Source organism: Nycticebus coucang, chromosome 14, assembly GCF_027406575.1.
Source record: "Nycticebus coucang isolate mNycCou1 chromosome 14, mNycCou1.pri, whole genome shotgun sequence".
NCBI lineage: Eukaryota > Metazoa > Chordata > Mammalia > Primates > Lorisidae > Nycticebus > Nycticebus coucang.
Genome location: NC_069793.1, coordinates 16,250,263 through 16,394,441, shown reverse-complemented (window position 1 = coordinate 16,394,441; position 144,179 = coordinate 16,250,263). Strand labels below are relative to the sequence as shown.

The 144,179-nt window shown below is 36.3% G+C and overlaps 11 protein-coding genes and 1 pseudogene across 11 annotated transcripts; 4 read left to right on the top strand and 8 right to left on the bottom strand.

The window, feature by feature from the left end:
- Window positions 1–2,678: 2,678 nt before the first annotated feature.
- Window positions 2,679–3,623, bottom strand: LOC128565844 (olfactory receptor 5I1). Its single transcript, XM_053562576.1, has one exon. It carries the CDS (start codon window positions 3,621–3,623, stop codon window positions 2,679–2,681), a length of 945 nt encoding a protein of 314 aa, XP_053418551.1.
- Window positions 3,624–29,164: 25,541 nt separating this feature from the next.
- Window positions 29,165–31,414, bottom strand: LOC128564594 (olfactory receptor 10AG1). Its single transcript, XM_053560062.1, has 2 exons — window positions 31,399–31,414; window positions 29,165–30,114 (listed from the first exon to the last, which is right to left on the bottom strand). Exons 1-2 carry the CDS (start codon window positions 31,412–31,414, stop codon window positions 29,165–29,167), a joined length of 966 nt encoding a protein of 321 aa, XP_053416037.1.
- A 7,760-nt stretch (window positions 31,415–39,174) lies between these two features.
- Window positions 39,175–40,200, bottom strand: LOC128564332 (olfactory receptor 10AG1-like). The gene has a single exon (XM_053559827.1). The coding sequence runs from the start codon at window positions 40,198–40,200 to the stop codon at window positions 39,175–39,177; it is 1,026 nt and encodes a 341-aa protein (XP_053415802.1).
- A 12,292-nt stretch (window positions 40,201–52,492) lies between these two features.
- LOC128565757 (olfactory receptor 5F1) lies at window positions 52,493–53,437 on the bottom strand. The gene has a single exon (XM_053562466.1). It carries the CDS (start codon window positions 53,435–53,437, stop codon window positions 52,493–52,495), a length of 945 nt encoding a protein of 314 aa, XP_053418441.1.
- Window positions 53,438–75,515: 22,078 nt separating this feature from the next.
- Window positions 75,516–76,454, top strand: LOC128564331 (olfactory receptor 5AS1). The gene has a single exon (XM_053559826.1). It carries the CDS (start codon window positions 75,516–75,518, stop codon window positions 76,452–76,454), a length of 939 nt encoding a protein of 312 aa, XP_053415801.1.
- A 9,483-nt stretch (window positions 76,455–85,937) lies between these two features.
- Window positions 85,938–86,939, top strand: LOC128564330 (olfactory receptor 1052-like). Its single transcript, XM_053559825.1, has one exon. It carries the CDS (start codon window positions 86,013–86,015, stop codon window positions 86,937–86,939), a length of 927 nt encoding a protein of 308 aa, XP_053415800.1. The 5' UTR covers window positions 85,938–86,012.
- Window positions 86,940–89,276: 2,337 nt separating this feature from the next.
- Window positions 89,277–95,588, top strand: LOC128564329 (olfactory receptor 1052-like; annotated as a pseudogene).
- Window positions 95,589–101,716: 6,128 nt separating this feature from the next.
- On the bottom strand, window positions 101,717–102,697 carry LOC128565605 (olfactory receptor 5T1-like). Its single transcript, XM_053562189.1, has one exon. It carries the CDS (start codon window positions 102,695–102,697, stop codon window positions 101,717–101,719), a length of 981 nt encoding a protein of 326 aa, XP_053418164.1.
- Window positions 102,698–109,743: 7,046 nt separating this feature from the next.
- On the bottom strand, window positions 109,744–112,495 carry LOC128564328 (olfactory receptor 5T1-like). The gene is made up of 2 exons (XM_053559824.1): window positions 112,176–112,495; window positions 109,744–110,728 (listed from the first exon to the last, which is right to left on the bottom strand). Exons 1-2 carry the CDS (start codon window positions 112,493–112,495, stop codon window positions 109,744–109,746), a joined length of 1,305 nt encoding a protein of 434 aa, XP_053415799.1.
- Window positions 112,496–117,512: 5,017 nt separating this feature from the next.
- Window positions 117,513–118,460, bottom strand: LOC128564327 (olfactory receptor 5T3-like). Its single transcript, XM_053559822.1, has one exon. The coding sequence runs from the start codon at window positions 118,458–118,460 to the stop codon at window positions 117,513–117,515; it is 948 nt and encodes a 315-aa protein (XP_053415797.1).
- A 15,253-nt stretch (window positions 118,461–133,713) lies between these two features.
- LOC128564326 (olfactory receptor 1102-like) lies at window positions 133,714–134,748 on the top strand. The gene has a single exon (XM_053559821.1). It carries the CDS (start codon window positions 133,825–133,827, stop codon window positions 134,746–134,748), a length of 924 nt encoding a protein of 307 aa, XP_053415796.1. The 5' UTR covers window positions 133,714–133,824.
- A 2,954-nt stretch (window positions 134,749–137,702) lies between these two features.
- Window positions 137,703–138,724, bottom strand: LOC128565604 (olfactory receptor 5T3-like). The gene is given in 2 exon segments (XM_053562187.1): window positions 137,703–138,692; window positions 138,695–138,724. Coding segments are annotated over 2 exon segments (1,020 nt in total).
- Window positions 138,725–144,179: the final 5,455 nt, after the last annotated feature.

Here is a 144,179-nt window from a genome sequence, read left to right as displayed (position 1 = left end):
CCTTCCCCCACCAATGACCTTAATTGTCCTCATATCAAAATTGAGTACATAGGATTCATACTTCTCCATTCTTGTGATGCTTTACTAAGAACGTTCTCTTGCTATTTTCATTACATCTGCAGTTACTTTCTCCAATAAAGTCTTGAGCATCTCAAAGATGTCCAGGAAAGTTGTTATCAGGTTTTTCCAAACTCCTGCTAATGTCGATGTTTTGCATCTTCCCATGTATCATGAATGTTTTTACTGGCAACCAAAGTGCTCCATCATTTCCAGAACATGTCGAATTTACTTTGCTCAAAACATTCAGAGGAATCACTATGTGTGGCAGCTACAGCCACATAACATGTATTTATTAAACAATACATCTTGAAAGTCAAAATTACTCCTTGATACGTGGGTTAAAGAATAGATATCATGTTAGCAAGCATGAAAAACAGTATTAATATTGTACATTGCCACCAGAGTTTGTAGGTAATGAGGTACATTGTCAAAAAGCAGTGATACTTTTATTTTTTATAAATATTTTTTTTTTCTCTGTGAATTAGGTCTCAACAGTAGGCTTACAACATTCAGTAAACCACGTTGTAAACAGATTAGCTATAATCCAGTATTTTTTTGTTTGCTTTTTGTTTTTCTATTTATAGAGCACAGGCAGAGAAGATTTAGCATGATTCTTGAGGGCTCTGGGATTTTCAGAATGGAAAATGAGCATTGGCTTCAACTTTTCCAAAGTAAGGTTGTTTTGTCTGTGCTGAAAATCTCTTTAGTGTAGCCACCTTTGTAAATGATCTCAGCTGGATCTTCTGGATAACTTGCGGTAACTTCTATATCAGCTTTAAACGTCAAGAATCAACCTCTGCTGGTTTCAAATTTTTCTTCTGCACCTTCCTCACTTCTGTCAGCCTTCGTAAAATTAAAGACAATTAGACTTTGCTTTGGACTGGGCTCTGACTTGAGAAAATGTGGTTCATTTGAGCTTCTATCCAGATCACTGAACTTTCCCCATACAGTATCACTCATGCGTTCACTGAAGTAGCACTTTCTATCTCCCTTGCGAACATTCCCTTTATATTCACAACTTGATTATCTGTTAAGACAATTTCTGTCCTATGGTGGTTTCTGACCTACTTTCCTCACTAAGCTTCATCATTTCTAATTTTTGATTTAAAGCAACTCTTCCTTTCACTTAAATACATAAAGGCCATTGTAGGATTATTCATTGATCTGATTTCAATACTGTTGTGAAATAGGGAGGCTGAAGGAGAGGGAGCGAAATGGGGAATGGCTGGTTGGTAGAGCAGTCAGAAAATACACCGCATTGTCCACTAAATTCACTGTCCTATACAGGCGTGATACTTTGTGCCCCCAAACAATCACAATAGTAACTCCAAATTTTACTGTTCACGGATCACCATAGCAGACATAATAGTAATGAAAATGCTCAAAATAGTGTGAGAATTACCAAAACGTGACACAGACACATGACGTGAGCAAATGCTGTTGGAAAAACGGCACTTCCAGGCTTGCTGGAAGCAAGGTTGCCACAAACCTTCACAAGGCAGTACCTGCAAAATGCAATAAAGCAGAGTGCAGTAAAATGATGTATACATCTATGCCTTTAAACTTTGATATCTTTTGTCTTATAGATATTTATTTTTATTGAATAATAATTGCTTCCAGCAGAAGTGTCAGCTACTAAAATACGTTTTGCAAGAATGCACATCCTCCTACGTACCCTCCAATTCATGAACGCATGCTCCTTGAGTAGTGCACCATAGCACCCAGCAGAACATTGCGTGGCCTCCTTATGAACATACAGCTTAAACCATGGATGTGTTAGATAGCTTATTCTGTTTCTGAGTTGCCAGAGAAGAAGGTTCTACATTTTAAGTAATATTTTGGTGTAACAAAAAATAAGAAATATAGAGAAAAAGAAATAGTTGACACAGGAGTTAACTTATATTGTTCAGGCTGATGCTTAGGAAAAAGTTTCCAAATTACGTTGGAGTATCTTGGGTGTAGAAAGTGAAGAGCGTGCTATTCATCTCACTTTTAAAAAAAGTTTGGCTTGTATTAGTGCTTTCCCCAAATCTCTGCCTCTTAGTATCTTATTATACAATGTGCATTTTAATCAATGTGAGATATCACATACATATAATACATTGCAAACATCTAAGTGCTCAGACCATGTCTGCAACAGTTGATTGCATTAACTCTGTGCACCATTCAACAATCAATGATCTAACCGATGCCTAGAAAAGTAAGGTAAATTATTCAGTGTACTGCTCTCTAACAGGCTTAGACCTAGCATGAAAACCAAGGCCATCTGGCTTCTTCTATTAGCCAGTATTCAGTAGTCTAGACTTCTAAATGAGATGTTATACACAAAATGCATGCCCACTACTCTGAGATATTTGCTATGTTCCTTATCATGACATGACACAATCCATTGTAACATAAATCTCATGTTATTAGTCACTGAATAAAAGTACGAGTAGGATGCATCAGCAACTTTGAAATGGTGTAATGTTCACTTACCTCTCAGTTATGACATTCATTTGACTGTGTTAAGAAAGACACGTTTGACAAAATCCCTACTACAAGTGAGTGTGTGTGTACTTGAAAGTTAGCACTTAGAGTTTATCATTGTGAAGTTAGATGACTCCTGCAAAGTTCTGTCATGAGGAACTTATCTGTGATCTCAGAGCTTTCTTAGCTGCATCTTTTACATCTCTGTTTCTCAAACTATAAATCAAGGGATTCAGCACTGGGATGAAAATGGTGTAGAAAACGGAGATAACTTTGTCAGTGCTGGGAGAATACAGATAGCTGGGCCGGGAGTAAATGAAGAGAAGGGTCCCCTGATAGATGACCACAGAAGTCAAGTGAGAGGCACACGTAGAGAAAGTTTTCTTCCTCCCACTGGTAGAGCGAATCTTCAAGACCGACTGAAGAATGAAGGAGTAGGAGATGACGATGATGACAAAGCAGGTGATTTCCACGGAGCTGCCGTAGGTGGAGAGGAGCCACTCATTAATGGACGTGTCTGTGCAGGAGAGTTTAAGCAGGGGAGGGAGGTCGCAGAAAAAATGATTAATCACATTTTTGTCACAGTATTTCAGAATAAAGGCAAAGGAGGAGTGAACCAGGGAACTCATGTTGCCACCGATATATGACAAGATGATCAGTCGTATGCAGATGCCCCGAGACATGACAACTGTATACAGCAAAGGGTTACATATGGCTACATAGCGGTCATACGCCATTGCAGCCAAGATGAAGGATTCTGTGTCTGCAAAAGCACAGAAAAAATAAAACTGTAAGGCACAGCCGTAAAAAGAAATCGACTTGTTCTCTGAGAGAAAATTGACCAGCATTTTAGGAACAATGACTGAGGAGTAACAGAGGTCCACGAAGGACAGGTTGCTAAGGAAAAAGTACATGGGGGTTTGAAGGTGAGGGTCAATCCTGATCAACAGCATCAGCCCAAGGTTCCCAATTAGTATCACCCCATACAATGTCAGAAAGACCAGGAACAGGACCACCTGCAGCTCAGGGCGAGTCGGAAAGCCTAGCAAAATAAACTCAGTCACCAGCGTGTAGTTTCCCTCTACAAATTCCATCTTCTGTGTTGTTTCCTTTCAGGAGAATGCAAACATCTGAAATATTATATTGATGGAAAAAGAAAAAGATAATTAGATATAACTGTAAGATGATGGCATTGTTTTTATAAAACAAAGAAGTAATCAAATGAAGAAGGTAACCTCAAACTTCTTTCAAACAGAAACTCAGCTTAGTTTCATATTTTATGGCTCCAATGTTTTTAATTTCCTTGATTAATGACTGCATCTTCTATTGCACAGCTGGCGTCCTGAGTACAGGAACCACATCTGATGGTGCTTACCTCCTTGTACCCCAAATATAACACAATAGCCGGACATTAAAAAAAGAAAATTTAAAAAAGTAGAAATTAATGAACAGATTGATGGTTGTATAAAAAAGAAAAAATATTAAAATATTATTAAAAATAAATTGACTTATGGACTGTTCCTAAAAATGAGAATTTTAGAACAATTTGCTTTTTCTGCTCAGGATTGGGTAGAGATACTATATCTTTTGGCGGAGTGAATGGAGTGGATAAAAACATATGCCAGCTATTTTTTTTTTACTATAAAGCAAACACTGTAAGGAAATGAAAACAAATGTCAGTAAATACCAGCTGTGAGTATATTCTTGACATGAAAGAGCTTAGAATTCTATGAATCCTGCTAGTATACTAAACCAAGGTGAGAACATTAGTTACCTATTGTATTTGCTTCTGTGATTGCAGCAGTTATCATAATCCTTGCCTTCAAGGAAATGTTGATGACCATCAGTGGATTTACTGAATAAAGTACATGAAATAATTAGTAATGAGTTAACTTACTAAAATTAAGTAAGAAATTAAAGAAATTTATTTTCTTTGGCATCTTTGTTGATTAAGTGTTATGAACAAACAAAAATAGCTGCATTTATTTTTATGCAGGTTTAATACAGTGTATTAAATATGAGGGCTCTATAAAACACTGCTTCTGTTGTCTCAAAATATCTCCAAAAATGTAAGGAATTGTAAGTGCAAGGAATTTGATCTTGACTTTAATGAATGGACTTGGAAATATGTAAAACAATTAAAGCATCAAATATGTAAGGTTCTATTGAGAGATCCAGAAAGGGAATTACAAATATTTCTAAGTCATTCCCTTCTTTCTGCAATAAATGTTATGACACTGAAAGTTCTGAGGGCTTCTTTGTTTATCTCATTCAATTAATAAAACCACTCTATAGCATAGGCACGGAAAAGCTTATTGATAATCAGAGGGATTAATCACGGGCTCAAAGTGCTGCCTTGTACTATTGACTCAAACAGTGTGAATGGAAAGTGGCAATATAGCAGGAAAGTGGTTAATTTGTTCTTATTTTGTTGTGAAAACAATCAAGGTATTTAGAAAATATAAGACATTGTTTTAGAGTTAGGAAGAATTTAGTTGATGTCCCATATTGGCTATATATGGACTGTGTCACCTTGTACAATTTAAAGTAAATTACATTAATTCATTAGTAACAAGGACCACAAATACCTCATAGTGGGTTTCTGTATGGATTAAATTAGGAAAAGTTCCCTCTCCCTCTCTCTGTCAGCTACCTCTATCTCCTGTTTATCCTCCCTTGTGTTAGTCTTTAGAGATACATGCATATAGCAGATAAACAGCAACGACTAGTTTAAAATTCTACACGGCTCACTTTTACTCTTAACTTATAAATACCATTTACTATCAAAATTTTATAAACAGTAGCTATTAATGGCTTAAATAGTGCTTATCTGTTTAATTCTTACCTATAACTCATTTAATTATCACCAGAGCAACTAACAAAACTACTGCGGGGTTTCTGTCATTATCAGCTTTTTCTTACAGATGAGGGAAACTAAGAAACGGAGAATTTGAGATTTAGGATATAATGAAAACGGGATTCAAACTACAGACCCTGTGGCGGCACCTGTGGCTCAGTGGGCAGGGCGCCGGCCCCATATACCGAGGGTGGCGGGTTTGAACCCGGCTCCAGTCAAACTGCAACAACAACAACAAAAATAGTCGGACGTTGTGGTGGGCGCCTGTAGTCCCAGCTTGGGAGGCTGAGGCAAGAGAATCACTTAAGCCCAAGAGTTTGAGGTTGCTGTGAGCTGTGAGGCCACAGCACTCTACCGAGGGCAACATAGTGAAACTCTGTCTGAAACAGAGTTTCTGAAACAAACAAACAAAAAATTAAAAAATTAAAAAAGATCAAACTAAAGACCCTGACTCCTAAGCCTCACAATACATTGGCTTTCTATAAACTAGACTCTTCTTATTAACTCTTTAAATTTGAGCGAGAATATTGATGTTTAGAGTGATATTCCAACATCGTACAGCTGGTAGTTGGCAGGTATGATTCAAATTCAGGTGTGTTTCAAGTCAAAGCCCAGGAAAACAAGCATGAAGATGGTGAAAACATTCCATTTTGAGATGGGCTGAGGTTCTTGGACTTGTCGAAGGAAGAAGTGGCTCCCATGTCCTCGTAATAACAGGGGCATGCACTAATTGGGAAATTCATAACAAGCATGTCATCTGTTTAAAAATTCTATTTAGAGATTTGTTAAAGAGGAGAGAAGAGGTATGAGAATGGAGGTAGAAAAAGACAGTGAGCCCTTGATTCTTACTTTAAAAAGGAATTAACAAAATACCTAATCAAAATACTATTATTCACTAAATTCTTCTCAAAAATAGAACAAAACCATCTTAGGATAGAAAATGAATCAATTCCAATTATCAGTAAGCAGCCATGCTTCAATTCTCTTATCTGTAACAAAGAATTTATTCAAATAAAAGACAGTTTAGATCCTTGTATAAACTTTATGAGAAAGAGCGATGCAAGAGGTATCACCTTGGGAGTAGAATGCTGAGTGAGAGAAGGGCTTTCTCCACCATTGAACACAATCAGTAGTTCTTAGTCTCCAACTGCAAAATTGATTGTTTTTTTACCATTACAGCCCATCTAATAACAGCAGAAGCTGCTTGTCAAAGAAAAGAACCCATGCCAATTGCCTAGATGAATAATTTTACCAATAAAACCAGGGGATTTTACATACATTTTTACGTCACTGGGGACCTAGTGATCAAAAGATTCTAAACATGCTAATTTGCAAGAGACTACTCTCCTGGGGAATAGTTAAGAGGATTATTGACTATGGGAATATTTTTTTCTAAAAACACATTAGTAAGTTTAATTATAATATTGCATGTTAATATGAAGACGTAATTTTTATTCTCAATAATATTTGGATTGTTTTTAATAACACTTGGAATATGACAGAAGGCCCACTTTAATGTAGGATTTTGCCAACATTTCAAGTATTTAAAAATGTAACCACTGTCATTTTAATTATTTCAAAAATTACATGGAAGATCGAAAAGGTTATTTTTTATCACCAGTACTGAAAATTATTATTTATTTTTGGTATTGTTCATTTTATTTATTTGCTTAAATTTTTATTTTTAATTAGTACAGATTTACTAATACTTCTTGGGGGGCATGTGATATTTTGATACAAACATACAATGTGTTATAATCAAATCAGGGAATATGGTATCTATGACTTCATTTCTTTGTGTTAGGACCATCCTAATATCTCTCTTTAAGTTATTTATTTATTTTTTTTTACTGTTGGGGATTCATTGAGGGTACAATAAGCCAGGTTACACTGATTGCAATTGTTAAGTAAAGTCCCTCTTGCAATCATGTCTTGCCCCCATAAAGTGTGAAACGCACCAAGGCCCCACCCCCCTCCCTCCATCCCTCTTTCTGCTTCCCCCCCATAACCTTAATTGTCATTAATTGTCCTCATATCAAAATTGAGTACATAGGATTCATGCTTCTCCATTCTTGTGATGCTTTACTAAGAATAATGTCTTCCACTTCCATCCAGGTGAATACGAAGGATGTAAAGTCTCCATTTTTTTTAATGGCTGAATAGTATTCCATGGTATACATATACCACAGCTTGTTAATCCATTCCTGGGTTGGTGGGCATTTAGGCTGTTTCCACATTTTGGCGATTGTAAATTGAGCTGCAATAAACAGTGTAGTACAAGTGTCCTTATGATAAAAGGATTTTTTTCCTTCTGGGTAGATGCCCAGTAATGGGATTGCAGGATCAAATGGGAGGTCTAGCTTGAGTGCTTTGAGGTTTCTCCATACTTCCTTCCAGAAAGGTTGTACTAGTTTGCAGTCCCACCAGCAGTGTAAAAGTGTTCCCTTCTCTCCACATCCATGCCAGCATCTGCAGTTTTGAGATTTTGTGATGTGGGCCATTCTCACGGGGTTTAGATGATATCTCAGGGTTGTTTTGATTTGCATTTCTCTAATATATAGAGATGATGAACATTTTTTCATGTTTTTGTTAGCCATTCGTCTGTCGTCTCTAGAGAAAGTTCTATTCATGTCTCTTGCCCATTGATATATGGGATTGTTGGCTTTTTTCATGTGGATTAATTTGAGTTCTCTATAGATCCTAGTTATCAAGCTTTTGTCTGATTGAAAATATGCAAATATCCTTTCCCATTGTGTAGGTTGTCTCTTTGCTTTGGTTATTGTCTCCTTAGCTGTACAGAAGCTTCTCAGTTTAATGAAGTCCCATTTGTTTATTTTTGTTGTTGTTGCAATTGCCATGGCAGTCTTCTTCATGAAGTCTTTCCCCAGGCCAATATCTTCCAGCGTTTTTCCTATGCTTTTCTGGAGGATTTGTATTGTTTCATGCCTTAAATTTAAGTCCTTTATCCATCTTGAATCAATTTTTGTGAGTGGGGAAAGGTGTGGGTCCAGTTTCAGTCTTTTACATGTAGGCAGCCAGTTCTCCCAACACCATTTATTGAATAGGGAGTCTTTTCCCCAAGGTATGTTCTTGTTTGGTTTATAGAAGATTAGGTGGTTGTAAGATGTTAGTTTCATTTCTTGGTTTTCAATTCGATTCCAAGTGTCTATGTCTCTGTTTTTGTGCCAGTACCATGCTGTCTTGATCACTATGGCTTTGTAGTACAGACTAAAATCTGGTATGCTGATGCCCCCAGCTTTATTTTTGTTACTAAAAACTGCCTTAGCTATACAGGATTTTTTCTGCTTACATACAAAAGGCAGAATCATTTTTTCCAAATCTTGAAAGTACAATGTTGGTATTTTGATAGGAATGACATTGAATAGGTAGATTGCTTTGGGAAGTATAGACATTTTAACAATGTTGATTCTTCCCATCCATGAGCATGGTATGTTCTTCCATTTGTTAATGTCCTCTGCTATTTCCTTTCTGAGGATTTCATAGTTTTCTTTATAGAGGTCCTTCACCTCCTTCATTAGGTATATTCCTAGGTATTTCATTTTCTTTGAAACGATGGTGAAGGGAGTTGTGTCCTTAATTAGCTTCTCATCTTGACTGTTATTGGTGTATACAAAGGCTACTGACTTATGGACATTGATTTTATATCCTGAAACATTACTGTATTTTTTGATGACTTCTGGGAGTCTTGTGGTTGAGTCTTTGGGGTTCTCTAAGTATAAGATAATGTCATCAGCAAAAAGGAAGAGCTTGACCTCCTCTGCTCCCATTTGGATTCCCTTTATTTCCTTGTCTTGCCTAATTGTATTGGCTAGAACTTCCAGCACTATGTTGAATAGTAAAGGTGACAGAGGACAACCTTGTCTGGTTCCAGTTCTAAGAAGAAAAGCTTTCAGTTTTACTCCATTCAGTAAAATATTGGCTGTGGATTTGTCATAGATAGCTTCAATCAGTTTTAGAAATGTGCCACCTATGCCTATACTCTTCAGTGTTCTCATTAGAAAAGGATGCTGGATTTTATCAAATGCTTTTTCTGCATCTATTGGGAAGATCATGTGATCTTTATTTTTGCCTCTGTTAATATTGTGGATAACGTTTATGGACTTGCGTATATTAAACCAGCCTTGCATCCCTGAGATGAAGCCTACTTGATCATGATGAATGACTTTTTTGATGATAAGCTGTAATCTATTGGCTAGGATTTTGTTGAGAATTTTTGCATCTATATTCATGAGATTGGTCTGAAATTCTCCTTTTTGTTTGGGTCTTTTCCTGGTTTTGGTATCAGGGTGATGTTTGCTTCATAGAATGTGTTGGGGAGGATTCCTTCTTCCTCAATTTTTTGGAATAATTTCTGCAGTCAGAAATTAGCTCTTCCTTGAAGGTTCGATAGAATTCTGGAGTGAAGCCATCTGGACAAGGGCATTTTTTAGTTGGAAGCTTTTTTATTGTTTCTTTGATCTCAGTGCTTGAAATTGGTCTGTTCAGGAGCTCTATTTCTTCCTGGCTGAGTCTAGGGAGAGGGTGTGATTCCAAATATTTATCCGATTCCTTCACATTGTCAAATATCTGGGCATAGAGTTTCTGGTAGAATTCAGAGATGATCTTTTGTATCTCTGTGGGATCAGTTGTTATTTCCCCTTTATCATTTCTGATTGAGGTTACTAAAGATTTTACTTTTCTATTCCTCGTTAGTCTGGCCAATGGTTTATCTATTTTATTTATTTTTTCAAAAAACCAACTCCTTGTTTCATTAATTTTCTGAATGATTCTTTTATTTTCAATTTCATTGATCTATGATTTGATTTTGGATATTTCTTTTCTTCTACTGAGTTTAGGCTTAGATTGTTCTTCTTTTTCCAATTCCATAAGATCTCTTGTGAGATTGTTGATGTGCTCTCTTTCTGTTTTTCGAATGTAGGCATCTAAAGCGATGAATTTTCCTCTCAAAACTGCTTTTGCAGTATCCCACAGGTTTTGGTAGCTTGTGTCTTCATTGTTGTTATGCTCAAGGAAGTTAATGATTTCCTGTTTTATTTCTTCCTTCACCCATCTGTTATTCAACAGAAGATTGTTTAATTTCCATGCCTTTGGGTGGGGTCGAGCATTTTTGTTAGAGTTGAGTTCCACCTTTAGTGCCTTATGGTCTGAGAACATACAAGATAAAATTTCAATTCTTTTGATTCTGTTATATTTGTTTTGTGTCCCAGGATATGATCAATTTTGGAGAATGTTCCATGGGGTGATGAGAAGAATGTATATTCTTTATCTTTGGGATGGAGTGTTCTATATGCGTCTATCAAGCACAGTTGTTCTAGGGTCTCATTTAAATCTCTTATATCTTTGTTTAATTTCTGTTTAGAGGATCTGTCCAGCTCTGTAAGAGGAGTGTTAAAGTCCCCTGTTATTATGGTATTATCAGATATCATATTGCTCAGACTGAGTAAGGTCTGTTTCAAGAATCTGGGAGCATTTAAATTGGGTGCATAAATATTTAGAATTGAAATGTCTTCTTGTTGTAGTTTTCCCTTGACCAATATAAAGTGACCATCTTTGTCTTTTTTGACTTTAGTTGCTTTAAATCCACATGTACCTGAAAATAAGATTGCAACTCCTCTTTTCTTCGGAATTCCTTTTGCCTGAAAAATTGTCTTCCAACCCTTGACTTGGAGCTTTAATTTGTCTTTTGAAGCCAGGTGTGTTTCTTGCAGACAGCAAATGGATGGCTTGTGTATTTTAATCCAATCAACCAATCTATGTCTCTTCAGTGGGGAATTCAAGCCATTAACATTTATTGAGATAATTGATAAGTGTGGTAGTATTCTATTCGTCTTATTTGGTGAGAGTCCAGTGCTTAGTTTTATCTTTTGCATCAGTGTGGAGGTTAGGTTCTGTCCTTTAATTTCTGAGTTCTTACTTTGCTGCTGATCCATTGTGGTGGTCAATGTGCAGAACAGGTTGAAGTATTTCCTGTAGATCTGGTCTTGTTGTGGCGAATTTCCTCAATGTTTGTATATCCGTAAATGATTTGATTTCTCCGTCAATTTTGAAGCTTAGCTTAGCAGGGTACAGAATTCTGGGCTTGAAATTGTTCTGTTTAGTAGATTAAAGATAGATGACCATTGTCTTCTTGCTTAGAAAGTTTCATTAGAGAAGTCTGAGGTCACTCTGATGGATTTGCCCCTGTAGTTCAACTGGCGCTTACTCTTGGCATCTTGCAGAATCTTTTCTTTTGTCTTGACTTTGGACAGGTTCATCACAATGTGTCTTGGAGAAGCTCGGTTAGAGATGAGGCGACTTGGGGTCCGATATCCCTCTGAAAGCAGTGTGTCAGAATCTTTGGTGATATTTGGGAAATTTTCTTTTATAATATTCTCTAGTATGGCTTTCATTCCTCTGGGGCATTCTTCTTCCCCTTCTGGAATTCCTATAACTCGTATGTTGGAACGCTTCATAAAGTCCCATAATTCTGACAGTGAACGTTCTGCTTCCTCTCTCTTCTTTTCTGCCTCTTTTACTATCTGAATTATCTCAAGAACTTTGTCTTCTACCTCTGAAATTCTTTGTTCTGCATGGTCTAACCTGTTGCTGATACTTTCCATTGCATCTTTAAGTTCCCTAATTGACTGTTTCAGTTCCTTCAGCTCTGCTATATCCTTTTTATATTCTTCATATCATTCATCTCTTATTTGATTCTGTTTTTAGATTTCCTTTTGGTTATTTGCCACTTTATTAGCAGTTTCCTTCATTGTTTCCATCATTTCTTTCATTATTTTCAACATGTGTATTCTAAATTCCCTTTCTGTCATTCCTAACATTTCTTTATAGGTAGAATCATCTGCAGTAACTACCTCATGGTCCCTTGGCGGGGTTGTTCTGGACTGGTTCTTCATGTTGCCTGCAGTTTTCTGCTGATTCTTCTTCATGAGTGATTTCTTTTATCTGTTTCCTTGCCCTAATTTTCCTTTCACTTCCTCTCGCTCTTTAAGTTCTCGTGCCTGTGGAAGTTGCGGGCAGGTTTAGCCAGATTGAACACACGCGACCACTTGCTGGTTTTCCACTGTTTTAGTCCTCCTCTTGGGGTCCAGAAGTCTCTCGCTGACTCCCTGTATCCTCGCAGGGGTGATGATAGGCAGATCCCACCACCCAGAGATGCCTGGAGTCCTATCTCCCCAGACTCACAGTGCCCAGATGCAAGGAAGCTGTTACTCGGCCGCCATCTTGCTCCACCTCCTCTTTAAGTTAATTTTAAATGTACAATATGTTACCATTAACAATGTTCAGACTACTGAACATTAGATCCTATTTCTTCTAACAGTATTTTTTGTCCATTGTCAACCCATCTTTATTCTCCCTCTCCACTACCCTACCCAGCCTCATAGAATTTTAAGTTATTTTAGTATAATTATTAATTATCTTTAAAGTGTGATTCTAGAGAAAATAATTTTTCTATGAAATTTTTTTATTAAATCATAACTGTGTACAATCATGGGTACAATGTGCTGATTTGCTATATTGTCATCTACACATCCATATGATTGATAAAACACAACTATGGTCCAGAAAGGAGGGGAGAGGTGAGAGGAGGGAGGGGGAACAGGAGGAGAGAGGGTATTTGATGGGACCTCACCTATTGTGCATAATGCAGTGGTACATTTCAAAACTACTAAGAGTATAATATAAATGTGTTACCACACTACTAAAAATTATTAACTTATTTTTGTAGCATTGAGGTGTGATCTCAGGGGAGATGAACCAGCATCAGCAGGTATTTTTCTGACAAAATACAAGGGACTTTTGGTACTAAGAGACTTAGGCAAGGCCATCTCAAAGTAAATAGAGATCGTCACCCTCAAATTGATTGCTCTGATACACCTTGCGCAAGATAATTTTATTAAAACAACTGTATTTAATAGCTAGCTATAATTAGCTAGACTATCATTTATAGCCTATAAATTTTTTTTTCACAGCATAAGATGGGTTTATTAATGATGCCTATGAAGGACTCTTGTTAAAGCTTATATCCAGTGAAAAGTTCTGCTTCTGAATCAATACCAAAAAATGGTCATCTGACCTCAACTTAACTATTTCTCAGGGCAAAAATTTCATGAGTTCAATCCACTGTATACATTCTAACTGTTATAAAAAATCTTCACCATTGGGAGCTCAAATCTGAATACCTTCTTTATTTGCAATGAGATCCTTCCACCTACATAAGCATACTGTTAAACTTATTTTGCAATTTAAGACAATTTAATGATAATATCAGTGGACTGTAAATTAATTATTTACACAAAATGAAAATTTGTCATTTTGGTATAATATAACCATACTGGAAATTTCTCTCTCTCTCTCTTTTTAAAATTTAAGATGATAATTTTGGTAAAAACCATTTTAAAAAATCCTTTTAAAGTTTAGTTCATAAAAGTAATTTTCTAAATATGATGCTTTATAAATTCATAAATTTCAATTTAAAAATTCAATTATTTAGCATATTGCCCATTAAAGACTTACCCACAATCTTTTGCTAAACTTACTTTCAGTAAAGGAAGTTATCATTCTAAAAATTGAGTGACCTATTAGAACCTGTGTGCAGAGGTCCAGGCCTCTAAGATAGTTATAAAAAATGGCTGTTCTATCTAGGAACAATACTGTTTGTTTTCAAATGTTCTAGAAAAACACAGATTTTAGATTTATGCTTATTTTTGTAAGTGTTCACTGCTCATGTCCACGCTCTTTTATTCTTTTTTTTGCGTGTGGTTTTTGGCCGTGGCTGGGTATGAACCTGCCACCTCCGCCATATGGGACTGGCGCCCTACTCCTTGAGCCACAGGCGCCGCCCCGCTCTTTTATTCTTAGAAGCAGAAGGTATAGCTCAGGTGGGTCATTCACTGTGTTGTCCTGTCTGCTGCCTGAGATGGTCTCAGGCCCTGTGGTGGTTATAGTACTCTGTTGATGTGTACAGAACTTGCAGTAAGCTCTGCCTTCTAGGTCTTCACAGGAATATATTTGATCCATCACTACAAACTTTCAGGACTTTTTAAAATATTATCTGGCATACAACAGAATGTCTATCCCTATTAACTGTGATAAAATGCAGCCATATGATATGTCAAAGGCCAGAGCTTTGTGGCAGCTGAAATACTGCTTCCAAGCTGAGACAAATTCATTAATCAACACTTACATTTATGGGCATAGAAGGGAATTCATTTAAAGCATTCTAGGCCTTTTCTTACAGGCTCCTTAACTATTTTGACTTGAGTTGTCTCATGATCAAGTCTTACAATCCTATGTATTTAGTACTAGGGATAAAAGCAGATGTACAAATTAAGTAACTGTGATCTCTCTTTCTAATATATTTACACTGAGCTTAGGACAAATAGCTCCACTCCTAAATGAAACAAACAAACAAACAAACAAAAAAACAACCTCCACTTTATTGTTAGAAAAGAATACTGAATTTTGTCAAACGCTTTTTCTGCATCTAATGAGAGGGTAATATAGTCTTTGTTTTTTATTCTCTTAATATGGTGAATTACATTTATGTATTTGCATATGTTAAACCAGCCTTGCATCCCTGGGAGGAAGTCTACTTGATAGTGATGTGTAATTTTTTTAACATGTAGCTGTAACACATTGGCTAAAATTTTATTGAGTATTTTCACTTCTGTATTCATTAATTAAATTGGTCTGTAGTTCTCCTTTTTAGTTGAGTCTTTTCCTGGTTTTGATATCAGAGTGATGTTTGCTTCACAGAATGTGTTGGGGAAGAATTATTCCTTCTCAATGTATTGAAATAGTTTTTGCAGTATAGGTACAAGATCTTCTTTGAATGTTTGATAGAATTCTGGTGTGAAACCATATAGTCTTGAGCATTTTGTTTTTGGAAGCTTTTTTATTGTGTCAACAATCTCTCTGCTTGGTATTGGTCTGCTCAAGAGATCTATTTCTTCCTGGTTAAGTCTAAGGAGTGGTTATGATTTCAGGTATTGGTCCATTTCTTCCACATCATCAAATTTCTGGGCATAGAGTTACTTGTAGTAGTCAGAGATAATCCATTATATCTCTTATAATATCTATTTTATTTCCCCCTTTTTATCTGATTGAGGTAATTATAGATTTTACTTTTCTGTTTGTAGTTAATTTGACCAATGGTTTTTCAACTATATTTACCTTTTCAAAGAACAAACTTTTGTTTCATTAATTTTATGAATGATTCTTTTGTTTTCAATTTCACTTATTTCTAATTGAATTTTAGTTGTTTCTTTTCTTCTGCTAGCATTGGGATAAGATTGTTCTTCCTTTTCCATTTCCTTAAGGTGATTCATTAGATTGTTGATGCATTTGCTTTCTGTTTTTTCAGATTCAGGCATCTAATGCAATAAATTTCCCACTTAACACTGATTTTGCAGTATTCAATGGGTTTTGTTAACTTATAGCTTCATTGTTGTTATGTCTAAGGAATTTAACAATTTCCTTCTTTAGCTCTTCCTTGAATGAATTTTCATTCAGCATAAAGTTGTTTAATTTCATTGTCTTTGCTTGGGAATGACACTCTTTGTTGGGGTTGGGTTCCATCTTTATTGCCTTGTGTTCTGAGAAGATACAAAATATATAATTTCAATTCTTTTAATTTTGTTGAGTTTTGATTTGTATCCTGGGTTTTGACCTATTTTGGAGTATGTTTTATGGAATGATAAGAATAATGTATATTCTTTAGCTTTGGGATGGTGTATTCTTTATATGTCTATTCAGTCCATTTAGGTCACATTTATCTCCCTTGAATCTTTGTTAAGTTTCTGCTTACTGAATCCATCCAGCTCTGTCAAAGGGGTGTTAAAGTCCCCAGCTAAGATGGTGTTATGGGGTATTATATTTCCCAGACCAATCAAGGTCTATTTCATGAATTTGGGAGCATTTATGTTGGGTACATAATTATTTAAAAATGAATTGTCCTCTTGTTGTATTGTTCTCTTCTCAAGTAGGAAGTGATCATCTTTGTCTTTCTTAACTTTAGTTGCTTTAAATCCAATTGTGTCTGAAAATAATATTGCAGCCCTTCCTTTCTTCTGAACTCCATGTCCCCAAAATACTGTTTTCTATCCCTGAATGTTGAAAATTGATTTGTCCTTCAGGTTGGATGTGTCTCCTCAAGACAACATTATGGATGGCTTATGCTTTTTTATTCAATAAACCTGCCTGTGCCTTTTCAGTGGGGAATTTAAGCTATTAACATTTATTGAGAGAATTGATAAATGTGATGGAGTTCTCTTCATCTTATTTTGTGGGAGTCTATTGCTTAAGTTTATTACCATATTACCAATCTAGTGGAAATTAGATTTTATATGTTAGTTTCTGGGTATTTATTTTGCTGGTGGTCCACTGTTATGGTCAGTGTAGAGACTAGGTGGAAATATTTCCTGTAGAGGTAGTCTTGATGTAGCAAATATCCTCAATGTTTCCATATCGGCAAAATATTTGATTTCTCCATCAAAATTAAACCATAGTTTAGCAGGAATTACAGAATTCTGGGCTGAAAATTGTTTTGTTTAAGTAGTTTAGGGGTAGATGACCATTCTTTTCTGGCTTGAAAAGTTTCGGTTGAGAAGTCTGTTATCACCCTGATGGATCTGCCCCCTGGAGGTCAGTTGGTGCTTACTCCTGGCTACTGTGCAGAATATTCTTTTTTGTCTTAACTTTGGACACAGTCATTATGACATGTCTTGGAGATGCCCTGTTTGTGTTGAGATGACCCTGGCTTCAATATCTCTCTAAAAGGAGAGTTTCAGAATATTCAATGAAACTTGGGAAGATTTCATTCATGATATCTTCTAGTGGAGCTTCCATTCCTCTGGGATGTTCTTCTTCTTCAGGGATCCCTATAATTCATATGTTTAAATGCTTCATGAAGTCCCATAATTCTCTAAGAAAATATTCTTATTTCTCTTTCTTCTTTTCTGCCTCTTTAACTACCTTGGTTATCTCATGAACTTTATACTCTACCTCTGGGATTCTTTCTTCGTGGTCTAATATGTTATTAATAATTTCTACTAAATGTTTAAGTTACATGATTGGTTCTTTCATTTCCTTGAACTCCACCATATCCTTTCTATATTCCTCACATCTTTCATCCATTTTTTTGGGTTCTGTTTTTCCACTTTCTCATCAATTCCCTTTATTGCTTTTACCATCTATATTTTAAGTTTCTTTTCTGTTTTTCCATTACTTTCTTATAAGTGTAGTCCTTTGCGGTAGCTGTTTTATGTTCCCTTGGGGAGGGGGTTATATTGTTTTGGGTTTTCATGGTGCCAGAATTTTTCTCTGGTTTCTCCTTTTGTGTGTTGTGTGTTTTATTCTTGTTTACTTCCTTTCCCTGCTTTTTTCTTCTCAATGCTTCTTTTGATTTGAAATGCCTTTGCTTTGAATTGTCTCAGAGCTCAGGTATTGAAGTGACTTCTTGATATAAGGCCAAAGGGAAGAGAAACATAAAGAACAAGCTGTGAGAAAGAATAGAAAGAGAAATAAAGAAAAAGAAAAAAAGAAAGAGAGAAAAAAAGGGAAGTTAAAGAAAAGAATTGAGGAAAAGGTGATAAGAACGAAGGAAAGAGAGAGAGCGACAGGAGAAATGGTGTTGTTCAGCAGGGTGTTATTGCCACACGGACAACTCTAGGACTTTGGAGTGTTGGGCCAGGTGGGTTCTTTGAAATCTGGGATCCTTACCAGTATTTCAAAAATCAAGACCCCACTTCCAAAATTATAGGAATAGAAATAGAGAAAAAAAAGAAAGAAAAGAAAGAAAAAAAAGCAGTAGTATGTCACAGTGGGGACCCTAGTATTTACTTTCCAAAGGCCAAATCTAGAATAACACACTTGACTGTGAGCTCATGACCTCCCAGCCAGACAAGTGCCATGATCCCCTAGCACTCACAGAATAGAAAAATAAAAATAAAGGTAATTAGAGATGCAATTATATAAAATAAAGAAAATAAGATATATTTTAGCTGTTTTATAAGAAATGTATGTGCAAAAGATGAGAAAAGTAGAAAAATATCAACCAAAATAGAGAAAAAAGGAGAGAAATAAAGATGAAATGGAGTTTAACTTCAGTAAGATTAGCCCACATCACAAAATCCCCAAACCAGAGATGTTGGCTTGGATGTGGAGAAAAGAGAACACTTCTACACTGCTGGTGGGAATGCAAACTAATATGTTCCTTTTGGAAAGATATTTGCAGAACACATAGGGATGTAAAAATAGATCTGTCATTTGATCCTACAATTCCTCTACTAGATATATATCCAGAAGACCAAAAATCACATTATAACAAAGATATTTGTACCAGAATGTTTATTGCAGTCCAATTCATAATTGTTAAGTCATGGAAGAAGCCCAAGTGACCATTAACCCACGAATGGATTAAGAAATTGTGTTATATGTACATCATGGAATATTATGCAGCCTTAAAAAAGATGGAGATTTTACCTCTTTCATGTTTACATGGATGGAGCTGGAACATATTCTTCTTAACAAAGTATCCCAAGAATGGAAGAAAAAGTATCCAATGTACTCAGCCGTACTATGAAACCAATTATGCCCAAGAATATGGGGAAAGGGGATAGGGAGGGGAGGGGATGGAGGAGGATAGGTCGAGGGAGGTTTAATTGGTGGAACCACACCTCCAGTGCATCTTACAAAAGTACATATGAAATTTACTAAATGTAGAATATAAGTGTCTTAACACAATAACTAAGAATATACTATAAAGGCTATGTTAATCAGTTAGATGAAAATATTTAAAATTGTACCCCATGATTGCATTAATGTACACAGCTATGATTTAATAAAAAATAAAAAATAAAATGGGTTGAACAAAATAAAAATGAAGGTTAAGAATGCAGCCAACTAGATACAACTAGACTCTATACAGAACTAAAACTGAACAACAACAAAACAGTAAACAGTCCCATCCACCTGCGGACAAGAGATATGAACAGAATGTTCTCTGAGGAAGAAAGATGAATAGCTAACAAACATTCAAAAAAATTCTCATCATCCCTGATTTTCAGAGAAATAAAATCCAAACCACCCTGAGATATCACCTAACCCCAGTGAGAATGGCACACATCACAAAGTCTCAAAGCTGCAGTTCAGTTGTTGGAGTGGATGTGGAGAGAAGGTATCACTTTTACACTGCTGGTGGGACTGCAAACTAATACAACCTTTTTGGCAGGAAGTATGGAGAATGCTCAAAGAACTCAAACGAGACCTCCTGTTTGATCCTGTAATTCCATTACTAGTCATCTATCCAGAAGAAAACAAATCATTTTATCAAAAGGACATTTACACTAGATTGTTTATCACAGCTCAATATACAATTGCCAAGCTATTAAAATAACCTAAATACCCACCAACCCAGGAATGAATTAACAAGCTGTGGTATATGTAGAGCATGGAATATTATTCAGCCATTAAAAGAGATAGAGACTTTACATGTTTTGTATTAACCTGGACTGACATGGAATATGTTCTTCTTAGTAAAGCATCACAAGAATGGAGAAGCAAGAGTCCAATGAAGCAAGAATCAATTTTAATAGGAAGGCAGTAGAGATCTAATTCAAGATATGGGTAAGGGAATGAGGGACTGAGATGAAGGAAATAGAGAGGGAAATGGAGGGATCACAGTGTATGGCACACCTCATGGGGAAGGACACAATTACAAGACGGAGTTTACGTAACAAATGCAATCTATAAAAATAGTAGAAGAGAGTGCAGGGAAAACCCTTGAAGAAATTGGGTTGGGTGAGCTTTTTATGAGAAGGACCCCCCGGGCGATTGAAGCAGCTTCAAAAATACACTTTTGGGACTTGATCAAACTAAAAAGCTTCTGCACAGCCAAGAACACAATAAGTAAAGCAAGCAAACAGCCCACAGAATGGGAGAAGATATTTGCTGGTTATGTCTCTGACAAAGGTTTAATAACCAGAATCCACAGAGAACTCAAACGCATTAGCAAGAGAAGAACAAGGGATACCATCACAGGCTGGGCAAGAGAATTGAAAAGAAACTTCTCTGAAGAAGACAGGCGAGCAGCCTTCAGACATGAAAAAATGTTCATCATCTTTAATCATCAGAGAAATGCAAATCAAAACTACTTTGAGATATCATCTAACTCCAGCGAGACTAGCCTATATCACAAAATCTCAAGACCAGAGATGTTGGCGTGGATGTGGAGAAAAGGGAACACTTTTGCACTGCTGGTGGGAATGGAAACTAATACATTCCTTTTGGAAAGCTATATGGAGAACACTTAGAGATCTAAAAATAGATCTGCCATTCAATCCTGTAATTCCTCTGTTGGGCATATACCCAGAAGACCAAAAACCACATCATAACAAAGATATTTGTACCAAAATCTTTATTGCAGCCCTATTCATAATTGCTAAGTCATGGAAGAAACCCAAGTGCCCATCGATCCACGAATGGATTAACGAATTGTGGTATAAGTACACCATGGAATACTACGCAGCCTTGAAGAAAGATGGAGACTTTACCTCTTTCATGTTTACATGGATGGAGCTGGAACATATTCTTCTCAGTAAAGTGTCTCAAGAATGGAAGAAAAAAATATCCAATGTATTCACCCCTACTATGAAACTAACTTAGGACCTTCACATGAAAGCTATAACTTGGTAAAGGTAGAATGTAAATGTTTTGGCACAGTAACTGAGATAACGCCGGAAAGGCTATGTTAACCACTGTGATAAAAATGTGTCAAATGGTTTATGAAGCGAGTGTATGATACCCCATGATCATATCAATGTATACAGTTATGATTTAATAAAAATAAATAAATAAATAAATATTTTACCCTCATATTAATTTGAATAAAGTTTAAAAAAAGAAATAAAAAAAAAAAAGAAAGCTATAACCAAGTTGCAACCTAAGAACAGGGGGAAGGGGGAAAGCGTGGGGAGGGAGGGGGCAGCTGGGTACAGGAAGGGGGATTGAAAGGATCACACCTGTGGTGCATCTTACAAGGGTACATGTGAGCCTTGGCAAATGTGGAATGTAAATGTCTTGGCAAAGTAACTAGGAAAATGCCAGGAGGGCTATGTCAACTAATGAGATGAAAATGTGTCAAACATTCTATGAAACAAGTGTATCGTGCCCCATGATCATATTGATGTACACAGCTATGATTTAATAAAAAAACAAAACAGAATAAAGAAACCTCTTTCTCTTTATTAAAAACAAAACAAATGCAATCGGTGTAAACTAAGTCTTTGTACTCTCAATGAATCCCCCAAAATAGGGAAAAAAGTAGAATGAACCAAACAAAACAAATACACAAAATAAACCCAACCCAACCCCTTCCCCACAAAAAGAAAAAAAAAAAAAACCTAGAAATTTAAATGAGAAAAGAAAAGAATCCTGGACACTAGTGGATGTTGTAGTGTTAGGACATGGAGAACACATGTCAGAAATAACTCTAGTTGTCGAGAAGATCAGGTCTTGTATTCCTGTTTTAATTGCCCTCAGTCAGTGCCTATTTCTCATGAGCATTTATGCCCCATAATGTTGGGGTGTTAAAGCTCTTGCCAGAGTCTTTAGGAGTTACATCTGACCATGCCCCCCGACAACAGTTCCTGGGGGTGTGGGAGCCTCTCAGCTCACCCCAAGCATGGATGCTCAAGCTCATCAGGTGTTCCAGAGCCGGCCATGTACTCTGCAGACTATTTCTCCTGCACAATGTTCCCACAATGGTGGCCCAGCTAGCAGACAAGCTGGTGGGGATCTACCCCACCAGGCATTCAAACCCAGCCATTGGAAACTAAGTCCATCCACTTGTCTAAGACCTCCAAGGAAGTTCCAATTCCCAGTCCAGCCCCAAATCAAAAACCTACAGGATATCCCTTTCCCTTCTCTAGACTTCTAGGTGAGGGCTGGCCAGCTGGATGTTTCCCAACCATTTCCATGCACTTATTTTTCCTGCTGGATGTTCTCAGCTCCTGACCTCTTCTCTTGTGCCTCTGGTCCACCAGTGCCACAGTGTGCCCCCAGAGTGATGACTCCAGGTAGGTTCTCTCTGCCGGGGATGATTGACTACTTTGTCCCCTGCCTTGCCATGAGCAGACTAGTAAGATGTGTTTCTAGTCCACCATCTCGCTCCACCTTTCAGAATTTTCTTTTCTCCTTTATTTAATTCTTTAAAAAAAATTTTGGAGAGCGAATTTACCCACACATCATTATGTTTAATCAGTTTTTTTGTTTGTTTACTTTCAATAAACAAGTATAATGGAGTCTATATTACAATGGAGTCTATTGCATCATACCTTGCCTAAGTTTTTTACTCAAAAAAGACATTGTCCCCACTAAAACTGTAAAATGACCAGTGGAATAATTTTCTATTTGTTCACCTATTCATCACCTGTATAGGTTAAAATATAACTGTCTTTCAACATTACAAATAAAGTTTCAGCTAATTTAATCGAAAAATAATTACCATTGCATAGATGGATAAGTAATTAATCTAACAGTAAAGATCTCACGTTTTTATTACAAAGATATAAAAAGCAATTTTTACAACTATAATTCATGTTTTATGAAAGTAAATTATTTGCATGGTGATTTTCCTGGTGCTACTATGACATTCTTGTTCCTTAAACTATGTATTATGGAGGTAAATAGGAATTTAAATAGTATACAAAATATGAAGTTTGTTAGTTCCTGCTATATCTTGAGTCTTGAGTCTTAAAAAGGTCATAATACCTAGTCCAAAGAGCAAAGTCACAGCCATAAGATGAGTTGACTTGATAGAGAAGGTTTGTAGCTAATGGCAATTTTAGGACTGTGCAGATGATTTGGCTATAGGAGACAACTACCAACGGAAGTGGACCCATGATAGACAACAGAGCAACATCATATCATTCGCAAAGGTGGGTTACCATGATGGTGCAAATGATTAGGTTATATTGTTTGCATGTCTAAGGTAAAGTTTAAGTTGTGGTTGAGCCCTTCGTCTAGAGGGTGTGCTATACATACTTACGTTTTGCACATTAGGTGAGAGTTCACCAATCACCCCTTCCCTTTTCCTCCTTCTCCTCCCTGCCACTTGAATAAAAACAGGGTAAATATTATTTAAATTTAATTTATATTTTATTTATAACTTTAATCAGAGCATTTTAATAAGTTAGGAAATGATAGAAGATTATATCAAAAGGAGAAAATATTTTAATAAGTACAATAACACTGCAGTTGATCTAGTTGAGCTAAGGAATAGGATGCCTGACTATTATTTCAAATAGCACATTTATTTGACTTATTGAAATTACCATTTCATAAGTTTTATTATTTTCCTTTTCCATAAATTTTCAGTAAAATATGGAACTACATAACAAAAATTAAATTTCATAAATTTATAATTTAATAAATTATCTGCCAAATAAATGTAATATTGAATTTCTCCCCCACCTACAGGAAAGAATGAGTAAGGGTAGCCAATCTATATTAACAGGAAAGCAAGGTAACAGTTAATTTCTAATTGGATAATTAGTATCAAGTTCAAATAAGTAGATAATGCATTACATATTAAGGTGGCGATTATCTCAAAGTCATTATGATATCTTTGTTCCTCAGAGTGCATGTCATAGGGATAACCATTGAGGTGACAATGATATAGAAGAGAGAAAAATTTGTATCTTCTGGAAGAATGTTTGGATTTGGGTCATAAATATGAAATGATTCTGGACCCACAGGATAAAGCCAGAACTATGACATGAGAAGAACTAGTGAAGAAGGCTTTGATTTGTCTTGTTGCTGACAATAACTTCAAGACGGTGGGGCTCTTTTTCTTACAGGATTCCAGTATCACTGTAATAGGCATCACATCAAACAGCACGACACCTGTAGAGACTAGCATCTCATTCATGGAAGTATCTCTGTTGGCCAACTTCAGACTGGGGGGATGTCCCAGAAGTGATTGATGTGGTTAGATTCACAAAAGGGCCTGGAGGAAATCTGGCATGTCTGTCCTATCCCAACAGGAACTCTAATGATACAGTTGGGTGTGGACCTTGTGATTCACAAAGTCACTATTGGCCATCACTGTCCAGAGAAAACACTCCACATTTCCAAGCATCAGGAGAAAGCACATTTGTATAGCACAAGCGAATGAAGAAATATTTGTTTTCTGAGTCCAAAAATTTATGAACATCCTAAGAAGGGTGGCTGACACAAATCAGACTTCCAAGAAAGAAAAAAATACTGTAGAAAAAAATACTAGGTCCAGAGAGCCTAGTCAAACCTGATTATTAAAACAACGATACCATTTCCCATCAGGATTCTCATGTAGACAAGAAAAATATTGCAAAAAGAAATATTAAGACATTGAGAATTCCAAAACATCACCAAGGAATAAGTTTCTATACTAAAGTGAAATTTGCTTGCAGTGGTTAGATTTCAGTCTGTGAAATCAGTGAACTTGTTTATCTTTTTAGCTTGTTTTGTATCCACTAGAAAAATTTGAGTAATTAGTATATAAAATTCCCTATCTCCATTCATATTCCATAATCCACAATTTCAAATCCCAGGATCAAAGAAGAAAACTGAAGTCTAATTTATGATAAGTTCTAAACATATTAAAGTATGTAATATATAGCACTTGGTTTGAATTTTAATGTAATTCAATCGCTCTAAAATTGTACTTTTTTTTTGTTTGTGGACAAATAAAGCGAGTATTTTATGAAACATATTTGCAAACAGAATCTTGAAGCAGAAGCATTTATCTGTCTCACGTTTTCCAATAGAATGCCTACCATTAAAGCCTGAATTGGGTTTCCCAGTAATGCCTCAGCTCTTCCATGAATCCTTTCCCAAGCGTGATGTGGATCTTCCTTTCTGTATCATGTGGTTATAGCTCTTGGTGTGTTGTCTGCCTCTGAGAACTTCTCATAAAGCCTGGACTGTGTTCTTTTATTTCTTTATTTAGGCCCATACTAACTCCTAACAGAATTCAGAACTTTGACATATATTTGTGAATAAATATTTTGGATTTAATTTAAAATACACATTTTCTAAGATACACTAGTCTCAAAAAGGAGAGAAGAACAAAAAATTATGACAAAACATATAACGTCATTTAAGACCTGGTAAATACCCATGCACACATGGGGAATGGAAACAGCCTCTAGTGCAGTTATTACAAAAAAAGAAAACAGACAAACACACACATTTTAATAGTTTTTCACTATGCGTATGATGGTAAAAGGATATGATTTTACCCTACTTAATGGCAACTATGAGTAAGATAGCTGTATAGTGTTCACAAATATGTCAATATTGGCTTTCTTTCTCAAATTTAATAATTTTTAAATATTTATCAAAAAGAGTGTTTGCTTAAAGTTTTCACCAACTTTGAACATACAAAACACTATTCTGTGAAGGAGATAAATCTAAAGATGACTTGGAAATAATAACACCCACATTAATAATTCATGTTCCAAACCTACTATGTTTAGTAAGAAAATGTAGAAAATTTCATGTTTAACAAAAATCAGAAATGTAGTTTCCTTTAACACAGGATGCCTATTTTCCTATAGTAAGTCATAAAAAAACTCACAAATTTAAACCAGTATTTTTCTTAGAGGGGATCCACTTTAAATAAGTTTCAGTTATTTCATTATTATTAATCATCATGTCATTGAGGAATTATTTTCACTAAACACACTGCACTTATGTGGGGCTCTATGAGCTTCAAGGGGTGATTAGTATCAACTTTGTTTTTAGTTTCCTGTATAAGAAAAACAAGAAATCCTAATTGAAGCCTTTGATTTCAATGAGATTTTTGCATTTGAAAACGTCTGTACATGCTAAATGTTGAATCTTGATTGTCAAATTACTACAGTGTCCTAAAATAGTGTAAATACAAAACCACACAATGTAAAATAATTCATCTCTAACTAGATTTGTTATATTCATGTTTTTCTCAGGAGACTAGTCTAAGTACCTATGTTAATGTATATATTATACGTAATATAAATATCCATATGTGTTTATATTTGGTTAGTAAAAGACTTGTTTTAAGAAAAAAGATTAACGTCTGGGGGGTGTGGCTCATACCTGTAATCCTAGCACTCTGAGAGGCTGAGATGGGTGGATTGACTGAGCTCAGGAGTTGGAGACCAGGATAAGCCAGAGTGAGACCTCATCTCTAAAAATAGCTGGGCATTGTGGTAAGCGCCTGTAGTCCCGGCTACTGGGGAGGCTGAGGCAAGAGGATTGGTTGAGCCCAAGAGTTTGAGGTTGCTGTGAACTATGATGCCATGGCACTCTACCACAGGTGACACAGAGAGAATCAGTTTCAAAAAGAAAAAATAAATGAATAATTAAAAAATATATTAAAAAGAGGAAAGAAGGGCAGAGCCTGTGGCTCAGTGGGTAGGGTGCTGGCCCCATATACCGAGGGTGGCGGGTTCAAACCTGGCCCAGCCAAACTGCAACAAAAAAATAGCAGGGCATTGTGGCGGGCACCTGTAGTTCTAGCTACTGGGAGGCTGAGGCAAAAGAATCGTATAAGCCCAGGAGTTGGAGGTAGCTGTGAGCTGTGTGATGCCACGGCACTCTACCAAGGGCTATAAAGTAAAACTCTGTCTGTCCAAAAAAAAAAAAAAAAAGAAAGAAAGAAAAAATAACAGAAATTCATATCTCTTTCCTACTATACGTGCATTCAAAACATCTCATTATCTGTAAATAAAAAATATCTCTTTGCCCTGTTTGTATTACTTTTCATGTATCTCCTTAATATGTCACATTATGTTTCTGATCATTCATTCAAATCTGGTTTTCCAGTCACTCTGACCAAAGCAGTCCTTCTTGAAAGCCACGCATGGGATTCAGGTCCCCTAGATCTTGGCAGGAGTAAGCATACCCTTGAGAAAGCAACTCTTCTTAATTGTCCACTATAATTTGCTGGAAAATTTCCAACTCAAAATTGTGCCTTTGTGTCCTTTTCTTAACTCTGCTTTTCTCAATGTTTCTCCTGATTCTTCTACCTGGGTCTTGCAATATAGCAACATTAACCTTGTCCCAACCATTTCATGTGTATACTTTATTATAATAGAATTCTGTTTAACTTACACAATAACTTGGTGGATAATTTATTATATTTGTCAAGGACAATATTGGTTGTATTTCAAGCTTTACTGTGACAAATGAAACTATTTTAAATATAAAACATATTAACAATAAAACTTCATAAAATCTTTTCCTAATCCAATGCTTGTTAAGAGTTTTTCCCATGCATTAGTCTAGGATTTTCATCATTTCTTGCCTTAAATTTAAATCTGTTATCCAATGAGAGTCAATTTTTGTAAGTGGTGAGAGGCATGAGTACAGTGTCAATCCTCTGTATGTGGCTAACCAGTTCTCCCAGCACCATTTATTAAATAGGGATTCTTTTCCCCAGTGTATGCTTCTGTTTATCAAAAATCAAATGGAGAAGTCCACATAATGTCCACACTTCCAGCCTGGACAACAGAGAGGAGATGAAGCTGTCCCTGGAGATGATGGAGGTCTTCTGTTCTGCGACACCCCAGGAAGGCCCCCAATATGTGAAGGCCAGCAAACACCCCTCCCCCACCACCACCCTGTGCAGGGCTCACACCTGGGCAACTGCACTTCCCTCCAGATCAGCATCTAAGAGCTACAGGGAGGAACTTGCCAGCTGAGGAGCTGAAGCCACAGCAATTCATGTTGGTTATCTCCTATCCATTTGGTTCTAAGTCAGGTGCTTTCACCTTCATGTGATGTTCTTCTTTGTTTCTCTGCGTCTGTTTCCTAAACTTTTCCCGTCTCTTTTAAGAACACTTGCCTTTGGATTTAGTGTGCATTCTAAACCATAGTAATTTAATTTCAAAATCCTTAGCTTAACTCTACCTACAAAAGCCTTTTTTTCCAAATTAGGTTACATTTGCAGGTTCTGAAGGGAGATAATAGTTTGAGAGGCCAACATTCAAACCACAGCATACACTCAAGACTGAAGGCAGTGATGTGACCAGAAAACAGTGATACCAGTCTAGAGAAAATGGCACTCCAGTAAAAATTCTCAGAATTTTTAATCATAAAAGGACATGGGGAGAGGCAAGAGATAGGGAAGTGCAAAGAAAACTCCAAATCCCTTGTTTCCACCATCTTCACTATTTCTGGTTTTTGTCATTGATCCAATCCAACCATAGAGTGAGTGAAACACAGCAAGTGCATCTGAAGGAATGAGGAAAATTTATCCCAAATCACAGACCCTGATTACGAGACACAGTTAGTTAGCTTCCATTGTATTGCTAAGGTAGTCCCTTACATCGATAGTCAACTTTTGATTTTCAAAATAACATCTTTTTAGCTGAGTTAATTTTCACTCTGATTACAGGGACGCCCTTAACTAAACTCCATGAATAAGGACCCTTGACAAAAGGTGGGGTTGTTATCATAATTTCATTTTTTTTAATATTTTAAGTACTTTATATTTTAAATTTAAGATTAATGTAGGAGTGCATACCATTAGGATACATAGTTTGCTTTTCTAAGGTTAAAGTCCAGTTTGTAGTAGTGCCTTTACCCATGAAGTGTGCATTACGCTGGTGCAATGCACTTGTTGGTGAGAATTTTAATTATTGTTATTTAAGAACAAGGAACAAAGCTAATATGTTTTTCAGTTGTAGCTACATGATAAACCTAAGCAAATCATTTCTTTAATTTCGAGTCTTTGTGTCATGTAAATAACTTACCTAGTAGTTTTCTCAGTGCCACCATGATATCTTTGTTCCTCAGAGTATATATAACGGGATTTAAAGTTGGGATTAAAACAGTATAGAAAAGAGAAATCAGTTTCCCCATTCTTCCAAATTGATTTGGTTTGGGTTGTAAATAAGTGATAGTAGCTGTTCCATAGAATAAAATGACAACGGTCAGGTGGGAAGAGCAGGTGGAGAAGGCTTTCGACCGTCCTTTGGCTGATGACAATTTGAGAATGTCGGAGATAATTTTGCTGTAGGAGACAACAATCAACAGAAATGGAACCATGATAAACACAACTGCAACCACGTAGACGGCTATCTCATTCACAAAGGTGTCCCCACAAGCAAGCTTGAGTACTGGGGGAATGTCACAAAAGAAGTGATTAATTGCGTTAGACCCACAAAAGTGCAAAAAGAAAATCTGGCATGTCTGCCCAATTACTACTGGAATTCCACTGATCCAAGAGGCCACTACCAGCTGAATACAGACCTTGTGGTTCATCACCAGGGAATAGTGCAGGGGGTTACAAATGGCTACATACCGGTCATAGGCCATCACTGTCAGGAGAAGGCATTCTGTGCCGCCAAGCATAAGCACAAAACACATTTGTGTTGCACACGCGGACAAAGAAATACTTCCTCTCTGAGTCCAAAGATCCATGAGCATCCTTGGGATAGTGACCGTCACATAACAGATTTCCAAAAATGAAAAATTGCTAAGAAAAAAATACATAGGTTTCTGGAGAGCAGGGTCAAATCTTGTTAGTAGTATTATGATGCTGTTGCACATCAGGATAGTCAAATATATGAGTAAAAATGTTCCAAAAAGAATCCACTGAAGATTCGGCATATCAGAAAAACCCAAAAGAACAAATTCCATTATTGTGGTCGTATTTGAATTTTCTGTTTTAATTTGCTCTCCATCTGCAGATATGGTAAATTTGAGATGGTTAATTCATAACATTTTGAGCTACATTTTTCTCTCACGTTAACTCAATGTGATGCCTTGATACTTATAAACTCTTAAATTATTTACACCATTACCTTGCTCTGTTTCTAGGAAATGAGATTGGAAACTTCATAAATGAACCAATTTGGAGTGAAAATCAAATCGAGAAATAAAATCCTAAAGTATTTTATTAGATTGGGATACAATGATATTAGAGGTATTAGGAAGAGTGCCTTGTTATTTAGGTAATTTGATGAGAAATAATGTCGTAAGGGCAAAATGTCAATTTTTCTTTGTATTAGTCGTCATATTCCACATTCTTTTGATTCAACACTTCCTCCTTGAATCTTTTGTCTAATTCTTCTCAAAATAAATTTTAAGTCCTCCCTTTCATATGTCAATGAGAATAAATGTCCTTGACCTATTTCTTTGTTACTGAGGGAATAAATAATAGGTAGCGTTATTGCTCTGTTTTATATATCTCATTATTTATGCTTAATATAAATAACATTAATAACTGAATTCTATTCATTAACTTTCCCTATTTAGACCCCTATATAGTATATGCAAAATATCAGTCAACTTTTAACATAATCAAGAAACAACAATTCCTCACAATAGTTTCTTATATCTCTTTTCTTATGCAAGTGAGATTCTCATTCTCCTAAAATTTCCTTACTACCAAATGCAACTGTCTTTCTCTATTTTTTCCTCATAAGTTTGTCTTATAAAAAGTGTAATTTTCATTAAACACGACTACTCTTTACTCTGACTGCGTAAGTGCCCAGAGCACACAAGTGGGACCAAAACATGAAACAAACACAGCGTTGCTTTACTGCATATTAATGACATTATTTGACAATTCCCATTACAACTTTCTCAATATTTGTTCTCTAACTTTACACAACAAATATTCATGTATCTTTCTATCTCCTCAAATCTACTACATCATCAGCTGATGCTTTTGTCTTAATAAATTAATAAAAGGGACCAGGCAAATACTCTGTCACATTTACATATTTCTATCAGTGGTAGTTTTCAAGACTACCTTGAATTATTTTTATTACTAGTTTCCTTACTATCATTATTTGTCATACCTTTAACTTTATAACAAAGTTAAACGATACATGATCTATATATTAATCAATTTTTTCAGATAAAGATCTCAGAATTTTGGGCTTTGCTATTTTAATATTCAAATCTTGATCCACGAACTTAGGACTATTTTTAAATAGTCTGTGAACACAGCTACAGCTTACCTTTACGGATTTGCATGAAGCTCTGTATAAGAGTGTAAGTGATTTTTTTAACTTATAAACTTTTTACACTCTTTTCTTCAGGAAGCTACTGGTTCTACAATATCCTTGCTTGCCTGAAAGAACAACTGCTCTTAAGTAGGAATGGTCACACTGACCCATGGGGACATCTTCTCTTGTGTATCAACTTAATTTCTGGAAAGTTACTTCTACTTGCCAGTCGTTCTGGTTCATTTTTCAAAACTTACATTCTTCCGAGAGACTCATCCTCCTATTCATCCCTAAATGAATGTCCTCGATATGAGGGGAGTTAATTAAATACCACCTAATTGTCTAGAATTACTTGGAAGAAAAAGTTAAAATCTTTCTAGTTATTGTATTTGCAGCCCTTAATACTTGATGTGAATTTGCCTTTAGTATTTTTATTTCCATAATTTGTCTAGATCCAGATTATCCAGAGCTTCAGAAAAAATGAGTCACGTGCTTTGTCACACAAACTTACTATGCTCGACGTCTTCAGTATATTGAGTGGTGAGATCTCTCTTCGGAATTGGAAAGCTCCGTTCCCAGGTTAACTTCTGTGGAAATTAAAGCATGTGATGTCTGTTGACAAAAAGTTGTTTTTTTTCATATTTTTTTGTCTACTTTGGCATCTAGATAATTGAAAATGTTAAGTTGCTTCAAATAAAAATAAAGAAAAGAATAAACTTTCCTTTATTGGTTGGCTTCTGAAGTCTATGTCTCTGAGTTGCCCTTTTGGTAGACTTTTTCATCTGAACTTAATGACTTATAGCTTGCAATTTCAATTTCTTCAAGTTATATTATTTAGTCTCTTATATAAGCCCAGTTTTTTTTTTATTTTGTGAGGTACCTGTATTTATTACATTCATGGAATGTGTAATAGCCTCTCTTCTAGCTACTTTGAAATGTACAATAAATTGCTGCTAACTATAGTGGCCCTACTCTACTATTGAACATTAGGCCTTACTTTTGAATAAACAGTTATGTTTGTACCACCGCCACACACACACACACAAAAAAAATTTTCTTCTCAACATCTTTTTCCAATTTTGGCTATTTCCAGGAATGTGTGGAGTGAAGTTTGTCAGAAATGAAGCAGTGAACCCACTGTCTACTTCTGTGTGTAGTTATGTTCGTTTCTTCCTGTCTGGCATTCTGTAGCTATTTCACAGTGTGTTTCTAAAAGCATATTCCTTTATCTTTCATATGAAAGTGTGGGTGATTACATATTGATTTCATAATAGTATTGAGTACATTGGGTATTTTTTTTTCATTCTTGAGATACTTTTCTATTCTTCTTAGTAAAATATCTATCCATGTAAACATAAAAGAGGTAAAGTCTCCATCTTTTTTTATGGCTGCATACAAAAGATAAAACACAATTATAGCCCAGAAAGAAGGGGAGAGGTGGGGATGAGGGGAGGGGAGGGAGGGACGAGTGGAGGAAGGGTAATTGGTGGGACCTCACCTACTGTGCGTATTGCAAGTGTACATGTCAAATATATTAATAGTAGAGTATAAATGCCTAAACACAACAATTAAATAAGTGAGGTGAAGGCTATGTTAACCAGTTTGAGGTAAACATTCCAAGTATATAAAATCAGCACATTGTACCCCCTAAATGCAGTAATGTACACAGTTATGATCTAAAAACAAGAAAATAAAACCGTATTCCTTTTATGTACTTTAAATCTGTTTCTCTTTACTACAGCATGAGTGTCATATATTAATCCTCTGAAATCTTTATTATCACTTATTTGATATTGTCAAATGAAGCTTTTTTCATAACTCTATGAATGAAAACTGCACTCATGTTTTGCCACAAACTTATCAATTACATAAAGGCTGAGACAAGTTGAATGTTCTTATTGGGGTAGACTGATTTAATCCCTATCCTATCATTAAAAGGGAGAATTGGATAGTCCATTATTCATTTAAATAGTACTATCACCTCGATAAGGCTAAAACCTGAAACAATACCTCAGAAATATCAATGACTTAGCGAAATAAACACATTTTTTACACTCTATCACAGTTCCATTTTGTGGTTATTAATTAGGAAAATATATTTCCTCCCATCTCATAACCTCGCTGCTCCCTAGATATCTCTGTAGTCCTTTATTGCATAACTAGCTTTCAGATAGCTGAGAATTAAAGACACAGCATAAGGCAGAAAACCTACTCTTAAGATCTTCAACACATATGCACATGTCATTTCTATACATATGGTATTTCAGACACGAATCATATGGTCAAACTTAAATACATGAGACTAAGGGAATGTTATTTTACTGTAGGTCAAACAAACAAACAAACAGAAATGTGTTTGGTGAACGTCAACCCAGACTCTCCCACAGTCCTTAATTTTGGTCACTAATAGTGTGTGTGTTTCCCCCATATGCCTCCAATGCATGGAGTTCATTCTCAGAAAATCTATGCTCTTGAGTTATAACACATTTTTCTACAAAAGATAGTCCTCCTCAGATTCAGAGACCAATGAACAAAAAGAAAAATTTTCTTTCATCCTTGCAAACTGCCCAGCTTTTGCATCTCACTTAATATTGGAGCAAACCTGAGGACCTATAATCTATTTACAGATCACAGAAACAAATCCTCTTAAATTTTGACCTTGTGATTGCTTTGGTTACAACATTTTGTTCAGAATATTGAGAATTTTTAGCCTAATCATTTCACAACACTTCCTATGACAACTTTTTTTCTGAAACTTAATCCTTAAATAATCTGGTACCCGTGTCTCCTGTTTCAAATTAAAGCTCACGAATTAGTAGGTTTGTGAGATTGTAGACACTAGTTAAAGGATCAATTTATTTACTGCCCAAATTTAGACAGCTTCAAGAGTGAACAGGGAGACTAAAATTAACTTTCATTACGTTGTACAACCTGCATTTAAGACAGTTTCAAAAGAAAAATAGCATACTACAACAGGTATACATTTATGTTTAAGTTCAAACATTAAAAGTCACAGAACAAAATGATTAATCATAGTACATGTCCATGTATTTTAATTGTTTTAAAATATATTTACATTTCATACAATATAATTATTATTTTCTGGTATGGTCTTACTTTAACATTAACAATATCATTGAGATATAATTTTCAGAAAATTAAATACAGACTTTAAAATATATTCAATGAGCTTTAAAATTCAATGACCAACAGATATATTCATTTATGAAACTATCACAAAATTAAGACACAGACCATTCACATTCTTGGGAAACATTTCCTCTTACAACTTTTTGATATATCTTCCCTCTACCTTTAATGCCAGGAAACTGCTATTCCTATTTCTGTATTATAAATCATTCATAATCAAAATAATATAGACCACATTACAAAGTCCCAAAGCTGAAGATCCTGGCCGGCATGGGTGCATTTCAACGAATTGGCTGGTCTGTGTTAGGTATTTTTTTTTTTTTGCAAAAAAAAAAATCCTTGGAATTGTTTTTATTATTATATTTATCTTTATTCCATCCTTCCCTCATTCTCAATCATTTACATTAGATTTTCATTGCTCATGATAGATATTTATTGGAAATTCTTGGTGATTCATTCATTCTCTGCTTTGCTCTAGGACAGAGTAGAATTTGGTTCTTAGGTTTTTGATCAGAGTTGTTCACATACATTCTCACTTTTTTTACCCATGTAAAAAGCCACAGTGCACTTTCCTAGCCACTGGAAATTATGTTTGTTCAGTAAATGTGAGCAGAACTAAATTTCCTCAATTCTGGGCTAACAGCTGTAATGACAGTGTATACTTCACCACGTTGTTTTTTAACCATAAATCCTGAGGCAGCTTATAATTCCTTAGAAATCTGTCACCTGAATTTATGAATGATGCATTAGACAAGTATGGGAAACTGAGAATGAGTGTTAGTTGTATTGCTACGAATAAGAAAACAGCAGAAGCAATAACCATTTTTCTTATCCACATTGAGCATAGGTTTACTGTGTTTTTTATTACACAGATAACAGAAATTGCTTGTAATAAGGAGCAAAATTTCAATTAGCCAAATAAAAATGAAGGAAACATTGAATCTGAGAAAAATAACATTGATTATTATATTTTCATTCATTTTCTGTGTGTGTGTGTGGTATATGGGTTTGTGTATGCTGTTTGTTAATTTTACACTGGGTGCCCAGTTAAACAATTATTGCATTGAAACAAATATTTATTTATAAAATCATGTAAATAAATGTAAATAATAAATTTATACTATTATATACCATATCAGAAAGGTTTATAATATTTGTTAATTTATAATTATACAATAGATACATTATTTCCAGACATTAGAGTTATAAAACAACTATTTTTTTTCCATTTCTTCTATTGTCTCAAGGAGAAAATATGAATTATTTAAAAAATTGTGAATATTTCATGACTTTCCTGCTGTTTAATTATTGGCAAATATTTAATAATAATATTTGTTTTATCTATAAGATTATGTTACATAGAAAAATTTAATACAAAATACACAAAAATTAAGCTGGTATCATACAAACACCGTTTATTAAATTCTGTCCCCATTAAACAACGCTTTTTCTCTAAGAAATAGTTTCTCAGGAGAGTCATTGCCAGGCCAAAATGGAAGCATAATTTTTAATTAAAACTCAAGGCCAAAGTGATTATAAAAATGACCATTACAAATACATGGAAATGAATTATACAGTTTTAAATATTAACTGTAATCGGCATCAATCATTGTTAAACATTGTTATCAAGGGGAGAGATTACACTATAAAATTATGCAATTACTAAATGGATACTTTTCTATTTGCCAACACACAGATAACATGTATAAATTGAGACAAAAAGAGACTTTGAAAAGTAATTTTTAATTTGGAAATATTTACTGCTGTATGTACAGATAGAGAGTTAAAGACAAATATCTGTTGGCATTTTAGTATCAATACAGAAGGAACAAATTCCTCAAAATGCAATTCACTTTTAGCGAAGTAAATTATTTCCATAGTTGTTTTCCTCATGCCATGGCGGCATTTGTTTCCCCAGGTCTGTATGTCATACGGTCAAACATGAGAGTCACACTAGCACAGAGAAGAGAAAGCACTCCCTTAGTTCTCACTGAGTTCCAGGTCTCCCTGGGTCTCAAATAGGTCATAATGCCTGGTCTAAAGAACAACGCTGTAACCGTAGATGAGAGGAACAGGTAGAGAAGGCTTTGACCTGACTTGTACCTGATGGCAGTTTAAGAACCATGAAGATGACTGTGCCGTAGGAGATAAGTATCAGCATAATTGGATCATGGCAGACAGCACAGCAACTATGTAGACATCTCTCATTCACTAAGGTGTGCCCACAGAGCAGTGTAAGAATTGAGAAGCGTCCCAGAAGTGGTCCTTGATTTGATTGGAACCACAAAGGGGCAAAGAGAAAAATCTAGACTATCCGCCCTACGTGGAATGCCAGTGGTCCAGGAGCCCACCACCATCTGGGTACAGACCTTGAGGTTCATGACTGGAGGGCAGTGTAGAGGGTTACAAATGGCCACACAGAGGCCATAGGCCAACACGTCCAGGAAGAAACACTCTGTTTCTCCGTATAAGAAAGCAGTGCATTTGTGGAGCACAGGTAACTCTGCATCCCAAGATTTAAGGGCATTCTTGGGAGAGCTACTGTACATACGGATTTTCAAGAAGGGACAATTGCTAAAGAAAAAATTCATGGGAGTCTGGAGAGCAGAGTTCACCTTCATTATTAGGCACAGATAATTGCATAGGCAACTAAGAACAATCCAAAGAGAAACCACTGGAGATGAGGAACATCACCAGTGTCCAATAGTTAGATTATCTGGTGCTGTTTTTTCCTGTTGTTTCATCTCTGGACAGGTGAAATTTAGCATGTATTTTTCACCTTAACGTTCCTTGGTATTGCCTTTTTTACAAATTATCTGAGGATGTCCAAATTCACTTTTATGACCATTGCAATTGTTTCTGATTTAAGAATCCTACTATTTATATTTCCTATTTTTCCAGCTTATATCCTTTGAAATTTCACTATCCCTGAAATTTTCTATAGAGCTATTCCATTATACTTTCTGAAAATGGTCTGGGACAAACCACCACAGCCTAGTCTAGACACAGAGCAGGGTCACAGAATCTCACTTTGAATTATTTACCCTTTATGACAACCTCATTGTCCTTCTCTTGGCATTTTCTCAATCACTATATTAAAGTAGTGATTTTTTCCCTCACATACATTTTCGACCTTCCTCATGATTTTTTTCCTCACGTACATTTCCAACCTTCTATTTCAACCCTATAATCCCCTCATTTCCCTCGGTGGTGCTGAGTATAACTGCTCCCATTTATACAGTTCAGATTATGCAACAGTTTTTTTTAAAGAGACCCTTTTTATTGTACATATGAAAAATTAAAAAAAATTCCCTTGGAGGATATTAATGGAAAACAGAAGACATTTTTATTCAGGAAGATTATTTTGAGAACATTGGTGCAGAAACAAACAATAAAATGGGGTTAACCATGGGGTATGTTCATGGCCCATGTGTATGTGGGAGGATGGGAAGAGAAGAGTCTGGTCATTACGTTTTCCTTTGTGTGCCACTATCTTTGTAGTTTCCCAAAAAGTAACTTGTTGATAACCACTTCCAACACAAGTTTTCTTTAGATGAAAAGATATTTAGACTTTTAGAATCGCTAATGCAGGATAATTTGACCAATAGCATGTAGGTTTATGATTGCAAGCACTGCTTTTTTATTTGAATTCTTTTTCCATGATTTATTTTCTATGTGATGTTATGCAATTATGTAAATTTTTTTAGGTTTGCCTCCTCTTTTGTGAATATTCAATGAGATAGGATTGATAAAATTAGATTACTTATTAATTATATTTCCTTATAATGATGATTATGATATATTATTTAAGTCAGTAGTTGCCAGTAGTAAACTAATTATGTTTACTACTAATGATGATTATGATATATTATGTAAGTCAGTAGTGGTCAGTATAAACTAATTATGTTTACTTGCTTGGCGTTAGGATTATGGTATGTTATTTAAATCAGCAGTCACTTGGATTATAGGATTATAACATATTACTCAACAAAATTATACACAATGGAGTTACTGAGCTACCTCTTTGGTAAACACGTTTTTAATTCTTTCCCTTCACTGGGGTCAGGTCTAGAGTGAGTTGACTCAGGACTCTACGGAACAAAATTTAAAGGATTCTCATTCTTACGACTGATCCAGTTGTTGCACAATCCTGGACATTAGTCCCTCCTCAGACCCTGTACCCAGGAGTCTTCGGCTCACGGCCAGCCCCAGCCCTAGATTTCACATCTGCATCCTGCTCTTTGCACATTGTCCACCAAACATGCATCAATTTAATGTGATAGACAAGGAGCTCAGTCTCCCCCAGAATTGAATTATAGCTCCTCCACCTACTAGCTCTGTGACCTAGAAAACGTAGACTCTAACAATATTTGCTGACTCCAGTGTGATATTTCTGACACTTCCTTATCTTGGGTTGAGTTTCATTTGTGGCTTCTTTTCACTCATAAAAAAAATTAATATTTGGGATTTATTTACTATTTGAAAATAAAAGAGTTGATTTTATGTGAGATAAAAATACAAAATAATATATTCAGAATAATTATGTCTTCTAAGAATACTAGAGAAAAAGCCAAAATTAATGTATGAAAATTGTAATAAATAACATAGCACATGGTATACAACCATTTTTTTCTTCAGTCATAACACCATCCGTTTTGATAGGAATTTTCTTAGCGCCACCATAATGTCTTTGTTTCTCAGACAATATATGATAGGGTTAAACATTGGGGTCACAATAGTGTAAAAAAGTGAAAGGACTTTGTCTAATCCTGCAGGATGACTGGACTTTGGTCTCAAATATGTAATGATGCCTGATCCAAAAAATAAAGCCACCACCATGAGATGGGAGGAGCAGGTGGAGAAGGTCTTGGCTCTCCCAGTTGCTGATGGCAGCTTTAGGATGTTTGAGATTATTTTCACATAAGATCCAAGTATCAGCATAAAAGGAATAGTGACAACTAGAACAGTAATCACATAAGTCAGCATCTCAATCAGAAAAGTGTCCCCACAAGCTAGAGCAAGTACTGGAGGTATGTCACAGAAAAAGTGATTCAGCTGATTGGATCCACAGAAGGGCAGAGAGAAGATCTGGTAGGTGAACCCTATATGTACCGGAACTCCACTGACCCAACAGCCAGTTGCCAGCTGGATACAGAGCCTCTTGTTCATGATGAGAGGGTAGAGTAATGGGTTGCAGATGGCAACGTACCTGTCATACGCCATTGTGGTCAAAATAAAGCATTCGGTGGCTCCCAGGACCAGAAAAAAATATGTTTGCGTAGCACAAGCCAGAAAGGAGATATTTCTATTTTGTCTACAAAGATCTGTTAATAATCTTGGAATAGTAACTGACACATAACATATTTCCAAAGAAGAAAAATTGCCGAGGAAAAAATACATGGGAGTCTGGAGGCAAGGATCAACCTTGGTTAATATAATAATGAGGCTATTTCCCATCAGAATAATAACATAGATTATCAAAAACACCCCAAAAAGAAATCCTTGCAGGTTAGGAACATCCGAGAAGCCAAGTAAGATGAATTCCATTAAAGTAGTGTGATTGTCATGTGGGGGACTTCCTGTGGATTCCATCTGTGAATAAAATGATGTTGGGGTTTTAGAAGCCACTTCAAAACCCCTGGTCTCAACTACAAAACAGGACATTTTGAATTGATGATTTTAAATCTGATGACACAGGACAGATGTCCAGTTTTGTTTTGCTAATTTTATATTTTTGGTAATATATTTTCAAATCTAATACTCTGAAATTTCAAGATGTAAATAAGAAAAGTAATTCTGAAGTCTATTTTTCCCACTCACAAGAAAGACTGTGAAAACTTGAATTGAAAACACAGCAAAAGAAACAGCAATCAACTCAGAGCAAAACATGTCAAGCAGCCTATTATCAGGATAGGAATTGTTATAGTTAACAGTGAGAGAGGTTTCTTCTTTCAGATCAATCTGGTCTTCATTTGCATTTTTTTCTGCCTAGTACCTTCTAATTTACAATCTGTTTATATTACTCTTTTACCCTGGGTTGACGTTTTCGCTGTAAACCGTGTCTCAGGTAACCCAAAGGGAAGGTGGTCAGTTAGACCTGGTGTCCTGCTCTGTAGGGGCCATATTCATTATGTGGGTTAGAGACCTGGGTCTCGGTATTCATTATGTGGGATAGAGACCTGGGTCTCGGTGTTCATTATGTGGGATAGAGACTTAGACAGTGATGAGAAAAATAAGAAATATTGTCACTCCTCCATTATAGAAAGATATTTTATCTAACAAGTAACATGATTTTTTAGAAAGCCATTTGTTTACTAGAAGTTTGAAATGTGAAATAAAGTAAAAAAAAAAAAAAGGTTTGTTATATCTTAAACTCTATCTTGTCCCCCCACCAAATCTTAACAACTTTATTTTTATTCTGAATTTTAGCCCTTAAGGAGTCATTACATAAGGTTAGGACTTTCCAAGTGTAAATTGATGAGGAAAAGATGAAAGAAAATTTGGTCATGGGGTCACACCTGACAGAACAAAATGTAAACTCTTCCATTGTATACCTTTTTTCTATTTCTAGATGTGAGTTTCTGAATGTAAATTTTATATGTACAGTGTATATAATGTATACTCATATTTTCAATATTATTCTCTGAATAGTTGTCAGGAACCAGGGTGCTAAATGCAGTGTAGACTGAGGCTAGTAAGCTCCTTCACGAATTAAATGCTTTCAAACCAAAGCTATCCAACCCGTCCTCCACTGTATTGTGACTAGATATAACTTTTCCTGATTCCCATCCAGACTTTGTTTCCTACATTAATGCAAAACTTTAACCTGTTTTTACAGATTATCACACACTCCAAAGTCCACATTGTCACGTTTTGAGTTCTCCCCTACAGTTTGCTGACTAAATCCATATTTATTTTCTGCAGAGAACAACTTCCTTTTCTTCAATTAAGATCCCTTGTACCTCTCCCCCTCACAAATTCAAACAACTGAAACAATTTACAGTTTCTTTTTTTTTTTTTTTTGTGGTTTTTGGCCAGGGCTAGGTTTGAACCTGCCACCTCTGGCATATGGGACCAGCGCCCTACTCCTTGAGCCACAGGTGCTGCCCTAATTTACAGTTTCTACTTTGATTTTCTTCTCACTAATTGTTTCTTCTCTGATGGTGAATCCTCCATTCTATATTATTTTTCTCAGCATATAAAGCTCCTTCCCATCTCTTTTCTGCTTACAGCTCAGAAATGTTGAGATGACATGTCAGATCAGAATCTGGGGTATTTTAGGTTAATTTTTTTTTCTATAAACTGAGACATAGTACACTTCCTGAAATCTTTTGTCATTTCTATCTTTGTTTTTCATTTGTACTTCTTTTCTGCATTTTTGGGTATTTTTCAATTTTATATCTTATCAAAACTTGATTTTTTAATCTTCCATATACTATGGCATATATATAGTTTTCTACATCAGTTAAACATTTAGAAAGTCAACAGGAGCAACAGTTAAAATTAATTATTAGCAATCCAGATGCATTTAAATGAATATGTAAGGTAGTAAACCAATATATGTTTTGTAGTTTATGGACTATGCTGTGAGTTCAATGCTAAGGAAATAGATGAAAACAAAAACATTTGTTCTTGGTTTCTGTCTTTACAAAGCTTACAGGTGAATGGGGAAGTCAGATCACTTTATGATTTTTCTTTAAAATCTGCCAGAGTCTACAGAGAATTGCAAAGTTCCATTGGTGCACCAGAAAATTGATTAGGGAAGTAACATCTAATCTGAGACTTTGTGAAATCTTTGTATTATTTTTACTTCTAATAAAAAAGAATAAAGTACTTCCTAGGAAATAAAAATAATAGTGTTACTGTTGCCATTTAGTTTTTGTATTCCGAGAACTAGTCAATTACTTACATGACTTAGTGGTTTATCAATATTTCCCAATGGGCAATTGCATGAACCCTCACTGATCATTCATTGAAGAAGGATTGCTCTTTATTGATCTCAGCAATCATATTCCATTTTTCTACATTTTCTCAGCAATCATATTTTCTTCATTGATCTCAGCAATCATATTCCATTTTTCTACATTTTCTACATTCAAGCTACCTCTGGCTGACATGGGGCAACTTAAAAAGAAATTAGATATGTTAGGATAATATGTCCTTACTGAAATCATCAGAGTTTAATTTTTCTTATTTTTCAAAACATTCACAGTAATATTAATTTGTAACTCAGCACATATTGTGTAGAATAAGTAGCATAATATTTGTTATGGCTTACTGGCCACAGGCATTTATAATTTTGTTTAGCATTGTTATTATGATCCTTATCAAACTTACTATATATGTATGGTATAGTGTGGATGTATATTGTATGTATATATAGTGTGTATATATAGCACATACATGTTTGTATATATAGTCTACATATATATGGTATGTATATTTTTTTCCTTTTCTCTTGAACTTTGCTCAACTTTCATCACGCCCTGTAGTGCACTTGTATTAATTCAGGAGAAGAGAGAATGGATAAGGCAGTGTTTTGGCAGGAATACTGAGCTGTGAATCACTACATTAGTCTATGCTGAGTGGACATAAACTAGCAGCAATACTTAAAGAAAAAACATTCTAGTTTGATAGACTCTTTTTTCCTTCTCATTTCTAGCAGTTGTATAGTTATACTCAGTAATAAAAATGAAGTACACTGTGTTACATAAAATAAGCACATTTAAATTGAAAGTCTACCTTTGAATTTCCAAGTCTACCTTTGAAAGTCTACCTATCCTACCTAATGCAAAAAAACAGTCCCATTGGGTGGTGCTTGTAGCTCAAAGGGGTAGGACGCCGGCCCCATATGCTGGAGGTGGCGGGTTCAAACCCAGCCCTGGCCAAAAAAAAAAAAAACGGAAAAAAAAAAATTACCATAAATTACCTTTGATTATTTTCTCTTCTGAATTCCATCAATTCTCTCCATCGACACTTAGTGATACTTTGGCAGTTCTAAAATGGAACTTTTGGAATGGTAGCTCCAATTATCTTTACTGAAAAGAGTTTCTCTTCTGTTAAGGATGCACTTTCTTTATGAGTTTTTCTACATTAGCAGATGCTATTAAGCCTCTAAAGGAGAATAGAGAGATCTGATTAATTAAACTATTTTTTAAAATGGTTAATACTATTTGAACATTTATTATGTTCATAACTTTATCTGTTCTATCTCTTTTTAAAGTAGTTACTGTAATTATTCACATTTTATATAAACAGCCGGAAGCACCAAGAAATTTGCCCAGAGTCAAAAACTCATATTTGACCCAGGTGAATCCAAACTCAGGCATCTAATACCAGAAAAAGCAGGGCAAAAATAAATGCTGCTTACCTTATTTTGTATCCTGAAGAGATCACTACATGTTGCTCCTTTTATGGAGAATATGGTTCTATTCGATGTGTATTTTTCATTTAAATATTCAAGCTAAAAGCCAGCTATTCTTATTTGCTCTTGAAATGCATACATATTTAACTTTAAATCCATCAATTCACCTTAGGTAGGAAATGGCCTCATTAATTTCAGGGCCACCTACTATCCGTGACCTTCCATGTTTAAGCTCAGTTTATCAAGTGATAGGTGGGTTCAAACCCAGCAAAATAAATAAATAAATAATAATTTAAAAAGAAAATAAGCCAAGCTATCTGTGATTGGATCCGTGTTACCTTGATGTTTCTGCCTCTCGGGAATGCGGTCTGAGGGCGCCCGGCTTCTGACCAATCCGGTTTACTTTGCTCCCTGTTCCCTCCACCCTTAGAGAGCACAGCATTTCCCCTAAGGGAAAAGACTCATAGTCATAGTTTTTAAGTTGGCCTGTAGCTACTATGAAATAGGAGAACATAAAGTTTGACATGATGAAAATATCATTTTAACCTCCAAAATGAAACTTGGAAATTACCTAAAGTTCATGTGTCATCTAGGTTGTTTATGTGTCAGGGCCCTCTGTTCATGCCATGAAAATTTATTTCAATTTATAAATACTTTCATAAGGGAAAAAAATTGAGCTTGGAAAAGAGGTTTAGTGCACTGTGTCTCAGGGTTTTCTATGTTGAGAGAGTAAAGATGGGGAAATGACACTGTGGGAGATTAGAACTATTAAGAAAGGGAAGGTAGAGCAAATTTTTATTTGTTGTTATATATCTTTGGTAAGATTATATAAAATAATTAATCCATGCCTTTAGCTTTGCTCCCTTTATTTATTAAAGCATTCAATAAATATCTAGCTATATAAAGAGATTGGGCTGTTCCCTTCAGAAGGTGTGAGAACTCTTCCCACCTGTAAATTTTTTTTTTTTTTTTTTTTTTTTGTAGAGACAGTCTCACTTTATGGCCCTCGGTAGAGTGCCGTGGCATCACACAACTCACAGCAACCTCCAACTCCTGGGCTTCAGCGATTCTTTTGCCTCAGCCTCCCGAGTAACTGGGACTACAGGTGCCCCCCACAATGCCCGGCTACTTTTTTTTTTTTTTTTTTTTTTGGTTGCAGTTCAGCCGGGGCTGGGTTTGAACCTGCCACCCTCGGTATATGGGGCCGGCATCTTACCGACTGAGCCACAGGCGCCGCCCAATTCCCACCTGTAAATTGATCACAGTGTCTGACTTCCAAAATCCGAGTCATCTTTTAGACTTAGCTGGTATGTCCTGCACTCTATGAAAAGTAACCAATTGGTAGAGGGTTTAAAATATATTTATTTTCAAACCGTGGGATGCTATAGGACTTTCTATTGATTTCATTTGATTTTTAGAATAGTATTTGTTGCTTTTCCCTCTTGGGAAAATATACGGATATAGCATATAAAACACATACATATTAAAAGAATAAAAGTACAGATCTTGAAAGCTGCATGATGATATTAACCCATTGTCTTGACATCATTAAATTTCTATTATATTTAAAAAAAATAGAAAATTGTGAAAATGTAACAAAGGGCACAATTTTAAGCAGTGTAGAAGGCTAAAAAACCAATATAAAAAACTGTTCTAAATCTAGTAAATATAAATTATTATAGAGATTAATACCGTCAAACCATCTGGCAAAACCACTATTCCTTTTTACTGATTTTCTTTATGTTCAAAGATAATTTATTGAAGATTATCAAGCTTGTATTTCACAACTTCTGATCCATGTCAAAAATAAAAATAATCCTCTAGAAAAAAAAAAAAGTGACCAATTATTCCCACAGGCAATACCAAATATTTCTAATGCATCCTCTTATATCCCATCAATATAATTTATATTGTAACACTTATTAACAGTTATTATGAGTTGCATACCATGCTTTAATTTTTGTTTCATAATTCATCTTTCTATCTTTGTCCTGAATCGCTGCGTCTAGGACATTAGCCTTGTTTACTGGCACACTTTTAGCTCCAAGTATGGAACCAAACCATCAAACACCCTAGGTTTTCCCAAGTAAGTTACCCCTATATCATTTATCTCCCCAAATCACTACTTCTATGTGTGAGTGCACATGTGTGCACATACCATGTTTTCTTCTATTATTAGTAAGGAGTAAAATGTCAGTGAAAAACCATATGAATAAGAAAAAAATGTGCTCCAGTGTGGATCAGAGTGAAAGCAGGGAGACCAGTTAGGAGGTCATCACAATAATATATTTGGGGAAAGATGGTGGCCGGAATAAGGGCATAGGAGTGTAGATATTGTGAGAAGTGGTTGAAGGATTTACATAGAGGTTTTGCCCATTTTCCTCTGATTATTAATTTTGCCATTTATAAAACCAGCTACTTAGAAACACTGACATACTTATCATTGTGTGTCTCTTTTTACCCATCCTATTTAGTCATCACTAAAGAATGTTGATCAACTGTCTAGATATCAATACATTTTACTCATTTCTCTCTATTTGTATGGAAATGTCCTTGTGAACATGCCCATGATATTTTTAAATGGAAATACCTTTTAAATATTATTCTCTATTTTCAGTGTTTCCCTACTAATTTTTCTCCATCTTCCAAGTTAATAATTTTTATATTGTAAAAATAGGATCATGCCATTTTTCTCCTTAATTCCTTCACTCTCTCTCCTGGGTCCCTATGATTATATTGTGCTTTGTCCTGGAGACTGGTGTTTACCAAATTCATTTATCCTTTCTACAATTTTTTTTTCTTAATTAACAATGTTTCATAGATGCCAAATGTGATTCACTTTGTGACAGGACAAATGAAACAGGACAAAGATCAGTGTGTGAGATGTTACCTTGTTTGCATGAGAAGTCATCTCCTTCTGGAACTTAACTTCTCCCTACTTCAGCTGGCTGACCCAACCTTGGCTGCAGCAATCAAGGAAGCCACGAGTGGAAAATGCCAAAGCCGCCTGACTCTGAGTGATTCATAGCAGAGTGTCACGCCAAACCTGGGACTTCTGTCCTAAATTATCCTTTTGTAAAGCCCTCAGATCTTAGAATCATAGGTCTTGCATATTCTATATCCAGAGGACGTGTCTATTCATGTAAGGGGAAAACACGGCCCCCTCCCAGGATGGAAATGGTTCAATGGAATCACCTGCACCAAGTAGCTAGCTGATTCCTCCAGGGACTGGTGCCGTGTTGTGTTGGGGTCTCAGTATTGGTGTCTCCCTCAGTATTGGTGTCTCCCCAGGCTGTCCTTGGTGAGTAGAAGTCCACGTTTTCTGAGCCTCCATTCCTGCCACCATGGACAGTTTTCTCATGAGCCCTATATGGGTGGCTGGGGAAAGAGAATTACTAGTACCCATGAAATGGATGATTCTATCTACTTGATTACTAAAAGCTTCTTCTGCTGAAGTCACTTTATAGAGAGCATTCAAAGGAGCACATGTATCTTCATGCCCCATAATAATTCCACATACTTCTTACCCAAATTTCTTAGTTTTTTTTTTTTTAGAAGAGTCTCACTCTGTTGCCCAATGCTAGAATGCCATGGCATCATAGTTCACAGCAACCTCAAACTCCTAGGCTTAAGTGATTCTCTTGTCTCAGCCTCCTGAGTAGCTGGGACTACAGGCCTACACAACCATACCTGGCTAATTTTTCTATTTGTAGTAGAAATGGGGTCTCAACTATTGTTCAGGCTGGTTTTGAACTCCTGAGCTCAAGCAATCCACCCACTTCGGCCTCCCAGAGTTCTAGAATTACAAGTGTGAGCTATAGAATCCTGCTTCCCAAATTTCTTTGTAACTTATTTTCCATTAGTGTTCTTTCCAAGACCCTGACAAGATAGACAATCCACAGGCTCATGGTCAATATGTGGACCTATGTCTGGCCATCAACCTTCCCATAAAGGGCATAATTAGGATCGCTATTTATATTCTGCTCCCTGGGAAGATTTCCTTTCCCTGTCCTTAAGGGGTTGTTGGGCTACAGATGTGCACTTTGATGTGAGGCTACAAATCATGCAGAACTATCTGCAAACCAGGGCTTAATTTTGTCTCCTCTGTCAGCTGATCATAGGGTGAGCTCTTGAGGCTATAAATTCAGGCTGGGATTGAGAAGACCATGTAGTGGAACTATAAACCATGGGCATTTGGGCCACTTTTATATGTATCATTCTTTACTTATGTCGGCGTGTGCCAGATTATGTCAGATGAGCCACCTCCAAATGATGATGGAGAACTGCTGTACACACACAACTTTACAGCTTGGTGAGGCAGAGAATACCCAGTCTATGACAGGATGCTTGGGTCTCAGGGTAACTTGGTACCCATGGTTAAGCAGTGTGTTTCTACTAAAGCCTAGTGGCAAACCAAGGGCTCAAAAAGACAATAGTTATCTGTGGATGATGAGAAGGCCTTGCTCCTGGCCTGGAGAAATACTGGCAAGATAAAATGTCAGTACTACACTGGGGTCCTTCCTCAGAGAGACTTGGCCTTCCCTTCATTCAAAGGGTTCTGTTTAGAGAATCAGGAAAGCCAGCAGCATGGCTCAGTACACGTCTGCAGGCTGCAGAGTAAAAGAAGTCAAAGGTCTACAGCCAGGGGTGATGATGTCCAAAGGCAGGGAAAGAAGAGTGCCCTACCTCCAGGAGGGAGAGTAGGTGAAGGCTCCTTTCCTCTACCTTTTTGCTCTATCTCGGCCTCCAGATGATTAGATGGTGCCCATCCAGCTTGACTTCATATTTTTCTCATTGAGTTCATTGACTCACGGACACAGTGAAAAAAATATCGCTTCATCCATTATGTAAGTATCCTTTAATTTAGTCAAATTAATACCTAAAATTATCATCACAGCACTGTTACATAAGTCTGTGTTACTTGTCTGTATTGGACCTTCCTGTTAGGGGATAAAACTATGCAATGCCAATCAACAATGGATATTATTTATATTTAATCATTTGCTCTTAAATGTACTGTTTATTGACTTTATGATGAGGGCCATTCTCCCTGGAGACAGGTGAGATCTCAATGTAGTTCTCTGATTTGCATTTCTCTAATAATTAGAGACAATGAAAATTTTTTCTTGAGTAGATTGGCCTTTGTCTTCATCAGAAAAGGTTCAAGAAGAGGCAAAATCCTACAATATCCAGTATATCTAGGTAGTCTCCTATTCAAGTACTGACCAAGCCCAGCCCTGCTTATCTTCCAAGATCAGATGAGACTGGGCATGCTCAAGGTTGGTGGAATTGCAAACTAGTACAAGCTTTATGGAAGGAAGTATGGAGAGTCCTCAAAGAAATTAAAGTAGACCAAGAGCCTTTCAATGCATGAATGGATTAATAAACTGTGGATATATACCACGAAATACTATTCACCCATAAAAAGATGGAGATTTTGTATCCATTGTTACAACTCGGATGGATTTGGAGAGCACTTTCCTAAGTATGACAAGAATATTAAAGCAAGCATCACCTGTACTCAATACTAATTTACAACTTGTAGATTAACAGAAGTAGGCACACATCAGAAAAACAGCTCAATTAAATACAAGAAACGGGAAGGGAGGGAGGGGAGTTGTAGGGTTCCTTCTCAGTGGGTACAAAGTATAGGTGTAAGGCACACTTCCAGGGCTATGAACACAACCACAATTTAGACTTTACCTTACAAACAGGAACAATGTAACCTAATTGTTTGTATCTTAATAAATCAGAAATTCAAAAAACGTATTGTTTGTTCTTTGTGACTAATTTTCACCAAACCCAGCATTTCATGATGATGAATTTGTTGCAAACATCTTCTGTACCACATAACTTGTAAATCATGATTTTATTATTTATAAAATAAATTCTTAAACGTTATTCACATTTTATGCTGCTCATAAGATTCCATTTCCCAGGAATTATAAGCCTTCTATTCTCATGTCCTCTCTAGGTCTGCTTCTCTTACCAGTATATTAATGAATTTGTATGCCCCCTCAAACTTAGATAACAAGCTGCATTTAATTTATTTGTTTACCTATTTACATTACACATATGGTCACAATTATTGTATAGTTTCTGGAGTCTGAGAATTAGAAGGTCAGTTTAGAAACCCAGCATTTTTTATATAAATTACCACTTCAATTTTCTGTTTGCAAAACTTAATCAATGTTTATCATCACACATTTCAGCAACAAATATCGAGCTAATAATTTTTCCAAGTGGCTTAAATAGTCCAAGGATACTTCTGAGGCTTAAAGATGGTCCATGGATATCTGCAGTATTTTCATAGCAGCATTAAAATTAGAAAATTGAAAAGAGCATATACTAAATACCAATCAATGTTCCAACCAAAGAACTAAGTTGAATCTAATGTTAGAAGTAAATGATCACATTCCTGTTTCCAATGCCACACATTATCTTGGACATGCATTTGACTTATTTTCAATAAAATGATATTTTTCTTTGTGTTTTCTTCTACAGATTACACATTTTCCCATCAACTCAACTAGCAAGTACTCAATTATTCTCCTTAAACTAACCATTTGTATTTACCTTCTTGACATAACATTATTTGTCTGTATTCTTTGAAATACGTTGACAATTATTTGACACATAATCTTTGGTTTTATGCCTCCATATAATGTTAAACAAGATAAGTAACTTCACTTAACCTGGGTACTAGTTTTTATCTAATTACTGTTTGCAAAATGTATAATTTCCCATTTTCTGTTAAACACCAAAGAATAGGATGTGTATATTGGCTCATATTTAACAAGCAAATCCAAAATTGTTTTTGCATAGTAAAATCAAACCATTTCTACATATTTGCTGCCTTACTTTATAAGACTCATCTACTGATATCTTATTTTTTATTTATTTTATTCAAATCCATGTGGTTTTTGAATCTAGATGCTTTCATTTTTTCCAACTTGTCTGAAAATGTCTTCTGAGTTAAAGAAAATTAGAAAAAAAAATACTGAAACTTTTTTTACATAAATGCATTGGACAACAATCAGGAAAATATAACTTTTATGATATCAAGCTGAATGACCTCTTTATGACAGGCCATGATGTTGCTGAGTTCACATCTCACATTATGTGAACATCACTGCTTCTAACAGGTGTAACTTCAGCAGTAAGGACACTGGCCAGGGGATCTTCCTCCTGGCCTTTAAGTATGGCTATTTTTTTTAACAAGCTCTGGCTTCACTCAGTTTCCTCTGGAGTTCTAATAAGCCAACTTCCCTATCTCCTCATTAATAATGCTTAGCTTTAAAATTATAATTGATTTCAATTGCCCTTTTTTACTGATTAAAGAAAGACTTCTATGAGCAGAAAATGAATCTATTTTGAAGAATATGTCAGCTTTATTCAGGAAACATCCATCTGCCTCCTTTGGAAGTACACACTGATTAATTCTTTGTAGCACCTGAATGTGAATGCATGTGGCAAATTGGGAGAGAGAGAGGGAGAGGAAGATGGCATAGTCCATTAGGGATGATATATAAAAAAAAAATAAGCTGGGAAATACAGAACACAGGAACTATTAGACTCGCTGTCTGGTGAGAACTTCTCTGCCTCAGAGATGATGTTCCCTTGTTCTGTCCTCCTGTGGCTGAAAGCACAAGCAGTGCCCTCACACTTCCTTTATAAGGACCTCAATCCCATCCAGGAGGGCTCCTTTTTTCATAATTTAATCACCCCTAAAGGCTCTAATGGTTAATTCCATCATATTGACAATTAACTTTTAATATATAAATATTGGAGGAACATATTCAGAGAATAGAGAAGGGATTGGAAAATTTTAAGAAGAATGGAAGGGGATGGAAGGAGAGTGGGAGCTGAGAAATTCTGATCAGACACTGGAATTCCTGATAGCAAATTTTTGAACACACTCATATTTACTTTTTAAAGAATGTGTGTGTGAGGCAGCGCCTGTGGCTCAAGTAGTAGGGCGCTGGTCCCATATGCCGGAGGTGGTGGGTTCAAACCTAGCCCCGGCCAAAAACCAAAAAAAAAAAAAAAAAAAAAAGAATGTGTGTGTGTAGAGGGAGTGAAAAATAGGTGGGAAGTTAAGTTTCCATTAAAACTATAGTCCTAAGTAAATAAAAAAAAAATTATACTACAGTCCTACAATTTAATTTAAGCATCCTTCCAAGTAGAAATTTAATCTACTAAAAAAGTAAATAACTTAAAGCACTTTGTATATGATATTTAAAATCTTTTTGTAAATAATAAGTGGGAAAAATACTGCATAAGAAAAAAACAATAAAGTATTGCATATGGATATTAACATAAGATACTGTGACTTTGATTTTTAAATATTTAATTCCTTTCTTCTCCTGATCAAGATATCATTAAAATCAGCCCTAATCCTGAGGACCCAGTGAGATATAGAATGGTTATACAGGGCCTCATATTTGCTTGGTAATTTACTTTATCTTTAAATAGATAAAAATACCTGAGTGTTAACATGTGTGTAACTTAACAAATATTATGAGACAATGTAATATTGAACTAGACTTCGAAAATAAATATTCTCTTTAGTTCAGATTTTTAGCCAAATAATCACAGAAAGAAAGGGATCCTTTTCCTGGTAATTACATTCCGTAAAGCCTTCTTTACTTCAGTATTCCTGAGGCTGTAGATCAGAGGATTCAACATGGGGATCACCACTGTGTAGAACACTGAAGCCACTTTGTCCCGATTCAGGGAGTAGCTGGAGCTAGGTCTCAGGTAAGTATAGATGGAGGTGGCATAGAACAGAAGGATGGCTGTCAGGTGGGACGCACACGTGGAGAGAGCTCTGTGCCTCCCCTCCCCGGAATGCATCTGGAAGATGGAGACGAGAATATAGGAATAGGAGGTGAGGATGATGAGCAGAGCCCCGACCATATTCACACCAGCAAATGTAGAAAAGATGCTTTCTTCCAGGTGTGTGTCAGAACATGCGAGCTTAAAAAGTGGGGGACTGTCACAGAAGAAGTGATGGATGACATTGGAGCTGCAGAAGGGCAGGCTGCTGACATAGCTGGTGTTGACCACGGAGTTTAGCAGCCCTGCAGCAAAAGCCCCAGCTGACATTTTAAGGCAGACGGTCCTAGACATGACCAAGGAGTAAAGCAGAGGGTTACAGATGGCCACATAGCGGTCGTAGGCCATCAACCCAAAGAGGATGCATTCAATTGTCGCCAGGGCTATAAAGAAGTACATCTGTAGGAAGCAGCCAGCAAAGGAGATGGTTCTCTTCTCCGACAGGAGATCTACCAGCATCTTTGGGGTGATGGTGGATGAATAGCAGATGTCCACAAAGGACAGGTTAGCCAGGAAGAAATACATGGGTGTGTGAAGTCGGGAATCGGTCCTGATTAAAAGGATCATCCCAGCATTCCCCAGAAGTGTAAGTGTGTAAATCATAAGAAAAAGCAAAAAGAAGATAATCTGTAGCTCCAGGGTGTCTGTTAGACCCAAAAGGACGAACTCAGTCAGTGAGGTATAATTTTTTCTGGTCATTTGTTACCAATATATTTTACATAAAGTTTGAATGTGGCTTAAGTATGTCCCCCTTTGAAAATTTAGATAAAAATAGAAATATTGTTAAAGATAATCATAAATGGAAAAAATTTCAGGATCATGTGCCATAATAACTAGAATTACTGAAGTGAAAAGAAATTACAGGACAAATAGGTGAGCATTCAAATTAAATAAACAATTCTCTGTTGAATCTGGGTTTTGGTCTTTCCAAATCTCTGATTTAAGTCCATATACTCCACATCAATTTCCCCAAATGCAAATACATTGTTCTATTTTTTCTATATCAACCTACATCCCAAATGCAAAGAATGTAACTATCTTTTTTTTTTTTTTTTTTGTAGAGACAGAGTTTCACTTTATCGCCCTCGGTAGAGTGCCGTGGCCTCACACAGCTCACAGCAACCTCCAACTCCTGGCTTAGGCGATTCTCCTGCCTCAGCCTCCCGAGTAGCTGGGACTACAGGCACCTGCCACAACGCCCGGCTATTTTTTGGTTGCAGTTCGGCCGGGGCTGGGCTTGAACCCGCCACCCTTGGTATATGGGGCCGGCACGCTGCTCACTGAGCCACAGGTGCCGCCCAAAGAATGTAACTACCTTTCCTGAAGTTTCTCCCATTCTCTGGAAAGATATACAGATTTAAATCAAATACATATTTCCCCTCAAAATCACTGTACATTCTTTAGCTCCAAAACGAAAGCATTATACTCTTCAAATTGCAATCAAGTAACTCCAAGCAGCAAGAATAGTGACCATTTCAAATAGCCAATATTTTGACATCTATCCTACCCTTAAGCATAATTTTGTAATATTTTAAAAGAGAATCAAATAATCATATTCTAGTTACATATATGCTATTGAATTAAAGCAATATGGTAGCAGTTAGTTACCTGTCCACGGCAGTGAATAGATGGATGGATGTTTCTAAATTCCTTCTAGTGAGGTCTTCCCTAATAGTCTATGTGTGTATGTATATATCTTATATATATATATATATCTGATATGTATATATATATATATATATTTTTTTATATATATAAAATTTTGTTTTTCTGGTCTGGAATTCTCATTTAAAGGCCAAATATCAAAAGAAGAAAATTTATTTTTCAAATGCAATGGAAAGTTGAAATGTCTATTGGTAAAATTTTGAGACACCTTCTGATTAAATACATATTGGTGCCCTTTTGTACTTTTTTTTCTTCAAAAGAATTGGATAGTCATGGGGATTAGATAACAGGCATTAATTGTGGCGTCAATCCTCTAAAGACAGGAGCTGATTTCTCCAAGGAACCTTGAATGCGATCATAGAATCAAACATTTTGTGCAGCTTCTATCAGGGTTTTCTGACCTCTATGTTATTTTAAAGTTAGAGAAAATATTTCAGTTGTTTATTTACACAACCTTTTCCTCTGCAATTTTAGATTATTTTAATTGGGTCAATAGCCCACGGTCAAATTATTATTCATCCATGTCCAAAGGCAAAATAACCAGAATTACAAGTATCTAAAATCTAATTGGCTTCTATTTGTAGAATCAGGCAACATCGTATTCTATAAAATAGAATGGCTGTTCCAATGAGCGGAGGAATGTGGCCTTATTGACATGAAAGGACTAAGGTAATAAGAAACGGAACAAAAAGTACTTTCCATTTCAAAGTTATTGTCCTAATAGGGTTAAAAGAGATGTTATTTCCTTATTACGCTGACTCAAGTTGACTGGAATCTCCTGTTTCTTTGGAAAACTGAATTGTTTCAAAGTTTGATTCAATTATCACAGGATGTCCACTCTGGCTTAGACTACTCTGCTGTGGCCTATTACAGGGGCCGTTAGAAACGGAGGGTCTTACAAACCTTACCATCCCCTCTCTCACTGTGTGTGTGTACCTCCCTGTCTGTATAAATTTAACTTCCAAAATACTTCTGTTCCTGATTGAAATTAATGAGCAGGAGAAACTAATTATATCCATTGTATGATGTTTAAAGAAACATTATGCCCTGAGCAAATACAACAATGAATAAGGAAACTTTATTTCTTTTCACAATTGCAGAATAGTGTCAGCTTTTAAAAAAATAATTATTTGTGATTCTGACCATATGAGCTGATGAAAATACAGATTTTTCTAGATCTAAATTCACAAGTAAAACAAGATGAAATAAACCACATCCAGCTTCTTTACATAGAGAATCTGTTTGTGTAGGGAATGCATAGTATTTTGAGTAGTACAGTATGATTTTACATTTAAATGTTCAATACATTTTCTACGCAGGTTTATACACTGACATTATACTTTCCCTGTTTTCAAGATGAGGAAAGCAAGCCTTAAAGCTGTTTAATGACTTTCCAATAGATAAAGTGGAAGAATCAACTTATACATTTTTCAGCATAAACAATTCATAGCAAGCTACCAAATTCCTGTTTACTTCTTCTTTAACTTAGTATCAGTCACATATAATAACGTATGTTGGGGCTCAGGGATCCTGGTTCCCTGATTTGATTACTTGGCTGAAGTAGAAAATTCATCCAAGGCGTCGTGGGAATCAAACACAAAAGTGGGTGGAAATCGAAAATGAATCAGAACAGCACAGGCAGCGTGAACAGGAAGTAAAAGTGAACTGCACAAGTGTCAGTATAACAAAGAGAAATTTTATTTAAGAACAAAGAGAAAGCTTAGAGCACTTCCAAAGAGAGCTGGGAGCAGGTCCCTCTCGTGAGCGAGGGAGGTGAGAGGAACGAAGAGGCAAAGACCCTGCAGCGTGTGAACACCATCTGTCTCTCCATTTGAAATCGATTGCAACTCTTTCTTTGGCCTCTCTGCACCTACACACATTATTGTCCTTCTCTATTTGTCATTTATTATTATCTTTTTCTATTGGTCATTGGTCACCTAGGTTACCTCACCCCCATAGTCTTCTCCCCTTTTTTTTGGCAAGAGTTGCTGAGTGGTGAATGTTCCTATGGGTCTTGCTCAGAAGGCAGGATTTTCCTTCCATTGCCCTTGAAGGCCCTTTCTTCACATCCCTTCTCCGTGTGTGTATATAAGCATACACACATGTACCTGTGCGTGTGCGTACCTTCCAGTGAACTCCATCCTGTCACATCTCATGCCTGACACCACTCGTCAGGGCCCAAGACTGGCCAGGTGTCCAGCCCAGCTTTACTAGGTTCCGGACATGGACCGCTAAGTTACCTTGCTCAGGTCTGTTAGGTGCCTCAGGGCTATCTACTTTAGCTGGAGAGAGAGAGTGTCTTAGAGTAAAGCAGTCTTCTTAGAAAGATAGATCTTAGACTTTAGCAGAGCTTGGTAATCTTCAGCAGAGATACGCCATGCTGGCGTTCTGCAGGCACGAGAGGAGACAGAGTCAGAGTAAGCGAGTCCGTGATAGAATGCGCATGCCCCTGACTGCCTTCTCCTCCAGCCTAATATATGGCTTATCTCATGCCTCTTAACACCACCCGTGTAGAGACTGTCAATTCACCACTGCTCTCATCTCGTGAACTCTCATGCTTGTTTAGAGAGCTAAATCCCTCTCCATGCCCTTTCCACCAAGGTGTTCCACTGAGCTATGCAGGTATTTCTTATAACTCTCGCTCCTCCTAGCCATAGGCTATCTGGGCTGCTACACCATCCTACAATCTTCAGAGCAATTGAGTACATTAGTGGCTTCACCTTCCGGAAGAGTGGTATCATTATGCAATATAGTAATCAAAATCTTGGCTTGTTACTATCCCACCAACATGCCTTTGACAACTACCGGCTACAAGTACCAGCAAGGTAGCAGTACCGGAGGTCCCAGGATTTAGTCATTCTCTCAGAAAGTTCAACTGGCAACTATCCTTAAACAAAAAAACATCTTTTCAAAATCTAAGAATTCAGAGGTAAGGTCGAAACAACCTGTTGGGCCACAAAAAATGAGAAAAGATGATTACAAGGGTAGCAGGAATTGTTTCATTTTGACTACATCAGGCCTCCTCTGGGCTTGCATAGAACCACATGGAGAGGGTTCCCTAGGTTCTAAGGTTTCACTGGTGTAAAAAGAGAGCCTGAGACCAACATCTGGTTTCCAAGCACTTGTAAGGAAGCCCATTTTTTTCTCACCTTGAGAGGTACACTGAGGGAAACGCAGGACTAGACCATCTAGCAACAGAGAAGTGGTTGACAGTACTCAGTCAACAGATCTTGAGGGTGACACAATGTTGTGCCAGCATCAGCACCCAACCAGTGAAAACAGCCAGTTGTTTGTGCACTAGCTGAGACAAGGGGCAGCTCTGTTCATTTAGGAAGAATGGCTGACAATTCTGCCTTGCTTGAGTCTCTGGCCAGCCATATTGCCCAGCTGTGGAGCCCAGCCTGAGACTCTGCACCAGTGGAAAAGAAAATTTGAGACCTGAAGGCAGAATGGGGATTGAAGACCCCATCCTTGGCAAGGGAAAACACCTCCAGAAATAGGGAAAAACAGAGAAATAAGCTGAGTAAGGTGGAATAAAACAGGTTAGCTAAACCATCCACTAGTTTCTTATCTGATCAGTTTCCTGCTTTTCCTAGAAGCCTAGTCTATAGGGGATACAGATTGCAAACACCTCTGCTGGGCCTTTGAACACTCAAAGAAGCAGTGGCTGAAGAGGAAGCTGCGTGTAAACCCTGAGTAGAAAGATCAACCAGGCCATCTCCTGCAGAGTCAACAGTCAAAGCAAATATCCATTGTGGAGATTTGTATTTGGCCAGGGCAGAGATAAAGTGAACAGCTGTAGCCCTGAAATATGGGCAGGAGGCCTTGTGAAACACCCTCATCACAGAGAAAGATGCCTCTGGGTGGAGATCAGAAGAAAATTCTCAGTCCCACCGATTCTTCAGAGGAGACTGACTCCAGTGATGCTTTACTCCACAGTGAACTAGTGGAGATTAACCTCCCCCAAGGAATCTGTGAATGTGACCACAGGCAGGAGGCTGCCTCCACACAGGCTCAGGTTCCAGATTTCTCAAGGCTGCTCTGACCCTTAAAGTTAATGATTATAGAAACAAGAGGAGACGACATGCTTACTCAGAGAAACTGCTGACATTTTTGTTCTTTTCCTCGGCTTACCCTCTGGGCTAATGAGGAAATAGTCTTCAATAAAAGCTGAGTGGAACAAACACTCAGGACCATTTTGCTGAACCCCACAAGCTAGTGATGACCCTCTGTGTTTCCCATCTCTGAAAACTCTATTCTGTGTGTCCTGTATTTTTTATCTCTTGCTGCTTCTAACTTTACTTCTCTTTAGCCAATCACTGCCAGTTCCATAAGTCTTAAAGGACTCTGCCCCTATATAGGACCCGAGCATTGACCCTAATAAGTGTTAGAGCTTGGCATCTTGCCTTTCCTGACCAGTGATTTCAACAGTATGTCTAAAAAGGAGACAGATTGCATCTCTGCCTAACTGCATCTCTTCTCTGAGCAGAGGATCTGGACCTGCCTGATCAGTGAGCCCGAACAGCACCCATAGCCAGCCTCAAAACCCAACCTGTAACCCCATCCAACTTGGGGACATATGCTACTTTCCTTATGAAACTGCAGGACCAATAACTACTCTAATCAAACTCAGAACAAAACTAGCAACTTTGCCACTGGTATACTGACCAGTGACCCAACTCGACACTGGGGTGTAGCCTGAAGTTCTTCTAAAATTTTAAATGAGACCTGCAAATCCAGTCTGCAGTATACCTACTGCTAAAATGTCTGTACGACCCAAAGGGATCTGTAATTTCAATAGATCGCTATGATTTCAATACAATCACTATCAGCATTCATCACAGGAATAAAGAAAAACAAATCCCCCAATTCTCGTGGAATCACAAAAGACTTCAAATAGATGAAGCAATCTTGAGAAAGAACCAAGTGGTTGTAATAACACTTTCTTTTTTTTTTTTTTTTGCTGGGGCTGGGTTTGAACCCACTACCTCTGGCATATGGGACGGCGCCCTACTCACTGAGCCACAGGCACCGCCCCTGTAATAACATTTTCTGATTTCAAAGTATTTACAAAGTTATAGTAATCAAAACAGTATGTTACTGGCATGAAAATAGACATTTAGACCAATAGAATAGAATAAATAGCTCAGGAATAAACATATGTGTACATATGTTAAATATTGCAGGAACAATTACTTGACAAGAGTGTCAAGAATATACAATGGAAAAGAAAAATCTTCTCAGTTAATGTTGTGGGGAGAAATAGATCTGCATGTGCAAAAGAATGAAAGTGAACTCAGAGGCCACTCACAAAAATTAACATGAAGGGAAGGCTTCAATTTTGACCCTGAAAGTGTAAAACTCCTATAAGGAAATATAGGAGAAACTTGCTTTGATAATGAGGTAACAAATCCAAATTAAAGAAAATGGGTCTACAGCAGACTAAAAAGGATTATGCACAGCAAAAGAAGCAATCAAAAGAAAAAAAAATGAAAAGGCAACATACATAGAATGGGGTAAAACAGCTCCAAACCATATATCTCATAAAAGGTTAATATAATAAATATGCAAGGACCTTGTATAACTCAATTTCTTAAAAAAAAACAAGCAAACAACACAATTTAAAAAACGGGCAAAAGATGTGAATAGATGTATCTGTAATGCAGATATAAATGATCGACAGGTACATGAATAGTGGTCAACATTAATAATCATCAGGGAAATGCAAATCAAATTCACAATGATATATCACCTCCTACCTGTTACAGTTCCTAATATTAAAATACAAGTGATAAAAAGTGCTGATGAAGGTGTAGACAAAAGGAAACATTTTCACACTATTGTTAAGAATACAAATTAGCACAATTATTATGGAATACAGTATGGAAGTTCCTCAAAGTATTAACTCTAGAAGTACTCTCCTCTGGGTATGTACTCAAAGTAAATAAAATCAGTATCTCAAAAGATATTGTACTCCTATATTCACTTTTTTTTCACAAAAATATGTGTTCATTAGGCTTCTACTTTTTGCCATCACAAAATTAAAAAGGCTCAAAATGTAACAACAATAACTGTTTAAGACAGGCACCAGAAACAAAAACCTCGCAAAGAACCAACGAAGACAAATACATTCAAAAAAGAAATCAGACGATTGCTGCAACGAAGTATTAAGCAATAATAATAATAGTAATGCAAAGAAAGTAGCATTCATATTGTCAAATAACAGTATGTCTATTATAGAATGCTTTGACTCTGAGGTTCATAAAGTCATCAATTAACTTTTTCTCATCATTTTTTCCCAAAAATATTGAAGAATAGACAACTAATATTTATAAATAAAAATAAAAGATAATTTCAAAAAACAGATCATGCCAAATCTTATAGACAATAGAAAAAGAAGAAATACTTCAAAATCATTCTACTTAATCTGGATACACCTTATATTAAAATTGGAAAAAATATACTATTATAAAGGGGAAATTACAAACTTAATTCACTTATAAATGAGGATGTAGTATCCTGTATCCTAAACAACATATTAACAGGTTGAAGTAAAAATTAATGTTTAAGTAATGTACTTTAGTCAAAATTGAATCCAATTTATGTGAGAATTAGTCACTATTTTCTTTCTTCTTTCATTTTCTTTTCCTTACCCTCTTTATCTTCTCGCCCCTTCCTCCATGCCCCACCATGTCATTAATTGTCATTAATTGTCCTCATATCAAAGTTGAATATGTAGGATTCATACTTCTCCATTCCTGTGATGCTTCACTGAGGACAATGTGTTCCAACTCCATCCAGGTTAATACAAATGCTGCAAAATCTCCATTTTTTTTTAATAGTTGAACAATATTCCATGGTATACATATACTACAGCTTGCCAATCCATTCCTGGGTTGAAGGACATTTAGGCTGTTTCCACATTTTAGCGATTGCAAATTGGGCTGTGATAAACAGCCTAGTACAAGTATCTTTATAATAAAGGTGTCTTTTTTTTTTTTTTTTCTTCTGGATAGATTCCCAGTAATGGGATTGCAGGATCAAATGACAGGTCTAGGTTGAGTTCTTTGAGGTTTCTCCATACTTCCTTCCAAAAAGGTTTTATCAGTTTGCAGTCCCATCAGCAGTATAAAAGTGTTCCTTTCTCTCCATATCTGCGCCAGCATTTGCAGTTTTGAGATTTTGTGATATAGGCCATTCTCGCTGGGGTTAGATGATATCTCAGGGTGGTTTTAATTTGCATTTCTCTAATAATTAGGGATGATGAGCATTTTTTCATGTGTTTGCTGGCCATTCATCTGTCTTCTTTAGAGAAGGTTCTGTTCATGTCTCTTCCCCATTGATGTATGGGATTGTTGGTTTTTTTTCTTGTGGATTAATTGAAGTTCTGTATAGATCTTAGTTATTAAGCTTTTGTCTGATTCAAAATATACAAATTTCCTTTCCCATTGTGTAAGTTGTCTACTTGCTTTGGTTGTTGTCTCCTTGGCTGTACAGAAGCTTTTCAATTTAATTAAGTTCCATTTGTTTATTGTTGCTGTTGTTGTTATTGCCATGGCAGTCTTCTTCATAAAGTCTTTCCCCAAGCCGAAATCTTCCAGTGTTTTTCCTATTCTTTCTTTGAGGATTTTTATTGTTTCGTGCCTTGAATTTAAGTCCTTTATCCACACAGCCAAAAGATTATAGCTTATCATCAAAAAAGTCATACTTCATTATCAAGTAGGTTTTATCCCAGGGATGCAAGGCTTGTTTAATATACCCAAGTCTATAAATGTTATTCACCGTATCAACAGAAGTAAAACCAAAGACTATATGATCCTCTCAATAGATGCAGAAAAATCATTTGATAAAATCCAGCATCCTTTTCTAATTAGAATACTGAAGAGTATAGGCATAGGTGGCACATTTCTTAAACTGATGGAAGCTATCTATGATAAACCCACAGCTAATATTTTACTGAATGGGGTAAAACTGAAAGCTTTTCCTCTTAGAACTGGAACCAGACAAGGTTGTCCTCTGTCACCATTACTATTCAACGTAGTGCTGGAAGTTCTAGCCAATACAATTAGACAAGACAAGAAAATAAAAGGAATCCAAATGGGAGCAGAGGAGGTCAAACTCTCCCTCTTTGCTGATGATATGATCTTATACTTAGAGAACCCCAAAGACTCAACCACAAGACTCTTGGAAGTCATTTATAAAAATATACAACAATGTTTCAGGATATAAAATCAATGTCCACAAGTCAGTTGCCTTTGTATACTCCAACAACAGCCAAGATGAGAGGTTAAAGACACAACTTCCTTTACCATAGCCCCAAAGAAAATGAAATACTTAGGAATATACTTAACGAAAGAGGTAAAGGAACTCTATAAAGAAAATTATGAAACCTTAAGAAAGGAAATAGCAGAGGACTTTAACAAATAGAAGAACATACCATGCTCATGGCTGGGAAGAATCAACACTTTTATACTTCCCAGAGCAATTTACCGATTCAACGCCATTCAATTTACTGATTCAATGCCATCCCTATTTTCAAGACTTGGAAAAAATGATTCTACGTTTTGTATGGAACCAGAAAAAAACCCATATAGCTAAGACAGTTCTTAGTAATAAAAACAAAGCCGAGAGTATCACCATGCCAAATTTTAGGCTGTACTACAAAGCCATAATGGTCAAGACAGCATGGTACTAGCACAAAAATAGAAACAGACGTTTGGAATCAAACGGAAATCCAGAAATTGAACCAGCAACTTACAGCCACCTAATGGTGGCTTTATCTACTTTTATCCACTCAGATAAACCTAACAAGAATGTCCACTGGGGGAAAGACTCCCTATTCAATAAATGGCCCCGGGAAAATTGGATATCCACATGTAAAAGACTGAAACTGGACCCCCACCTTTCTCCACTCACAAAAATTGATTCAAGATTCAATATGTACTCCTATATTCATTCCAGCTTTATTCATAATAACTAAAATATTAGGAAGAAACCTGAAATTATGTCAATGGAAAATGGGTAAAAAATCTGTAGTATTTGTACATATGTAGGTATATGTGTATATTTACAATCTATATAAATGCAGGGTGAGTGTGTGTATATGTTACATAATATACACTCAGTTTTCAAAAACTGAGATCCTGCTATTGTGACAAGGGTGAACCTGGAGGTCATCATTTTAAAATAAGTCAGACACAGATGAATATTACCCAAAGTCATTTATATTTGGAATCTAAAGAAGTGCTGAATTCATAGTAATGCTCTATGTCTTCAAAATACATTATAAAATTGTAGTATCTAAATGGCATGGCATACTGTATAAAAACAGACCCATAGACCAATGGAACAGAATGGACAACCCAAAAATAAATTCATGTATTTTCAGCAAACTGATATTTGACTAAGACACCAAGAATATACACTAAGGAAAGGGCACCTTTTATAAAAATGATACTGGACTGAATATGAATTTGAATAATAATTCTGAACTCCTATCTCTCATCATACAGAAAATCAACTCAATAGGTATTAAAACTTAAACATAATACCTGAAACTATAAAACAACTAGAAGAAAAAGTGGCACTTCCAGACAGAGGTCTAGGAAAAGATTTTATGGCTAAAACCTCATAAGCAAATCCAACAGCAACAAATATAGACAAATGGACCTATATCAAACTAAGAAGATTCTAAACAACAAAAGAAATCGTCAACAGAATAAAAGAAAAAGCAATAAATAATCCCATTAAATATGGTCAAGGATTATAAGCAGAGGTTTCTCAAAAGACAACATACAAATTCCTAACATGTAACTGAAGAAATGCTTAATATCAGCAGGAAAATGAAAATCAAAACTGTAATGAGATATCATCTCACCCCAGTTAGAATGATATTATCAAAAATACAAAAAAAAAATAACAGATGTTGACAAGGATGCAAAGAAAATGGAATTCTCATATGCTGTTGTGGGAACTACAAATTAGTGCAGCCACTATGGAAAACAGTTTGGAGATTTCTCAAAAAAGAACAAATAGAATGTCCTTATGATCCAGCAGACCCACTACTGAGTTTTTATCCACACACACCAAAATAAAAGGAAATAAGGGATATCACAAGGATATTCGCACACATATGTTTAATGCAAAACTATATAGTATATACCTGATGGGATACTGTAGGCTATAAAAATGAATAAACCCATGTCATTTTCAGGATGAGGGGTAGAACTGGAGGTCATTATCTGAAATGAAAGAATCCTGGCACAGAAAGACAAATCTTGCATGTTCTGACTCATATGTTTGAGCTAAAACAGTTGATCACACAGAGGTAGAGAATGAAACACAGATACCAAATACCAGATAGGGCGTGTGGTGGGAGAGAGGGGATGGAGATATGTTGGTTAATGAGTGCAAACACAATTAGTGGGAGGAAAGGTTAATGTTTGATAGCAAAGGAGGGAGATTATAATTGTCAGCAATGTATTGTATATTTCAAATAGGTAGAAGAGAAAACTAAAACAGTCTTAATACATATAAATGACGAAGCTCAAGGTGATGAATACCCTAAATTATCTGATTTGATCATTGCATCTTGTATACATGTTACAAAATTTCACATGTACCCCATACATTTTTTCAATAATTGTATTTTTCAAATACAATTTATCAATTAAAAAGCCAATTATATTTATGGGACATATCAAAATAGAATTCATAATCTTTAGTTACCTGTTATATCATTTTTTTAATTTCAAATTAAACATTTTTAGAAAATAATTATCTTTATAATTATTGAGTACATAAACATAATGCAGTGTCATTCAGGTGTTAAACATGATTAGATTTATTATTCAGCACTTCTTAGATTGGACATATTTTTGTATATGACATTTATATAAGAATTAACTTCAGAATGTTAATATTTTACTTTAATAAATTTATTTGTATTAATAAGAAAAATGCATAGCATAAGTTATAAATTAAAAATAAATTTTTGAAAGGTCCTTTGGGGTTACTTCTGTTACTAAAATTTATAAGTGCGATTGTTTATTTTCTTAAGTTTGACATTTCATTTATTTTTATTTTTTTTTTGCCATCTGATCTTTTTTTTTCTTCTTTTTTTTTTTATTAAATCATAACTGTATACAATGATATGATTATGGGGCATCATACACTCACTTTATAAACCATTTGACACATTTTTATCACACTGGTTAACATAGCCTTTCCGGCGTTATCTCAGTTACTGTGCCAAAACATTTACATTCTACATTTACCAAGTTTCGCAAATACCCCTGTAATATGCACCACAGGTGTGATCCCACCGATTCCCCTCCCTCTACCCACCCCCCCCTTTCCCACTTCCCCCTATTGTTAAGTTGTAGCTGGGTTATAGCTTTCATGTGAGAGTCCCAAATTAGTTTCATAGTAGGGCTGTGTACATTGGGTATTTTTTCTTCCATTCTTGGGATACTTTACTAAGAAGAATGAATATGTTCCAGCTCCATCCATGTAAACATGAAAGAGGTAAAGTCTCCATCTTTCTTTAAGGCTGCATAGTATTCCATGGTATACATATACCACAATTTATTAATCCATTCGTGGATCGATGGGCACTTGGGCTTTTTCCATGACTTAGCTATTATGAATTGGGCTGCAATAAACATTCTGGTACAAATATCTTTGTTATGTTGTGATTTTTGGTCTTCTGGGTATATGCCCAGCAGAGGAATTACAGGATTGAATGGCAGATCTATTTTTAATAGAAAAATTGAAACTATAAGATGCATTAAATATTTGTAACACTTACTGATTTCTCTTGAGATTCAGTAAGAAATAACACAGTTAGTAAACATTCTGATTCTGAACCTTATATTTTCCCCAAAGTATAAGGAATTATTCCTAATTTTCAAAGGGATTCATTAAGTTAAATCTAAAAATTCCAGAAGAGTCCTAATTTCTTGGCCATATGTTTATCAGTTTCCTCTTAGGATAATCGTTGCTTCTTGTATTTATTCAGTAATAATTGCTCTGCTTACTTTTTGAATTCAAGCTAAAAATGCACCAAAGATCAATATAAATGAGACTAATATGGCATTCACTTTGGAAGGTTAATCTGTCTAAAAAGGTGGCAGTGTTAATACTGTTAATTTTCAGTTAAAACAGTAAAATGATACTTTTAAGGGATAACTTTTAATGTCATGTCTTTTTGTGCAATTTTATATTTAAAAGTGTATCAGTTTCTTAGATTTTTGTTCCAATAAATTTATGATTGCAAGTGGATTTCATAATCTTCACTTACATTGATAATGGCTCAAGGCAAGCTGGGTAAATTACCTTCAGAGAGTTACAATTTCAATTAAAACTTAAGGATGGATTTACATCCTGTGATCCATACTTTCAAGAGAAATAAAATTTAGCACTATTCATTTTAAAATTATGTTAAAAGTAATGTCACACCGTTTTTAAAAAAATGTAAAAATTCACTACAGGCTGAAACTAGAATAGAAAAACAAAACAAAAATGAAATTTTAAAAAATGTACAAAGTATAGATTCATGCAAAAGTATAATGTAAATAATATTTCAATATCCTCAATTAAAGTGCCAACCTGGTTGTAAAGTTTTTGAGGAATAACCCAGAATAAAAAGGGCCACCTAGGGGTGACGCCTGTGGCTCAAAGGAGTAGGGCACTGGCCACATATACCAGAGGTGGCAGGTTCAAACCCAGCCCCGGCCAAAAACTGCAAAAAAAAAAAGCCACCCATACCTGAAAAAGTATTAGGTAATACCAATGCTGTCTGGAAAGGAGACCTAAGGTTTATAAAAAAAGTTGAACATTGGTGTTAACAGAGAAAAACTAAACTCTATAAAATAATTTAATGAGGTTTATTTGTCCTGAGACGGGTGACAGTTTGGTTTTTTACATTTTATGGAAACCGGAATTGTAGGGATAATCATAAATCAATATGGAAGATATGCGTTGATTTGGCCCAAACTGAAAGGAAGGATGTATCAAAGCAGAAGTGCACACAGGTTATAGGTGGGTTCGGAGATTCTTTTATTTTGTTTTATTTCAAATTAATTGAGGGTACAAAGTTTTAGATTACGTCGTTCTCACTTTCAGGGTAAAATTCCATTTGTAAAGAGATTCTTTTATTCATAATTGGTTAAAGAAATAAAGCTTTGTCTAAAAAGTAAGAGTCAGTAGAAAGGAATGCTGGAGTTGAGATAAAAGCATCTGCTAATCTGAGAACAAGGACAATGTACTCAGAGTGATGTGTTAAGCAACTTGACGTCCCACAGGCGTGACTGAACCTTCCCATGCGTGCTCTTAGGTCAGTTTACAATTAGCTGAACTCCAAAAGGAAGTGGGGATAGGGGCATATTCCATATACCTCTCTTCCCTTCCTGACTGGGAACTCAATTTTAAGATTCCTTTGGGGTACCTTTGGTAAAAATGAAGTGTGTTCAGGAGATAAAAGGATCAGGATTTTAATTTTAATTTATAGTAGTGATCATAGCAGAGAGGCAGGAACATCCACACATAAATGAAAATTTAATATATCATGTGGTGTCATTAGAAATAAATGGACAGGGGCGGTGCCTATGGCTCAGTGGGTAGGCCCCATATACCAAGGGTGGCAGGTTCAAACACAGCCCCTGTCAACCTGCAACAAAAAAATAGCCACGTGTTGTGGCGGGCACCTGTATGCCCAGCTATTCTGGAGGCTGAGGCAAAGGAATCACCTAAGCCCAGGAGTTGGAGGTTGCTGTGAGCTGTGTGAGGCCACGGCACTCTACTGAGGGCCATAAAGTGAGACTCTGTCTCTACAAAAAAAAAAAAAGAAGAAGAAGAAGAAGAAAAAGAAATAAATGGAGAACATATGTTAAAAAATACAGTGGGAAAAACATGCTACCTGTGCTAAAAATGATCCCTATCTCAAACAATGCATAAATAATTATTCCAGATACACTAAAGATGAAAAATATGACATCTCCATGATATTGGCAAAACATGTTAAATATCTGACTATAAAAAGTATTAGTATAAAACCTGAAGTATTATGTACTGTTGTTAAGACTGTAACTATGCCAAGAAATTTAGAAAACAATGTTCTACACTTTAAAGCTGAGCTATGTGTACCCTATACCCAATCTAGGCAAATCCTTGTACATGTTTCCTGAGTCACCTAATGAAGTAACATTCACAGCAATGTTGGTCAAGGTAGACAGTAACAATTTAATGATGATTCATTAAACAAAATAATATTACAAACAGTCACTTTAAAATTGCAGTGTATTTGCATGTATGAACATGGGAAAGTATAACTTGGAAATGTTTTTTGTAATGTAAAAATTACAATGTAATTTTGCAATGTAAAATTGCATGTATGAACATGGAAAAGTATAACTTGGAAATGTTTTTATTTAATTTTTGCCAGATTTATATGGTTATTACATGAAAAAAGGAAGAAAGAAAAGAAAGAAAGAGAAAAAGAGAGAGAAAGAAAAAAGAAAATATTTTGGCAATGTTTTTTAGTTATGTTTTTCCAACTTTCAATTCTTCACATATAAGGATTTTTTTGAGTGAAGAACAATGACTCTTTAAAAAAAGATACACGGATATTTCATATGTTAAATAAAAAGTCCCTAGGAGCAACAAAAATGATTTCAGTTTTCCTACTTGATATAGAAAAGAGGACTATTTGCATCCTATATTTAGCTATTCTCTAGTCTGTCCACTTAAGTGTTCTAAGCTATAAACTATGCCTTTGTCAATAATTTAAATAAGTTAAGATATAGACTTACACTAAAGTATTAAGAAATCCTACTGCTGTAAACGCTACTGCAGTTGTTACAGAAAGCTGCCAGTCACAAAACGAATAGCAGACGTTGAACAAGATACGGAGGACTTACCAGTGTTTTCTGTCCTGGTAAGAATCTGAGAATGTGCACAATTATTATTCACAATTTAAACATTAATACAAATTTGAAAAGTAGCTCAAGTCTCCATTGTTGTCAGATAGCAACACTAACATGTAAATTCAGGTCGCCTGAGTCTTAATCCTGTTAAAAATTCAAGGTGTGTTTTATTATGGCACTGAGAAACAAAATGCGGGTACCTGAGATTATTCTCAATAATATTGAGCTTGCACTTTAGAATTACTTTATATAAATAATATTTAAAGTACATTCAATTGTCTGAATTCATAGTGACAACTGATAGAAATCATGAAATTTATAGGAGAAATTACTCTTTTTTTTTTTTCCTCCCACTGGCTGGTAGAATTAAAGGTTTGTTGTTTTAGTCGAAGATCTCGCAATGATAGAGGCATATGTTATTATCAGCAATATTATAGACAACTGGGTTCTATTCTCCACTTTTTTTATTTAAAATAAATCAGCCAAGCCACACCACTAGGAGCAGAGTAATTGCCTATCCAAGGCCTACTGGGTTTGGGGATTACCTTGGGACGATGTCCCACCTGTTGCAGATTGGAATATAAATGCCATTCTTTATCAGACCTGTTTCTAAAACGTGAAGGAAAATGTTGCCAGCCTCTGCTGAAAAATAAAATTCTACAAATTCAAATTTCTAGATTGTGCTAAGGTAGGTGATTTATTCCCTACAGCATCAACAAATGTCAACTGTGGACGTAGCAAAGGAAATGGATTAAAATGGATTTATCTGAGATAAAATCTGTCTTTGCTGACTCCCTGTGAGGTTTTTTGTTTGTTTGTTCTTGCTTTATTTTGTTTTGTTTTCTTTGAGTTTTCCTGTGTATGTGGCCTGAGGAAGTTGGCAGAAGGTGATGGTGGCATAGATTTAAGTTTACCTTATCCATTACAATTAGAGAAAATTACTGCTTGGGCAGGCGCAGTGGCTCAGGCCTATAATCCTAGCACCTGGGGAGGCTGTAGCAGGTGGATAGCCTAAAGCTCACATGTTCAAGACCAGCCTGAGCAAGAGCAAGACCACATCTCTAAAAATAGCCACATGTTGTGGTGGGCTAGTCCCAGCTATTCAGGAGGCTGAGGCCAGAGAATTGCTTGAGTCCAAGAGTTTGAGGTTGCCGTGAGAATGATGTCATGGCACTCTACTAAGGGTGAAATTGAGACTCTGCCCTCCCCCCCAAAAAAGATTTATTGCCTTATTTTTTGTGTATTTTATTCTAGTGATATGGAGCTGACTGTACCTACCTACAAATTTTGGGAAATCCAGAAGTCTAATTCATTTTCTGTACTAGGAAGCTAAACCTCAGATTCTCTGAGTAAATAACACATATACACCCACAGTATAATTAACACTTTTGTGTCTGTTCTTATAAATACAATTTAGCATAATTTACGATTCCCCATTCAGATATTGAATTATTAAATAATCATAATGGCGTCAGTAGTATTAATAATTACATAAAACACAATGAATGTATTGTTAAGCATAGACAATATATCAGGTCTTGTAAAAGGTGCTATAATAATTTAGCTTAATCTTGATTTCAATTCTGTAGCGTGTTGTTATGTGAATTAAAACAGGTACATTTAGCTACAAAGAAGTTCAATAGCTTCTGGAAAATTAGCTGGAAAATCTGAGGTTAACCTCAAAGTTTGTCTAATTCCAAATACTGTGTGCTTAACCACCACAACACAATGCCATTTATAAAAGACAGATTATAAATAGATTGAATGTAATTAGCTCTAATATTTCTGTCATCTGCATATCTCCTTCCATAGAGTAGCAAATAAAAATAAATAATGGAAACATTTTAGATAGAAGGTTTGTCAGATCAGATTTTCCCTGAGCTCCAACTCATTTTAGGATATTTTTCTGATGTCGGTTCAAAGAAGGGTAAGATGAAACCTTTAAGAAAAGTGAAGTTGCCCTCAGATGCTCCGTCTCTGAACACTTTGACTACAAAACGCGTCTAAGCAATTTTTTAGGGTATCATGTGACTTTAAAAATGGCAGAACTGAAATATAATTCTCTTTTTGAATACTGAACCTGAGGAAGTTAATTACATTTCTATGCTTCAGCGTCGTCATCTGTTAAAAAAAAAGAAACGATAATATTTAATTTATAAGATAATCACATGGCTTAGTCAAATGATGCATGTCAAATACTTCACAAATATGTTGGCTGCTCTCCATACATTTTAGCAATTATTTATTGTTTTCATCATCATTATCATCCTCATTGAGAATGCAGATAACTAGATATTGAATGAGAACAAACCAAGGTTCCAGTTCATAAAAAGCTCAAATGAAAACCCTTCAGGGAAAGGAAAAGTTATTACTTAATTTTGTTGTTGTGATCTTGTTACTGTTGTGATAGCAGTGGTGTTTATTGTTTTGCTTGGTGAATTTTTTGTATGTATTTTTATGTATTCTATGGCGTAGTTACTGGTTTTTGTCTGTTCATTCGTTTGTTTCTAGGGAGAAAATAATGCTTTGATAAAAATACCTGATCTTAACAACCTATGTTAATAATCTCTAGCTAAATATAAATGCTAGTTTTTCATTACAGAGCTTTTAAATGTACATGGTCTCATTGTCTTACGTGACGACTCCACATAATAAACACAGGAGGTACGCGGTAACAGAGTAAGCTAGATTTTATAAATAAGAAACTTATGACTAAAGGAGAAATGATTTGTATTGGTTTAGTCAGAATTAGAACCCAGGTCTCCAGACAATTACCTCTTTCCTGTTCTTCCTTCCGTCCTGTGGCTCCTTTCATGCAATTGACAACACATCTAAGCCAGGTAAACAGACTATACATGATGAACTGAAATCTTACTGTAGATTGCTGCTCACTAATGGAAAGTGTGATGTTGGTAGTTCCTGGAGCAATGACAGAGACTCTTCTAAATTTGGTACGTTTTGGTATTTTATGATTAATATTAAATCTTTAGTTAGATGATTACAAAAAAGACCAAGAAACTCTTTATTCCAATTGTCTCTATAGAAATCTTCTTTACTCCATTTTTGACAAATAAACATTACATATCACCTTAACTCCCAAGGAAAGGCAAATTTATTCCTGCTGGGTAGCATAGTTTCTTCCCTGAGAGCTCTTCCTCTAAGATTTTTGTGTAATATGTTGGGTCTCAATCTGTCTTCCTATGATGTTACCTGTGTGATACTTTGTCCTATGGAGACAATGAGGAATATTCCAAACGTAGATGTCAATATGATGTAATTTAGAATCTGAGCATATTTCAGGTCACAAGGGTACAGTGGGTAACATTCACCAGTATTTATTCCTGATGCTCCTTCCAACTTGCTCAATCTATTTTTATAGTCAAACATCCCTGATCAAACAAAATATATTAAGGAATGTTTAGCAATAAATACCTTTGGATATAGGGGAAATTTAAGGAGAGTAAAAGTCCCACTGTTTACAGCCTTTTATAAATTGGAAGGTTTTGTGCAAACAAATCTTTTCCAAATAGAAAATAAACATATCTTAGTGTTCCGTTATGGGGAATAACATTTCTTGAATTTATCTGGGACAGAAAAGTTAGATGCCATAGAAAAATCAAAGTTGTGACCTGGGGTAAGAAACCTCATGCTATACCCTTTATGTAACAAAACACAAAGCCACGTCTTAGCATTTTGCCGTCAGTGGCAAATACATAAACAAACAAATAAATAAAATAACTTGCAACTGGATTTGATAGAGAAATAGCACTAAATTTGGAATCAATTTGGTGAATGAATAGCATATAGCCATGAACTAATCACTTACTTCCCAGATGTTTAAAGGGAAATAAATGTTTATTCTTATGATTTTGTTAAATGGATAAAGTAATACCCAATGGAAATTCTCTGCTTTCACTATAACTAAGTTTATCAACTTTTCTGAAGGACTAACCTAGGAATCTCTCATTTTGAAAACAACTTTTTATGTACCAAATTAACAGGTATCGTGATTTTAATAAAGTACAGCAAACTACTGAGAAGAAAGTACCGATTTTCCTGTATCATGTATATTGGTGATTAACAAAGTGAAACTCTTGCTTTACATTTATTTATTTTATTTCCTAATATTATAGGGTACACACATTTTGTTTACATATTTTCCTTTTGAACTTTGTAAGTCTAAGTTGTAAGTGTGCTATTCATCCAGAATCTATGCATTGAACCAGTTAGGTTAGAATTTACCCTACACACTCCTGAGCACATCTAATTAATCTTCTTTGTGTTTTACCTCCATGTATGTCCAAGTAATATTGAGTACATGTGGTGTTTTTCTTTCCATTTTTGTGATACTTCACTTAGGAAAATGGTCTCTAATTCCTCTGAGGTTTTTACAAAAGATACTAGATTACTATCTCCTTTATGGCTATATAATATTCTATGGTATACCTATACCACAATTTCTTAATCCATTCACACATTGCCTTATGTTTAGAATTTTATTTATTTATTTATTTATTTATTTAAGACAGTGTTTTACCTTGTCATCCTCGGTAGAGTGCCATGGTGTCACAGCTCACAGGAACCTCAAACTTTTGGGCTCAGGTGAGTATCTCGCCTCAGCCTCCCAAGTAACTGGGACTATAGGTGCCCACCACAATATCCAGCTATTTTTAGGGATGTGGTCTAGCTCTTGCTCAGGCTGGTCTAGAATCCATGAGTTCAGGGAATCTACCTGTCTTGGCCTCCCAGAGAGCTAGGCTTATAGATATGAGCCACTGTGCCCGGCCTCATAGAATTATATTTTTAATTTAATGTATGCTCAGGAACAAAAAACACTGGATGCACTCTTGGTCACAGTGAGATTTATTTTCTTTATTAATATGAAAAATTTGTCATTATCTCCAAAATATTCCAATACGTATTTCAATGATTGCATAGGTATGTCATATTCATGAATAAATTATTCTCCAATGTGTGCTATTCTTGAATGTACGCGTGTGACATAAAAACTGATGTACGTAAGAAAATAAAAGAATACACACATTTTAAAGCTATTAACATATAAACTAAATTTTTCATCACTAAGTTTGGATATCATTATATTCCAGCCAGTATTATGTGAGAAAACATATTTGCAGATCCTTCAGTCACACTAGAAATATTTATTTACTTATTTTTGAGACAGTCTTGCTCTGTCTCCCAGGCTGGAGTGCAGTGGCACAATCACAGCTTACTGCAATCTCTAACTCCTGGGCTCAAGCAAGCCTTCCATTTTTTTTTTTTTTTTTTATTGTTGGGGATTCATTGAGGGTACAATAAGCCAGGTTACACTGATTGTATTTGTTAGGTAAAGTCCCTCTTGCAGTCATGTCTTGCCCCGAGAAGGTGTGGCACGCACCAAGGCCCCACCCGCCTCCCTCCTTCCCTCTCTCTGCTTTTCCTCTTAAACCCCTGAGTAGCTAGGACTATAGGTGTGTGACACCACATCCAGCTAATTTTAATTTTTTTTTTTTTTTGGTAGCATTGGGGTTTCACTATATGGCCCAGGCTAGTCTCAAACTTCTGTCCTCAAGTAATCCTCCTGCCTTGGCCTTCATAAGTACTGGGAAATTAGGCAGGAACCACCAGGCCCAGCCCAAGTCCAAATTTAAATCCAGTTATCTCTTGCATAACTACCATGATTTTAACTAGTCTGGTTTTCTGCTGATTATGTAACTGTGGAAAATTTTTTCTCAACATTTTTTTCAACTCTCCTTTATATGGAAGAATGAGATTTTAGGGTTTGGAAAATATAGCTTTGCCTCTACAGATTTTGCCAATACTCTCATTATTCTACCAGGTCTCATCACATGAGCCACATTTATGTTCTTTCATCTTGGCAAGAATTAATATCATCATGAAATATATCTTTTGAATGAGAATATCTTTTAAAGAGCATTATGAAACAGCACCATCCAAATAATATTTTCTTCTACCAATAATGATCTTTAATGAATTACTTTTAGAAAATGACAAAAACATAAACAAAATAATATTATAGAAAACATCACATCTATAATTTTATTAACTTTCCACTTGCTTCCAACAGAATAGAAAATAAAGATACTGTTAGGTCATCTACATCCCAAGCCAACTCACATCTGCTGATGTCATCTATTGCCAGTGAGAAAGACAAGGAAACTAACAAGATGTTGGAGAGTAATTACACCATGCCAACGGAATTCGTATTTGTTGGGTTCACAGATTATCTCCCTCTCAGGGTCATACTGTTCTTGGCATTGCTCATGGCATATACAGTAACTGTGGTGGGAAACATGGGTTTAATAATTCTGGTTTATATTAACTCAAGCCTTCAAACCCCCATGTATTATTTTCTCAGCAACTTGTCTTTCTTAGACATCAGCTATTCTACAGCAATTGCTCCTAAAATGCTGATAAATTTCTTGGCATCCAAGAAGAGCATCTCTCCCTACGGTTGTGCACTGCAAATGTTTTTCTTCGCTTGTTTTGCTGATGCTGAGTGTCTGATCCTGGCAGCGATGGCCTATGACCGCTATGCAGCCATCTGCCACCCTCTGCTCTATTCTACACTCATGTCCAGGAGAGTCTGTGTCTGCTCCACTGTGCTGGCATACTTCAGTGGGAGCGTGACTTCACTGGTGCACGTCTCCCTCACATTCAGGCTGCCATTTTGCGGCTCCAACCTTGTCAACCATTTTTTCTGTGATATCCCACCTCTTCTGGCTCTGTCCTGTGCAGATACTCACATCAACGAGCTTCTGCTCTTTGCTTTGTGTGGCTTCATCCAGACAAGCACTTTTGTTGTCATATTTCTCTCTTACTTCTGCATCCTCATCACTGTATTGAGTATCCAGTCGTCAGGTGGCAGAGGCAAAACATTCTCCACTTGTGCTTCCCATCTGGTAGCGGTCACCTTGTTCTATGGAGCCCTTCTGTTCACGTACTTGCGCCCCACTGCCAGCTATTTTCCAGAAACGGACAAGGTGGTCGCAGTGTTTTATACTGTTGTTTTCCCCATGTTTAACCCCATAATCTACAGCTTCAGAAACAAGGATGTGAAAAATGCCCTCAAGAAACTATTAGAAAGAAATCGTATTTTTACTTGAGCACAGATTTAAATCATTAAGAATACCTAAGGCCAAGCCTGCCCTTCCAATCCAATCAACTTCAGTTATGTCATCTTCAGCTATGAACATTCTTATATGTGAACTATTTTAAATTTACCACATTTTCCAGAAATGAAGTCAATGTTTTGTCTCCAATGCCTTAAAATTTTTCATTCTATCTTCTAGAACTTGTCCTGTCCAAAATTATTCTACTCTCTAAAACATTACTGAATTAAAAAATAATAACAATTGATATCCATCAATTGTGTTCCAAAAATACTCTATACATTGATTTATCATGTATTGAAAGCATATATTGAATGGTCAATCAATTGATTACCATCCCCTTTATCATTAATAGATGCTCCTTGGAAGCAGGGAATATGTGTGCTAGTTTGTTTTTCCAACATGTTTATAGTACCTGATGTATGGCATATCCTTCTTACCTGTGTTTTTAAGGGAAGGATGGTTGGGATGGAGAGATGGATGGTTAGGTGAATGGGCAGGTAAATATACCTTCATTTTTTGAAAATAAGTCTGGATTTACAGTTTGTAAGATTTTTATCAATAGGGAATTTTTTTTTCTTAGACGGAATCTCACTTTGTCAACTTCAGTAGAGTGCTATGGCATCATAGCTCACAGCAACCTCAAACTCCTGTGCTCAAATGATCCCCTTGCCTCAGCCTCCCAAGTAGCTGGGACTACAAGAGCCCATCACAACACTTGGCTATGCTGAGAGATGGATCTTACTCTGGCTCAGGCTGGTCTTGAACTCTTGAGCTCAAGCAATCCACTCACCTTGGCCTCCCAGAGTGTGAGGATTACAGGCGTGAGCCACCATGCCTGACCATCAACAGGAAATTTTTAAGTTATCAATTATGGGTGTTAGTGGTGGTGATAATGGTTTTGCAGGCTCTTAGAAATCTGGCACATCACAATTATCTCATTAGTATTATTCACTAATAATTTTATCACATTCTCTCTCCTTGGGTTAAATTGATTACTACAACAGATCCTCTACTCTAATTAACAGTGGGTATTCAAGAAAACCAAACAAGTGTGTGAACAACATGAAGACTATAAACTTTATAAATTACTGTTTATTTCTATGCATGTTACTGACATTATCTTTAAAGCACTATCTTTAAAAAGAGGTGAAAACTGCTCTAACAATTTTTTTCTGTAAATTTACAATGCAAAATCAATAAAATTGTAAGCATTTTTCCTCCAGGATCAATTTTGATCATCAAGTTATGAGATTTTTTTTTAGTTTCTGTGGATTCTTTAGTTTTGTTGTTTGCTTTTTGTTTTACCTTGACAGAGTTAAGGTCATAAACTATATTCGTGTGAAAAAACAACATGGTGAATTTTATAATATTTATGGAAAAATAATGACTAAGTACATTGAATGTATATAAGGAATCAATAAGATATCACTTCATCACCTACTAAAATGGGTTGTCTTGAGAATTTAATAGGCTGTGTCTGTAAAGCGCTTTCTCTCTCTCTCTATATATATGTGTGTGTGTGTGTGTGTGATTTGTAGATTAAATAGTCCTATCTGTATAGTCATACTACAGAAATATTGAGAGTTCAGTTCCAGACCACTGCTATAAAATAAATATTACAATCAAATCTGTCACATGAATTTGTTGGTTTTCCAGTACATTTAAAAGTTATCCTTAATTATACTGTAGTATATTAAGCATGTAGTAGGATAATGTATAAAACCCATGCATACCTTAATTTAAAAACATTTTATTCCCAAAAATGATAACAATGATCTTGGCCTCAGTGAGCTGTAATCTTTTTGCTGCTCGAGGGTCTTGCCTCAATGTTGATAGCTACAAACTGATGAGGGTGGTATTTGCTGAATGTTGGGGTTGTTGTGGAAATTTCTTAAAAGAAGACAATCATGAAGTTTGCTGCATTGATGGAACTTAATATCATGAAATATTTCAGTTTCATGCATGCAATGTTGCACAATGATATTTTACCCACAGTAGAACTTCATTCAAAACTGGTGTCAGTTCTGTCAAATCCTGCCATTGTGTTATCAACGATGTTTATGTACTATTCTAAATCCTTTGTTGTCATTTCAACAATGTTCACATCATCTTCACCAGGAGTAGCTTCTATCTCAAGAAACCACCGTCTTTTTTCATCCATAAGAAGCAACTCCTCCATTCAAATTTCTACCATGAGATACAAGAATTGAATTACAACTTCAGGCACCACTTCTAATTCTAATGTTCATGCTATTTCCATCATATCTGCAGTTACTTCCTCCACTAAAGTCTTGAGCCCCTCAAGTTATCCATGAGGGTTAGAATCAACTTCTTCCTTTTTATGTTCCTGTTCTTACGTGTTCCTAAGAATAATGAATGTTTATAGAATAGTAAATTCTTTCCAAAAGGTTTTCAATTTACTTTGCTCACATCCATCAAAAGAATCACTATCTATGGTAGCTAAAGCTTTGTGCAGTACATTTCTTAAATAGAACTTGAAAGTAGAAATTGTTTCCTGATCTGTGAGATGTAGAATAGACATGTTCTGGCAGGCAAGAAACTGCATTAATCTCCTTGTAAGTCTCCATTAGAGGCTTCGGGTGACCAGGTACATTGCTCATGTGTAGTAATATTTTGAAATAATGCACAACAATCTGGTTATACCCACCATCATTACCAGAAGCGTAATATGTGGCTTTTAATATATGTTAAGAATGCAATCATTTCTCTGTTAGATAATAAGAGGATAAAATCCAATAATCAAATGCCATGGCCAAATACTGTACTCTAGACCTTTTTAAGAATCTTAAAATTCATTAATTCTGAGAGCCAAGTTTTTTGTATAGTTTGTCCTTGAGAATAAAAGATAAGCTCTAAAATCGAGACTGTTCAGTGTAACAGAATTCTGGTTTTGCCAACAAGGAGTACCACCACACCTCCGGCAGTAACAAGGCCTGGGGGGCCAAGCCTTGCAGATGCAGCTGTACAAACTTTTAGGACGTGTAACTTGAGCTGTTGCATAGGCATTTGTTATGGTTAGATGCTTTCCTATGAATCTTAGTTGCTGAAAGCAGCAACAGCCATTCATTTTGCTCATGGATCTGTTATTTGGATAAAAATGAAGTCTCTCTGCTTTCCAACATTCAGCGTATGCTCTGTGATCACTTAAACATCTGGGGCTGGAATAGCTGGAGGTCAGCTGGGTTTCTATTTTTCATTTCGTCTTAGCACATCTTTCCTTCATCTAATGTTCTCTTCAAAAAGATGGCCTCAGGGTAGTCCCAGAGCAAGTGTTCCAAAAAACCAAAGCAGACACTGCAAGTTACTCATGTTCTAGCCTTAGAAGTCTCAGAATTTCACTCCTACTGTCTTCTATGGAAAAATCAAGCCACTAATTCCTCCCACATTCACAGGGAGAAGGATAAGATCCTAATCTCCTGAGAAGGAGTCACAGTGAGTTCACAGCCATCTTTGTTCCTTCACAGCATCTTATTGTAATTAACAGAGTTAATAGAATACCATAATTGATTATCTTGAACCCTATATAGATTTTACAGAAATCTATAACAGGACAGGAAAAAAGGAATTAGTTTAGGGAAAATTTATTTGTAATTCCTTCCTTCTCATTCAAAATGGCTATTTCTGTAATAATTTGCACCTTCCAAGTCGTGATTTATATCATTTTAACTAAAAATGACTGTGAACATAATCTCTGACATTTTTTCAGGACAGAATTATGTACCTTTAGGATAAGGAACATAACAAAAATACTTGTGATAACACTGAAGCCTTATTCTAAACCAAGGGACAACCCAGCTAAGATTCCTTCAAGAGACAATGTCCAAATTTGCTAGATACTTAAAATAATACTCTGACAAGCTGCAGTGTATCACCCCAAACTGAAATCCCAAAACTTTGGGAGACTAACACGGAAAGATCACTTGATGGTGGTATGAGCTATGATCTCTCCAATGCACTCAAGCCTGGGCAGCATAGTGATATCCTGTCCAAAAAGAAAAAAGAAAAAAGAAAAACCATAATCTGGAATTTTTCCAACAGCAACAACAAAAAAATTTTTGTTCTCCAGTTTAAAATTATAAGTAATTTTGATGGGAATTCTAATGTCTTTCTTAGTCTATCTATTCTTTTATAGTTTTTTTTATAGCCATACAGAGGCTGTCACCTGCCTTCTTTTTTCTCTTTTCTTCTTCCTTCTTTTTTCTTTCTTTCTTTTTCTTCCTTCCTTTCTTTGTCTTCTACATCTCTACCTTTCTTCCTGTGACACTTAGGCCAAAGTAAGACATTCTTCTGGAAAGCATGCTAAAGTAAGCTTGCTAAAGAGCCAAGTGTTAGGGGTGCTTGTGCTACAGGCTGAGAAAGAATTCTCAACTCAGATATTAAGGTATGTTTTAAAAGAAGAATTCTATTATAATTTCCAAGAGAGGAAAGGACATGACAAGAAAGGAAAAAGAAGTGCCAGCCTAGGGATGAGTAGTCGAGTTTTTACTGGAATTTTAAAGAGAAGAAAAGTTGTTATTGTGAAATGAAATGGAATGCAGTTTTTTTCTGTTTTGCTGATCTTATCTGACTTCTTAGAATGCGATCTGGCAGATGCTGAAAGAGGTAGAGGCTATGTGCCCCTTTTTGTTTGTTCAGTGTTTTTAAAGTTCTTCAAAACAAGCCCATCAAAACTAAGTTACTTCCCTGCCCCACCCTATTGGTTAAAGTAAGAAGCAAATACCCTGGGTTAGCACATTTTTGTGTATGGGGATGTTTTGTGTTAGATGATTTACTAGCAGTGTTGTCCTTTCTCCAGCAGGTGTAGGGAGCAAAGGCTCTCGTCCCAATAAGGTTTGCTGAAAAATCACTGACATGAGGCAGATTGATTACTAGGAAGAAAAAGACATTAATTAATTTTATTTAATATATAATGTATATAAATATGTATTAAATAAATTATAAATAAATATTAAATAAATATATAAATTTATATATTATATTAAATACAATTTGCTACATAAAATACATAAATACATAAATTTTGTATATTAAATAAAATTTGCTACATAAAATACATAAATACATAAATTTTGTATATCAAATAAAATTTGCTACATAAAATACATAAATACATAAATTTTATATATTAAATAAAATGTGCTACATAATATATATATTTTAGGATGAAGATTCAACTCCTCAGTGAGTTGAAGAGATTTTTGAAGAGAAGGGCCTTGAAAGCAGAAAAGCAGGATTGGGGAAGGTGAGAAGAAGAGGTTGGCTCTGTAGTAAAGGTGGTCTTGTTACCTAAATGAAACCTTACAGGTAGCAGCTCTCAGAGAGTACAGATATACATAGCAAATGCTTCTTTTTAGATCTTTAAATGTGTAAGACTTTCCCTTAATCTTTTCTAGACCAGGAAAAGAAAAACCTATCTGTATTAATGTAGATTCTTTACAGATGTAAATTCCTCCTCCACTAAAGACTGATTTATGATATTATTTCTATCTGTGAGACTCATAACATCCATTTCAAAATATGTCCAAAAATGTATATATTTTGGGATAATTTTTGAAATTTCTTTTTGTTTTTAATTTTTTTTTTTTTTTTTTTTGTAGAGACAGAGTCTCTCTGTACTGCCTTCTGGTAGAGTGCCATGACGTCACACGGCTCACAGCAACCTCTAACTCTTGGGCTTAGGCGATTCTCTTGCCTCAGCCTCCAGAGCAGCTGGGACTACAGGTTCCCGCCACAACGCCCGGCTATTTTTTTGTTGCAGTTTGGCCAGGGCTGGGTTTGAACCCGCCACCCTCGGCATATGGGGCCGGCGCCCTATTCACTGAACCACTTAATTCCACTGTATTTTCTTCAGAAATTATATATTCTTATTTTCCCCCCACATGAGCCCCATATTTACTTCTATTCATTGTAACATTGGAGAAATTGCATGCCTTAGGGGAATCATTAAGTTCTTGAGAGCTTCCTAAGTCCCTCAAGAAACAAAAAAGAACTTTTATCAAATCCTTTTAGGCAGACAATTAACTCAAGGGACTCTATTCCCATAGGAAGGAAGGTAAATACATAATCAAACTTTTAATCTAAACTTAACTTCCAACATGATTATGTTTTGATTACTTTGCTCTCACTTTCACACAAAGGCGGCTGTGCCTTTGATTCTCATATGTTAAATACAGATTTGAATTTAATCTTGCTGCCTGTAACTACTGTCCTGTCATTTTCTTAATTTATGTGTCACTGTAAATATCAGACAAATTTAACTAATTTTTTGTGAGGTTTTTTTTTGAGACTGTAGCAAAATAAACCATAGTAAGTGAAGTTCCTAAATGAGGGAAGGTGTTGAACATTTTTACTTCTATTGGTAAGTTAAACTTATTTATTTAAATATTTTACATACATACATTCTATAAATCAGTTAAAATTTAAAAACATGAAGAGAAAGAAGAAAAGATGTTCTTATTTTAATCTGATAAACTTTTCATATTATAGGGGCAGGGGGAATTTATAATGTGACCAATTATTCATACTTCTTATCTAATACTTCACTTTTTCTACATTACCATTTCTTCGTACAACTTCTACTGAAGTAATAAAAATCAGCATTTTAATACGATGGGATATTCTTTCTTAAAGATGAATTGCAATCTAAATCATAACTATACATGGATATGCAATTATTCGCCCATCCCTGTCAACACTCTATCCGCGGTTCTCAACCTGTGGGTCGTAACCTTTAATACACAGGAACTGTATTAAAGGGTTGTGGCATTAGGAAGGTTGAGAACCACTGCTTTAGATTTCTCCGTTTTCTACTTGGTTTTCTTTTGTTATTTCAGTAGTCTTGCAGTGTTCTTTTCCTGAGTTTTCCCTACTCTGTACGAATAGTGTCTCCCAAATGAAGAAGATGAAACCGTCAAGTATGTCATTCTTTATTCTGTAGAGGTAACATTGTGAGCCTCCTGGTTTGTTTAACATATGCACTTGTTTCTTAACCTGGGGCCCAAAGCCAATTTATTCCAGCCCTTCCTTATGGAAGTGTAATCCTGCCCAGATTGGAGGCTGCCAGGTTGGTCTTGGTGACACATAGACAGGCCCTGTGCTGGATTGGATCTGGCCCTGTCAAGGGGACTGGTGCCTTGCGTTCATCACTCCTTCCAGGATGTCCTGTTTATGCTTCTACAATAAACCTGACTTGATCACACTGAACTAAAATAAAACCTTAAGCCTCTCAAATGACTGAATGGCCAAAGAGGCTCCAGAAATAACCCTAAAGCTGAGTTGCTGGCCACAAGAAGGGAGGTCAGACATGCCTTGTCAAGCCCCCATCCCTTCTTAAAGATATAATTTGTAACTCACTAACCAGCCTAAGACTATGCAAGATAATGTTTATTCACACTTGCCTGTCACTGATTTACCTAATAGATCACTTGAGTCTGGGCATAAGTCTGGTGGCTTGTCTCTGATGAACAGATGCCCTTATCTCAAATCATTCTAAGCCTTCATCAAAGCTTTATTTCTTTAACAAATTACAAACTCACTTATAACCTATAATTCCCGTCATTTGGAGAGACCCCATCTTTTAAGGACAGACCAATGCATACACCTTCCATATATTGATTTATATTTCTTTCTGTGTAATTCCTGCCTCCCTGAAGTGTATAAAACCAAACTATAACCACAAAAAAGCAAGACCACTTGATCAAGGTTTCTTGGGCATAGCTCCAAGCCATGGCTACACATACTCGGCTCAGAAAAAACCCATTTAGATTATTTTATAGAGTTTGGGTTCTTCTCTTTTGACAACACAAACAAATGTAAATCAAAGTTCTCAGTTAGTGGAAACCAAATCCAAAAATTAAAACGCCCTTTTTGAAATCATACAGACTGAATTAGAGAAAATATAGTTCAATTTAATTACCACTTAAGGGAGTGGGTCATAACTGTCTACTTATCCAGGGGGACACTGTTTAGTCGTACTTTGGAATGTGGCTTAGATTAAGAATGAGGTTCTTCCTCATTTGAGTTTTATTTTTTTTTTATTAAATCATAGCTATGTACATTAATGCAATTATGAGGTACAATGTGCTGGTTTTATATACAATTTGAAATACTTTCATGAAACTGGTTAACATAGCCTTCACTGCATTTTCTTAGTTACTGTGTTAAGACATTTATATTCTACACTTAGTAGATTTAACATGTACCCTTGTAAAATGCACCATAGGTCCTACCAATTACCCTCCCTCCATCCATCTCCCCCCTCCCTTCTCCTCCCCCTCCTCTTTCCCCTTCATCTTGGGCTGTAGTTGGGTTATCGCTTTCATATGGAAGTGTGGGTGTTTATAAATTGGTTTCATAGTAGGGCTGAGTACATAAGAATATGGAAAAAGCCTGTTGAAAGCAAAACGTAGTAAAAAAAGATAGTACTAATTTATTTTTATGTTATTTCTATTTTCATATAATTAAATATAGTTATATTTATCAGGAAAAATGTAATAATGCTTCAATGGTTTGCAATAAAATTGCAGAATCTAAAAATGATGTTGCAGCATGAAAGGGAAGGAAATACAAGGCCATGCCCAAGTTACAAACATCCAACCGATGAACAGCCTGCACTTACGAATGAGGGCTGTTAGAGGTTATAGGTAAATGTGCCTGTTCCAACTTACATATAAAATCAGTTTAAGAATAAACCTGTAAAACCTACCTCCTTTGTGATCCAGGGACTGCATATGATGCAAACAAGTGTGTTTTATGGAATTGCTTTATTTTGTGAGTTTGCATTGCCTTTTCTCAGAAAAAGTGTAACTTCTTCCTGAGTCACAGTCAGGTATCTTTACTGGATGTCAAGGGCTCATTACAAGTTGCTGTTCTCCATGTTTCACCCCCCAGCTCTGACGGCCTCCTTCCCACTTCCCAGTCGGCGCTCTTCTCAGAAGCCAGTGCCTCTGGCTAATTTTTCAAGGATGATTCCAGAGTTTTTAGATGCTGGGGCCTTGCCTTTTTGTCATGTACATCTTAAAAATAAAAGTGGTACAGGAACTAAACATGAAGGCAGAAGTGGAATGTGTCAGGTTTAAATATCAAGTAGAGTGGACTCTTATCTCTTGAGATACTTGGCATTAGCTACTATCAAATTCAAAGTGAGGAGTGTACAAGGGGGATTCCACAGGACCACATAGTAAAGAACTTTGGCTCTTTGGCTTTTATAAACTGGACTTTTATTTACGTATCTTTAGAGTGAAATTTACTTCAGTTTTTTGTTTACATTAAGACCAGCATTTTAAATGCATCCTGAAGCTAAGACCCTAACATTTTCTATTTTCATTCACAGAATATTTTATGGGATAGGAAGAGAGCAGAGACTTTGTAGGTAACATTTTCTGATTTTAAGGCTAGATAACCTGAGAAGTCACTACCTCAAATCACACAACTCATTAGGGATTTCAAATAGTCTTGCTGTTGTAGCACTATTACTCTCAATTTATTCAAACCTCCTTATCATTAACAGGTTCCAAGACACAAAAACCCATGTCTGATGTTAATTTTACGTTGGTTACTGAGTTTATCCTGTTGGGACTGACAGATCGTGCTGAACTGAAGGTGGTCCTCTTCGTGCTGTTCCTTTTCATCTATGCCATTTCCTTGGTGGGGAATCTGGGAATGCTCTTTCTAATCAAAATAACTCCCAAACTCCACACACCCATGTATCATTTTCTTAGCTGTCTGTCATTTGTGGATGCCAGCTATTCGTCAGTTTTTGCACCCAAAATGCTGTTGGGCTTCTTTGTGGAACAAGAGACAATCTCCTTCTCTGCATGCATTGTGCAATATTTTTTATTTGTGTCACTGCTTACCACCGAGGGATTCTTGCTGGCAGCAATGGCTTATGACCGTTATGTGGCCATTGTAAACCCCTTGCTTTATACAGTGGCCATGACTGAGGTGGTTTGTGTCCTGCTGGTATTGGGCTCTTGTGTAGGCGGTTTCATCAATTCACTGACACACACAATTGGCTTGGTGAAACTGACTTTCTGTGGACCAAATGTCATCAGTCACTTCTTCTGTGACCTCCCCCCTCTGCTGAAACTGTCATGCTCTGATACATCCCTGAATGAATTGTTGCTTTTAATTTTTTCTGGCGTCATTGCCATGATCACCTTCTTGACCGTGATGATCTCATACATCTTCATCGTTGCTGCCATCCTGAGGATCCGCTCAGCGGCGGGGAGACGCAAAGCCTTCTCCACCTGTGCCTCACATCTAATGACGGTGACTTTATTTTACGGCTCGATAAGCTTCAGTTACATTCAACCAAGCTCCCAATATTCCTTAGAGCAAGAAAAGGTCGTATCTGTATTTTATACCCTGGTCATTCCTATGTTAAATCCATTGATTTACAGCCTCAGGAACAAAGAAGTCAAAGATGCTGTGATAAGGGCATCCTTGTTAATTTGACAGGTCTGTGAATAGACTACAGAACAGTGGTTTGTATAATGACATCTATAAATATTTCAACATGTTTCAGTCACACAGGACTCTGAGAGTTTATTTAATTGGAGCCCTGTGTTTTGCAGAGAAAGTAAAAGATTTGGTTGGGGGAGAAATAAAGCACCATGGAACACGGGGCTGGTGGTTGTGTTTACAGACCTAAAAACCAGACAAAGATGTTGGGTTGTTAGGGCTCCTCACTTAATGACATTTTATTTTCTTTACATGGATAGAAGTTAGATAGTCAAATATAGATAGGCTTGCAAATAGTGAAAAGGATAAAATGAATAAATAATAAAATATCCCTTACTGGATTTCTCTATTGAGCATTGAAACAAGTAAAATATGTTCAAGGCAAAAATAATGGTACTTGCATTATCTAGAAAATTGACAGCTACATGTTCTAAGAATTAGCCTAGATTATTTATAGACATTATTTATATTCTTCAAAATAAATGCACGCATATAAAAATATTCAGGAAAGGAGCATCATCCTAGACTACCTTCCCACTCACAATAGACAGTCTAAGCCAATTTCCCATTCTTGGCCTCAGTTTCCTTTACTACATATGAAATCAAAGAGGACAGAATATTATGGTTTATTACTGCTCCCCATCAAAGACTCCCTAATACTCAGAGGGACAATTTTACTGCATATTTAGAAATAATAACTCCAAGACCATTAAAGTGTCATCAATAATCAGATTTGTTCCTCTCTTTTCTTTAAGGATCTTCTAGCATCCTTTATGGACATTACACAAAATATTACCTGATGATGTATTCTAGGTAGGGAAGATATATGAAGTGAATTTTTTTCCTTTCAAATGAAATTATATATACAAGCGCAGCTCATAAAATAAAGCCCATAAATACTGATTGTTCCATAGTGATCTTCTCAAATTGCTATCCTATCCACAAAAATAAAATGACAACAGCAAAAACAAGTATTCTGGGGGAATATATTCATTTACAAATAAAGTTCTTTTAAATTTTTGGAGTTTGTAGAACATTGAAATACATAGAACCAAGCAGGGTAAGCAGTCCAGTGTGACAGCTGGAGACTCAGTAAGTAGTCATGCATATTTTTACACGTCAGGTTAGGTTAAACATTTTTTTTTTTCCCTCAGAGAAAGCCACAAATTACATAGGCAAAAGGCACTACTATCTGTATAAATGAAAATGAAGGTAGCATATTGAAATTCTTATTATATTAGACATTCATGCAAAGAAATGTGTATATAAGTGTGATTTTCAGGACAAAGTCACAATAATAACAAGGACAGGCAACATCTGTGGAGCCCGTCAAGTTTCTTCAGGACCATTCAATATATTATTTGAAATTGGATAAAAGTTTACATATATGTGACACTTACATACATGAGACATTTACAGAGTGCATTTATGTGAAAGTTTTTATTTTACAAAGGAAATAAAATAAAAACAATAATTTAACCTACTTTTATATAGTCCTTCAAATTTTTATGAAAGCATTTAATATAGTATATTCAATGCCTAAAGTATGAAACGCAAGGAATGTTATACAGACACTCAAAAAGAAAACTGAAATTCCTATATATTACGTTGCAATACGTAGTTTCTAAAAGAAGAAACTGGCCTCCCAAGCCAGGACACAGGACAGTGATACAGTTTGCTGAGAGCATATCTATGGGAGTGGGTGGTATTTCATCTGGAAAAAATGTTTTTGTTTTATTTTTGTTTGTTTGTTTTCTGTTAAGTATCACCCTTCAACTAATTCACCTTAACAAATAGCTACTATATTGTACTATAAACAGGAACTACATGTGTTAGTGAAAAATACTATTATTCTCCTAGAATTCTGAAAGAAATGGGAAAGGCTGATTGACTATTTTTATAATGCAAATTGGAAAAGAAGTAACATATATATTATGTATTTACTTATATATTATCTACTAAACATATATGAGGCTATTTGTATAAAGTTTCTATATAAAGCTGTATTAGTTATATATTTATTTATATGTATAATATAAATGACAATATGTATATATTCATATTGTATTAAAACTGCAATGAGATTTTGAACTACATTTCTCCAGGCACAGAGTAACTAATTGCTGAGATAAGGTGGACTTCGAAGGAACAGAGGAAATTTTAATGCAAAGATCATGTGGAACGGCCTCAAAGCCATCTCCCCAGCTAATGGAGGGTTCAGATTTTCTAAAGTGGGGTCAAGTGTAGTGGAGCCAGTTTTTTTGTTTTTTTTTTTGACATTAACGAGGGGAAATTAACAAGGATCTAGTTCATGGGGCAGGTCACTGGGAGATGGTGGGCTCAGGAAGCCTGCTCTGGGGCCTTCAGAATCTCAACTCCTTTATCCTGCAGAAACTCTACTACTTCTGGGAAACGACTCAAAGAGCTCAAATAGTTAAAAGTTCCAAGTTTCCAGTCATCAGACTCTACTCTCCTGTGAATCTAAAACAGGAAAAGATTATAAAAAACAAAGTAAGAGTCATTGAAACTTGTTCTTACTGCCAGTTATGACCTATGATATTATACATATAGCTTTGTTTCTGAAAGTAAATAAAACTGAGTTAAGCATGTTCCAAATGCACCTAAATGGGTAATGTAATTAGCCAGGAGGATAAATGAAGGTGCTGTCAATAGGTCATGCTACTTCACTGACCCACTTGTGAAATACTGGTTACGGTTCAACACTTGGAGAAATCATAACAGAGCAGATTTTGGTCTTACATAGCGTTCCTTCGTGCCCTTAGGGAATCTCTAGCAGATACTTTGGTGAAGTTTTATTCCATGTGAGTAACCTTAGAGTTTGAGATTTGAAATTTGGCCTGATTCCTTAGGGAATGAAGTTGCCAGGACCCTATGTATTGGCCATGGCTATAGTTGTATCCTACTCACATTTGTCACTTATATAAAGACCCAGAAGCCACTAAAATTTGACTTTTAGTTTTGTTCCATGAGCACTGAGTAATTATATTGATCCTGGGTGTAATGACAATTTTCAGTTGTCTTTGGCCTATATACAAATTCCAAGTCCTAGAATCACAGACATCTAAGGAGAATATTGCCGTTCCACTGAAACTCTAATTCACCAGAAAACATACTCTAAACATATTCTGACTAAATCTAATGATACTTTCAGTGTAAGCAAGACGTACTTTTCTCCTGAGAGTTTACGTTAGTCTTAGATACGCATTTTTAAGTCTTCGATTTCATATATTCCCGTTCATTTTTTAACTTGTCAGATGTTCAGTTTTGGCTGGAATACTCTTCTGAGTCTAATAATTTTCTAAAAATGTGATCTTAGAAAATTTCTTTATTCTTGGCCACTTGTAATGTGAATCATTTGATTCTAAACCTTGGATTAAATAAAACTATACAGTGATTATAAGTTGTGAAGTGCCTGGAAACACAGCAGGCTCTTAAGAAGTAGAAACCATTACAAGTAGGGTCCTTGTCGACATTGCTTTGCCAGCAAAATGAAGAACCACTGACCCAGGAGCAATACAGATTTGAGCCATGCAGGTCCACTTATACATGAATTTTCTTCCACTTGTTCATCCCCAGAGACAGCAAAACCAAATCTTCCCTTCCTCTTCCTTAGTCAACGCAAAGTGAACATGACCATGGTGAAGACTGTTATGATGATCCACTTCCAGTTAATGAATATATTTTCCACTTTCTTATCATTGTTTTAATATCCCTGACTTTTCTCTAGCTTACTTTATGATAAGAATAGAGTATTTAACACTTAAAACATACGAAATATGTGTCAATTGATTATATTATGTCATTGCTAGAGCTTCTGGTCAAGAGTAGGCTATTAGTTTTTAAGTTTTGGGGTGGTCCAAAATTATACACAAATTTTCAACTGTGTGAGGGGTCAGTATCCCTAAATCCCATTCTTCAAGGGTCAAATGTACCCTTTCTAACAATCTGATTATAATATTTCCTGTGTATTAGTATGTTTTCACCTTTGTTTAATTTTAAAATCACCGCAAATTTTTACCACTGTTCTTTTTTTTTGGGGGGGGGGGAGGGTATTTATTGAGGATACACAGAGCTAGGTTGCACTGATTGCTTTTTTTAGATAAGGACCCTTTTATAATTATGTCCTGGCCCCAAAAGGTGTACCACACCCCTTGTCGCCCACCCTCCCTCCTTCCCTTTTTCAGCTCTTCCCATTCTCACCCCCTACAGTGTACTAGGACCTTAATTCTTCTCATATCAGAATTGAGTACATAGGATTCTTGTTTCTCCATTCTTATGATGCTTTACTAAGAACAATGTGTTCCATATCCATCCAGGTTAATACAAAGGATGTAAAGTCTCCATCTTTTTTAGTGGCTGAATAGTAGTCCATGTGTTTATTGGTTTGGTTGCATTTTACCTGTATCAGGACTTAGTTGTTCTTATTTGCCCCTCTGTTTAAAATTTAGCTCACCATTTTACCCTGCATTTATCATCTTTTACACTTTTCATTATAAGTTTCCTTAATATTTTTTTAAAAAATACTTTTATATTTAGCTAATATAACAAAAATGTTGAACCTAAAATTAATCTTAGTGTCCTAATCAGCTAAATTATTGTGAATGTTAAAAAACAATCTACTGTATTAAAATAAACATGTATACATGAGCCCTCAAATACTTGAACCCAAATTCTATTTAATAATTGCTTCTACATCTGTGGGACACATTGAAACATGCATATATTATTTATAATTACTACTAATGAATTTATAGAAGCGTATGACCATCAACAAATAGAATTTGAACTCTTTAAAAATAATATATGAAACATGTACATATAATTAAGTTGTGTAATTTATAAACACTGGTGGAGTCTAAAGGAGTTGATTTTTAACTATTCAGTTTTTCCTTGTAGAGTTTCATATGGGCAGGAGATACAGACAAGAGTACTGGTGATATTTTTCCTTCAAAATCTGAAAAAAGACCAAATACACCAATAGCTACACTATGGAAAGAGTACTGGGACCTTACTCTTCCTAGGCCTATGTTTAGATGTTTTAATGAAACCTAGTGTTAACAAAATCACTGGGGATTCTATCCTCCAAAGGCCTTAAATTAAATATAAACGCTGCAGTCAGGAAATTAAGACAAATGCGCCAGGGCTTTCTCAGTACAAGCTAGGTGTCATGTTTATGTGTTCTAATACAGGGATTATAAATGCCATTTCTTTTGTCTTTCTTTCTTTTCTTTCTTTCTTTCTTTTTTTTTTTAGACAGAGTCTCACTATGTCACCCTTGGTAGAGTGCCATTGCGTCCCATCTCACAGCAACCTCAAACTCTTGGGTTTAAGCGATTCTCTTGCCTCAGCCTCCCAAGTACCTGGGACTACAGGTGTCTGCCACACTGCCTGGCTATTTTTTGTTACAGTTGTTATTGTTGATTTTAGCTGGCCTTGGGCAGGTTCAAACCTGCCACCCTCGGTATATGTGGCTGGTGCCCTACCTACTGGGCTACGGGTGCCGCCCAACCCTTTCTTTTTTCAAAAGAGCAACACTCAATATATCCAATGAACAAAATGTGGAGAAAAACCATCTGCATCAAATGCATTTCAATTATTGAGATAAGTGAAATAGAATCAGACCATTACCAAAGTCAGCTGGCTTATGTAAATTTATTCGTAGATTTGTTTCATATTGCCTTTGGTACCTGTAGTTAAAGCTTCATGACTTTGGTGCATATAAGTTACAAATAACTATTTATTTAAATAAATTCTGTGAAACCTAAGACTGATTATTATAAATTGTTGAATTTTATTAAATCTGAGAAAAATAACAATAATTTTTAGGCCCTACTACCAGAGATAATTTTTAGACTCAGACATGAATTTATTATAGTATAATTTATATTACAGCAAGAGAAAAACATGTTTATTAAGTAAAAGTTAAAGAAGCAAATATGAAATCAGTGAAATAAGAAGGAACTCAGAGTGACAAATTTGGTTTTCTTAAGAAAGTCAATCAAGGCAGAGCTAACTAAATAATATTAAATCAAAAAAATACAAACGATCAAAAAGTAGTGTAGTCAAAAATCAACCTGTCAAGTATGTGAGCAGACAGACTATTCTTTGTTTTACATTATACAGGTAACAACCATTTGAAGAATACCTATGATCTGCCACACAGTTTTCACACATTTTCTTATTTAATCCTCACAATTACCACTTGCAGGAAATTTAGAGATTAATAATTTGGCATGAAATCATGGGTTACTCTGGTAAAAAGTGACTAATCATTCCTTTTAACCTCTTGAAGTCTCAGTAAAATGGACATAACTGAATCTATTTTATAGTGTCCTTTGCAGTATTTGAACTGTTACATAATAAATAGTGCACTGTACAACACACTGGCAGCAAGGCGTGGAAATCTCAGCTCATATCTTCACTATTTAATCAATTTTTGGGAAATTATTCTCAGATGATTTTGACTTATCGATTATGGAATATCATATTCGTAAATGTTCAGTGTATGATGCAGTTGCCAAACTGATAAAAAAATGCTCTCCATTTATTCCTTTACTGTAAATTCCCATAGCAGAGCAGCAGGTATGTAGTCCTAAAAGTCCGCAATGAAGAAAGATCCCTTTCTACATTATTTGACCAAGTGTTTCCCACACACATTAGACATCAGAACCTTAATTTTCATGTATCTTGGGTTAAATGATAGAGCCCCAAATAAACTGAATTTAATTATTTAACTTTTCCTGGACAAAAGGCAAGATTAGTATGTTATTCAATTTGCAGGCAGCATATGCATTGTCCCTGAAATTCCATTTGAGACTTTGGCTGCAGACATTAAAACATTTTGAAAATTTTTCTGATTCAGCAATAATAAAAGATGCCAAAACATTATGAAAATACCAGAGTCAGAAAAGTCCAAGCCATTGGATAATAAATGCTATAGGAAATCCTAGGATAAATGATGAAAGGTGTTTGGATATGCAGAACAAATGAGTTTTTAAATAAACAATTTTATTATGGGAAGAAAATTTGATTGTTTTAATTCTACCATACAGACACTCATGGTTCTCCTTTTCATTCTTTATAGATAATCTATAAGTTTTGTCCGATGCTTTTTTACATATACATATGTATACATACATATTTTCTTTGTTCTATTGTTTAATGTATGTGCCATGTGCTGTTAAAATATCATAGAGAATGTTTGTGCTAGATGGCTCAAAAGTTTACCTGTTAAATAGTGAGGATTTGTTTGTTTAGTTCTTTCTTAGAGAATGTTCTTTCTTGGCAAAGATGAATTCCTTTTCCTTGTGTACTGGAATCTGGAGTGTTTTATATCCAAGGTCCATCTCCTTTACACTCTCTCTCTCTCTCTGTTAAACAAACATTGCTCTTAAGGCTCTCCAGAAGCATTCTTATTTTTCCATGGGTTGGTATGTGGTACAAAGTGCCAATATTTCTTGGTTATATGTACTAAAATTCTTACAAAATTCAAGTTAACCCTTGGATAATAATGTTATGTATAATTAAACCATACAATTCTCTACAGATGTTAGTAGATTGAATTTATCTAATACAGCTGTGCTTTCTGGTTATTTTCTTTTTTTCCTCTTGTCCGCTGCAGAAACATCCTTAGGGAGACACATAAATGGCTGACAGAAAATGTCAGCATGATAACTGAATTTATCCTCCTGGGGCTAACTAACAGCCCTGCTCTGAATGGTGTGCTTTTCACGCTGTTTCTGTTGATCTATGTCATCACCGTGGTGGGCAATGTTGGGACTGTTATAATTCTGGTTAGTGCTCAGCTTCATTCTGCCATGTACTTCTTCCTTAGCCAGTTGGCTTTCTTGGATTTCTGCTATTCCTCAGCCTTGCTTGCTAAAATGTTGGTGAACTATGTTGAAGGACAGAAAGCCATCTCCTATCATGGCTGCCTCCTTCAGTATTCCTTTGTCAGCCTGTTCTTGACCACAGAATGCTTCCTCCTGGCCACCATGGCATGTGACCGGTACCTTGCCATCTGTTGCCCACTTCACTACAAAGGCCTCATGACCCCCAGGTGCTGCATCTACCTGGTGACTGCCTCCTACCTGCTGGGCAGTGCCAGCTCGCTCACTCACCTGAACAACTTGCTCAGTCTGTCTTTCTGTGGGCCCAATGTTATTAACCACTATTTCTGTGACATCCCATTGTTCTTCCAACTCACCTGCTCTGACATCCAACACAGTGAGGTTTTATTTACTGTCCTCTCTGGAATGACATCAGTGACTACCTTTGCAGTACTGGTTACTTCCTACCTGAGAATCCTTGTAGGAAATAACCGTCCTAAAGATACCTTCCATCAAGGGCAGATATAAAGCTTTCTCTACATGTACCTCCCACCTAACAGTAAAGCTTTGTCTACGTGTACCTCCCACCTAACAATAGTGACTCTCTTCTATGGAACCCTGATATTTACTTACGTAGGAAACAGCTCTAGATACCCACAGAAAAGAGCCCAGATCCTCTCTGTTTTATACACTTTTTCTGCTAATACTAAATCTTCTGATATGCAGTGCGAAAAATGGAGAAGCCAAAGAAGCCATGAAAAAAATTATTAAGAGAAAAATACTTGCTCAGTGAACATGAATTTTCAGGGAGAAATATTTAAGGAGTATTTATGGATCCTGCAGGCAAGGTACACTGTTAAATACAGTTAGGACTTGTAGGATAAGGGCAGGAAGGTATTTTCAAAACAGAGTAGGTACAAGGAAACACTCACTATTGGCCTTCAGAAACCCACATGCATGCAGGTGGACACATACACACATAAGGAAGACTTTTTCTTTATCCTTTTAGTTTTAATAGTTGGATTAAATCGACAGAAGACTGATTAACAAAAGAGATTTTGAGAAAAATAGCCATGTAAGAAGCCATATTTGCTCATTCTTCTTGCAGGGCAGAATTTCACCAATCCCCTGATTCAGTGACTGAGCACAGACCTTTGTGAAGAATGTTCTAAAAATGATAGGAAGGGTAGAGCACAAGTTCCCAGGTATCTTGCTTGAGTGGCCGAAAGTTTAGAAAAGATGAGTTCAGTGAGCCTAGCCCTTGCCTCTTCCTGTACATGAGGTGTCCAGTTGGATTAGTGATCATGTGTGTGTAGTTTGTAGCAGGTGTAGCCATGACACCCAAACCTGGTGAGATTTTTCCAATGTAACTACTGAGCACAGGCAGAAAGGCCATTCTCCATCAGGGGCAGGACCATATGTGGCCTTCTTCATCTTTGAGTGTGGACTTTTAACCAAATCCATTATTTTTTTTAGGGATATATTCTGTGAAGTTCAGATTCAGTTAAGGCCTCACTGGGGGATCTGGAGGGCTGATAAAACTGTGGACTGAAAGATGACTTGGAAGGAGCCAATGTTCTCTTTCTTCTTTCTGGCAGGAAAATATCCCCCTGGAAGGGATTTGAGGTGCTTTCATTCATTTTCAAAAGTCTCTGCCTTTAGTCAGATAAGGAAAGCTCTAAGAAAGATTCCTTCTATGTTAGTTGAATCTCGGATATCTTCAGTACAAAGCAATTTTATACCACTTTGGTATAATTTGGATCCTTTCTTTTTTAATTAATTAACTTATTTATTTATCTATTTATTTGTTTTATTAAATCATAGCTGTGTACATTGATGTGATCATGGGTCACCATACACTAGTTTCATAGACCGTTTGACACATTTGGATTCTTTCAATTCTTAAATTATAATTTTGTAAATCTAACTTGTACATTCTACAAATCTAACATGTAATACTTCTACATTATAGAAATATTACATTACTTCTACAATGTAATAAATTGATATTTATTTTATATGGGTTGGCTAGTTATAAAATATGATGCTTCAGACTAGGTAAAGAATGTAGAGGAACCAGTAGGTATACAATCACACAGACATACAGACATACCCACAGAGACGCACCTACAGGAGTACTGACTACCAAGCGTGAACTGAGCCTTCCTTCCTCTTAGCAACTCTCCAAGAGCTGAAGCCATTTTACAGATGAGGCAACCAAGCACCAGTGGCATTAAAAGCTAACAGAAGATCAGACAAAATTAATGTTTGAGAGCTAAAGTACAAATACACATATATATTCATACATGGGCCTCTTCCTCATTTTATAGTAAAACAATATATGTATTTTGTATGTTATCTTTGCCTAGAATGATGACATTTGGAATATTTTATTTTAAGAAATTAATTCCACTGTGTAGGAGGGTTTCTTTCCTGGTAATTATACTTTTGTCAGTTAAAAGAAATACCAAAATGGCAATGAAAAGATATTCTATTATACAGGATGTCCATAAAATTTGTATGCAATTTAAAATAGTTTACTATTGGAATTCATCAAAAACCAGCCTTCAGGAAATTTCTAAAAATAATACAATCATTTGAAAATGTTAACAGTTTTATTTCTTTATTTTTATTTTTGTATTTTTTTTAAGGAAGGGATAGTTTTTATTTTAATGTTTTAAACATCAGGATATAATTTCTTTTTTTATTGTTGGGGAGATAAAGTCCCTCTTATAATTGTGTCCCACCCTCAAGAGGTGTGCCACACACCATGACTCCATCCTCCTCCCTCCTCCCCTCTCTCAACGTGCTCCTCCCCCACCCCCACTTGTATTACTACCTTCATATTAGAATTGAGTACACTGGATTCTTGCTTCTCTTGTGATGCTTTACTAAGAAGAACATGTTCCACATCCATCCAGGTTAATACAAAAGATGTAAAGTCTCCGTCTTTTTTAATGACTGAATAGGTCCCATGGTATGCATATACCACCACTGGTTAATCCATTCTTGAGTTGGTGGGCATTTAGGCAGTTTCCACATTTTGGCAATTGTAAATTGAGCTGTGATAAACAGTCTAGTGCAAATGTCCTTATGATAAAATAATTTTTTCTTCTGGGTAGATGCCTAGCAATGGGATTGCAGGATCAAACGAGAGATCTAGCTTGAGTTCTTTGAGGATTCTCCATACTTCCTTCCAAAAAGGTTGTATAATTTTGCAGTCCTGCCAGCAGTGTAAAAGTCTTGCCTTCTCTTCACATCCATGCCAGCATGTGCAGTTTTGAGATTTTGTGATGTGGGCCATTCTTGCTAGGGTTAGATTGTATCTCAAGGTAGTTTTGATTTGCATTTCTCTGATGATTAGGGACAATGAGTATTTTTGCATATGACAGACAAGACGGTACTGTTATCACTACTATTCAACATAGAGCTAGAAGTTCCAGATGATACAGTCAGGCAAGATAATGAAATAAAGGGCACTCAAATGGGGGCAGAGGAGGTCAAACTCGCATTCTTTGCCAATGATAAAATTTTACGCTTAAGAGAACCACAAAGACTCAACCACAAGGCTCCTGGAAGTGAACAGTAATGTCTCAGTATACAAAATCTATGTCCACAAATCAATAGCCTTTGTATACGCCAATAACAGCCAAGAAGAGAAGCTAATCAAGAATAGCTTTCACATAAAGGCTATAACCCAACTATAGCACAAGACTATGGGGAAAGGGCCAAGGAAGGGGAAGGGAGGGGGGAGGTTAGGGTGGAGGGAGGGTAAGGGGTGGGGCCACACCTACCGTGCATCTTAGAATGGGTACAGGCAAAACTTACTAAAGGCAAAATACAAATGTCTACATACAATAACTAAGAAAATGCCATGAAGGTTACGTTGAACAGTTTTATGAGAATATTTCAGATTGTGTATGAAACCAGCACATTGTACCCCTTGATTGCACTAATGTACACAGCTATGATTTAACAATAAAAAAAAATAAAGTTTAAAAAGTTCCTTTTAAAGATAAGTAATGCAATGTGAAAATTACCATAGAGGAAGAAGCTAATTAGATAAGTCTGCAATGTCCTTCTAAACTAGTATTTATCAAAATATAATCTGGAGGACACAGGGCATTTTGAAAAATTTACTTTTATGGAGTGATATCAGACCAGAATTTGCATAATTGTGTGGCCTAAAAATTTGCTTTAAAAAAATAAACAAGCAAATGGGGTAATAATGTGAATTCAGTTTTTTGTTTTTTTTCCAGGTTACACTGATAGCATTTGTTAGGTAAAGTCCCTCTTACAATTGTGTCTTGCCCCCAAAAGGGGTGGCACACCCCAAGACCTCACCCCCTTCTGTGAATTCAGTTTTGAGGAATACTGTATTGGTCTATTAGCTCAGCAATAAAGATAAAGAATGAGTTCAATTTTTACTTTAGGTTTCTCGTTCATTTTCCTATCATTATTCTCAGCCAATGATTTTTTGTATACACCAGCACAATTAAACATAGTGATTACAGTCCTATTCCTTCTGAAATGTGGGCCCCTGGGGACACAGATAAGGTAGGTTAGAGAATTTCTTTATAACCAGGTTCTACACTGAGAGATGGAGGAAAGTCAGAATGACATTTCTAGGGTTTATGGCTTGATTTGGGGAAGGGGAGTTCTATTTTCTATGATGCATTTTGGGGAAGAGAAATTGTGGCTTCCATGGCTTGCCTGGGAGAAGAAAGGGAAGCAGGAGAAAGGTAGGTGGCCTAAGGTCAGAAAGACCTAGCTTCAAAGTCTTTCAATCTTCTTCAGTTGAAAGTGCTTAGCATGCCATGGAGCTATACGGTGTTGTGTTTTGAGCCTTGACATTTCCCTAATCTGAAACTTATCAAAACTTCGAAAAATTAAGAATTGAGCTAGTGGCTGTGGAAAGGGGAATGAAGTTAATAGATCATTGGTAAGGGAGCTGCAAAGGGAGAGAAGGACATTAGTTAAAATGGTAATGAATATGCAGAAAATAAGAAATCTGAAGATATTGGATGAACTTAAGCAAAATGAACAATCTAAGCAGATAATAACAAATGTAACTCATTCATTGAATCACTGTTCATTCAGTATTTTTTTAAAAAGAAATCATTAAGTTCCAGGTACTTTTTGTGCCCTTGAGACATGATTTCACAAACAGCCACAGTGCTTGTCTTTATGGAATTTGGAACGTCAGCAGATCTACCTAGCAGTAAAATATTTACCATGAAATTTCTAAATAAAAGTATTAAGTGATAAAGAGGCCCTGGGGAGATAGAATGAGTCAAAAATTATTTTTGAGGGAATGATAACAGAGGTAAGATATTTGTAGTGATGTTTTATTGTTAAATACATTATTCTTCTATATTGACCTCAACAAATAAGAAGTCATGGGAGACTGCTTACTCCCAGAATTTGGTTTCTGCCCGACTAGAATAAAAAGGATGGCATTGGGATTTTTACGTATGTTAACTGGACATCAGTTGTTGATGGGTTTGTTGATATTTATTAATTTTTGACACATTTGTTGAATATATTATTAATCAGATATTTTAGGCATAAATAAAATCACCCTCATTCCTTGTGCTCACTTCTTCCTATCTCAAACAATGATTATATTTGTTAATTTAAAAACAACAAAACCAATAAACCAGAAGACGTTCTTGACCGTATGATATTCTTAACTATTTTGAAACACAGATTTGAATGATTAAGCCCTAAAAATTGATCTTGGAATGCTGAAGAAGTTTGATATAGGAGATTAATATTATTTGTTTATTAAATCATAACTGTATACATTAATACATTTATGGGGTACAATGTGCTGATTGTATATACAATTTGGAGTGCTTACATCAAACTGGTTACCATAGCCTTCACCTCACTTACTTTAATTATTGTGTTAAGACATTTATACTCTACACTTAAGGGAAGGGGAGGGTGGAGGTTGGATGGATGCAGGGTGGAGGTTGGATGGATGCAGGGTGGAGGTTGGATGAAGGAAGGGTAATCGATAGGACCAAACCTATAGTGCATATTGCAAAAGATGAATATTTAGGAATTCTTTGAGGTAAATTATTCCATTCCCCTAGAAAATTCTCCTTAAAAGACTATAAATCAAAAGTATATTTTAAGGTACTGTGGCTTAGACAAGCATGATATTTTGTAAGATGAAATTTTTTTTCTACCATGGAGTTAATGTTATCTCACTCAATATTAGTTTCTGTTAAGAAAAATTTAAATATAGATTCTGTTGTCTGGCATTTACTCACTCTAATATAGGTGAACGAGTTCTCTTTACATAACTGACCAGAAGAGATTAGAACCTGAGGTACTAAAAATTATTGTTTTGGATATCCATCAATCTCACACATATGAACTAACTCTTGAAAAAAACATTGTTTTGGTTAATATATTTTTATGCAATTGTTCGGTGGAGGACAGTCATTCCTTTATGAAAACACTGAGATTTTTGAAAAGAAAGTAAATTTGTACTCTTCATGATTCTTCATGTAAGCAAATCTTAGAACAAAAATAAAGTGGGATAGACAAGGCGGAACAGGTGGGTTTAAGTAAAATGAGATTGTTTCTGTTCTCTGGACCTTGCTTATTGGAAGTACATGGTGTTGAATGATAACAAAGGCAAGGCTGTTCCCCATACACAGAGAACAATGACACTACTAGAATCTGAGCCAGGATATGGGAACATAGAAAGAAGGGTCCCCAAGTCAAAATAGTCAAGCTTTTCAGATCTTCAAGTAGTCATATATAGCAACCTGGTGTAGGTTATTTCTAATTTGTATTTTGTATTTGCTTATGTTGATCCTTAGACATGTCCTCAAGAAGTATTATGACCATAGACATATGAATTGATACCTAATATTATTTTTAGGTTTACTCATTTCTAAAACTCTACTTTACTCGTGGACCAATTTTTCTCAACAATCTTTTCACGGCCTGTTTTACATCTTGGTTCCTGAAACTGTAGATAATGGGATTCAGCATGGGACTCACAATGGCATAAAATATCGACACCACCATGTCATATTCCAAAGTGTGGCTGGCACTTGGTCTCACGTACATGAACAGGATTGTTCCATGATAAATTGACACTCCGGTTAGGTGAGAGCCACACGTAGAGAACACCTTTTGTCTCCCTCCCGCAGAACGTATTTTCAGAATTGCCAACAGGATGAAACTGTAAGAGATCAGGACAATCAGGACGGTGACTATCTCAATGGAGCCCACAAAGTAGAAGAGAAGGAGCTGGTTTGTGTGAGTGTCAGAACATGAAATAGCAAGAAGAGGAGGGATGTCACAAAAGAAATGTCTAATTTCATTGGCTCCACAGAAGGAGAGGCTGAACATAGCTACAGTGTGTACAGTAGCATGCAAAATGCCACAGACGTAGCAGGCGGTGATGAGTGGCACGTAGACTCTGGGTGACATGCTCACTGCATACAGGAGAGGGTTGTAGATGGCCACATAGCGGTCATAAGCCATCGCAGCCAACAGAAAGCATTCCGTGGTCCCTAAAGTACCAAAGAAAAACATCTGTGTTGTACACCCCAAAAATGAAATGGCTTTGTTCTCTGCCAGGAAATTGACGAGCATTTTGGGGGTGACGACAGTAGAATAGCAGGCATCCAAGAATGACAGAGCGCTCAGAAAGTAGTACATGGGGTTGTGGAGCCGGGAATCCACAGTGACCAGTATGACCAGTCCCAAATTTCCTATCAGAGTGAACAGATAGATTGCCAAAAACAATAAAAATAGGACGACTTGCAGCTCAGAATCATCTGTGATGCCCATCAGTATAAACATGGTGACTTCAGTCACGTTTTCCACCTGATTCTTCGCATGTAAATCCATCCCTGAAGGCAACCCTGACATTTATTGCTTCTGGGTTTAAGAACAATATCCCATGTAAATGGAATTCATCCCATTACATCCTCAGGTTTACTACTTGAAAAGAAAAAATGAAACGCTTTTCAGAGAAAGGATTAGTAGTGATGAAGAAGTTGGCTCCAAGTGGACGAAATACTCTGTTTGACAAAATGAAGAAATTAATTCATTCAATTGTTGGCTAAATTCATCTTGTTAAACGTAAACACTGATTTTATTGATTTAATGTTCAGTTCATTTTCTTTCAAATTTACTATGACCTAATTTTATATTAAGTGTTTTTAAAATTCATGAAGACGGGCTACTAGTGCCAAGTAATTTTCTACAAAGTCCATGGAATGACTTTCCTTAGTTTTGGGTGGCTCCTGTGGCTCAGTGAGTAGGGCGCCGGCCCCTTATACTGAGGGTGGCGGGTTCAAACCCAGCCCCGGCTGAACTGCAACCAAAAAATAGCCGGGCGTTGTGGCGGTCGCCTGTAGTTCCAGCTGCTCGGGAGACTGAGGCAGGAGAATCGCGGAAGCCCAAGAGCTGGAGGTTGCTGTGAGTCCTGTGACATCATGGCACTCTACCGAGGGTGGTAAAGTGAGACTCTGTCTCTACAAAAAAAAAAAAAAAAAAAGGAAAAAAATTTTCCTATTTATAAGGTGGGAACAACCACATTTACATCCTAATACTGGCTGAATTTAAATAAGAAAAGCAATGTAATGATCATTTACATTTGAATACTCCAAACTAACTAGAAAGTGGATAATTTAGACTTACGTTTCAGTTTGTCCTTGAAGGCAATGTTTCTTACCAATACATTTCAAGTCCTTTCTGTTGGTAATTATACTATTGCATTAGAATGTTTGTAATAGTGATGAACAGAACAGACACGATTCTGAAGATAAATGTACCTTGTTTACAACCCGAAACAGTTTGTCTTTTTGTTTTTGTTATGGTTTTTCATATTTCTTTTCTGAAACAAACATCAATTTGTTCATTGTTTTGATTCTGCCTGGTATTTTTAACTATTATTGTTTGCCAAATTTACTCTACTGTCGATGTCTGATGTCTCAATTTACCTGCTCACTATGCCTGCAAAGTCTTGGGCATGTTATTTGATATATTAATGCCAAAAACCCCCACACCTATTTCTTTAATATATTGTAGTGCTTACAGAGTTTCTAAAACTATTATAAAATAAATACTATCCAGTAACAACTGGTAAAATTGTTTATAGAAGTTATTGTTAAAAAGAAACAACCATCAGCAAGATGGCAAGTTGTTGTACTAGAAACATCCACATGCTTCACCGTCAGAGAGAGAACTGAAAGTTCCAGGGGGGTGTCTACCTGGGGAGGTACTTTCTTGGAAGGAGCATTGTGAATCACTGCAGAAAGGGTGGGGGACATACAGAGTGCAGGAGAAGGTAATAGGTCATTTATTCTATAAGACTAGACGGTACCTGGGGGAGGACAGGAAGAAACAGTCCCGGGGCTCCACATGCTCCACCCGTCCCCAGCACAGGCACCACGCCCTGAACTGTGGACTGATCAGAAACAGCTTGGAATCTGGGCAGTGAAATTATACTAGAAAGAAGCTGCATCAGATCCCTGGAGGCTTCTACTCCAGGGTTTCTGCCATTCAAGCTCTCAGGTGCAGGAAGCCAGATGTATAAGCCACTGGGTTTGCTGCTGCCACCTCCGCTGTACCCACACTAGGTTAGAGCGAGTAGGTGGAGGGGAAGTTCTCCCATGCCATGCCAGGTGCTTGAGAGCTGAGCCAATCCTCCCCTAGAACACAGTGCAGAATGGGTGTGACAAATGCCCATCTGCATGGACTTGCAGTGGCTGACTTGCTGTGGGATGAGGTCAGCAGGAGAGCCCTGGCCATCCAGTAGCCCCACTCCAGCAGGCTCACTTCCATCATGTCCACACTGCCCCCAGGTTCCACATGGCTCCACCTCCAGGGTCCTCATGCTGTTCTCACACTTTGAGGTCCAGTCCATGCAGTCTGCCCTGCCTTTTGGCTTCTGTGCAGGCTCCAAGGTTCCCACTGCTCCTGAGCCCACAGCTCTGACCCCTTAGCTCCAGTGCTATCTCTGGGCCCAGGCTCCACCCAACAAACTCCATTGCTGCTTGCCCCTGATCTGGCCTCAGCCTCCCCACTGCCATAGAGCACCACGATGAGAACTTTCCCCTGTCCAATGTCCTGGCAGAGACCTGCACACCCTTAAGCCACAATCGCAATTGAGCCTAGTTGGAGCAAATGCCAACATCTTGGACTGCAAGTCCTCACAATACTGCCAACATAGCCTCATACATTTACCACGATTACCACCCTAGGGACACCCAGGCAGAAAGTAGCCTGTAACATAGGCATCTGTGAAAAGGGCCTTGCTCACCCTTCAGGCTGACCTCCTCCCAACAGCAGCCTGGGGAACAACCACCACTCCGTGGGAAGATCACCCAGCACTGGCTAGAACTGAGACAACCACAGGATTGGGAACAGAACAGACACCTGCTCACGGGCTCTCAGGCACCTGCCCTTCCCTTCCAGGGCAGTCTCCCAGACTAGAAGGCAAAAGTGCCGCCTGGGGGTGGCTCCTTCTCATCACTAAGTACCAGACTTCCCAGGAGAGTGCCACAAACCTGTCAGCCCTTAGTTCAGGGAAGAGGATTCAGATGAAAGGAAAAACAAAAAAAAAAAGAAGAAGCAGCAAAAGAATTCTGGTGACATGAAAAAAGACACCAGGTCAATATCCTAAAGTGATCATTTCACAGGCTGCACTCTCACTGGGTGCCAATTTGAGATTTTAATACAGGGTTTTAGGGTCCAGATAGAATTGTCTTCAGCTTTCACAACTGTGGTCTCTCAAATATATCAGGAAAGTAAAGATTAGAATTTAATGTGGCTGAAATTTCTGCTCTGCGTGTCAGTCAACATGCACATATATTTTGCAAAGAATTCCTTTAGTGGACTGCCTATTGGTGTCTTTTAAAAATTGCTTATGCATTTTTATTTTCACCATGCTTTCCTATCTGCCTAGTTTCTGTTTTGCTCTTGATGCTTTTCAGTAAATATTTGTATAAATATCTAATTGATTCTTGAAGGAGTGAGAAGAGAGAGAATAAGGTTGTTCTAAAATTACAATACATTTTTGTCATGCAAAAATGATGTTTTATTCTTTCTTAATCAAAGATTAAGTTTAATCACAATTTTCAGCTCAGTCTTGTTCAAGTACACAAACAAGATACCATTGCAGAGTCTTATTAATAAAACACATTAAAATATGTTTGATTCAATTATAAATAGAATGCAGCATACATATATATGAAATATGACTTCTAAATTTTCTTTCAAAATAAATAGAGAATTATAGAAGTAATTGTCATCAAAGAATTGAGCAATTAATGGGCCACAAATCATAAGCAATGTATTTCTTCTTATAACTATAAATATGGTACATGACACATTACATGTTAAAATGCCATTCTAATGAGTCCCAATGTTATATGCTGTGGTTGATGTTAAAAATTCAGCTCTGTCTTCTCACTCTGTTTGGGGGAATGCTAGTAAAATCATGTTTAATCAAATCTCCCTGGTGCTTTTGTTGATAATTTTCTAGTAAACTTTAATGCTTTTGACTATGTGTGTATAGAAAGAAGGTGGTTTAGGATTAAAGTATATTTTATTCCAAATCATGTCTCATTAGAGCTACTATCTAACTCACTGTAAAGAACTGAAGAAATCACAGACAAGTGACCTAAGCCAGCCTTGCACCACTGTCACAACTGAACCTAGTTGGAGCAATGCCCAAGTCTTGGACACCCACAACACTGCCGAGACAGCCTCAAACAGCCACCACTATTGCCAAGACGATCACTAAACAGGCCTTGCTGTGAACAAATTTTATAGGAAATTAGAAATGACTATGTTTATATCTATCTTATTTTACTTTGGTATGGGCCAGAAAAAATATATAGATTCTGAAATTTTGGCAAAATATAACTAATCTGGAAGACTAAAATGACATTTCTTCATCAACTCTTCAAATAAGAAAACATAAATTACTCAGCATCCATGGAAACAATGCTACAAATTCTGAGCTCAAGAAGAAGAAAAATTATTGCAGTAGCTACCGCATTATTTGTCAGCTACTGGAGTAAGAAATTTAGTGTAAATTATTTTACATAAGCTACAACATAAAAATGATTCACCATCCTTTTATACATGAAAAAACTGAGGCCCAGCTAGGCCCATGACTGACCAAGGTTACACAGTAGCAGAGCCAGGACTCAATCCTGGCTTCTCCAAAATTTACTTCACTTGACAACATCACAGATTCATTGTACTATGCCATAATTCTGGAATCATTATCCTCCATAAATAATAAAAAAATCACACCTTCATATATTAGGATTATTTTATAAAGGTATCAAGTTTGACTCCACCATTAAAAAGCTACAATGGGGCTGGGCGAGGTGAATCAAGATGTAATCACAGCATTCTAGGAGGCCGAGGCAGGACGATTGCTGAGGTCAGGAGTTAGAGACCAGCCCGAGCAACAGCATTAGCAGAGAGGGTGGTCTGTGCCTGCGCTTCCAGCTACTTGGGAGGAGGAGGAAGAGGATTGCTTGAGATCAAGAGTTGAGAGTTCAAGGTTGCAGTAAGCAATGATGACAACATTGCACTCTAGGCAGAATGACAGAGCAAGACCCTTTCTCAAGTGGAAAACAAACAAACAAACAAACAAACAAAAAAATCTCCCAAGGGTTTGAGATCAATTTCCCAAACACTAAATGAATTTATAATTTGTTCTAGAAGAATAAAAATTATCTTCTTCCATAAGAAGAAAAATTATCCCAAAATGGTGTATAACCAATCTGATGATAGGTTGACAGTTAATTTTCTCTCTCTTAGTACTTTTTCAAAATTGTATATATACAATGCTTAATTTTACTGCCCCTATTTTGATGGTTCCCTTTTATCAATAAATTAAAGTGTATTCCTCATTTATAGCTATAGCAACCAAAACATATTGGGAATCATTCTTACTTTCCTTTCTATTTTTCCAGGAAGGCATGCAATTCAATTTGTAAAAATCAATTTCATTTTAAGAAGAACACTCTTAGACTTGCATATTAAGGAATACGTGTTAGTTTTATATTCATTGTTATAACTTCTAAATATTTCATAAGGATATAAAGCTTTCCCTCTTACCTTTGGAAATGAACTGCTCACTCAATACTCAACTAAGGATACTATATAAATATTATTTATTTTAATCCTTATGCTAGGTCCTTGAGCCCTTCTTGAATTCCGCAGGGATGCCTCAAAAAGAAAAAACATGAATTCTCTCCTGGGACAAAAAAAGTATCAAAAGGAATCCTGTAGGAAAGTAAGTGATCCGAAGCAATGAATCACATGTTGCAAATGATTACATGAGTGCACCTTGGGCCCTGGAATAAAATAATCCCTCAGTGTAAAAAACATATGCAAAACATAGTTTTAGCTCTGATTCTAATTATCTATGTGCTTTTGTTTGATAAATCCTCTGAAATCCAGTTTCCTCTTCTTGGAAATACAATCTGTGAATTATCAGAAAATCCAGTAAGTGTGTACATCGCACATATAAGAAGATAATATGAAAGTGTAATGGAAGACAGAAAGTATAATCATGTAATAAAGATTACTCTATAAATTTATGTTTTAAATTATTCTAGTTCTAAGTAATTGAGAAATAGATTTAAGCTTTTTGAAAGTTTAATGAAGGAGATTAAATATGAATGCACACATTGTATCATAAACCCAGGCATACAGAGTATTAACAGGAGTGATAATGGAACACAAGACTATGAGACATCTGGTAGAGTTAAAAATGAACCTTTTAATATCTATGAAGAAATCCCAAGACCCCCCAAAATAATAATAATCCAGTAATCTACAGACTTGTACCTGGCTATGATCCTGCTATTGTTACTGAAATGTTGTAAGAGATTCATAAGAGATCAATGTTTAGAAACACTTTAAGGTCTATTATTCCATTGTTCTAGAAAATTCTCTTTAAAAGACCATAAATCAAAAAGTAAATTTTAAGGTACCCTGGCTTGAAAAGCGTGATTTTTTTTATAAGATGAAAATTTTTTCTACCATGTACTCAATATTGTCTAACTAAAAATTAGAAATTAGTTTCTGTTAAAAAAAACTTAAGTATATTTTTTGCTCCCTGCATTTAATATAGAGGAACATGTTCTCTCCTTTTTTTTTTTGGACGGACCAGGTTTGAACACGCCATGTCTGGTATATGGAGCTGGTGCCCTACTCCTCTGAGCCACAGGCACTGCCCTGAACATGTTCCCTTTGCATAACTGACCAGAAAAGATTGGAAACTGAAGCACTTCAAATTGTTGTTTTGGATATCAATCTCACAGTTATGAATCAACTCTCAAAGAAACATTGTCTTTATTAATATGTGTTGATGCATTGTTCTGTCAGAAGACAGTCATTCCTTCAGGAAAACACTGAGATTTTGGAAGGAAAGTCAGAGTCCACTCTTAATGATTCTTCATGTGAGCAAATCATAGAACAAAAATAAATAAAGTGCAATGGACAAAGTGAAACAGGTGGGCTTAATTCAAGTGAGATTGTTTCTGTTTTCTGGGTCTTGTTTATCAGATGTGAACTTTGTGGAATGATAACAAATGCAGGGCTGTCCCCATAAAGAGAGCACAATGACAGGACTAGAACCTGAGCAGGGACACAGCAACTTAAAACAAGGATCCCAGCCACAAACTAGGCCAGCTTTTCAGATCTGTGAGTAGTCACGCATAGCAACCAGGTATAGGTTATTTTCTAATTTGTATTTTGCATTTGCTTTTGTTGATGCTTAGACACATTCTCAATTAAGTATTATGACCATAGACACATGGACTGACATCCCATATTATTCTCAAGTGTACTGATTTATAAAACTCTATGCAGGAACCAACTTTTCTCAATACTCTTTTCAGGGCCTCTTTTACGTCTTTATGTTTAGTGAGAAAAATGCATCATACACCAATCTTTCCCACTCTTCTGATTGCCTCTTTCACATCTTTGTTCCTCAAACTGTAGATGATGGGATTCAGCATGGGAATCACGATGGTGTAAAATACAGACATTATCATGTCATGCTCTAAAGCATAGCTGGAACTTGGTCTCAAATACATGAAGAGGATTGTTCCGTGATAAATTGACACTCCAGTTAAGTGAGAGCCACACGTAGAGAACACTTTATGTCTCCCTCCTGCAGAATGCCTTTTCAGAATTGCCAACACAATGAAACCATAAGAGATCAGAACAATCAGGGCAGTGACTATCTCAATGGAACTCACAAAGTAGAAGAGGAGGAGCTGGTTGGTGTGAGTGTCAGAACATGAAATAGCAAGAAGAGGAAGGATATCACAAAAGAAATGTCTAATTTCATTGGATCCGCAGAAGGAGAGGCTGAACGTAGCCACCGTGTGTATAGTAGCATGCAAAATGCCACAGACGTAGCAGGCGGTGATGAGTGGCACGTAGACTCTGGGTGACATGCTCACTGCATACAGGAGAGGGTTGTAGATGGCCACATAGCGGTCATAAGCCATCGCAGCCAACAGAAAGCATTCCGTGGTCCCAAAAGTACCAAAGAGAAACAATTGTGTTGCACAGCCAAAAAATGAAATAGCTTTGTTTTCTGCCAGGAAATTGACCAGCATTTTGGGGGTGACGACAGTAGAATAGCAGGCATCCAAGAATGACAGAGCGCTCAGAAAGTAGTACATGGGGTTGTGCAGCCGGGAATCCACAGTGACCAGTACAACCAGTCCCAAATTTCCTATCAGAGTGAACAGATAGATTGCCAAAAACAATAAAAATAGGACAACTTGCAGCTCAAAATTGTCTGTGAAGCCCATTAGTATAAACATGGTTACTTCAGTCATGTTTTCCACCTGATTCTTCACATGTAAATCCATTCCTGAAGGCAACCCTGACGTTTGTTGCTTCTGAATTCTAAGAACAATATCCCATGTAAATTGTGTTCATCCCATTACATCCTCAGGTTTGTTTCCTGAAAAGGAAAAATGAAACCCTGTTCAAAGAAAGGTTTAGCAGTGATAAAGAAGTTGGCTCCAAGTGGACAAAACAGTCTGTTTGACAAAATTGAAAAAATTAATTTATTCACTTGTTGGCTAAATTCATCTTGTTAAATGTTAGCACTGGTTTTATTGATTCAACGTTCAGTTCATTTTCTTTGAAATTTACTATGGCCTATTTTTATAATTGTTTAAAATCCATGAAGACAGACTACTAGTGCCAAGTAAATTTTCTACAAAATCCATGGAATGCCTTTCCTTAATGTTCCTAGTATAAGGTGTGAACAACCACATTTACATCCTAATATTGGTTGAATTTCAACAACAACAAAAAAGTGATGATCATTTATTATCTAATATTTAACTATTCTGAACTAGAAAGTGGATGATTTAGACTGACGTTTCAATTTGTCCTGCAAGGCAGCCTTTCTTACCAATATATTTCAAGTCCTTTCTGTCGGCATTAACTCTATTGCATTAGAATGTTCATCAGTGATGAACAGAACAGACGTGATTCTGAAGGTAAATGTACCTTGTTCACAAGCCAAAACGGTTTGTCATTGGCCTTTTTGTTTCTTTTTATTTTAGTTTTGCATATTTATTTTCGGAAACAAACATCATCAAATTGTTCGTTGTTTGATTCTGCCAGGTATTTTTAACGATTATTGTTTGTCAAATTTACTCTACTGTCAATGTCTCAATTCTCCTGCTCACTATGCCTGAAAGTCTTGGGGCATGTTATTGTATAGATGAATGTCAAAAAACCCACACAACTACTTCTTTACTATATCGTGGGTATGACAGAGTTTCAAAAACTACCATAAAATAAATACCACCGAATAATAACTAATTGTTTATAGAACTTATTGTTAAAAAGACACCTTAGTCTCCCTCTACTCCAAAATGTTCATTGCTTATTGCAGAGAAGGGGAGAAACCACCTCCAACACTTTATACTCAGAACCAGAGAAAACCTCACAAGTCAAACCAAACTCAAACTGAAACAGGACACTGTTTCAGCATCAGAAAGGCAGCAGGATGGCGGACTGGAAGCACCCCACACACATCACTTTAAGGAGAGGACTGTAAGTCACAAGGGGATGTCTGCTGATGGATGGGCTGACGTGGGAAGAACATTGTGAATCACTGCAGCAAGGATGGGGACAGTCAGAGGGCAGGAGAAGGTAATAGGTCATTTATTCTATAAGACTAGACAGTATCTGGGAGAGGACAGGAAGAAAGAGTCCCAGGGACCCCCATCCCCCGTCCCCAGCACAGGCACCACATCGTAAACTGTGGACTGATTAGAAACAGAGCTTGGAATCTGAGCAGTGAAATTATACTAGAAAGCAGGGGCAGCAGGACCCTGGAGGCTCCACTCCAAGGTTTCTGTCATTGACGCCATTCAAGCTCTCAGGTGCAGGAAGCCAGATGTACAAGTGGCTGGGTTTGCTGCGGCCACCTCTGCAACACCCCCACTGAGTTTGGGAGCGAGTGGGTGGAGGGGTTCTCCCATGCCAAGCTCTGTGCCTGAGAGCGGAGCACGCCTGACTCAGAACAGAGGGCAGAATGGGTCGACAAATGCCCACCTGTGGAGACTTGCAGTGGCTGACTTTGTGGGATGAGGTCAGCAGGAGAGCCCTGGCCATCCAGTGACCCCACTCCAGTGGGCTCACTTCCATCATCTCCACACTGCCCCCAGATCCCCTATGGCTCCACCTCCGTGTTCCTCATGCTGTTCTCACACTTTGAGGCCCAGTCGGTGCAGCTTCTGCCCTGCCTCTCGGCTCCTGTGCAGGCTCCAGTGTTTCCACTGCTCTGGAGCCCACTGCTCTGACCCCTTAGCTCCAGCACTGTCTCTGGGCCCAGGCTCTCCTTCATTGCTGCTGCCCCTGATCTGGCCCGAGCCTCCCCACTGCCACCAGACACCATGGCCTGAGGAAAACTTTCCACTGTCCAATGCCCAGGCAGAGACGTGCCAGCCTTGAGCCATAGTCACAACTGAACCTAGCTGGAACAAATGCCAACATATTTGATACTCACAACACTGCCAAGATAGCTTCATTCAGCTGACACTATTAAATCTGTGGGACACCCAGACAGGGAAATATCCAGTAACATAGGCATCTGTGAAAAGTTCCTTGCTCACTCTTCAGGCTGACCTCCCAACAGCAGCCTGGGGAACAAGCCAGCACTCCATGGGAAGATTACCCAGCACTGGCTGGAACTGAGACAACCATGGGGTGGGGAACAGAACAGACACCTGCTCACAGGCCTTCACTGCACCTTCCCTTCCAGGGCAGTCTCCCAGACTCAAAGGCAAAAGTGCCGCCTGGGGATGGCTCCTTCTCCTAAATATGAGAGTTCCCAGCAAAGTAGATGAGGTGCCACAAACCTGTGAGCACTAATCTCAGAGAAGAGGATTCAGATGAGAATAAAACTAAAAAAAAGGAAGAAGCAGCAGAAGCAAAAGAATTCTGGTGACGTGAAAAAACACAACCAGGTCAATATCCTAAAGTGATTACTTCACAGGCTGCGCACTCACTGGGTGCCAATATGAGATTTTAATACAGGGTTTTCGAGTCCAGATAGACTTGTCTTCACCTTTCACAACTGTGGTCTCTCAAATATATCAGGAAAGCAAAGATTAGAATTTAAAGTAGCTAAAATTTCTGTTCTGCATGTCAGTCAACATGCACATATATTTTGCAAAGAATTTCTTTAGTCGACTGCCTATTGGTGTCTTTTAAAAATTGCTTATACACTTTTATTTTCACCATGCTTTCCTATCTGCCTAGTTTCTGTTTTGCTCTTGATGCTTTTCAGTAAATATTTGTATAAATATCTAATTAATTACTGAAGGAGCGAGAAGAGAGAGAATAAGGATGTTCTAAAATTACAATATATTTTTGTCATGCAAAAATGATGTTTTATTCTTTCTTAATCAAAGATTAAGTTTAATCACAATTTTCAGCCCTATCTTGTTCAAGTACACAAACAAGATACCATTGCAGAGTCTTATTAATAGAACACATTAAAATATGTTTGATTCAATTATAAATAGAATGCAGCATACATATATATGAAATATGACTTCTAAATTTTCTTTCAAAATAAATAGAGAATTATAGAAGTAATTGTCATCAAAGAATTGAGCAATTAATGGGCCACAAATCATAAGCAATGTATTTCTTCTTATAACTATAAATATGGTACATGACACATTACATGTTAAAATGCCATTCTAACGAGTCCCAATGTTATATGCTATCGTTGATGTTAAAAATTCAGCTCTGTCTTCTCACTCTGTTTGGGGGAATGCTAGTAAAATCATGTTTAATCAAATCTCCTTTGATTTGTTTGATGCTTTTGTTTGGTGCTTTTGTTGATAATTTTCTAGTAAACTTTGATGCTTCTGACTATGTCTGTAGAGAAAGAAGGTGGTTTAAGAGTAAAGTATATTTTATTCCAAATCATGTCTCATTACAGCTACTATCTAACTCACTGTAAAGAACTGAAGAAATCACAGACAAGTGACCCAAGCCAGCCTTCTGCTACCGTCACAACTGAACAATGCCCACGTCTTGGACACCACAACACTGCCGAGACAGCCTCAAACAGCCGCCACTATTACCAAGACAATCACTAAACAGGCCTTGCTGTGAACAAATTTTATAGAAAATTAGAACTGCCTGTGTTTATATTTAACTTATTTTAGTTTGATATGGGCCAGAAAAAATATATATACATTCTGAATTTTTAGTAAAATATAACTAATCTGGAAGACTAAAAATGACATTTCTTCCTCAACTCTCCAAATCAGAAAAAATTAATTACATAGCATCCATGGAAACAATGCTACAAATTCTGAGCTCAAGAAGAAGAAAAAATATTGCAGCATCTACCAGCTTATTTGTCAGCTACTGGAGTAAGAAATTTAGTGTACATTATTTTACATAAGCTACAACATAAAAATGATTCACCATCCTTTTATACATGAAAAAACTGAGGCCATGCTAGGCCCATGACTGACCACGGTTACATAGTAGCAGAGCCAGGACTTCAGTTATTTCCACTTGACTTTATCACAAATCCATTGTACTGTGCTATGATTCTGGGATCATTATCCTCCATAAATAATAAAAAATCACACCTTCATATATTATGATTATTTCATAAATTTATCAAGTTTGAGTCCACCATTAAAAAGCTAAAATGGGGCTGGGCGAGGTGGATCAACGTGTAATCACAGCACTCTGGGAGGCCGAGGCAGGATGATTGCTTGAGTCAGGAGTTGGAGACTCGCCCAAGCAACAGCATTAGAGGAGAGGTTGGGCAGTGCCTGTATTTCCAGCTACTTGGGAGGAGGAGGAAGAGGTTTGCTTGAGATCAAGAGTAGAGAGTTCAAGGTTGCAGTGAGCAATGATAACAACATTGCAATCTAGCCAGAACAACAGAGCAAGACCCTTTCTCAAGGGGAAAAACAAACAAACAAAAAAAATACTCCAAAGGTTTTGAGATCAATTTCTCAAAACACTAAATAAATTTATAATTTGTTCCTGAAGAATAAAAATTATCTTCTTCCATAAGAAGAAAATTTATCCCAAAATGGTGTGTAACCAATCTGATGATAGGTTGAAACTTAATTTTCTCTCTAGTTAGTACTTTTTCAAAATTGTATATATACAACCCTTAATTTTACTGCCCCTATTTTGATGGTTCTTTTTTATCAATAAATTAAAGTGAATTCCTCATTTATAGCTATAGCGACCTAAACATATTGGGAATCATTCTTATTTTTCTTTCTATTTTTTCAGGAAGGCATGCAATTCAATTAGTAAAAACCAGTTTCAATTTAAGAAGAATACTCTCTCTTAGACTTGCATGTTAAGGAATGCATGTTAGTTTTATATTCATGGTTATAGCTTCTAAATATTTAATGAGGATATAAAGCTTTCCCTCTTACCTTTGGAAATGAACTGCTCACTGAACGCTCAACTAAGGTACTATATAAATATTTTTCATTTTATTCCTTATGCCAGGTCCTTGAGACCTTCTTGAATTCCACAGGGATGCTTCAAAAAGAAAAAAACATGAATTCTCTCCTGGGACAATAAAAGCATCAAAAGGAATGTTTTCCTGTAGCAAAGATGTAAATGATCTAGAGCCATGAATTACATGATGCAAATGATTACATGAGCGCACATTGGGCCCTGGAGTAAAATAATCCCTCAGTGCAAAAACATATGCAGAACATAGTTTTAGCTGTGATTCTAATTATCTATGTGCTTTTGTTTGAGAAATCCTCTGAAATCCAGTTTCCTCTTCTTGGAAATACAATCTGTGAATTATCAGAAAATCCAGTAAGCATGTACATCACATATATAATAAGATAATATGAAAGCATAATGGAAGACAGAAAGTATAATCAGGTAATAAATGCTACCCTCTACATTTATGTTTTAAATTGTTCTAGTTATAAGTAATTGAGAAAATGATTTAAGCTTCTTGAAAGTTTAACTGAGAAGATTAAATATGAATGCACACATTGTATCATAAACCCAGGCATACAGAATATTAACAGGAGTGATAATGGAACACAAGATATAAGAGATATGGTGGAGTTAAAAATGAACCTTTTAAAATCTAAGAAGGAATCCCAAGACCAAATAATAATAATAATAATAATCCAGTAATCTACAGATTTGTACCTATGAGCCTACTATTGATCCTGAAATGTTGTAGAAAGTTTTATATTCATAAGAGATCAGGGTTTAGAAACACTTTGAGATGTATTATTCCATTCTTCTAGAAAATTGTCTTTAAAAGATCATAAATCAAAAAGTACATTTTAAGATACCCTGGCTTGAAACACACTATTTCTTATAAAATGAAAATTTTTTCTACCGTGTACTCAATATTGTCTACCAAAAATTAGTTTCTGTTAAGAAAAATTTAAATATAGTTTTTGCTCCCTGCATTCACTCTAATATAGATGAACATGTTCTCTTTGCATAACTGACCAGAAGAGATTAGAAACTGAGGCATTACAAATTATGGTTTTGGATATCAATCTCACAGTTATGAATCAACTCTCAAAAGAAACATTGTCTTTATTAATAAATGTTGATGCGTTGTTCTGGCAGAAGACAGTCATTCCTTCAGGAAAACACTCAGATTTTGAAGGGAAAGTCAGTATCCACTCTTAGTGATTCTTCATCTGAGTAAATCCTACAAGAAAAGTAAATAAAGTGCAATGGACAAAGTGGAACAGGTGGGCTTAATTCAAGTGAGATGGTTTCTGTTTTCTGGGTTTTGTTTGTGAGATGTGAACTTTGTGGAATGATAACAAATGCACGGCTGTCCCCATAAAGAGAGCACAATGACAGGACTAGAACCTGAGCAGGGACACAGCAACTTAAAACAAGGATCCCAGCCACAAACTAGGCCAGCTTTTCAGATCTGTGAGTAGTCACGCATAGCAACCAGGTATAGGTTATTTTCTAATTTGTATTTTGCATTTGCTTTTGTTGATGCTTAGACACATTTTTAATTAAGTATTATGACCATAGACACATGGACTGACACCCCATATTACTTTCAAGTATGTTCATTATAAAACTCAACTTTACGCAGGAACCAATTTTTCTCAATAATCTTATCAGGGCCTCTTTTACGTCTTTATGTTTTGTGAAAAATGCATCATACGCCAATCTTTCCCACTCTTCTGATTGCCTCTTTTACATCTTTGTTCCTCAAACTGTAGATGATGGGATTCAGCATGGGAATCACGATGGTGTAAAATACGGACATTATCATGTCGTGCTCTAAAGCATAGCTGGAACTTGGTCTCAAATACATGAAGAGGATTGTTCCGTGATAAATTGACACTCCAGTTAGGTGAGAGCCACATGTAGACAACACTTTACGTCTTCCTCCCGCAGAATGCCTTTTCAGAATTGCCAACACAATGAAACCGTAAGAGATCAGAACAATCAAGACGGTGACTATCTCGATGGAGCCCACCAAGTAGAAGAGAAGGAGCTGGTTTGTGTGAGTGTCAGAACACGAAATAGCAAGAAGAGGAGGGATGTCACAAAAGAAATGTCTAATTTCATTGGATCCACAGAAGGAGAGGCTGAACGTAGCCACCGTGTGTACAGTAGCATGCAAAATGCCACAGACGTAGCAGGCGGTGATGAGTGGCACGTAGACTCTGGGTGACATGCTCACTGCATACAGGAGAGGGTTGTAGATGGCCACATAGCGGTCATAAGCCATGGCAGCCAACAGAAAGCATTCCGTGGTCCCAAAAGTACTGAAGAGAAGCAATTGTGTTGCACAGCCAACAAATGAAATGGCTTTGTTTTCTGCCAGGAAATTGACCAGCATTTGGGGGGTGACGACAGTAGAATAGCAGGCATCCAAGAATGACAGAGCGCTCAGAAAGTAGTACATGGGGTTGTGGAGCCGGGAATCCACAGTGACCAGTACAACCAGTCCCAAATTTCCTATCAGAGTGAACAGATAGATTGCCAAAAACAATAAAAATAGGACGACTTGCAGCTCAAAATCATCTGTGAAGCCCATCAGTATAAACATGGTGACTTCAGTCACGTTTTCCACCTGATTCTTCACATGTAAATCCATCCCTGAAGGCAACCCTGACGTTTGTTGCTTCTGTGTTCTAAGAGTAATATCCCATGTAAATTGTGTTCATCCCATTACATCCTCAGGGTTATTTTCTGAAAAGGAAAAATGAAACCCTGTTCAGAGAAAAGGATTAGTAGTGATGAAGAAGAGGGCTCCATGTGGATGAAATACTCTGTTTGACAAAATGAAGACATTAATTCATTCACTGAGGGCTAAATTCATCTTGTTAAATGTAAGCACAGATATTATTGATTCAATGTTCAAATCATTTTCTTTCAAATTTACTATGGCCTATTTTTATACTTGTTTAAAATCCATGATGACAGACTACCAGTGCCAAGTAAATTTTCTACAAAGTCCATAGAATGACTTTCCTTAATGTTCCTATTTAGAAGGTTGGAACAATCATGTTTACGTCCTAATATTGGTTGAATTTAAAGGAAAAACAAAGAATGTGATAATAATTTATTATGTAATATTTAACTACTCCAAAATAGAAAGTGGATAATTTAGACTGATGTTTCAATTTGTCCTGCAAGGCAGCCTTTCTTACCAATACATTTCAAGTCCTTTCTGTCGGCATTGACTCTATTGCATTAGAATGTTCATCAGTGATGAACAGAACAGAAGCGATTCTGAAGGTAAATGTACCTTGTTCACAAGCCAAAACGGTTTGTCATTGGCCTTTTTGTTTCTTTTTATTTTAGTTTTTCATATTTATTTTCGGAAACAAACATCATCAAGTTGTTCGTTGTTTGATTCCGCCAGGTATTTTTAACGATTATTGTTTGTCGAATTTACTCTACTGTCAATGTCTCAATTCTCCTGCTCACTATGCCTGCAACGTCTTGGGGCATGTTATTGTATAGATGAATGTCAAAAAACCCACACAACTATTTCTTTACTATATCGTGGGTATGACAGAGTTTCAAAAACTACCATAAAATAAATACCACCCAATAATAACTAATTGTTTATAGAAGTTATCGTTAAAAAGACACAAGCATCAGAAAGGCAGCAGGATGGCGGACTGGAAGCACCCCACACACGTCACTTTAAGGAGGGGATAGAAAGTTACAAGGGGATGTCTGCTGATGGATGGGCTGACGTGGGAAGAACATTGTGAATCACTGCAGCAAGGATGGGGGACAGTCAGAGGGCAGGAGAAGGTAATAGGTCCTTTATTCTACAAGACTAGACAGTACCTGGGGGAGGACAGGAAGAAAGAGTCCCAGGGATCCACATGCTCCATCCCCCCACTCCACCCCCGGACCCCAGCACAGGCACCACGCCCTAAACTGTGGACTGATTAGAAACAGCTTGGAATCTGGGCAGTGAAATTATACTAGAAAGCAGGGGCAGCAGGACCCTGGAGGCTCCTCTCCAAGGTTTCTGTCATTGACGCCATTCAAGCTCTCAGGTGCAGGAAGCCAGATGTACAAGCGGCTGGGTTTGCTGCGGCCACCTCTGCAACACCCCCACTGAGTTTGGGAGCGAGCGGGTGGAGGGGAAGTTCTCCCATGCCAAGCTCTGTGCCTGAGAGCGGAGCACGCCTGACTCAGAACAGAGGGCAGAATGGGTCGACAAATGCCCACCTGTGGGGACTTGCAGTGGCTGACTTTGTGGGATGAGGTCAGCAGGAGAGCCCTGGCCATCCAGTGACCCCACTCCAGTGGGCTCACTTCCATCATCTCCACACTGCTCCCAGGTCCCACATGGCTCCACCTCCGTGTTCTTCATGCTGTTCTTACACTTTGAGGCCCAGTCGGTGCAGCTTCTGCCCTGCCTCTCGGCTCCTGTGCAGGCTTCAGGTTTCCCACTGCTCCTGAGTCCACATTTCTGACCCGTTAGCTCCAGTGGTATCTCTGGGCCCAGGCTCCACCCCCAGCCTCCATTGCTGTGGGCCCTTAGCTGGCCCCAGCCTCCCCATCAGTCAAACACCATGGCTTGATAAGAATTTTACCCTGTCCAGTGCTGTAGCAGGGACTTGCCAGCCTTGAGCCACCGTCACAACTGAACCTAGTTAGAGCAAATGCCTACATCTTAGATACTCAGAACACTGCAAATATAGCCTCATCCAGCTGCCACGATTACCACCCTGGGGACACCCTGGCAGAGAAATATCCTGTAACATCAGCATCTGTGAAAAGGGCCTTGCTCACCCTTCAGGCTGACCTCCCAACAGTAACCTGGGGAACAACCCACCACTCCATGGGGAGATCACCCAGCACTGGCCGGAACTGAGACAACCACAGACACCTGCTCACGGACTCTTGTTGCACCTGCCCTTCCCGTCCAGCGCAGTCTCCAGACTGGAATGCAAAGCGCCACCTGGGGGTGTCTCCTTCTCTTCACTAAGTAGGAGAGTAATAATAAAAATAAAATAATAAAAATTGCCTGTCCATCTTTATTTTCACCATGCTTTCCTATCTGCCTAGTTTCTGTTTTGTTCTTGACTCTCTTCAATAAATATTTGTATAAATATCTAATTGATTCTTGAAGAAGTGAGAGAGAATGAGGATGTTCTACAAGTAAGATACATTTTTGTCATGCAAAAACGATGCTTTATTCTCTTTCTGAATCAAAGAATAACTAAGCTTACCCACAATTGTCAGCCCTGTCTTATTCAACTACACAAACAAGATACCATTGCATAGTAAATACCATTGCTCATTTATAAAATACATTAAAATAGGTTTGATTAAATTGTAAACATAAAGCAGAATACATATGTGTGAAGTGTGACTTCTAAATTTTCTTAAACTGCAAAATAGAGAATTATGAAATTAATTTTCATCAAAGCACTGAGAAATTAATGGGCCCCATGTCATATGCAATGAATTTCTTCTTTTAATTATAAATATGGTACATGACACAATACATATTAAAATGCCATTCTAACGAGGATACACCTAATGAATCCCAATGTTATATGCTACGACTGATATTTAAAATGCAGCTCTGTCTTTACATTCTGTTTGGGGAAATGCTAGTAAAATAATGTTTAATCAAATCTCCCTGATACTTTTGTTGATAATTTTCTAGTAACCTTTGATGCTTTGACTATGGCTGTAGAGAAAGAAGGTGGTTTATGAATTAAAGTATGTTTTATTCCAAATCATGTCTCATTAGAGCTACTGATTCACATAAGGAAATAAAGGCATCATAGATGGAAGATACTGAGTTTAGATACTTTACTACAAGAGGATCACTAAACAGGGATTTCTGTGAACAAATCTTATAGGAAATTACAACTGACTATGTTTATATCTAACTTATTTTACTTTGATATTGGCTAGAAAAAATATATAGATTCTGAATTTTTGGCAAAATATAACTAATCAGGAAGACTAAAATTAATATTTGTTCCTCAACTCTCAAAATCAGAAAACATAAATTACTGCTTCCATGGAACCAATGTTACACATTCTGAGCTCAAGAAGAAGAAAAATTATTGCAGTAGCTACTGCATTATTTGTCAGCTACTGGAGTAAGAAATTTAGTGTACATTATTTTACATAAGCTACAACATAAAAATGATTCACCATCCTTTTATACATGAAAAAACTAAGGCCCAGCTACGCCCATGACTGACCAAGGTTACACAGTAGCAGAGCCAGGACTCAAGTCCTGGCTTCTCTAAAAGTTATTTTACTTGACTATATCACAGATTCATTGTACTATGCCATAATTCTGGGAACATTATCCTCCATAAATAATAAAAAATCACACCTTCATATATTACAATTATTTCATAAAGTTATCAAATTTGACTCCACCATTAAAAAGCTAAAATGGGGCTGGGCGAGGTGGATCAAGGCGTAATCACAGCACTCTGGGAGGCCGAGGCAGGAGGATTGCTGGAGGTATGGAGTTGGAGACCAGCTTGAGCAACAGCATTAGAGGAGAGGGTGGGCTGTGCCTGTACTCCCAGCTATGGGGGAGGCTGAGGCAAAACGATTACTTTAGACCAAGAGCTGAGAGTTTAAGTTTTCAGGGAGCTATGATCACACCATTGTACTCTAGCCGGGGCGACAGAGCAAGACTCTTTCTCAAGGAGAAAACAATTAAACAAACAAAAAGCTCCAGTGGGTTTTAGATCAATTTCCCAACCACTAAATGATTTTATAATTTGTTCCATAAGAATAAAAATTATCTTCTTCCATTAAGAAGAAAAATTATCCCAAAATAGTATGTAACCAATCCAATGATATATTGAAAGTTAATTTTATCTCTAGTTAGTACTTTTTCAAAATCGTATATATATATATAATTTTACTGCCCCTATTCTGATGGCTCCCTTTTATTAATAAATTAAAGCAAATTCCTAATTTATAGCTATATCTACTGAAACATGTTGATAATCATTCTTATTTTCCTTTCTATTTTCCAGGAAGGCATGCAATTCAATTTGTAAAAACCAGTTTCAATTTAAGAAGAATACTCTCTCTTAGACTTGCATGTTAAGGAATGCATGTTAGTTTTATATTCATGGTTATAGCTTCTAAATATTTAATGAGGATATAAAGCTTTCCCTCTTACCTTTGGAAATGAACTGCTCACTCAACACTCAACTACACTCAACTAAGGTACTACATAAATATTTTTCATTTTAATCCTTTTCCCAGGTCCTTAGGCCTTCTTGAATTCTGCAGGGATGCCTCAAAAAGAAAAAAAAATGAATTCTCTCCTGGGACAATAAAAGTATCAAAAGGATTGTTTTCCTGTAGCAAAGACGTAGATGATCTGGAGCCATGAATTACATGATGCAAATGATTACATGAGTGCACATTGAGCCCTGGAATAAAATAACCCCTCAGGGCAAAAATATATGCAGAACATAGTTTTAGCTGTGCTTCTAATTATCTATGTGCTTTTGTTTGAGAAATCCTCTGAAATTCAGTTTCCTTTTCTTGGAAATTTCAACCCAAAGGAGTTGAAATCTGTGTCCACAAAGAATCTTGCACACCATTGTTGATAGCAGCTTTGTTCATTATTGCCAGAATGTGGAAACAACTGAGATTTACTTCAGTAAATAAATGGATTCATATATTTATGAATGTATGAAACTTACAATGAAATATTATTCAGTACTAAAAATAAATGAACCGCCCAATCATAAAAAGGCACAATGTAAACTTGAATCCATATTATTGAGCACAATAAGCTGATATCCAAAAAACTAGTGAATTGATAAAATAATTATGTTCTATCCATAAAATAGAATTCTGTTCAGTGATAGATAGACCTAAAATAGTCTAATAAAGTTCATGGACTGGTCTCAAATATGGATAAATAGAAGATGCAAAACTCAAACTTACACACAATGTAATTCTACTTATATTGCATTCTGGACCAGGCAAAACTGTAACAACAGGAAATGCACCTGTGGTTTCCAGAACTGTAGGGTAAAGGGAGGTTATGGGGTACAAAGTGGTAAGAGAGGATATTTTTAGGGTGATGAAATATTCTGTAATTTAATTCGCCTACACAAGTGTATATGTTTATCAAAGTTCATATAGTAATCTTTTTCTGAATTTATAGTAATACTTCAAAACCCTGACTTCGAAAAACTACCATTGCTTCAGAATTGGGGATGTCTTTGCGGGGATGATAATGGTTATAACGTGGAAGATGGGGGCTACTGGAGATGCTACCAATGTTCTGTGTTCTCAGAAAAAAAAAAGAATATACTTTGAATACTAACTGAATATTTGTTCTACATTCATTCTTTTATTCAGCTTACTTATTCATTCATTCGTGAATTCATATTTTTTTGTGTGTGTGTGAATTCATATTTTTAAAGATAGGGACTGGCTGTGTCACCCAGGCTGGAGTGCCAAGGCACAATCATAGTTCACTGATAGCTCCTGGGCTCAAGCAATCCTCCCTCCTCTCAAATGGCTAGGACTATAGGGTACACCATCATGTTTAGCTAATTGTTATTATCACTATTTACTATTTTGAAAAGTCAAGGTCTCACTATGTTGCCCAAGCTGGTTGAAAACTTCTTGCTTCAAGTAATCCTCCACCTCAGCCTCCCAGTTGAATATAGGCTTACTGTGCTCAATAATACGGATTCAAGTTTACATTGTGCCTTTTTATGATTGGGCGGTTCATTTATTTTTAGTACTGAATAATATTTCATTGTCGCTTTCCTAAATTCATATGTGCTGGAATCATAGGAATGAGCTACCACCCTTGGCCTCATTTGAATTCTATCTATATGGTTTTATTTAATACTCAGGTTTTAGTAGCTCTCAAAACATTTTTATACTATTTTCATTCTTTTGTACTTTAAATATCATCATATGGAGTTCAACTCTGTTCTTCCTGCTCCCCACTGTGTAAATATGCCACGCAGAAAAAAAGAAAGAAAAGAAAAAATAAATTAATAAAATAAACGTGCCGGGCACCTTGAGAATCGGGAGGCTAGTACACAGGAGGCTGGTACCAGGCAGCTTTCGCACATCATGCTTATGCATTTATCATAGCACTAAAATGTTATTTTACAGCTATTTTAACTCTCGGAGCTAAGCTTGACTCATGAATCCTTTCTCCTGACAGTTTCTTGGACCCCATAGTGAAGGAGGTCTTGCCCTTCAAGATGGTTCTCTTCTCAGCTTTTTCTTCTTTAAAGTGAAGAGTTTCCTTCCCCAAAATGACTAAGAGCTCCCTATTTCGAGATCCCCTGTGCTCTTGCGCACTGTTTCAGTCTGTCACAGTCCGTTCATGACACCTGCTTTGAGCCTAGGTGAACATGGGAGTTCTCATTCACCCACAACTTGGAGCTCGTAAAAGTTGTTTTTCAGTTTTCCAGCTTCGTTCCTCTGAGATTCTCACTCAGTTAACTGTCCTCTCTTTTCAGTGGTGGGCTTTAAAAATTCATGGGTTCTATGTGTTATTGGTCCCACTAATAATTTCCCTTCTCTGTTGACTCAGTGACGAGTGCAAAAGTGTTGATTCAACAAGATTTAGCTTCTATTGAGTGCCTGGACCTTAAAACATTTTTCCCAGTTTCTAATGGAAGTGGGTTTTGATATACTTTGTGAACAAAAATCCCTTTATCTATTTTTTCACTTTCCTTCAGATTAATTTTTTAATTTGTTGATGTTCATGTTTAGGAATTGTTTGCGGGAAATTCTGAGATTTGTTAATAAGAGTTTTCTTTATTTTTTATGGCTGCTTTTCCTAAGTTTCTTTCATTTTTTTTTACTATTTTTTTCTGTTGTCTCTTTTCCATAACAAAGTGTTTACTCAGTTTTCTGGTGATCTTCGCTTTCTACACAATTTTCTTTTTTTTTTTTTTTTTCACTTTTGGCCATGGTGTCACAGCTCACATAACATTAAAATTTATTTTTTTATTTTTATTGTTAAATCATAGCTGTGTACATTAGTGCAATCGCAAACGTATTCTAAGATGTACCATAGATGTGGCCCCACCCATTACCCTCCCTCCACCTAAACCTCCCACCTCCCTTCCCCTTCCTTGGCCCTTTCCCCATAGTCTTGTGCTATAGTTGGGTTATAGTCTTCATGTGAAAGCTATAATTTAGCTTCATAGTAGGGCTGAGTACATTGGATACTTTTTCTTCCATTCCTGAGATACTTTGCTAAGAAGAATATGTTCCAGCTCCATCCATGTAAACATGAAAGAGGTAAAGTCTCCATCTTTCTTTAAGGCTCATAGTATTGCATGGTATACATGTACCACAATTTGCTAGTCCATTCGTGGGCCGATGGGCACTTGGGCTTCTTCCATGACTTAGCAATTATGAATTGGGCTGCAATAAACATTTTCTTTTCTTCCATTTATTAAGTCATATACACATAGACCTTGAATACATTTATGCTTTTGTGGGTTACAATGTGTTTTTTAATACAATTTGGAATGCTTACATCAAACTAATTAATATAGCTTTCACCTCATTTACTTAATTATTGTGTTAAAACACCTATGTTCTATATTTGGTAGATTTGACTTGTACCCTTAAAATATGTTCCATAGATGTGTTTCCACTGTTTATTCCCCCTCTAGCGAAGCTCCCCCCACCCCCCTCTACTTCTCTCCTTCATCCTAGGCTATAGTTGTGATCTGTCTTTCATAAGAAAATGTGAGAATTATAAATTGGTTTCATAAAGTATTGAGTACATTGGATACTTTTTCTTCCATTCTTGAGATACTTTACTAAAAAGAATAATACTCTGGCTTCTCTTCAGATCGTATAAATCTTTTGCCTTTTACTACAAAATCTTTAAATAAATTCACGACAGAAAAACTCTCTGTCATTTTCTCATTTTCCTTTTCACTCTGGCACCACCCAGCCATAGAGGTACACCCTGCACCCTTTCTAAAATATGTTCAAACCCTATCACAACATCACCTTTATCCCTTCCTCGGCTTTGCGTGTCTTCATGGTGTTTGTAGTCCCTGACATTTTTCTATTTCTCTCTCACATAATAAACCCTCTGAGTACAAATGTATAAATGATCATGAAATTCCTTTCACAGCTTTAGACTTCAATTTGAGAAATTTTCACTAGAGCGCTAGTTTCCAACCTGGCTATTATCAGGAGAATCTGGAAAATAGATAAACAGTAAATATGATTTTGTGCCTTCCTGGTGTCCTGATGATACATTTCTCCCTTTAAGTTCTAGAGTTGGGTGTATGTGTAAACATATCGTGTGTACGTCCCCATGTGTGTGCTTACGTGCGGGTGTCTGTGTACATACACATGATGTCTCTGTCTCTGTGGGATGTATGTATATACTCTTTTATCTGAGTAACTATAGATTAATCTCCATTCATCATGCACAAAATTAATGTTTTATGGAGCATTACAGAGTTGTTAACTTTTTGTCTCCTCCCTCTCTATGGAATTTTTTATAATTTTCTTACTACCTCGTCTAATGATCTTCCTTTATTCGCTGCAAATATAGTTTATAACTTGAACAGAATAAAAGTATAATGAGTCTCAATGATGGCAAATCTGTCTGCTAGGTTCAGCAAGGAACATACAGTGAGTTTACATTAGTATAATTTTGCATATTTACTGACTCATAACAAAATTAAGTGGTTTACACTATGTCTATCAGTATAAGGAACCTGGGCCTCAGGGAATTTAGGCTCTAACCCATGTTGAAGCCATATCATAAAATTGTGTTTCATATCTCAAGATTTTTTATTTAAGTTTAAAACATTTTTATATGCCTTTGTTTCAAGCCAGATGTCAATGAATTCTATTCATTTGATAAATGTCAGTATGTGATGTCTTTTTCCAAAGTTATTACTCTTTTTGTTATTGAGTAGATGATCACATTGTTATTTTAAACCAGATGATAATTGAAATATATTCCCCTTTGGGTATCTCCTGTGGGGTTCATCAACGGTCAGGTAAGTGTATATAAACAATCTCAATGAACCATATTAATAACGTAATTAAACCTGCATTTGCTGTTTCACAGGTAGGAAACATTCTTAGATAATTTCCAGAGTATTTTAGTAGTTAAAACTTAAAAATTCAAATTCAAATATGTCATTCTGTACTAAATACTGTAGGTTATTAAGTACATAATACAAAACACTATGATTTTTTCCTACGGCCTAGGTAAATAAAATGTATTCATCGACATCTCATTTATGTAAAGTTATCTATGAACTGAAAACCAGAACATCCTAGAAAACAATGACAAAAATAAAAATATTGAATTTATTTTCCTGTCAAGATTATTCCAAATAGAGGATATGTTTTCATTTTCTCAATATGAGTGGATAGACCAGTTTAAAGAATGAGCCATCAGGAATTTTCTCATAGAGGCCAAGAACACATTCAATTTATTCAACTATCGAGTGGCTTATGTTTTGATATAATGACAAAATAATAAGTCTGGTAGTTAGTTTTGCTAGCTATGTAATCTAGCTGTGATTTTGGATTACTACTTATTTGTAATGTTTCTGCAGTCTCAATGGTTAAAAAAAAATCCAAACACATCAGAAATCATGTTGTGTCTCATTTCACCTGGTGCGGGTTGGGGAGTAACTGGCAGAATGACGCCAGGGCCTAATGGGAGGTGGTGTAAACTCGTGAAGAGTGAATGCATTGTGATGAAGAAACGGGACTGAATCTTGCCTGTGCCGCTGACAAGCTTTGAGAGTTGTCAGAATGATGGAATAAAGTAATACGTACAAAAGTCTCTTCCTTTAGCAAGTGGTCAGTAAATGGGTATTAGTTCTCTTCCCTTGCACAAACACACCCTCTAGATGTCAAACCGAAGATATCTGGAATTTCAATCTTCTATTAAAATTGTATTTTTTTTTTTATTGTTGGGGATTCATTGAGGGTACAATAAGCCAGGTTACACTGATTGCAATTGTTAGGTAAAGTCCCTCTTGCAATCATGTCTTGCCCCCATAAAGTGTGACAAACACCAAGGCCCCAACCCCCTCCCTCCGTCCCTCTTTCTGCTTTTCCTCCCCCACCGCATAACCTTAATTGTCATTAATTGTCCTCATATCAAAATTGAGTACATAGGATTCATGCTTCTCCATTCTTGTGATGCTTTACTAAGAATAATGTCTTCCACTTCCATCCAGGTTAATACGAAGGATGTAAAGTCTCCATTTTTTTAAATAGCTGAATAGTATTCCATGGTATACATATACCACAGCTTGTTAATCCATTCCTGGGTTGGTGGGCATTTAGGCTGTTTCCACATTTTGGCGATTGTAAATTGAGCTGCAATAAACAGTCTAGTACAAGTGTCCTTATGATAAAAGGATTTTTTTCCTTCTGGGTAGATGCCCAGTCATGGGATTGCAGGATCAAATGGGAGGTCTAGCTTGAGTGCTTTGAGGTTTCTCCATACTTCCTTCCAGAAAGGTTGTACTAGTTTGCAGTCCCACCAGCAGTGTAAAAGTGTTCCCTTCTCTCCACATCCACGCCAGCATCTGCAGTTTTGAGATTTTGTGATGTGGGCCATTCTCACTGGGGTTAGATGATATCTCAGGGTTGTTTTGATTTGCATTTCTTTAATATATAGAGATGATGAACATTTTTTCATGTGTTTGTTAGCCATTCGTCTGTCATCTTTAGAGAAGGTTCTATTCATGTCTCTTGCCCATTGGTATATGAGATTGTTGGCTTTTTTCATGTGGATTAATTTGAGTTCTCTATAGATCCTAGTTATCAAGCTTTTGTCTGATTGAAAATATGCAAATATCCTTTCCCATTGTGTAGGTTGTCTCTTTGCTTTGGTTATTGTCTCCTTAGCTGTACAGAAGCTTTTCAGTTTAGTGAAGTCCCCCATTTGTTTATTTTTGTTGTTGTTGCAATTGCCGTGGCAGTCTTCTTCATGAAGTCTTTCCCCAGGCCAATATCTTCCAGTGTTTTTCCTATGCTTTCTTGGAGGATTTTTATTGTTTCATGCCTTAAATTTAAGTCCTTTATCCATCTTGAATCAATTTTTGTGAGTGGGGAAAGGTGTGGGTCCAGTTTCAGTCTTTTACATGTAGACATCCAGTTCTCCCAACACCTTGTATTGAAAAGGGAGTCTTTCCCCCAAGGTATGTTCTTGTTTGGTTTATCGAAGATTAGGTGGTTGTAAGATGTTAGTTTCATTTCTTGGTTTTCAATTCGATTCCAAGTGTCTATGTCTCTGTTTTTGTGCCAGTACCATGCTGTCTTGACCACTATGGCTTTGTAGTACAGCCTAAAATTTGGTATGCTGATGCCTCCAGCTTTATTTTTATTACTAAGAACTGCTTTAGCTATATGGGGGGTTTTCTGGTTCCATACAAAATGCAGAATCATTTTTTCCAAATCTTGAAAGTATGATGTTGGTATTTTGATAGGAATGACATTGAATAGGTAGATTGCTTTGGGAAGTATAGACATTTGAACAATGTTGATTCTTCCCATCCATGAGCATGGTATGTTCTTCCATTTGTTAATATCCTCTGCTATTTCCTTTCTGAGGATTTCATAATTTTCTTTATAGAGGTCCTTCACCTCCTTCATTAGGTATATTCCTATGTAAAAAAAAAAAAATTGTATTGGTACATGAATTTATACATTTTATGTTAATAGAATCAATCTTTTATCATTAAATACTTCAAGAATCATAGTCCTTTCCCCTTTATCTCTCTAAGGATTTTCAGTATGGTCTAATATTGATAAAGACAACACAGTCTAACTTCTTTGGCATCTAATAGAAATGCTGCTTTCAGGAGAATTTAGCTGAAGTGCTTAACATCATAGTCTTACACTATTTCATTTACCCAAAGCAAAATTAGGCCCACTGTAAGGTAATAAATGGAATTGTGGTAAATAGTGTGTTTATTTTTAGTATTAACAGATCACACAATTTACCAAATTTTATTCTACAAAGAATAACACAGAAAGAGTGGGCAGAAAAAATAGGCAAAACATTAAATTGAGAATTAACAGAATTTAATCCTGATAGAATAATGTTTGAATGTGTATTAGTAATCATAAAATAAATATATTAATTATATGTAGCTTAAAAATATAACATAAAGCTCAAGGTTCTTGTTACATACATTTTTTAATTATTTGGTCACAACATTGGTGTTGTAACCCAGTATTAGCTAATCAAAAAATAAATATATGACAAAAAAGTCAAATTATATGGTTATAAATTTATTAGCAAAATTGACATATTAAAGGAAACTTATTTTTATATTTACTTTTTATACATTTATTTATTCTGTCTGGCTATGCATCATTTTGTTGCTTGTTCCTTCAAATATATTGATATTTAAAAAACGAAACTCTTTGTGGGGTAGGCCTGTCATCATATGTTGTTTACTCATAAAGCCAGGTGGCTAAGACATAATTTAAAATTCCAATTCCTATGCTACTCTCATGAACCAGTGATATCATTGAACTGACAGCTAGAATTGTACTGGGCCTGACCTTTTTTCTTATGACTACTAATGACATTAAAAAAGAAACAGGTAGATTTAATTATATCCACCAAAGTTGTATTTTATTTCTTTTGATTCCCTTTATACCTCATCTATATTTGACTACTGTGTCAAAACTCTAAGGATGGACCACTATTGGATCACAAAACACACACACAAACGTACATGCGCAACCTTATAAACACCATATTTCCATAACTCACTAAGCAGTAGTTTTTTTCTTTTTTTTATTGTTGGGAATTCACTGAGGGTACAAGAAACCAGGTTACACTGATTGCATTTGTTAGGTAAAGTCCCTCTTACAATCGTGTCTTGCCCTGAAAGGTGAGTCACACACTAGGACACCTCCCACTTCCCTCCTCTCTCTCTGCCCTCCCCTTCCCCCCAACCCTGTCATGTCATTAATTGTCATTAATTGTCCTCATAGCAAAATTGAGTACATAGGATTCATGCTTCTCCATTCTTGTGATGCTTTACTAAGAATAATGTGTTCCACTTCCATCCAGGTTAATACAAAGGATGTAAAGTCTCCACACTTGCACGAGACTGTTTACTGCAGCTCAATTTACAATCGCCAAAATGCGGAAACAGCCTAAAGGCCCACCAACCCAGGAATGGATTAACAAGCTGTGGCATATGTATGCCATGGAATGCTGTTCAGTGGTAGCTTTTTCATGTATGCTTCATTATTTTAAAGTGATACTTTGCTACATATAAACGAAATTTCCATTGCTCAGATCTGTTCCTCCCGTTCCCTCTACCCATTCCAGAGACATCACCATTGACTATCACAGTTCATGCTTTTCCAAATACATTTTTTGAAAAATGTATTTGCTGTTATATTATTGGATAAATAAATTATTTACACATATATACACACACACACATATATATTCACATATATACAATTTTTTGTGTAATGTTAAAATTTACAAAGTAGATTTATGATGTTAACATCATTTTTTGATTGGCTTTTTCTTTTCTGTTCTTTTGTTCTTTCATTTTATTTTATTTTTTATTTGGGGATATTATGGGGTACAATTATTTGGTTATACGATTTGTTGTTGTGCGGTTTGAATCAAAGTTATAAGTGTGCCATCTCCCAGATGGTGTGCATCGTACCCATCAGGTGTGAATTCATCCATCTCCTCCACGCCCTTCCCCACTGCTTGCCTTCCATTGGGTTTTACTTGCATATGTGGGCACAGGTGTTGCTCAATTAGGTCTAACTTAATAGTAAATTCATGTGGTATTTCTTTTTCCAATTATTGTGATAAGAAGAAGAATGGTTTCCAGTTCCATCCAAGTTGTTATAAAGCATATTAGCTCAGCATTATTTTTATGGCTGAGTAGTATATAATGCTGAGTGTCTTACTGTGCAAATTTATTGTATATAATAATTTTAATTACTATCCTTTATAATCTATTTTATAATTTCTACTCATTTAATAGCTATCTAGTTTTTATTTCACTCCATCTATAATCAACAGTGGCTAAATATAATAAGTTTAAAGAAAAGGGATTTATCTAACATCTTTTTTAAGGATAATTTTACCAATTTTCATCATAAATTTGAAGAATACAAAAAAGTACATATTATCAATAATTTAGATTTCCAAAAGTAATAAACATGGCCAACTATTTAGGCAAGAAAGGACAATATAAATACAACTATTTAAGAAAGAAATTTGAATGAAGCAAGAGCTATCATGTAATTACCATGGCCTATCGTCTATCACAAATCTTAATTATTTCTGTTCAGACAATCCCAATAAGACCTAAAAGAGCTAAAAATTGTTAGAAATATTGTGGTACAAAAGGCTACTCTTCTGTAAAAATAACATAATTTGCCATATTCTGTTAATATATTTAAAATGTTAAAGATTTTATTTTTTCTTTCAATATTTACTCCAGGGTTTTTTAAAAATATCAATTTTTATATTCACAAATAAGTTAGTTATAGAGAGTCACTTCACACAATTTCTTTGGTATCTAGATTTTTGATATTTTATTACAATGTTCTGTCCATTGATATGGTTTCTCACGTGTTTGGATGTTAAGATTTTTTTTAGCCTCTCATTTGGTGTTTTGATGTTATTTTATATTTAAAATTAAAATGAAAAGAGCAAATTTAATTCAGCAGTAAATTGATGAGGTGACCCAATGGTTTTAGAAATGATGTGATTTCAGCTCCAGAGTGAACACACATCTCTTCCTTCCTGTTCCACAGCGAGTGAAATCAATCCTCAACCCACCACCTTCTCACTGTCTTCTGATCTCCTGCTTGGAAATTAACCTTTGTCAAGAAATATATTTGAAGACACACTTTGCATTCCCTTGACACGTGATATTGTTCATGGTAATATGAACTGCAATATTATGAATATCTTCAAGTTTGTTTGATGAGATTTCAACATGAAGAATGTCACTAAAGTGACCATATTTGTACTGAAGGGCTTCACAGACGATCCTGGACTGCAGGTCCTCTTTTTCATTCTGTTTCTGGCAATTTATCTCTTTACTCTCCTGGGAAATCTGGGGCTGATTGTGTTAGTGGTTGGGGACTCCCGGCTCCACACCCCCATGTACTATTTCCTCAGTGTTTTGTCTTCTGTGGATGCCTGTTTTTCCTCAGTCATTACCCCAAATATGTTAGTAAATTTTATGTCAAAGAACAAAGCCATTTCATTCCTCGGTTGTGCAGCACAGATGTTTCTGGGTGTTGCTTTTGGAACCACAGAATGCTTTCTGTTGGCTGCGATGGCCTATGACCGCTATGTAGCCATCTATAACCCGCTCCTATATGCCGTCACCATGTCACCCAGAGTCTATGTGCCACTCATCACCACCTCCTATGTTGGGGGAATTCTGCATGCTGCGTTACACACAGTGGCCACTTTCAGCCTCTCCTTCTGTGGATCCAGTGAAATTAGACATTTCTTTTGTGACATCCCTCCCCTGCTCACCATTTCTACTTCTGACACTTACATAAACCAGCTCCTCCTCTTCTACTTTGTGAGCTCCATTGAAATAATCACCATCCTGATTGTCCTGATCTCTTATGGTTTCATTCTGTTGGCAATTCTGAAAATACGTTCTGTGGGAGGGAGACAGAAAGTGTTCTCTACATGTGGCTCTCACCTAACAGGGGTGATGATTTACCATGGGACCATCCTCTTCATGTATTTGAGACCAAGTTCCAGCTATGCTTTGGAACACGACATGATAGTGTCGGTATTTTACACCATCGTGATTCCCATGCTGAATCCCATCATTTACAGTTTGAGGAACAATGATGTAAAAGAGGCCATCAGAAGAGTGGGAAAGATAAGTGTATAATGCATTTTTCACACTAAACATTAAATGGGAATAAATTAAAACAGATATCCAGTGTCTCAATATCAACATTTGTTTTAGTTTTTTAGTGCCTTTCTATTCTTACGGAACATTTTAAAACAAAGATCATAGTCAACAGTCTAGCCGCCTCTTTTTGCACGTGCAGAAGAACTGTGCTTCTTGCTAAGTTCATACATACCACACACATAAACACGTATCCACATATACACGTATGTTGATACTGATTATATTAATTTTCTGGGACTACAATTACGAAACACCAGATACAGCATGGCTTAAAGAAGAGAAATTTATTTTCTCACAAATATGGAGACTAGAACTCCTAGAGCAAGGTGTTGGCTGGGTTCTTTTCTTCTGAGGCCTTTGTCCTTGTTTGCAGCTTTCCAAATCCTGTGTGGACCCGACAGTTCTAGACACCCTTCTAAATCCTGCCAAGTACTATTGCAAATATTTCCTTTCTGGATAACTCCACAGTCATCTTTCTGGGACTTTAGTTCTGCCCCTGAAAAGGTAATAGAATCTCAAAATCAATACTAGTATAACTTACATCATCTACTCATTTCCTAATAATATGGGTCTCTTTTTCCTTCCCTTCCTCCCTCTTCCCTTCCTGTCTCTCTCTCTCCCTCCTTATTTCCTTCTTCCCATGTTCTTTCATCTCTTCTTTTTCTCTTTTCCTCTCCTTTCTTTTTTTTTTCTGTTTGTCATACTAGCTGAAAGCCTACAAATTGTACATGTCTCAATGAACAAGATAAATGATCAAATTTGGAGAAAAATCACATTTCCTACCATTTTTATTTATTTTAATGAAATGTTTATTTTTATTTATTTTAATGAAATGTTCAATTTCTAACTGATAGTCATTATACATGTATATGATGTACGGTGTGATGTTTCCATGCATATTTGCATTACATAATAATACAGAGTAATTCTAACATAAATCACGTTAAACATTTAAAATTTCTTTGGAGGGATAACAGTGAAGATCTTCTCTTTTAACTACCTTGACACAGAAGCTACATTGGTCTTTGTCGTAGTCACCCTACTGTATAATAATACAAGATCTTTTCTTTTCTAGATGAAACTGTGTATCCTTTGTAACTACTTTTCTATTCCATTTCTGTGCAGTCCATTTTTGGCCAGGTGCTTTGGTGTACACATCTAAGTCCCAGCTACTTGGTAAGGCTGAAACAGTCTGGATGATATAGCCAGACTCAGCTTCTAAAAAAATAAAAATGAAAAAATAAATCAGGTGGGCATGCTGGCATGGGTGTGTGGTCTAACATCCCAGGAGAAGCCCTGGAGTTGAAGCCTCAGAGAGCTATGGACTGTGACACTGAACTCTAGCCTGGGTGATGGAGAGAAACCAATCTGTTGAGAAGAGGAAGAGCAAGGAGGAGGAAGAGGAAGAAATCTTGTCTACAATGTCCTTGATGCTTCATCTTTCCAAATGTTTTTATTCTTTTATCAAAAAGAAATTTTGAGTATAGATTTTGCCTGAAATCACTTCCTCATTTGAATAGAGCTGTTTGAGTTCTCTTTGTATAATACATCATCAAACGTTAGAAACTGATGACTTAAATTTTCAGTATGGTTACTGCCTTTGATGGGATCATTTCCCTGGTGAGTTAACAGAAAAATATATGTGAAGGGAGGAGAGTGTGTTTCATTGGGAAAAAGTTAATTTTTACTCTTACTAATTCTTCAAATAAACATTAAAACAAAACTCAGTAAAGTAGAATAAAGTACAAGCAGATGTGAGTACAGGTAAAGTAAAATTGTTCCCATTCTGTGTGCTTGTTAATAGGGAGTTGATACTTAGAAATAATGACGAAGCGAAGTCATTTCTTGCAGATAAAAAAGAAGAGGACAAAGTCAGGGTTAGAGACCCAGCAAAGGTCTACCACCAGGAATCATCAAAGTTATAAATATCTAGTGTGAATATATTTTTGGTACTTTTAGAATGAATAAAATCATTTTTTGTGATTCAAAATTTGCAAGATAAGAATTTAATAGTATGTTGTAGAAACAAATGCAACAAAACATATATTCACGAGCATGAATGGATCTCATTATATAGAAGCACATTTAGGGAGAATAAAGTAAAATTTGAAAATCCTTTCATAGAGATTTTAGAATGGAGAAGTAACTTCATAACGAATGGTGAAACAATTCTATCAGCAATGTGAAAAAAATATCAAGCATAGGATCCTGAGGGTATAGCCTCTAGTTATAGTAAGTGAAAACCAATTACTCAATTACTAGCCACAGAATATTTGGCAAGGATCTCTTGAACAAGATAGTCAGCACACAGGTGATACAACTTATCTGAATTCATCTAAATTTAAGTAACACTGTCTTGGTGGACTAGCTAATGCCTTATTTGGAAATGTTTTAGAATATATACGTACTATTAACTAAATGAAGGTATTTTCTTCTCTAGTTTATGGCCATAGGACACTGTTTTTAAATCTGTTTAATCTCACAGCACACTCAAACCTGTAGTTAATCTTCCACGGCACACATGAACTCTATTGATGAAAAAAAAAAAGAAAAAAGACTACATTAAAAGAATGTTTTTTTTTTTTTTTTTTTGTGAGAGGTGCTGCTAACTATCCTTCAGTGCACAGGACAACCCCTATCAAAAAGAACTATCCAGTCCAAAATGTCAGAAGTACCAAGGATGAGAAACCCTAGTCTAAATGTAATGTTCAAACAATAAAGAAGTAAACCCTGTTCTTACTGTGCTTTGAACTTCTTTTAAAAATCAGTTAATCAATGATCTTTAAAAACTTTCATGGCACATCTACAATCCTTTCACAGCACAACAGTGAGCTGTGGCACACCGGTTGAAGATCACTGCCATAGAGATAAGAACTAGGAATTCACCACCGACTATTTTTTTTTAAGTTTGCTCAATTCTAAAAATACACTTATAAACCAATTTCTTTCAACAGCCGTTTCATGGCCTCTTTTACGTCTCTGTTCCGCAAGCTGTAGATGATGGGATTCAGCATGGGAATCACGATGGTGTAAAATATCGACACTACCATGTCGTGGTGTGAAGCGTAGCTGGAGCTTGGTCTCATGTAACTGAAGAGGATGGTCCCATGGTAAATCGTCACTCCGGTTAGGTGAGAGCCACACGTAGAGAACACTTTTCGTCTCCCTTCAACAGAACGAATTTTCAGAATTGCCGACACAATGAAACCATAAGAGATCAGGACAATCAGGACGGTGACTATCTCGATGGAGCCCACAAAGTAGAAGAGGAGGAGCTGGTTGGTGTGAGTGTCAGAACACGAAATAGCAAGAAGAGGAGGGATGTCACAAAAGATGTGTCTAATTTCATTGGATCCACAGAAGGAGAGGCTGAACGTAGCCACCGTGTGTACAGTAGCATGCAAAATGCCACAGACGTAGCAGGCGGTGATGAGTGGCACGTAGACTCTGGGTGACATGCTCACTGCATACAGCAGAGGGTTGTAGATGGCCACATAGCGGTCATAAGCCATCGCAGCCAACAGAAAGCATTCCGTGGTCCCTAAGGTAACAAAGAGAAGCATCTGTGTTGCACAGCCAACAAATGAAATGGCTTTGTTTTCTGCCAGGAAATTGACCAGCATTTTGGGGGTGACGATGGTAGAATAGCAGGCATCCAAGAATGACAGAGCACTCAGAAAGTAGTACATGGGGTTGTGGAGCCGGGAATCCACAGTGACCAGTATGACCAGTCCCAAATTTCCTATCAGAGTGAACAGATAAATTGCTAAAAACAATAAAAACAGGAAGACTTGCAGCTCAAAATCATCTGTGAAGCCCAACAGTATAAACATGGTGACTTCAGTCTTGTTCTTCAAATAAATTGAGTATGTAACCACATCTGATGACAGCCCTTGCATTTCAGCTTTATTTATTGAATAAATAAGAAATATCCTGTGAAAATAGAGTGCATTAAATTACATCCTTACTTATTTCCTAGGGTGTAATGATTTCCTTTTGGTAATAAGATGAGGATGATTCCACTGGATAAGAAAAAGGAAAAAAATGACTTAAGTCATTACCTACCTAAATTTATCATGTTAAAAAATCCTGCTAATTACAATGATTTTGTTTTTCAATTAACTTTCAGTTGAATTTTCTACCACTTCTTATATGGTATCATCTTAAAATTCACAAAGATGACTGAATATTCCTATTTATTCATATTATTCATTAATGTAAATTATGATATAATTCATTAATGATTCACATGAATATGAATAAAATGATTATTCATGATTAATTACTATAAATTATTCATTCATATTATTCCTATTCATTTGTATCATCAAGAGGTAATACGCAGACGTGTACCTTCCACTGTTTGAAAACGTTATAGTGGAAGGCACACACCTAGAATATTAGCCCTTGATTTGCTGCAAAGTACATGGAATGTCTTTCCTTAATACACATAATTTTAAAATGAAGGAAACCACACTTTAACCACACGTTAAATTTAAATGAGAAAAACAGTTGAATAATTATGTAATTTAAAATGATTTCAGATGACAAAAATGGTAAGCATCAGACTAATTTACATTTTGACTTTTTGCTTTGGTCAGCCTTTCCAAAGAAAATGATTTGCTCTGGCAATTATTCTCTTTTATTTCCAGATTTTTTTCCCTGAAATATTTATCACTTGATTATCAAGTTTCACCCCTATAACTTATTTTATGTTCAAACTTTAACTTAATAGCATTGTGAGATATGTCTCAATGCACACATGTTTTATTCTTGCAAAGTCCTTAGAAGTATCTTTTTTTTTTTTTTTTGGACAGGCCTGGGTTTGAACCCACCACCTCTGGGATATGGGGCTGGCGCCCTCCTCCATTGAGCCACAGGCACCGTCCCATCCTTAGATGTATCTTAAGACATTTCTCCTAAAAATAAATAATGAATATTTTTTTAATACTATAATTGCTTTTGGAGTTTTTACAATAACTGCAATGAATGTCACCAATTGTAACTTATAAATATTTTAACAAAATTCATTACTAAAAGAATAAAATCACTACATTTGCCACAAAACAGTATTTGATTTCTGCACATTTTCCTCTAATGTTGTCATTCTGTTTCTCAGTAACGAGTATAAAGAAAGAATAGACAAAAATAATAAATAATTAAAATAAAATAAATATGAAGGGTTGACTGTATCCACCCTGAAAGCCTTATGTATGAAAACTCAATTCATATTGAATGCACTAAATTTTGGGGGAAGATTTCACCATGGTGTTTTTTTGTTTGTTTATTTTGTTTTGTTTTCAGCAGGTCATGGGCCAAACATTTTAAAAAGGAATAAAAACTCTGTGGTGTGTGGTTCTAGGCTGACTTCAGTAATTTACAAATAACTTATATTCAAAATGTAAAACATGCTGAAATGTTTTGTCACATTGAGATGAAGGCACATCAAGAGAATAAAACAATGAGATGAAAACTTTCAGAAAGAAAAGAAGGCCATGTGTCTATTTTATATAAAAACTGTTCTCACAGACATAATTGGAAGATTTTTCTAATACATAGAATATGTAGTTTAATAAATGTGGGGCTAAAAAGAAAAATCCGCATTTCATTCTTGGAAAATTCTAGGGTAAAAATTATAATCCAATTTGGTTTCAATCCATGAGCAAATCCAGGCAATTTACCTATTACTCCTTAGGACATACATATATACCCACACATCTTATGATTTGTTTCAATTATTATATTAATAAAATATCTTACAAAGTCATCAATAAATAGCAAAATATGTATTGATATATTTGGCGGGGCCGTCCCAATACATTTCTCTTTTGAAAATTACTATTGTCTCTCCTTGTCTGTTGTGTGCTGTCTCTGTGTCTTAGCCGAATCAAAGGAATGTGGACAAAAATGTTTACTGGACAAGCAGGAATTAGGCAGATAGAAATAAGTAAGGTAAAAGGGTATAAATGTGCTAATAATTTTTTTAATGTTCCAATAGCCTACCAAAGGAATCCATCAGAAATTATGTGCTGCTGACAAATGCATGAGAAATGGTATCACCTGCATGACAATCCTAACCTTTCCTTCCACAAGGAAGGGTCAGGGTGGCCATGAAGTTCATGTGCAGTTTTAAATTGCACGCTGTTTTCAATTTCACAGGGACGTTATGGTCTCCTTGTATCTGAAACAAGGCAACTGTGGAAGAGTAAGAATTTTATTTGGACTCTAAAACCCTGTATTAAAAATCTCTCGTCTTTAGCCCCCAGTGAGAGTGTGAGCATGGAGAAATTCCTTCTCCTCCCACACCAAAGAATAACTAAGATTGACCAAAATTTTACACATAACTTGTTCAACTGCCTTGAACATGCAGGGGTCACAGAGTACTTTTTAAAGAGATGTATTAAAATGAATTTTCATAAATTAAAATTTTTATTATATGTGAAGAATGCATACATTTAAAATGTGACTTATAGCTTTTATTCATATAACAAAATGAAAAGAGATTTATAAAATCAATGCTTTATTAATGGGCCCCATGCAAGAAAGTAAGTTTTGCGACACTGTGTGCCTGTCTAGCCCTATATAGGAGCCCACAGGGGGACAGATTGATCCCTGTATCCTATTGTTGAATTCCTTGTTGCCACTCCCTGAAGCTCTGTTGCATGGCAACCCTACCTGGCACTGCAGGTGACCACAAACACCCCCCGAAAAGGCCATGACAAACTCTATACGAGGGCAGTCCAGAAAGAAGCCAGCCATTGTTAATACTGTCTTTCATATGCCATGGCTCGATACTTTCTGGACATATTACACACACACCCCAAATACTCTTTTGTAGAAATCAAGTCCAGTGAGCCTCAACATTCTCTTGTAAAAGAAATTTGGAATTCTATTCCTGCCACTGATATTTTGCCCATGGGCATGTCAGCAAAATAATAGTACATTTACCTAAATTCCTCTGACACTCTTATCAATATAATTTTCTAGTACACCTTGATGTTTCTGATATTGACTATAGAACAAGAATGTGGCTTAGGGTAGTGAGGTATATTTTGGTCCACATCATGTTCCGTTCCACTAAGCATGTACTGAATCCATTACAGCAAGTTCAGGCATAGCAGAGAAAAAGTACAAAGAGTAGCCGCCTCATCCAAGCTGCACTTCAAACAGGTATTTCTGTTCGTGAATATTTACAGATATTAGAGATGGTTGGGTTTATGTTTAGCTGATTTGATGTAAGAGATATACGCCAAAAATACAAAAGCAGTACACAGTGAAATTTTAACTGAAGCCTGATAGATCTATAAAAGTAAAATAAAAGTCAGATCCTCAACTCTCATAGCTAAAATCAGAAAGTGTCAGATGACCATGAGAACAGCGTTACAAACACTAAGCTAGGGAAGAGGCAAAGTTGTAAAGCAGCTACTACATGTTTATATATATATCCTACATAACAACTTGCAAAAAACTGCAATATCCTTTTATTCATGAAAAAACTGAGACCCAGTTAGGTATATAACGTCACCCAGTTCACATAGTTACTGGCAGAGGCAGGATTCAAAGCTAGATTTCTCTGACTCTATACCAAACGCTCACCCAGTTCACATAGTTACTGGCAGAGGCAGGATTCAAAGCTAGATTTCTCTGACTCTATACCAAACGCTCACCCAGTTCACATAGTTACTGGCAGAGTCAGGATTCAAAGCTAGATTTCTCTGACTCTATACCAAACGCTCTTTCTACGCGACACTAGTGCAACCTCATCGTGACGTGCCAAACGTGATTCTGGAAAAGTTATCCCCTAGAAACTGTATGAGACAGCATCTTTTTCTAGTTGAATTACTTAAAGATGCAATGCTCAGCGTGTAAAATTATAAAAAGAAACTAAGGTTAGTTATAAATAAAATTACCTAACTCATAAAATACATACAAAATTTGTAATCCACCATCAGAAAACAAAACAAAATTTGAAACCACAGTAAAATATAACTATGACTGTTGAAAGTTAATTTTATCACTGTCTAATAATTTTCCAAAGTTTTAAATATAATTGTTTAACTTTACTGTCACTCTTCTGATTGTTATCCTTCATTAAGAAAATAATACAACTTTTAGCTGTATTGACCAATATAAATAGGAAATTCTTCCTGTTTGCCCTGTTACATTTTCTGAGAAACGTGTGATTCAACTTGCAATACTTTTAGTAAAAATAAAAGCTTCTCTCTTATTTAAATATTAAGGTATGTATTTTCAAATTTAATATAGGTTCCATAATATTCTATAAGAGATACAAAACTTTCCCTCTTACCTGTGCAAATAAACTGCTTATTCCATAATGTACATAATAAATATTATGCATTTGGATTTGGATTTGGATTCTTATACTAGCTTCTGAAGCTCTCAATTCCACAGGGATGCCCCACAGAGGAAACTCACTAAATCTTTTCACAGAATTATACCAAGATTTTTTTGCAAGTGCATTTTCTGGAGTAATGAACTGCATGATGAAATGATTACATGAAGGAAATTTGGCCTTTGATTAAAATCAGAAAAACCAACTATCCCTCAGTGCAAAAAATACCTAATGAAGGCAGACATAGTCCAAGCTCTGATGCTAAGTAACTATGTGTTATTTAGATGATAAATTCTCTGAAATCAAATTTCTTCTTTCTGGGAATATAACTTGTGAATCCTTTGAAAATTCCATAAACATGTACATAATTGTACGAAAGAATAACTTTTATACTATTATTTCATACTATTTCATAACAAGTTACAATCTTTATAAAATTTGCTATGTAACTTTGAAGTGCTATACTCCAAGTGGCATGCGTAAGAAATAGAGGCAAGTTTATTCAGTGTTCAATAGAGTTGATAAGAAATAAGCACAGGAAGAGGAAGGAGAAGTGGAGCTGTAAGCAGACAGTGGTATCTTAAGTAGTTAAACATTAGAATATTAATGCTGTGGCAGGAATAAACTTTACACTCTTGGAGTCATACAGGGACTTATGTTTGGGAGTTCATGCCTGCATAGACCACTAGTACCTGGTTCAGTACATACAAAAGTCTTGGAAAAATTATGGAAAATATATAGATGCCTAAGCTCCATGTTCAGAGAATGTAAATTAGTAGACATAAAATATTGGATGTGGAATCTCAGTGTAAAAATAGAAAGAAAGAAAAAGAATCTGGGCTGAGCGCTCGTAGCACAATAGTTATGGGCACCAGCCAGCTACACCGAGGCTGGCGGGTTCGAACCTAGCCCAGGCCAGCTAAGCAGTAATGACAACTGCAACAGAAAAATAGCCAGGCATTGTGGTGGGCGCCTGTAGTCCCAGCTACTTGGGAGGCTGAGGCAAGAGAATCTCCTAAGCCCAAGAGTTTGAGGTTGCTGTGAGCTGTGATGC

Excerpts from the sequence above, each read along its gene's own strand:
- LOC128565844 (XM_053562576.1), bottom strand. The coding sequence starts at position 3,623 with ATGGAATTTGTAGAGGGAAACTACACGCTGGTGACTGAGTTTATTTTG.
- LOC128564332 (XM_053559827.1), bottom strand. The coding sequence starts at position 40,200 with ATGTCCTGTTTTGTAGTTGAGACCAGGGGTTTTGAAGTGGCTTCTAAA.
- LOC128565757 (XM_053562466.1), bottom strand. The coding sequence starts at position 53,437 with ATGACCAGAAAAAATTATACCTCACTGACTGAGTTCGTCCTTTTGGGT.
- LOC128564331 (XM_053559826.1), top strand. The coding sequence starts at position 75,516 with ATGTTGGAGAGTAATTACACCATGCCAACGGAATTCGTATTTGTTGGG.
- LOC128564330 (XM_053559825.1), top strand. The coding sequence starts at position 86,013 with ATGTCTGATGTTAATTTTACGTTGGTTACTGAGTTTATCCTGTTGGGA.
- LOC128565605 (XM_053562189.1), bottom strand. The coding sequence starts at position 102,697 with ATGTCAGGGTTGCCTTCAGGGATGGATTTACATGCGAAGAATCAGGTG.
- LOC128564328 (XM_053559824.1), bottom strand. The coding sequence starts at position 112,495 with ATGATGGAAGTGAGCCCACTGGAGTGGGGTCACTGGATGGCCAGGGCT. Across the intron at positions 110,729-112,175 it reads CTTGGAGTGGAGCCTCCAGG|AATTCAGAAGCAACAAACGT; the intron begins GTCCTGCTGCCC and ends TATTGTTCTTAG.
- LOC128564327 (XM_053559822.1), bottom strand. The coding sequence starts at position 118,460 with ATGGATTTACATGTGAAGAATCAGGTGGAAAACGTGACTGAAGTCACC.
- LOC128564326 (XM_053559821.1), top strand. The coding sequence starts at position 133,825 with ATGAAGAATGTCACTAAAGTGACCATATTTGTACTGAAGGGCTTCACA.